Source organism: Patagioenas fasciata, chromosome 8 (assembly GCF_037038585.1).
Source record: "Patagioenas fasciata isolate bPatFas1 chromosome 8, bPatFas1.hap1, whole genome shotgun sequence".
Classification (NCBI taxonomy): Eukaryota; Metazoa; Chordata; class Aves; order Columbiformes; family Columbidae; genus Patagioenas; species Patagioenas fasciata.
This window is the reverse complement of record NC_092527.1, coordinates 38,956,404-39,099,434: the sequence shown is the minus strand read 5'-3', so window position 1 is coordinate 39,099,434 and position 143,031 is coordinate 38,956,404. Positions and strand designations below refer to the sequence as shown.

Below are 143,031 nucleotides of genomic sequence, written 5' to 3'. Positions count from 1 at the left end.
GTTGCCACCTACCACCGTGATCTGATGATATTACATTCATAGCTTTTAGGGCTGTTAAGATATCATCTGTCATTATTATTCAGCATGAGCGTTAATTCCATTAACAAATCACATGCCTAGTTTGTACCACACTGATGTATGGAGCTGAACTCTTAATTTCTGCCAGCAGACCTGTGCAGTCCACTGGTTGGGGAAATTCTCTCTGTCCTTTTCCTGTGTATATAATATAAAATAAATCAAAACATGTTTCATCGTCAAAATTTCTGCTTTAGGTTGAATCCCCCCCACACACACACTGCTAGATCAAGGTCTCTCCTAGTTCTACCTCACAGGAAGTAGAAAGGTTGAAGGTTTCCTCTGTCAAGGTAGACAATGGTGCCCAAGGTGCCCAAGTGTGGATGAGCTCAACAGAAGCAGTTGTTAACTGAATGTTATCATGTGTGTAGCTCAATAACACACGGGAAATGGGCTGTAGCTGCAGATGATCTGTTGGGAGCCTGTGGTCCTTCCAATAGTGAAGTCTCCAATGAGGCTGCTTTCATGTCTTCATCTTTTTCATGAGCTCCATAATATAATCTCTTGATTTAACGCATTGCGACTCAATACTGTTGGGCTCCGGCATGGTTAAATATCAAAAAGCAGCAAATTAACTGTCAAGAGGGCAACTTGGATGTAACGATGTTGCTCTCTAGTCCAGACTGTAAAAACAGTATTGATCTGGTGAGTCAGAATACAATAAAATAGCATTGGTTTTCTTGAGGGATGTGATGGTGCTGGGTGTCAGATCTCTCTTCCCCATCCACAGGGCAGACAGTGAACCACAGCCATTCAGTGGCTTCACTGAAATGTCACAGCAAATCTCTACACAGGATAAGGCTCACCCCAAGTTCTTCCAGTTCCCTTTACCTTTCTCTTGAGAATTCTAGCATGAAAGAATTCAATATTATTATCATTATTCACTGCAGCACTGAGCTGACCTACACCCCCAGAACATTAATTTGCTAAGAAATTGAACTTACTATCAAGACAATATATTTTCAAGTTTGCCAAAACATAACAGTAGCTCTTTGCAAAGACCTCAGAAAATGTGTCTCATACTGCTTTTTTTTACTCTTATCTCTGCTGAACAAAAGTAATCAGGTAAAGATGCAATTTCCCTGAGTGCAAAGACACTGAGGAAATGGTTGTTTCCAAATGTTCTCACTGCTACCGCAGAAGAATGTGAAATGTGTTTTCTGTAAGACCTCGCATGTTTGGGCCAAGCATCCTGGAAGCAGCACAGTAAAAACAAAGGATCTACTGCTAAAAAAACCAGGCACTGGTTTACATGGAAAATTATACGCTGTTATCTGCTGAGCCCAGTGCACAGGCTTGTGTGCCTCAGCTTAATAAACTGAAGATAAACAGAGAAGTTGTCACAGTTCTCAATAGATCTTTCTGCCAAGAAATTAATCCATCTTCCAACTAAGCCAAATGCTCTTTTATTTAAGATAAGGCACAACAGTGTCACAAAAAAAGGTACTCCTGCTAGATACCCATAACACAGGCATGTAAAATGATGCATTTCGGAAGCAGCTGTTTTCTAACAAAAATGTTTGTGTTGCAGTACCATCTTGTGGTCAACACGGGCAATACTGTGTGCTGTGGACAGGGATGCATTTTGGTTTTCTACACTGAAAAAAAGAAGAGGCAGTGCAAAAAGAAAAAATAATTTCCACTTCTTTTCAAATGGCCAGAGAAATAAAATTCCCAGTGGATCCCAGGAGCTGGGGACCCTCTGGAGAAGTGCTGGCTCTGCACAGCCCCAGCATCATAGAATCATACAGGTTGGAAAAGACCTTAAAGACCAACAAGTTCAACTGTAAACATAACACTGCCAGGTCCACCACTAAACCACGTCCCTAAGAACCTCATCTATGCATCTTTTAAACCCCCCCAGGGTTGGTGTCTCCACTGCTGCCCTGAGCAGCCTGTTCCAATGCCTGACAACCCTTTGCAGGAAGAATTTCTTCCTACTATCCAATCCAAACCTCTCCTGGTGCAACTTGAGGCCATTTCCTCCTGTCCTATCACTTGCTACCTGGAAAGAGACACTTGACACCCTCCTTGCTACAACCTCATCCTTGCAGTCCCTCCTGGGAGCTGCTGCGTGGTCCTGCATGTGCCTGTTTTCCCACAGGGATTTGCCAGCATCACTGCAGATCATCATGCAACACGTACCTCTGCGCTGAGGGAATTTTTGGGGTCAGGCTATTGTAGCAGTACTTCTAGTTATTAATAAGCAGCCAGCTCAGAACAGCTGCCAAACTGCTGCCAGCCCTGCCAAGGGCTTTGATCCCACGTCTGTCTGTACTGTCTCTCCGCTCACATCAGGGGAAAGATGTCACAAGTGGTTGAGGCCACTGAGATGCTCACCTCCACCGATTCCACAAGTGTCCTGCTGGGGACCCTGGCTTTTGTCACAGCTTCTGTGAAAACTGTCAGCGCTCTGCACTGCCTCAATCAATAGAAAGGCCCTTAAAATGATTGCCAGCATGGCAGGGGCTTAATGGATTGCCCAGCTGAAAGCTGTCGTTGAAAATTAGAAGCCTGCTGTGTATGTATTAAGCCACAATTAACAGAAAATAAGGTCTGGAAGAGACACAGATAGTAATCAATGTATCAGATTTCAGAGGAAGGACACGCTTTCCATCCCTTGCCCTTGTTATTTCTGACTGTCAGTTTTCTTGGTGAAAAAGTTGCATATTCGAGCAGATGTAGGTGTGTTGGAGTCTCTGGGCTGGCAGGGGCTGCTCACACCCCCAGCTGTGCCAGGGCAGGGGGGCACTGGGGACGCTGGGATCCATCTGCCTTCTCTGGTTATCACCCACCAAATGCACTTCTCTCTGATGATGGTTAAGGAAGAGGGGTAAGATTTGTGTGCGCATCTGCATCACCATTTTGAGTCCTCTGGTCCTCACAGAGGTGAGAATCATAGAATAATTTCAGCTGTAAGAGACCCTCAAGATCATTGAGTCCAAACATTAACTCTGACACAAAACCATGTCCCTGAGAACATAATCACCATGTCTCTTCAACCTCTTCAGGGATGGTGACTCCACCACTGCACTGGGCAGCCTGTTCAATGCCCAACGACACTTTCCATGAAGAAGTTGTTCCCAATATTCACCATAAATCTCCCCTGATTCAGCATGAGGCCATTTCATCTCATCCTACCGCTTGTTACTCAGGAGAAGAGACCAACACCCTCCATGCTCTAAGCTCCTTTCAGACATTTCCAGAGAGCGAGAAGGTCTCCCCTCAGCTCCCGTTCTCCAGGCTAAACAACCCCAGTCCCAAGCTCATGATGTGACTGCTTTATTATCTTCAGTCTCTGGAAAAACAAGCACTAACCTGGCTCCGTAGCTCCAGAAGAGTTGTGCCCTTCATCTGCAGCTCAAATCTCTAACCCAGCAACAGGATCTCACAAGCTGCAATGCTGCTTGTTCCCTGACTCCCCACCCACTCACTCACTCTTCTTTTAGTTACAAGTCACAGGTGTGGAAGATCTAGGGGAAAAGTGCTGCAAATACAACTCTAACAGCTTTAAAAATGCTGTTTAATTACTGAAGTAGCTGCAGTAACAATTTACTGCCTAGCAGTGCAGTGCAAAGCTGCTGCAGGGGATGTCTTCCCCAAGAAAAACACGGGCAATCACTGTCATTCGCTATCAAAGTGGAGGCAGATTAATTAAGATTTATTTCCTCAGTCTGGATATGTCTCACACACTTACAAAATGATCTCTTCCTCTACTAATGAATGGGAATGAGAAAAGTGAAGGGTTGTGCTGGTACTCAGAGCATTGCAGTGGAAGAACAAACCCAGCCTGAGGGCAGCTCCCAAAACTTTATTTATTTCAGGCTACAGAGGCCTAAGCCACAGATTATTTGCAATTAGCATGGGGTATAGCTTTTGATGAAGATAAAACTAATGCATCCTCATTATGGAATATTTTGGGTTTCCCAGAGGCCAAAGATTTAGGACTATTTGCATCACACATGTAGCAAGACATCCTTCATCAGTGGCTGCTCCCAGTTTAGCCAAACAAGCAGAATCTTTTTACCCAGTGGAGTTTTTGAAAAAAGAGATTGTTGAAAAAAGATAATTGCATTTAAAACTTCAATGTTTGATTTTCTTGGTTTATAGACTTGTTGAATGTATTCATAAGTCAGACAAGTGCACGATATAATGTAGATCATTCCCAGCTTTTCTGTTTTCCCATGGCATGTCTATATTTATTTATTTTACTCTGGACCTGAATTGACTTCATTTAAGTGCCTGTTGCTTTCTTGGCTCTTCTATGAGAAGACCTATTACCAGCTACACACTCACAGTTCCATTAAATGGGCATTAATGCAGAAATACACTCAGATAGCCCAGCCCCGCTACCCAAGGCCTGGAAGAAGCCAGACCTGGGTGGCCCCAATTACCTGGGTGGTTAATTGGGTCTACAAGTGTTAATTCCTCCTCTAAGATGTTGAAGTCAGAGATAGAAAGGAATGAAAACTGATGTCCTTGATACAAGCAGGGCCCCCAGGGCTGTGAAGCCTCACAGGAGAGCAAGGAGGCAAAGGCTGCAATACAACAGCTACAGAAGGGGACAGAGGAGGGGAAAAAGAAGAAAGAAATCCTGCAGTTGAGTCAAATGAAATCCTGGGGTGGCGATACAAATCAACTGGGCAAAATTGCATGGAGGAAAGTAAACCCAAGCAAGGTAACTAAAAAATAGAAGAAATCAGACAGAGAGAGATGTACGGCTGTCAGACAAAAATATGGATTTTTCTGACCACTTGAAAAGGTTTAGGAAAGGAAAATAATGATATAACCTGGGGAAGATATGTTGGCTCATCTGGAAAGGTATCAGCCAAGCCCATTGGAGTCTTGGGTTTTGTTGTGTGTTGCACTGGGAAGCTTAACCTGAGAGTCAGGAGGGATGGGGACTGGATCTGCAGAACTGTGGGTTTGTCACCTCCCTCTGCCTGGTTTGTAGAACAGCATCCAGTGCTTCATTTACACTTGGCAAGGAGCAAACTCTGTTATAAGGAATAGAAAAATTATTGAAGGAGAAGGGCTAAAATAAGAACAGGAGTGACTTGCCTGGATTAAGAGTTTAAAAAAGAGGTTAAACGCTGAATTTATAGCTAAGAAGAGGAAAGGGCTGGCATTAGAGTTCTCAGGTGTCCCTGCCTGCGGGCTCTGGATGGGAGGACCCATCCAAGGGCAGGACTTTGGGCCAAGAGCTGTGTGACAGACAGCGAAACTATAATATGGCTTTTATTTTAGGCCCTTTGGTGGAAACGGTGCTGGTGATGTTGCTGACAGAGCCCATGTGGGGCAGGTGCAGAGATGTAGGGTGCAGCACAGCGCTTGCCCAAATCCAGCTGCCTGAAGCGTGTTTGCACTTTGCCGCCCCATCCCCTCCAGCTGCAGCTTTGAGGGATCACCAGGTATTTATTTTCCAGGGGTGTAAGACCAGCAAGAAATGAGGTGTGATTAGGATGCAGGATGCCACAAGAGGGCAGGGCATCTCTGGAAATTCAGCTGCAGCCGGTAGATGTGCAATGGCCAGACCCAGCTCTGCTGCTCTGCAGCATGGCCATGGAGAAGGACACTTGGGAAGTGGCAGAAGAAGGAGGGACATGTCTGATGGTGACTGCAGCCAGGTGGGCAAAGCCTGCTGCCCTGGCTCACAGCCTTACAAGGGGTCTGCTCACAAAGAGCTTTTATTAGAGATTTCCTCAAACTGCATAGTGGTGGAAGGAAAGCGGATCTTATGCTACGTAACACAAACATGTACATAACTCAACATAACTCACATATAACTCACTATAACTCAACGTATATAACTCCCAGAGGAGCCACAGAAATGCTCAGAGGGCTGGAACAGCTCTGCTGTGAGGGCAGGCTGAGAGAGTTGGGGTGTTCAGCCTGGAGAAGGGTCTGGGGAGACCTTATCGTGGTCTGTTGTAATTAAAAGGGGCTGATAAGAAACATGGGGACAGACTTTTTAGCAGGGCCTGTTGCAATAGGACAAAGCGGGGAGGTTCAGGCTGGACGGGAGGAAGAAATTGCCCCTGAAGGTGGTGAGAGCCTGGCTCAGGCTGGCCAGAGAGGTGGTGGATGAACCATCCCTGGAGACATCCCAGGCCAGGCTGGATGGGGCTCTGAGCAACCTGAGCTGGTGAAGATGTCCCTGCTCATGGCAGGGGTGCCACTGGGGGAGCTGGGAAGGTCTTTCCAGCCCAAAGTATTCTATGATTCTGTAACTAAATATAACTCAACATAACACAGAGAGCACTGAGAGAGTTATGCAAAAGGACCAAAAGATGCTCAGCAATACAATTTACAAGCAGCACAACACTGACACTATTCATAGAGTCATGGGCATCATGATCCCCTTTCTCTCTCCTTCATGAACCTACCAGGACTGGGGTAGCCCCACACCTACAATTCATTCTGATTCATGCTGCTGAATACAAGTTCCTTCTCAACCTTAACACAAGTAATAAGGATTTTGAAGATATCACATTAAAATCTCACTTCCTTGTTGTAATGAGCAGATATAAGCCCAACATCATTACATTTATTATTTCAGTACATTATTTAGTTATCCTGTAGCATGATATAGCAGGAAAATGATATATGAACAATTCATCCCCACTGAAAACTCATTCTGGGAGGGCTGTACACTAAGCAGTCAGTTCAGTGTTTACTGAATCTTTAAGCAATACGTGTTAAGGTCTGTGTTGTCTCGCAGCAATATTATCAAACTGATTAACGTTGCAGCATCTTTTGCTTCTGTAGTACTATCAAAGCATGAAAAAAAATTCTTAGACTGCAAAAAACCCCCTTATATTTAAATAACACTTCCCAAAATAGTGCATAGGAGTCACTCCTTGACAGGGCTGTGTTATATGGCCCAGGGTGAATTCTGCAACATTTTTTCCCAATCCAAAGCTAAACGTGCGTGATGTTTGGGCTGATTGAACAGTTAAATGCGTCTTTCGGACACAGGATTACAAAGTGCATTTCATTTCAGCAGGTGGAGCTGCAGAGCAACCCGGTCCTGACTGCGGCTGAGCTTTTGTAACACTGTATTTGAGAAGTACTGAACTGACATTTACATCAAGCTGATTTTCAGTAGTTTTCCTTTCTTCTATATGTGCTACAGAAGTGTATATTACTTAATGAACACCCCGGTAGGTGCATGTTGCAGTGTAATTAAAGGCTGGAGGGCTGAAGGCAGCACAGCGTGAGCTAAGGCAGGTATTTGAAACAGAACAATTCAGCAAGAAATCAAAATCCTGAGCTTCTGAAGCCAGAAGGTTCAAAGCACTTGGGCTACCATAAGTGTACTAGCATGAGAACGATAAAACCTCAGGAGGCAGGAGCTGTAGGTGCTCAGCACCGTGGGAAGCAGGATTTGCTGAAATTAACTACTGGCACAGGCAGGAAATCGGGAATTTTAACACTGTGAGGTTCAGGAACTGAAGCGCTGGAGGACCGGAGAAGTTGGGACAGAGAGAGATGAAAGCAAGGGTGGGGGTAAGTTGATTTATTTAAGAGAAACTGTGGCTTGTGCCAGAGTGATTTGGTCCTCCAACTGTAAAAGGAACAAACCAACTGTTGTCTTGGCAGGTATCTAAGAAATTTTAGACTGTAAATCTTCAAAATTCAACGTGCCCTCAGCTGTGGGTGTTTAAAAATCTGTTGCTGCCCTTAGGACTGCTTTTTTGAAGAGTTGCATATTCTTCCTTGTTGACTTTGTCTTTACCATTAAGAATGCTGCATCAACGATTTCCCCCAGACAATAAAATAGGCAGCTTGTTTTAGTTATCAAACTGAAAGGAAAGGAAGATGATCTGGCAGATGATGCACATCTTTGGGACTCAGAAGATTTTAATGAGTGTGTCTTCCCCAGACCCCCATCTGACCTCAAGGAAGCCTCTAACAGGACAGACCTGGCTCACCTTGCCTGCCCTCCAGGCTGGGAAACATCAGAAGGCAAATCAGCCACTTTGCCTTGGCATTATGCCTAAAATAACATTTTCCCTGAGAGGAAAAGTTCACCAAAAGTTCCTTGTCTCATGAGGTGAACTGGCACTTGAAGAAAAATAGAAGTCTACTTAGGAAATGCCACCTGTGGATGGGCAAGAGACCACATGGAGCTCCAGGTGGGAAGAGTGAAGGACAGTCTAAAGAGCTCTAAAGCCAAGAACCAAGATAATAATGAGGATTCTTCAATAATTTTCTATACTGAAAATGTGCAAATTGTTCAAGAGGTGTAATTTTTCATGCATCTCATCTATAGTCATCCCCTCTCCTCTTTTCCCTAATAAACAATTGAAGCAGATCCTCACTGCATTTAAAAATGAGATGTCTGTCATTTCACTGGGAGTATGGCAAAAAAAAAAGAGGAGGGGATTTTTCTGTATTAGGAGTTCAGAAGACCAGAAATCTATAAATTACAGAAAACTTTGAAACAGTTTCAATTTCCCCAGCAGATAACAATTCCAGGCTTTCAGACAGCACAGTTAGTGCTGTGATTAGCAGCATCAGCTACCAGCACAGCGCTTCAAGTTTTCTCTGTGACATCTTTGCAATATTAACATAGATACTTTGCAACACTAACATAGATACGGGAGCTTTCAGGATTATCACAGAATGTTAGGGATTGGAAGGGACCTCAAAAGATTATGTTATGCAGTCTTTTAAAAGGCCTTCCAATTGACATGATGTTACAATATCTACCATGTATTTTAAAAGCAAAAAACCTCTTCCTTTGCCAGTGGATTTTATAACATATTGCCAGTTCTATAATGAAGAAATACCACATTTTTATTTAGCCCCATTCAGGCCTGGTTTTCCTTACATGTTTGTTCTACTTTTCCCCAGAACGAGTAATTTCTAGACACATGCTGCAGATTTTCTGCTCGCTCGAGCCCCCAGAATAAGCTGAGGTGGTTTCTCGTTATCTTTGAATCACTTTGATACTAGCCCAGTTTTAATGACCAGATGTAACACAAATAACATGGGCGCAGGTTTCAGGTTAGGCTGGCGCAAATACTTGGGCTATGCCCTTTTTTTTGAAAATGCCACTCAAAGAAATCTCCATGATAATTAGTATCCTCTAAATAAAGTGTAATTTGTCTTCAGACACAATATCGGGATTACTGAGCCCAAAAGGTAAATGTGAATGCTCCTGACAGTGCCAGCACAACTGCAAGAGAGCCAGAATGGACGCCTAGACACGGAGTTGCTGCCTCACAGCGTATTTTGATATCAAAGTCTTTTCCTGCACTCTTGTAACACATCAGGAAGAATATTGAAGTATAAATATTATTTTTTCCCTGTATTACAATCTTTCAAAGTTATTCTGTGTTTAGACTGTGGAAAATGTATAGATTGATATGCAAACCCAGAGAATATTAACCAAGAAAAGCATCTTGGAGTGAGTCACAACAGGAAACTTAAATGCCTAAAATGAACATGTAGTTAAATTCACTGCAGTTTAAAAATCATTTCACATGCTTACAGTCAATTTGAATAGGACTAAAAGGTGCAGCAACACTTATTTCCAGCATCTACTACCTTGTTTTTCTGATTTATTGGATATATTTGGGAAAAGAATTGTTTTCAGGTTGTTCCAGCCTGAAAATTAGGTGAAACCCACCCCTGCCCTAAACTCCTCTCCATGTTGCAGTGATTTGGTTTGCATATGGGAATCCTTTGCCTTTATGAAGTGTACAAGGCAGCCCCAGGGATGCACAAAACCCCCTCATATCCTGGGTGCACCGCACTCACCAGTGAGAGATGGAAACAAGAGAAGCAGCATTACATCCAGGCTTCTCCCCTAATTCAAACGGTCCCTTTGCTGTGAGATTATTGTCAGCGAAGCGAAAATCCATTTGGCTGGTGTCATTTCCCCAAAGCACCAGCTATTTCCCATGGTTTTACATTTGCTGGTGTTATGGCACTTGTGTGACGAGTGGTTGGGTTTCACAGCACTTTGATGAGAAGCAGTAGATACAGAACATAAGAGTCATAGGATAGTTTGGGTTGGAAGGGATCCTTTCAAGCTGATCCAGCCATGAGCAGGGACATCTTCACCAGCTCAGGTTGCTCAGAGCCCCGTCCAGCCTGGCCTGGGATGTCTCCAGGGATGGTTCATCCACCGCCTCTCTGGGTACCTGGGCCAGGCTCTCACCACCCTCAGTGTAAAAAATTTCTTCCTCATTTCCAGCCTGAATCTCCCCTCTTTTAGTTTAAAATCATCACCTCTTGTCCTATCAGGGACAGCGAGGGGTTGAGTGGAGCTGAAGGGTTCCACATCAGCCACCCCATTTCTAGCCTACATGTGAGCTGGTTCTTGCTTTGGTGGTCCCAGCCTGGAGCTCTGCTGGAGGGGAGAGAGTAGCAGGAAGGTTTTCCACACTGGTGAGCTGCGGAAATGCTTTGGAGCAGGGTTCAGTGCAGGCAAAACACCAACCTGGCTGGTTGGCAGTCCCTGCAGTGAGGACTTTGTTGCTTGGTCTGAGGCCAGTATTAGTGGGGACTTAATGGAGCAAAGTCCTGACACTGTCACCCCTTTCTTTGACAAAACCTGAGTAGAGGATCCATCTGGAGCTGTCAAGGACCTAACAGCAAATCTAGCAGCAAATCTGAGATTTCTGCTCTTGCACATTCGCCTGCTACCCGTCTCTGATTATTGCCTGTCCAGATCAACTTGCAGAGAAGCCTAGTTCTGTTACTTCAAAGGATTTCTTACTGGCTAAGAATTAAACAAAAATTCAATCAAAATCACAAGACAGTATTTCAAGTGCAACCACTTGAAGTTCCACTCCGAAAATCAAGGCTGCACAAAATAACATTGCAGACTTTACACTGAAAAATGAAAAGATGCAATACAGCCACAGTAAAACAAGGAAAAGGTTTCTTTATATGGTACCCCTGCAGATACAAGCAATAGTGAAGAGCCTGGATCTGCATGGTCTGTTTCTGCCCTCTGATAGGTTTCTAAACACTGGGATGTGCTTTGTTGAGATATATCTTGGTTCTGTAATTATTGCTTAGGAAATAATTCTACTGGTGATCCACTGAAATGATCCCTTCTGAGTGCAGGCGGGTAAAACCAGCAGGGAGAACTGGGGGCAGGTTTCCTGGGACTGGGAGCAGGAGCTACAGTGCTTCTTGGTGACCGCCAGCCTGGCTGTGACATACGCACAAATCCCGTGTTGGGTGAGGATGAGGGGCAATGGGCACAGACTGAAGCACAGGAGGTTCCATCTAAACATGAGGAGAAACTTCTTTCCTGTGAGGTGCCAGAGCCTGGCCCAGGCTGCCCAGAGAGGCTGTGGAGTCTCCTTCTCTGGAGACATTCAAACCCACCTGGACATGATCCTGTGTGATCTGCTTTGGTGACCCTGCTTTAGCAGATGGGTTGGACTGGGTGATCTCCAGAGGTCCCTTCAACGCCAACCATTCTCTGATTCTGTGAAGAGACAGTGCCAGAGCTTTGCTTCCCATCAGCACACATATCCTTCTGGAGATGAACCCTGCATGTACACCATGGGCCATGTGGGGACAGCAGGAGAAAGTGGGGCAGTGCCAAAGCCATCTGTGGAGAGAACAACAGAAGCTGCTGGGAAGCTCTCCAAAGGTCTGACCTGGACCTCCTCAGGGTATTTCTTTTGGTAAAAAGAGGCTTTCTTCTCTACAGATGTGTGAGTGTGGGATGGTACGAAGCCCAGTCCCTTGGTCTGTGAGGACCTGGCGCTTTGCAGAAGAAGGTCCCAGCTTGGGAGGTGTTTCCCTGGTGGTGGTCCCACCATGTGCTGGGGGAAGGTCACAGCTTAGCAAGTCCTGAGCAAACAGATGTGCACCCAACACATCTGTTGGGAGCTGTCTGGTGAGTGGGAAGGCTCTTGGCTGCTGCTGAAGAGACACTTCTTGCAGCCAGAAACTTGTTTTTACCAGCCAGCAAACCCAAACAGAAAGCATGGGTTGCTGTCTTGGCCATGTGAGTCGATAGGCTGAAAGTGGCCTAGTTTTAACAAAGAGGCACTTTCAGGTGAAATGTTGAATCTTCTCAATCCCGGGAGAACATGTCTCATCAAAATTTTATATGGCCTTGGGATCTCAGTATTTCACAAACAAGGCATTTCCAGATGCATAAATAAGACAAGACTGGAATATAACAAATTGCTTGTCCAGGGAAAAAAATAAAAGTAGAAAGAAAAGCTTAGGAACTTACTTAAAATATATGGAAATTTACCTACATGTTTTTGGAGTTTTACCCAACAGCAATACTGTTGCTCTTGCAAGTAACTAGAGTAATCAAGAAATTACTACATTGTTCCTTCTCTCTGGAGAGAGCTGAGGTCCTGACTGTGTTGCTGGGATAGGTGTTGTAGTCTGCAGGGTGTAATTCACCTCATATGGGGTTTTATGGACCCTTCTGAATTAAACATCCATTTATATGGCTACCTTGCATATATGGGATGGGACCTGCTCACCCAGGTGGTGAAAGAAAAGTTTGTTGCTCTAGGGGTCTTTTTGATTTCCATGAGGAAGCTCTCATATAGTAAATAAAAGGTTATTATTAGTCATGAGACTGTAATGCTAAAAGGTTTGATCTCTTTGTACTTACCATCCGCCTCCCCAGTAAAAAATAACACGATTTTCCTTTACCTGAAAAATTAAACAAAGCAAAAATTACTATTTGTGCTGATTTTTTTCCAGTCCATCTGTACAAAAAGTCATTTTCCAAATCCACAAGTTGTGTTTCAGGTCTTTAAGGAAACAATAGGCATCTTTAGGCTGGTATTGCTGAAGTACTCTAGGGTCTTTAAAATGCTGCATTAATTCCTATGCAATCTTTTCCAGGTTGTTGTCTCTATTGTATATTGTTATTATTCAGACACACACAGAGGCACTTCCTAACTTCTGAGACTTTTTAATGCTGTTTCAGTAAGGGTTTGGGTATCTGATAGCCATATGATCCTTGGCATGCAGTTGTATAATGATCCTGATGAAAAGATCATTGCAAGTTTTGGAAGAAAATATCTTAATTTTAGAAGAACAATATCCTTGACTCCTTTGGATAACCCACTCCTGGCACCTACCAGTGAGAGGCTGCTGATCTCTTGTATCATTTAACAGGTACAGTTGCTCTTCTGGCAGCAATATTGCAGTTCCCAGCAATTTTCTGAGCCTCTTATCTACCGTACCCCGCACAGCTACTTACTGACCTTGGAAATTGTGCTGAAAAATCAGGTAAATGTTTGGAAGCATTCTTGCTTGGAAAGCCTGGGTGAGGTTTCCATCTCTTGCTGCCTCCAAATGCCACTTATCTGCAAAAAGTTCTGATCAGGTTGTTAAACCCCTCTGATGCTAATGTACTCCAGGTGGTCCTGTGCTGCTGGGAGCTCATATGTGTTTCATCATGGGAAGACACAGCAGTAGGTGCTCAGGGAATAGAAAGGCTGCCAGTTGTCATTTGTTCGACAAGAATGGTCAGTGCTGATTTGGATGCTCCACCACAGGTCCCATGTAACCCCTGAACATCCAACAGCAGCCCTGTAATCAACACAAATAAAGCTGAGAAATGCTGAGATGTAAATAAGTAAACCCATGTGCTAAAAAATTGACCTTGCTGAAAGTGTTTGATGCCAATATTTGTTTCAGTCACACTGGAGGTTAATTTTCTATCAATTCTTCTCTGCTTATTTCTTGCATATACTAAATTTAAATTACATTTCTCAGACTCTTTGTCAGAAGCTCTTTTTTGGCTTCAAACTGTGGCACTATCTAGCTACTATAACTAACTGCTATACAAACTATCGTACTAAAACTAAAAGTGGACCATTTGTTCATGAAACTGGAGAAACTTTCAAGCCAAGGGACAATTTTATATTGATATCTCACTGTTTAGAGAATTTTCTCACTATTTCTGTTTTTATAAGTATTATAGATATGTTTAAATTTTCCATTTCTAAGGAAGCACCTTTTTTCCAGGTCAGTATTGCCTCATTTAAATTTGGTCTTGTTTCTATTCAACTCTGAATTCTCCTCAGGTTATTTGAGACCCACCATGTTTTTATTACAGCTTAATTGCGATTGAGTATTGTTTGATACCATTTGCAAATATCATTTTCATCATTATAATTATGCCTCTCATCCTCAATGTACTAGTCATTAGTAGGAAGGGTTAGATATAATTATTATGCCAAACAAGTATTTTTCAGATGTCAAGCTGCAAATACCTTCTGTGTGCAACCTGGATGAAACTTCTGGGAGGGAAAAGGGAGAGCATTTCCACCACAACTGTGCACATTTTGCTTCTTGATATTCATCGATTCAGCTTTGTGTTTCAATACTCCTGTTTTTCATCTACTGAATGCTGTGCCTTCTCAGCTGAGAAAGAGTCAAGTTCTGCATCTGTTTGCTTTTTTTTTGGTGAAGAAAATGTGAACTATTTTGCTGTTTATAAGTGAACTGCACACAAGTCCAAATTAAAAAAGTCTTTGAAAGTTAAGTTGGGATTGCTGATACTAGACTGATTCTATTCATCCACCCAAAATATTGGATTTTATTGACATTATCAAGTATAAGGCTATGGTCTTTTAGAAATCCTCAGCTCCTAGCAGTCTTTACTATTTCACACCACCTCTGGGTTTGTGTGTGAAAATCCAGGAAAGCATCTTAACTTTTATAGAGGATGCTTTTCATCCAAGGCATCAGTTGGACATGTCATTCGGTCAGGGTGCTGCTTCAGATCTCTGACAGATGTCAGTTTTACTGAGCACTCCTGGATATGGTTGGAGACCTCCACTCTTGGACCATGACGTAGCTGCAAGAAAACAGAAAATTACCTGAAAGTATTGGATTTCTTACACGGCCAAATGATTTTTAGAGCAAAAATATTATATATTGTATGCGCACTGCTGCTAATCCTGTGTATTAAAAGACGTGAGTCCAGTCCCACAGAATGTGAGATTAATTAAAGTAAAACATTCAGGCTTTTTCTAAAGTTTGCACTTTCCTTTATCCATGGGTTTCTGATTTCTTTTTCATGTTTGCCTTCCCAGCCATGTGGTCTAGAAATGAACTTATTTTTTAAAGAAATTTGAGACTTCTGCACATTAAATAAGTTCAGCTCATGGACCCCTAAAGAAAACATTCATTACCAGGCGACTCGTAATAAAACCTTTCATCAGAGGCATGGTGTGTGCAGTGTTGTTCTTCATGGGTTGGCTTCTTCGAGGGTTTAGTGGGCAATGGTCTCTGGTGGCTGAATGACCTCCAGTCGTCTTCCAAGATCAAGGCAAATGCTGGAGGCCAACACAAGTCCATGGGTTGGCCTCATTATCATTGCAGGTGGGTTGGATACAGGTAATGTTCCTCAAAAGTCATTTATTTGCATTCAATTATTTTCACAAGAGATTCTATTTATATTTTTGACCTTAAAAAAAATCTTTCTATGCTTTTACTGTGACAAATGCCATATAAATAAAAATGCTTTTTTTTTTTTCTTTCCCTAACACCTGAGACTCTTAGGAAACATGAAATCTGTGCAGAGCTAAGGGAGCAGGAACTGCCAACACAAGAAAATAGAGAAGGCCTTGGAGCAATTAGCCCCACGTGTTTTCATTTAATGTATTTATTATGATTTCTATTTAAAAGTCAGCGCTTGCCCAGTTACATAATGCTATCATTTCGTGGATGGCAGGACTGCAACTGTCTTTATAAAATATGATATTATTTTGGCTCATTATTCCAAGAAATTTTCACTTCTGTTAAGTTTAAGGAAGCAGAATGAGGTTGATCTTGACAGTTCAGAAGGAAACAGAAGTTTTGTAAAATAGTAGTTGAGTACTAGTGGTACAAATGAAGTGAAATGTCCAGGAAGACACTTAGTTGTCTATGTTGGCATTGTTGAGCTGATTATCAATGTACATCCATGAACTTCAGTCATCTAGAGATCAAGACTTGGAGACATTATCATGCCTTAAGAAAATAATACAGCTCATCTTGCTCTTCTCTTCTTCTTTCCTCCCACTCCTCTTTATTCATCCCAACATTTTGTTGCATCTTCCTCTCCCATTTTGACACTATTTTCCATACTCAATTACATTATCTTTATTAGTGGTTTTGTACTGGAACATATAAAATCACCACATACGTTTCCATATACAATATAACATAACATATAAATTTCTAAACCTTGACTTAAATGAAGAATAAAGGAAAGAAGTCAGATGCTTGGTTAAAATTTTCAGTTTGATGTAAAAACTAAAGGAAAAGAGGAAGAGTACAAACGCTTTAAAAAGAGCAGAAGAAATATCATTTCAACACATCATTCTGAAATTTCCTGCCTCTTTGCACTGATTCCTGGCTGAACCATTTGTTAAGACTCTTTTCAAAATTATCTTCTGAGGATCTACTGTCTTTGCAGAGTTGGCATTTTACATCTGAAAACAAGCACAGACATGGGAGCTCATGTTCCTGTTGAATATAGAGCCAGTTCCATTGATGTCAGTGGTGTTATTCGAGCAATAAATGACTGTTTGACACATTTTTGTTTTTAAAGGAAGATTCAGATCAAAATCTGAACTGAGATCTCTTTTACTATGAAAAATACTTTCAATACCTGATCTCATTCTGATAAATGCCTGACAGTCCTATAGACTATAGTCCTCTTTTACTGACGAATAACTCATTTAAATCGCCAGAAAATCACAAATGTCAGGAAATGGAGTACTTGGGGTTTTCTACTGTTTGGGACAAGGACTGTATCCAAAATGGCCAGAGTTTTGAATGTATGATTTCTTGGCTGTAGCATTCTAGTTTAGTTTAATAAAACAGTGGATTTTTGAGGATATTGTCTCTGGGAATTCCTGCTATTGTTACCATGGATTAGCACATCACATAATCACAGTCTTATAAATGTTAATTGTTCTAAAAAGCAGGATAAAAATTATATTCCTGACACACAGCCAACTAGAAAATTACCCTCTTATTAATACTTTAACCTGAGAATAAAAAAACCTGTGACTCAGGACTCAGTAGAACATTAAGAAATAGAAAAGGATCTTTTCTTCTTTTTATTCCCTCTTTCCTTCAATGATAACAACCATAACAAAAACACAGGCTCTACCATTTATAAAATTGAATACATTTTCTTGGTTGCAACACAATGAGATTGCTTAGTTTGCCTGGCATTTGTTTATGGAAATTCCTATTAGCATTTAAGTTTAATAATCTCTCTCTCTCTCTTTTTTTTGCCTCCAGAATCAGAAAACTGGAATAATTTTTCTTCTTTTAAATGGAAATCTCTATCCAGATGAAGTCAATGGGATGTGTGTCACTAGCTGCAGCTCTAACACCACCAAATTCAATACGTGTTACCCATGTCATGTACCACACAGCACAGCAGTGGTATGGGGACCTGCTAACTTGAGAGCTGGGCCACCAAACTGTCCCAGGTCTCATGTTCTTGGTGACCCATGTCCCTGTCTCCAGCACAAGGAGGATGCTGAGTAACTTTATGGACCCGTTTGTCCACATATGGCAGCATCTTCTGCTGGGGAGCACGGGGTGATGAGTACAGGGGTGAAGAAGAGGAAGGTTTTGGGGTAGGTCATCATCTTGGCTCCACAAAACCTGAGCTCTGTGGGTGTTGCATTGACCTCTTCCCAAGAAACCTTTGCATGGCACAGAGTGTATTCCCTCCTCAATTTGTACAGCTTTGAATCCTGATCGTTGTTTTCTTTACTTCACTTAAAGAACATACTTAGACGTTCTTTCGTTACTGGAACAACCTCTGGAAAGCATAAGGTGACTGCAAGCAACACAACGTATTTTATTAATGTACTGTGGGTTACTACCAAGACAAATTTGGAAAAATCTGTTCTTATTTAAATATTAAAAAAACCAAGCTATGTTTGAGATTTGCAAAAACTGTTTAATAACATTCCTGTGTGCATTTGTTCACGCTGATTGATATGAATAATAACTTTATGGAAGTTACGCTGGAGAAAAATGAGTGTAGGAGGAGAACTTAGGAAAGGAATCTGAAGCAGAAACCACAGCATCATGGTGTGGGGAAAAAAGGAAGTATCTGTTGTAACTTGTATGGGAAATTTATCTACTGCACTGACATTTTGAGGCTGTAGTTGGAGGTGCTGTGAGAGTAAATGTTATTATACAAAGGAAAAGAGATTGTAGGGCCCTGACAAAACTAGATGTCAGCAGTTTGATTCATTGCCTCAAGTAATTCTGTGTGTAAACAGAAGCCCCCAAACTCACTCCTACATACTACTGGAAATGTTCACTGTTTTGTTTTGTCAGCTGGATGAAAGTCATGTCACAGTTTGTTTAAAGAAAAAGCTTTTTGTTTCAGAAAACATATTCCCCAGTAAGTCACAAGAGACCAGTCTGTACAGCAGAACGTGCAGCAAACTGAGATCTAGGGTCATCCTTACCCTGAGAATACAAGGGTAAACAAAATATATTGTCCAATCTCTGCCTTCCTTGGACATACTATGTGAAGAAGCCACAATGGTTATACCTTCTAAAATACGAAGAGAGTTAAGAAAAGAAAGAAAGGCTTCCATTAATGCTCTTTCTCTGAAGTCTGTCCCGGGGCTGTTATTTATTCTTCGTGTTGCTGCATCCACACCAACAATGTTTGAATCCAGCGATATTTGCACACAAAATGTATCTGCCTTTTCTGAGAACTCTACATATCTTTCACGAATGTATTGGTGACATTTTCCCGGGTGCTCGCGATATTTCTGCCTTTAAATCCTCTGTCCTTCCCAATATTTAAATTCACATGCTCTTTGGGATCTGCCACACACATTTCAGAGACATTCTTTACCACTTAGTGGTGACAGTAAAGAAGAAAACATAAATCAGTCGAAATAGTCCAGCTCCTCCAAGAGAACAGCAAATAGGACAACTCAGCTTCAATTACCCTCTTGTATCTTGGGAACATTTTGAATACTTCTGGCTTGGTATTTTCCCAAAAAGTCAAAATTGTCCAGACACAGTAATAAAAAATAGGGAACAATCCATCTCATTTCTAACTGGAGCAGATCAGAAAACACTCTCGCATTTATTTTTCTTGTCCGAGTCCCAAACAATGTCCCTCAAATCTGTGTTTTGCTTTTGTGAGACTGAAGTCGGACAAAGAATGAAAAGCAGCCAAATATTGAATAAACATTTCTCAGGGAAGGTGACTGTGATAGTGAAGCCACAACAAGTCCCTGGCTTACTCTCTTCTTAAATTAAGGGAGAAACTTTTCAATACATAATAATTTTCTACAGACTTTTTAAAAAGTACTTTATAAAGCCAGCAAAAATCAGCCTTTTACAATGCTATCAAAATACTGCCTTTTTTTAAAGAGGTTTTAGATACTCTCTTATTAGCTGAAGATAGACATGTTTGAATATTTTTTTTTTTCAATTAAGATTTGATATTTTTATTAAATATGGATGTTTCCATTAGAATGTTTTCAGTTTTCTCTCTTTTTTTAAGATTGGCTCAATGACTATAATGTCAAGTTTGTGCCTATGGGCTGCACGGGCTATGGGCAGGTGCAGAGTTCTGCCAGTTTATTACTCCTGTAAAGCACTTCTATTACAATATAAGGTACAGATAGGCAAAAAGAATTCTATTTTGATGTTTCTGAAAAGAAGAAAATTGAGATGACAGGTTGCCCACGCTAAAGAATAATGACCAGACTGAAGATACTAAAATTAGAGGAGGTTTCTCACCTTCTCACCCGGTAAAAATTCTAAGTTGGAAAGGGTTTGCTTTAATCACTTAGTATCCAAAGCACACTCGTTGTTTTTCTTTTTTCAAATGAGCCTAAGTGGTTTGCAGATAGGAGATTGAAGCTGACATCTCTCTAAGTCTTTTTCAATAGTGGTCTTTGCCACCGTGTACCAAGAAGATGTTCTTGCCAGAGAAAGCAGGAGGTTGCTATTCAAACACAGCACTCTCTGACAAGGCAGCTGCAACTCCTCGCCCAACTATTTCTTCTTCTGTTTCTGACCCTGAGATTTGCCTGTTTTCCCTTTAATTTATCAACTGACAAAATCTCCTGACTGTTAAAGCATTTTAACCAGAGAGAGGAAAACAGAGGCAAAGGGGGAAAACTCATAGACTCATAGAATCATTTTGGTTGGAAGAGACCTCAAGATCATTGAGTCCAACCATAACCCAACATGGGCACTAAACCATATCTCTGAGAACCTCATCTCCACGTCTGTTCAACTCCTCCAGGGATGGTGACTCCACCACTGCCCTAGGCAGCCTGTTCCAATGCCTGACAGCCCTTTCTGGGAACAAATTTTTCCTCATTTTCAATATCTAAATCAATCAATATATCGATATATCAATATATCAATATTCAAAATCTCCACTAGCCAACTTGAGGCCATTTCCTCTTGTCCTATCACTTGCTACCTGGGAGAAGAAATACTTTGCCTAATACTTGTTCATTAATTGAGATGGAGGCTGGTAATTGCTTCACATATTTCACACCTTCATGTCACGTGTTTCAGCAACATCACCACCTTTCTCCCAACCCACGTCAAAGCATCAGCCAACACAAACGATGTCAGCGTTCATGGCCTCCTCCTCCATCGTTACCATCTCCACAGAGCTCCCATGACTGGACGGGTGGTGGGACAACCTGCTCAGGGGTCAAAATTCAACAAACTGAGTATCTGAGAAAGCCATTTAGTGTGTGTAGTGAAGGCGGTAGGACTCAGCTCAGCACCCTGGTCCCAACTGCAGCAGCACAAGGTTGGCGGTAGATGTAAAGGAATATTTCCCATACGTTGCAAAACCTGCGCCCTTTTAACAAAAGTTTCTATTTTTGTTTTGCGCTGGATGATGCTACAGAGTCCCTGGGGCCCAGCTGGGTCTCCAAGCTGGTGAGCTCATGATACTTTTAATAATCAGAATTTATTCCCATGTGGCTGGGTTGACAGACATACTGACAGGATCTACCTTCAGGGTAGAAATTGTTCTGAAACTGTAACAGCAGCACCGAGGAATTGATGTGAAGAGGTGCTGGGTTTTCACATCTTCCCAGAGTTTGCAGAGGAAGGATTTCTTTGCATTGGTGCAGGATGAGAGTTGGGCAGAGAAACTGAGCTAGACACAAACCCAGAATTTCTATTTTTCGCACTTTTTTTCAGGAAGCAAGTCCTCCCAGTTGGGGGCTTTTTCTGCCAGGCATTTAACGTAATGAGATTATCTAATTCCTTTCTTTCAGTTTATTTTGGATGCTCTAAGTCAACTGTTACAGCCATGGAAACGCAGCTGACAGCCACCTTGGGGCTCACAGCAGTGTCCTTTGGGGATCTTCAAACTGCCATGGATTTCTAGGGGAACAGGGGAACCTTCAGCCATTGGGCAGCGATTTCAGACACCACAAGAAGGGGCAGCCTGTGATCTGCAGCCAGGGTGGCTCACGAACACAGATTAGAAGGTGGGAGGGACATTGTTCCCCATCCTCTTTTGCTTTTCTGCCCAGCCCTGGCTGCTGGAAGCAGAAACTTCACTTTCTCGTTTGTTCCTTCTCATTTTCACCATTGCCAGCATGTGGATTTTACAGTTAATTTTATTGCTTCTTCAGCTATGCTGTTTCCTTCTTATGCCCTGAATTCCCTAAGCTTTATGTGCTAGCAGGGTGGCTGTACACTTTGTTTATGCCGGTAAATCTGAATTATATTCCTTAACCCCATTTGTATGGAAGATTAGTAGCAAAACAGGGTAAAGAGAGGCAGTAAGTCAATCAGTGAATTAACCTCCTGGTTAAATGCCATTGCATGTGACAGGACAAATGCATCATGATCCCTCTTTGGTTTGGAAATGTAAATTTCAACAAGGGAGATTAGTGCAGTTTATAATGACCTAGAATGTTTGCCTTAAAAAATGATACCCCAGATGTTGGCCAGCAGACAAGGATTCAGCCTCCAGAGTCTCAACAATATGCTTGTAACATGACAAATGGGCTCTTATCAAGGAGTGGAGACTCCAGGCTCAGTATTGATTTCAATTTATGAGCATATTTCAAAGGCAGCAGAAGGTTTATTTAGTGCAAATGACCACCTGAAAACAATACTTAGCTTGTTTCCCAGGGCTGAGCAAAGAGGTGTATGTGCAAAACTGTGCATGCAAAGCTGCTCCCACATTGTATAAGGGGGAAAATCCAAATCCATCCAAATGACAGATAAGAGAGATCATAGAATCATAGGATATTTTGGGTTGGAAGGGTCCTTTCCAGCTCCCCCAGTGCCACCCCTGCCATGAGCAGGGACATCTTCACCAGCTCAGGTTGCTCAGAGCCCCGTCCAGCCTGGCCTGGGATGTCTCCAGGGATGGTTCATCCACCACCTCTCTGCCCAACCTGGGCCAGGCTCTCACCACCCTCAGGGGCACCCTCAGTAAAACATAACTGCCTCCTGGTTCCCTTGGTACAGAGAAAATCAGGTGAGAAAGGTAAAGGAGGAGATGAGAGGCATGGAAGAGAGGCATTGAATGGAAAAATTGCAGTTTGGATGGCAATAGAAGAGGAATAAGATGAAAGACATTAGTGGAAGTGTTTTGAAATGCTTGTGCCTCCTTCACTCTATGGAGCTTTTATATGTAGCTCTGCATTTCTCACAGTCATTAATCGTCTCAGACTCAGGAAAAAGGCCTCGTATGTCTTTTCATAGGCTTGCCAGCTAAAGAGGGCAGAAAGATCACTTACCACCTTTCTAAACATAGAATAGAGAGAACTTGATTATCTCTGTAACTTGCAAAGATGTTTTCAATGGAAACAAGTGACTCTCAATCTTCACTTTGTTAAGCAGAAGAAATGTGAAGTTTCTCATTATATGGCATCTCTTCTAGGCTTTGAATTTTATATTACTTCTAAAAAGTTCTGCTTCTTTTCCTTTTCTTTGTAGAACATACATTTTGCAATGGACCAGCGCACTCCCAATCCTCATTTAAAATTAGGGCATCAAACTACTTTTGAAGATCCTGTTTAAGAGCTTAAAGGTTTCACCAGTGACTGTTACTTTCTTCTTGATTCATCTTTCTCTTCCAACACCTCAAATTTGATAACACCCAGCTACCTCAACCACATGGTCTGAGATTCACTGCATAATGGCTGTTTATCTTATTAAAAGATACAACAGACACTGTTACGGCAATTGCTTAACAATAGGTTATTATGGGATTTCTGTTCCATTCTGTCAATAGTTTTGCTTCTTATTAAAACACTGTAAGTAGTGATGTGTAGAAGGCAAAGAGTCTTTTACACCATCAGAAATGTGAAATAGCAGCATTCTTTTGTTCTGAAGCTGTTCAGTAAATTTCCCTAAAAGTCTAACTTGGCATCCTCATATTTATAAAGATGAATAGATTTTACTGTTCGTTATCAGAGAAACAAATACTGACTCAGTACTGACTCACAGATAACAAAAGGCCACAAAAGGACAATTCAAATCCTTGGCGTTATGGAGAGATTCAGACACAGAAACCCTTGCATTACTATTGCACAAATGATGAATATCAGTTTTAACAAGCACAAGACAGGCAGGACTGTATCTCCAGCCTGAGTAGGCTGCATATCGAAATACTGAAATTGAGCTCAGCTCAGCAACAGCACTTTATCTCACCTGCCAGACATAGCAGGTCCTTAGACCTGGGCTCATCGGATGCCTTTTCTTCCTGGATGAATCCAAGACCTAAGGGAATGTGTTACACTATGCCACTCGGACCACGGGTCACGCATCAAAAGGACAGCTCATCCCTGAGCTTTTAGTAAAAGATCTTTTTCATACATCATATTGCCAAGTTATTTTGCACGAAGCCCTTTGTCATTTTCTTGAGTATTAATTTAGCCTCAAGGAAAAAAAAAAAAAAAGAAACCATTTTGGAGATTTTTATCATCATTATTTCAAGACTTAATTTTGATGTTAGTATCCGGAACTGAACAAAACCATTTCCCTTGATTATAACTCCATGAAAAGATATTTCATCATCCTGTAGACAAGCTGAGACAGAGCCAAAGACTCTCTACCTCTGCATGTCTCTCCTGTTTTCTGCTTTTCTGATGAGAACATCATGAGGCAGGGCTAAGAGATACAAATACTCACAAATGGTCTCTGAAAATCCATGCAGAGGTGATCTAATAGGTTATTTCTTTATCTGCCCATTGTGCCCTTTGCTGTAAGAAGTTTCTACAGCACACTATGAGGCTCTTGCCAGCTCTGCTACAGTGACAATGACCTGTGGAGGCTGTGGATCCAGCATTTCTTGGCTCCTGTGGAGTCTGTGGGGTGGAAATCTCCGGGAATCACCTCGTCCCAGGCACCTGCATAAATATGGAGACACCAGCAGCAAAAAATGGGCGTGAGGATTCCCTAGTGCAGAGCATCAAACCTGTTCAAATCCAAAAAACCGAGCACTTCCCCTTACTGAAATGCTCACTTGGATTTGATCCACTTCTGCATCCAAACTTAAAACCAGAAATCCTTGTTACAGGCTTAGGGATAACTATAGTAGTAATGAAAATAGGAACACATTGCTAATTTGAAATACATTATGATTTCATTTCCAGAGACAGACTCTGTTAGCTGGTGTCGACAGACATGAGTGAAGCCAGTAGGTGGCTAAAAGCAGCATTTGTGGGGTAAGCATTATCCAGGCCTTATGCCCATATTGCTGCTCATGTTGAAAAACATGCTGGTATAGCTGGGGGCCTTATAGAAAGTTGAATCTTATATTCCTATAGTGGAAAAAAAAAAATAAATAATTTTCTGTTTCAACAGCTGTAGGAACTGCTTAGATGTACCCTTTAATTTCCCACATCAATCAGTTCAGATTGTTTTTAAATGGGGATCACAGGGGAGCCATATGCTCAGAGATATTATTAACACATTGTTCAGCCAAACAGAACTGAACTTGCTCCTTAGGAGGCTAATTTTTCACTGTGATGCTGTATTCTGGTTGAATCTCCTAGCGGTTGGTGGTCCATTACATTGTATGACAAGGGCCATTTCAATGAACTCCTAAAAAAAGTGGCAGAACAGCTCTTGTCTTGCTTTCTTCTAATTGCTTAAAACATCCCCATATGCGAATGCCAGCACAGAGATTTTTGCAGCCAGCAGAGATAAAGGTAGCTGATCAGATCAAAGCAGCACATTGTTGTGAAATACTGTATTCGTTATTTGAAGAAAGTCTTTCCTTTGTCACAAAGACTCAGAAACGTGGCTTGATCTGCCTTTTGCTCTTGGAAGGACAATAAATCCTTTTTAGGTAGGTTCTCACCCCTCTGAGCACTCAAAGTCAGTGAGTTCATCCCTCCCTTTAATCTGTAAGGTCCTCTTCTGCGAGGTTCAAGTTCTACATTAATAATGTGAAGGATGTTACTGTACGTTACATGCAGGTCCTGCCCCGGATCCCTTTGTGTGCAAAAAATCATGTGTTTCTAAATCGCACAGTCAGCTCTGAAAAGCTTCTGGTATTGAAATGCCCACAGTTGTTTTGAAATATCCACGATTGTCCATATTTTTTCAGACTTGTATCGTTTATGAATGAGGCCCTCAGAAACAGAAGGGGAAGAATCTTTTGAGTTAATTGCAAAGTCTCCAGCTCTGTTCCCTAAAGCTGCCCCTTCATCCTGGGAAGGTTGAAGAATAAGACAGATCTTCATCTGCCACCTGACTTGGCAGCTCAGGTGGGACACAGACATCAGCTCTGCAACACATTGGGAAGGTGCAAAGCATAGTGTCATGTTGTCTGCAATAAAATGCTCTGGAATGCAAAATTTTTACATTTCCTGATATTATTTCTTTGTGTGAAAGTAGAGAAAGTGAGCCCAAGAAAATATATTAAAAGAAATAGCAACAAAGGCAAAGCTTATATTCCAACTTCAGGCCAATAACGTGCTAATTTTTGGAGATGAGCATTAGCACCCTGTTGCTCGGACAGGGTATCCCAGGAGGGAAGGACAGCCCTTCACTGGCTCTTGCAAGGGAACTGATTTCTGCATAAGATAAAAGGCCAAATTACCTCGAAGGAACAGGAGAACGAGCTGTTTTCAGGGCTAATGGAAATGCTGGCACTGGGCATTGCATAAACATAGCCTGCTCCTTGTTTCAGGAACGTGTAAATCAAGACTGAATCCGTTCTGAGCAAGAGAAAAACCATTATAAACTACTGTACATAAAAGGGAAAAAAAGGCAAGAACACTGCTTCTTTTGCTAACGGCGTGTGTTCTTTGCAGCCTCGAGTAACAGCTCTCAGCATGGGAGAAATTTTATATAACAACATCTGGTTACATAGTGCAAACAGAACAACAATTTACACAAGGGCATGTGAAAAGATTTGACATATGGTATTTATGAATTTCAAAGAGCTGGCTGTATTTAGTTTTCATTCAAATATTCCCTATGTCCCATGAAGAGACTGCATGTATAGGCTGCATAAATGACTGGATTGTTTTGGTGTATTTATGCATGATGCTGAGCTAAGGTAACCTCCAATTGGTAGACTTGGATTAAACAGAGATTAATCACAATTTCCACATACTACAGAGAGATATAGCCACGTTCTTTAAAAATAAATATCAGTAACAAGTTCAGAACTGAGAAAAAAATATCCCAATTCATAGAAAAGGATTATGCACCAAATACATGCTATTTACTTTATTATAAGAAACTTGATGTGACATTAAGCATCAAACATTAATAGTAAGTTTTGATCTAGAAGTGGTGTGGAGTCTCCCATTAAGGAGGGCCATTTCTTGTTGTTCAGATGGAAAATATATCAGAGCACTTTCCTGAGAGAAGATGAAATTTGCCTCATAAAATAGAAATCAGATCTATGTCAGTCATTTGGTTGAGATCATGATCAGCTACTGCAAGAGTATAAACTTCCTGCATCTACATGCACATCTGCTCATTTATCCTCGTGTCTTACAAGGTCCTGAGTGCACAAAGTAGCCTCAGGAATACAAGTTGCATGACTAGGCAACGTTGTTGTTGCTAAATTACAGATCTATAATGTCCACTTCACACTCGTATGGGAAAAAAATATCATTTTCCAGTGACCAAGAACCCTGAGTTGGCTGATTTCAACTACTTTACCCTGATTGCTCTCAGATCTTGAATTCAAGCCTCAGATGGTATTTCCAAACACTCTGTAAATGTATCAGCTTGCGAACTTGTGTAACTAAAACCAAACCAAATGTGAAAATTCTGTGGACAATATTTCCATAAAAAAAAAATTCTAGAATACCAACATATAAAACCTAAAAATCCGAATAATGTTAACCCCCCATCCTTAGCTCATGACATTTTCCATAGAGGAATAAGAAGCTGCAAATTTGGGATGTATTTTATGGTTATCCATTTTGATCTAATACACAATACAGGTTTGAAAGGGAGTTTTATTAGGTTATTTCTACACCAAATTTCATAACTTTTAAAGACATTTTCACTTCCCTATCACATCTGTCACCAGTTAAGTTGTTCCAATGAAGTTTAGCCTTGCCATTAAAAAATTGTCTGTTCTGCTTGTTATTTGTTTTATCAGTCGATTCCAGCTACTAGAGCTGATAATTCTGTCATCTGCTGAGCCAAAAGAGCCCTCTGCTGCCAAAAACCTACTCGTACCCAGGGGGCTTATAGCCCACAGTCAAGTGTTTGGTTGCACAGTGCAGAAAAACAGGGGTTATTTTAGTTTTTGGAGGGTGATATTTCTTATGCTGGCATCCTCCTTATAGCTCTGTTCTGAAACGTTTCTAAAACTGCCAACAGTTGTGTGGGTTGGCATTGCAAACACTGGCATTTCAATTGTGGTAAAATTACAAAAAATACATTTTCTCCCGTCTCTCCCTATCTCAAGTTTTTTAAGTCTCAAGTTTCACCTCGAAATAGTTATTCTTCAAAGCACTGAGAAAAACGGCTCGAATTGAGACGTTGTCTTTAGTGTGAACCAGAAGCCACAAGGCGTGTATTCACTCATAGACAAGGTATCTTTCTGTGGTATGGCTGGTATTGTTTTGGACTATATTTCATAGCATAATCCCTTCATCCAGAGTAGAAGAAAGACATGACATTTTAAAAATGTAAGATGATAGTGCCTGCAAATGCCATCAAGGCTAGGAACAGTCCAAAGGCTCAAGCTTTCCAGTTTATTTTCATGCGTCTCATAAAAACATGGTTCTCAGTAAAAGTGTGGAAACGGACCTTTAACAAAAGCTCTGCTTCTGCAAAGTGGAAACAATATGCTGGTTAAAACTCCAGTTTTATGTTAGTCAAACTTAATCTGTGGGAGTTATTTCTATTTTGGTGGTTGCTCCCCTCACCCTGACTGCTGGGCCTGGTTTCATTTGGGCTTTTCCTCGTGTCACCCAGCTGAACGCTCCCTCCTCTCTGGGGGCTTTCAGGGGATCGGTTGTGCAGAGAAACCCATGATGAAGCTCCAAGGAGGAAACGAGGTCCCTTTCTGACAGGCAGAAGTGTCCCACACTCTTACAACCCCCTGCCCACCACAAGAGTTAAGGAGCACATCAAGGAACAGAAAGGAGGAGCAGACAGGGTAACTTGGCTGCCACATCACTGAGCACAATCTTTCTTCCCTCTGACAGCTCGGGGGGTAAATTCACTCCATGGAAGCCAGGAACGGGTCATCTATCCCAGAAAACCTAGGCAACCAGGATGAAATACTGATTGTCTCTGCCTACACGTGCTTCAGTCTTGTTTGACCAGTTCAAACCAGCATGCCCAGTGTACGCAGCTGGGGCAGCCCTGATGTGTCTCAGCATGAGCCATGCTGGAGATGGGTAAATGGACATGTAAACTCATTGCAGCTGCTGTCATTATTAATTATAATGGGCATTCATGTACAATCTCATTTAAATGGATCCATCACATGTGAGATAATTTCAAGGAAATATTCAAGAAGCTGAAAGTAAATGGGCTCCTTTGAACCACACAAGGTGACCTTGGTTCAGTCGCTGTCACCGACGGTACTGCAGAAATTTCTGTGGATCTTACTTTATAGTGCCTCCTGCATTAACTGATGCCCAACAGTCCATCTGAATAATGGCCCAGTCATGAGATCTTCCTCACCTTTTCCTGATGCTCAAAGGAGACTCCAAAGTTCTAATCTATTAGTCTAAACCTTCGCACCATTTTAATTGTGCACATGTGATTAACTTTGTTAGTACTCCGGGTGTTGTTACCAAATCCCAGTTTGATTCTCTAATTAGCCTGTCTTGTTAATTAAATATGTTTTTATATCAATGTTTTCTCTAATAACTTTTTTTCAAAATGGCCTGGCTCATTGCATTTTGAAAGAGAACTGGAGATATTTGAAGTTACTACCGATTTTCTTTCCTACATTCTTATTTTTATGAAATACAGATTACTGATGCTCTGAGTAAGGAACAGCCCATAGCTTGAACTGACTTATTAACAGACAACAGAGAATTTATGTAGGGAAGACACATCCTAAGTAGCTCAATCACAATAAAACATGATTTACCATAATTTGTATTGCAATGGGTTATTAGGTAAACTGTCAGTTTCTGTTCTGATTTTGAGACAGATATTTGGCCAGATCTTGGAATGCAACTACTTCTTGGTGTCTGCCTACACGCAACGCTGCTCAGTATGGTCCATGGACTCCAGGGAAAAATCAGTAAGGCTAATGCCCCTAGGGACTTCCAAAACCCCAATGTCCATGTGGTGAACCCCAAGAGAGCTGTACAAAATAAGATACTAATAGAAGAAGGAAGAATAAAAAGGACAAAGCATATCCCAACTCACCATTCCGACAACACGAGGCAAATGATGGAAACTAAGTGATTAGCAACACGAAAGCTGCCACATTAATTGCTCTTGGAAACGGTCAGGAGTAGTGAAGTGGTCGGAAATAAGTGACGGTGACTGTCCCCGGCACATCTGCCCCACAGTGAGCGCCCTGGTGACAGCTTGGCATCATGATGGACAGACAGGAGTCTCGGGGAGGCCACCGAAAGCAAAGAGGATTTCACACTCCTGCAGCTGTTCTCACATGAAGATGGTTGTTCACGGGGCTGATTCACTGCCCGCCTGGGGAAAACAGCAGTGTCTTCCAGGCATGTTCTAAAAATTCAATTTACAGTTTAAATTAATCCATCACGCCCCAGGCTCGTCACAGGATACGTGCTGGGAGAATCCAGGGACTCAAACAGGTCTGGACAGGAGGGACTGTTTTTGGAACAAGTATCAATATAATCAAGAAGCAAGAAACACCCTGAAATAGCATCTACCCCTACAGAAAGGGACACACAACCTCTCACTAATGATCTAGGATCGTCATTTGCATCAAGCTCATTTGCATGTTGTACTTAAAGGTTGCCTTGGCCATTGCTGCTGTTTGTTTCATATTACAATCTGCATTTCCTTAGAGATTTAACAGTAGCAATTTGAGCTAATCCGTTCTGACTGCTATCATGTGATAGAAGTGTTAATCATTAACTATCCAGAGCCACACAGAAAGAAGAGTTAATTAATACTTTAGGCACCCACATATTTCACCCTTTTAATAAGAAAAAGCTGCATGATGACATCAGCCTCCGAGAATGTCAACAGACATTTTTAAGAGTTTCTGCTGCTTTTGTCCAAGAGCATTCAGCTTCTCCAGGCTTCTGTAAAGGGAGTTAAATATCCAATTATAACAATTTTTACCAGCCAGATCATGAGCCTATTCTTCAGAATTAGCCTGAATGAGTGATAGGTGTGGGGAAAGGAGAAAGTTACACATCATTATCAGCTGCGTGTTTTTCTGGGCAGAAACAAATCCCTGACCTCATTTTTAAAGCCTCATTAGCAGCACCTGTAAAGGAGGTCGCTCAGCCCCGCATCCAGCCCTGTCCCTGCAGACTCACCATCCATCAGGCTCTGGCTACAACACCTTGTCCTGATGCTGGGCAAAGGCTCAGCAATCTATTTTACATCTAAACCGACAGAAATTCACAGCCCTTACCTCTGAGAAATCAGCACTGACAAAGGCAACTACCTGTGAGAAGTCCAGTTAATACAAATGTGGTCTTGAAATGGGAACCCTAAATTCAGGAACTGTGAAGCTTTCAGAAAACTAACTTTTCCTTTGCCTTTATTTTCTTATATCCCCTCCTGATGTCTGCCACAGAGCCTTTCAACAGCAGCCTTTATAATGTGGTTTGATGGCAAACACAGTCCACCTGTGAAGCTTCATCCATACTATTTAATACAGATGTGTTTATTAATAGTTAGTATTAGTATGTTATTTTATATAGGGCATACAATTTACAATTATAAATTTACATATATACATATAAAACACAGCCATCATCATAAAACTAAACATTTAAGAACATTGCACTTCAGTAACCTTACAGTAACCTTACAAAACCACTAAGTAATCCTATACCTTTCTATAAAAACATACACACATAACACAATTGCTATATGCAGAAAGTTATATTTTGATTATATCTCAAAAATTTTCATGCTAAGTTTCTCCTTTAGGGAAATATCCTAATTTCAGTGAAAAGTATAAATATTTGGTTTTCCTTCATTTCCTTTGAAAAGTAGCACTTATATGAATCGACTGTTAATATAACTGACATCTCACCCATTCTTTTTTTACTTTTGTGGCAAAGGAAAAGCATGATTATGCTTTATCACCATTTTATCCAGCAAATTTGCACTGAGACGAGACCTCAAAAGAGGAGGGAGACGATTCAAATCCCTTTTGTAAAGAGGATGTCTGTAAAACCGGTTCGTAGTTTATAATTTGTAGGTCCTTCAAGAAATATTTTGGAGAAGGGACTGGTAATACTGAACCTGTTCCTCAGCTTTCTGTGCTTGTGGTTGGACCATGTGTTGTTGCTGGTGCAGAGAACCTGGGCAAAAGACAAATATGCAAGGAGCCCTCCTGTGCCTGGGGGAAAGGGAGAAATTCAGAGAAGAAATAAGTTTTCCTCTCTCTCTCATCCTAAACCTAATTTTGAAAGAGTGCAGTATCACTGCTTATCTGTTTAAAGATGGATATGCAATTCTTATTCTCCAGAAGTAATAGCTCTTTATATTTGATTTATAGAAGCACAATTACAGTCCACTCCGAAGAGACACGAATCACAGCTATCCCATTTTAAACCCTTCTATATAGCACAGACATTTATTTTCTGACAAGGAAATGAAAGGCACTGACAGACCAAGCAGGAAGGTCTGTCTGTAAAGGCAGAGCTACCTCAATAGATTGCTGTTGGGAACGTAATAAAAACTTCTGGTTTCATCCTATTTTCTTTGCAAAAACAGCTACTGGAAAAAAATGCGACGCGGAGAACACCAACACTGTATTAAATTAAGGAGCCATGTGAAATCAGAATAACTGACTTACCTGAAGGGGAACTGAGGTAGAAATTTGGGGGATCATTAACTGATGTAGCCTGAAGAAAGTCTTTTTGGCCTGATGGAGCCCGGCATTGGCTGCACCACTGGCCACGGGCTCCCTGGCACTGCGGACACGCACAAGCAGGGCTCTGTAAACACCATCTCATTAGAGATGTTTGAAAGGGAAAGCCGTTGTGAATTAGAGCCGGGAGTGATGTTTGCACAAGGTCTGCAGCCAGAGGACTTGGCATTCCCGGCAGGTCACCGGCGGGATGCGGTTTTGCAGCTGAACCCTCACACATGGTTCACCTGTGGGAGATGAGCAATGGCGATGCTGTTTATGTAGAAGTATTTAAATACTAGAAAATTTGAATCAACAGCAACACCCGCTTCCAATAATCGTAGAAATTGCAAAGATCTTTTTCCAGATTAATGATTATCAGTGGAATTTGGCTGGCTGGCTGGAAGTGACTGTGTCTTGCTTTGCCTTTCTCTACCCTGTTGATTTGTTTTAAGCTTCTGGTGTTTTCCAGAGCATTTTCAACATAGCCTTTTAAGTATTTTTTTCTTTTGGGACTGTCTTAAACAAGTAGGCAGGAGGTATTTACACATAATGAGATGAAATATCTAGAAACAAATATTTTCCATTGCAATTACAAGGTTGGCCTCCTCGTATAAATTATTTATGGAAAAATACACTTAATGCCGTTACCCAGATTTTCCAAGATACAGGAAGATGAAGCTAAAGTTGCTGCACTGTAATCCATTAGTCTGGTATGTATGATGGATCACAGTTAGAAGCAAACCATGTAGAAAGTAGTTGTAAGTGATCCTCCAGCTGACCTGACCTTTTAAAGCTAATTTTCCACTACCAAGGTGAAGATCTGCTACAGCAGAACTTTCTAGGCACACCATTTCCTTCTTCCCTGCTGCGCTGGCCCTCAAGTTGCTTGTCATAGAATCACAGTTTGCATTGAAGGGACCTTCCCAGCTCCCCCAGTGCCGCCCCTGCCATGAGCAGGGACATCTTCACCAGCTCAGGTTGCTCAGAGCCCCGTCCAGCCTGGCCTGGGATGTCTCCAGGGATGGTTCATCCACCACCTCTCTGGGCAACCCGGGCCAGGCTCTCACCACCCTAAGAGTCAACAATTCCTTCCCCATGTCCAGCCTGAATAACCCCTCTTTTAGTTTAAAACCATCACCCCTTGTCCTGCTAAAAAGTGTGTCCCCATCTTTCTTAACAGCCCCTTTTAAGTATGGAAAGGCTGCAGTAAGGTCTCCACGGAGCCTTCTCTTCTCCAGACTGAACACCCCAACTTTCTCAGCCTGTGCTCATAGGAGAGGTGTTCCAGCCCTCTCATCATCCTGGAGATATGGGAAGGCTCACAAAATGGAACATTTAACACAAGAAAATATGCCACTGGAAAACCTTCAGTTTGTCTGAGCAGGTCCTTGAGTGTCTTGAATAACTAACATTGCCCTGCAATGAATTGCTGTGGCATGCAAGAAGGTGTATGGGCATGTAACAGAGATGACCACTCATGAGCCTCATGTCTACCTGAGCATTCTCCTCACGGCTCAGAGCCCTTCACAGGTGTCCACAGACCATGGCTCAGGACAGGGAAGGACTTTCCCAGCCTGCTCAAATGGTACTCACCAAGTTCTTGAAGCAAAGTGCCTACTGAATCAAGAACCAAAATAAATGCAATCCTGGGATTAAACAAAGAAGTGGCTGACGGCTTGTCTCATTGTAAAAATTCAGGGGAGATGATCTGCTGCCAAAGGCTGTGTTTGTATTAGTTTATGAAACCAATCACAATGCATACTCACAGCTGTTAAAAAGCCCAGAAGTTCTTAGCTCCAATGTGAATTCCACATACGGCAACTTCATTGGTAGGACAGGTACTGTGAGTGAAGTTTCTTTTTCCCTCTGCCCTTAGGACAAATATATGTGATTTAAATCAAGTGTGCCTATAAAATTCCCTTCTGTTTGATGATGTGCTGCCTACATGTCTGGAACCTCACTCAGAAGAGCTTTTGGCACTCTGCCCTCTTCCCCTGTCTGTTTGGTTTGCAAAGGGTGTGGAAATCATGTTCCCTTGGTGCAGAAATGGCAGCTTTGGACCATTGTTGGCTCTTGCATGAAAACAGCAGCAGTACCTCCCCTCTACAGATGGTGCATTGTCCCCTAGAGGACACCTGTGACAGGAGTTTGGCCAGGAACAGAGGGACTAAAAGTCCATTGCAGCCTTTGGGAAAAGGAAGTCTGAGGCAGAAATGAGAAAAAATATCCTAAGCTTGCAGTGAGTATACTGGGGGGACTTGAGGCACAGGTAGCATGTACAGGCATAAAGGACACCGAGCATAGTTCCTCCTGCATCTCCATCCTATGTCTCCTATATGGAAATCCTCTTTAATGACTTGATGCCTATGGCTGCTCATCACAGTGAGTTCAGTTTTTCTTCCCATCTCCTGCTCTCCTGTCCTGAGCTGTGGCTTCCTTTCACACTCCCAAACTGCTACCTTGGCAAGAGGATTCGTGTGCTTGGGTTGGCCTGAAGCTGTCTGCATGTTGAGAAATCAGGTAGCTAAACTGAACAGAAAAGCATTAAATTCGCCGTGCAGTTTTCCATCTCTGGGGTTAATAATTCAGCCAATTTTCATGCTATGTGAAGAGAATTTATTTGCCGCCTTGATTTTTCTGTTCATTCCAAATGAAATCCAGCAGGGATTCCAGCACCACTAGCAACAAGCGCACTGCAGATGGACAAACACCTGTGGAGATGAGCAGACAGACAGCTTGGTGACAGAGCACTACAACGGGATGGGCATTTCCAAAGATCCTACTGAAGAAATTATCTTCCATGGGGTTTCAGGGAGTAAGGACGGAAAAATGATGCTTCCGTAACATGCTTGGTAGTTTGAATTGGTTGGGAGATAATGCAGGTGTATGGGAAGGGTATGACATCTTTTATACAATCACAGTTTTCAGATGAATGTTTACAAGCGACTTCTACAATTTATAAAACATCATGACCTCATATGACTGCAATCTCATTTAAAATACATGTAAAGTACCCTTAAAAACTAAAGCTGTCCCTCAGCATTAATTAATCAAAGTATCTGAGTGCATGATGGAGTTCTCTGGAGAGTGAGGAGCTAAGTTTTCATTTTTCCTTATTTTCTTGCAAAGAGGCCTTCGGTAATGTTCCCTGCAAATGATCTGGAGCCTCTTGTGAGTTTCTGTGGGATTTTGTCTGTAGTGAATGAAATAGGGGTGATGAATGCATTGAAAAACGCTTCTTTATATTCATAAAAAAAAGCGCATAATATTTAATTTGGCTTTGAAGCACCTGTGAAACTCAATGGGGAAGATAATCACGGTGTGGTGTTACTCCTCTATAAATATCAGGCCAGCCTCAAGGCTCAGATCTGCAGGTGTCCCATTCCTTGGGTTGCCAGCCTTGCTGCTGGCTCAGACAGATCTGCTGATCTCATTCCAAAACCACTTCAAATCTGCTGAGATTTCCCATGAAATGGAGCCCTGGGACTGTGGCCACGGAGCAGCAGAAAGGAACAACGAAGCAGAACAGAGTCACAAGCATGAAGGCAGGACTCAGTAGCAATATTTGTATTAAAATCTAGGAGAGTGACGCTGAAGAATCGAGGAGTGTGATGACTGTACAACATCTCAACATTTGGAGAAGCAACCTGGCCCTTGATCTGCCAGCCCTTTGGGTTCAGTTTCTCCACCAATGGGCTGTGGTCAGTGTCACACAACATCATGGCCAAAGAAGAGGAGGCCCATCCCAAGGTAAATGTGTAGGGACCATGGGGGCAGGAGAAGATGAGACAATAACAGCACATAACAGCATCCTGAAAAATGCCAGTTTTGTTATCAATCCAGTGACCGTAGTTAAAAAGAAGTAAGAAGACCACTTGTCTGGATGCTGTTGCAAAGGAGACAGCAGTTCTTCTTACTATTAGTCACAAGTGATTTCCTTTAAAGATATTGTTATTACCATTATTTCTGAGATAAGCTGTTTAAGTCCTGATGGATGCTTCTGAAAATTGCTCTGTGCTCAGCTGACAAGGTTATCTGGCCTTAAGCAAAGCCAGATTTTATATTTTACTTTGACTGTGTTTGTCAGAACCAGTATAAAGCAAGCAAAACCAATGTGAACTGCACTATGGGGTGTATTTAGCTAAGTTTCAACATTTCCAAAAGTCAAATTCAGTAAGCCAAATGTTGATGAGTCTCTTAATGTAACAAGCCAGTTGAAATCAATAATATCTCTAACAGTGTTGATCCTATTAATTAGTGGGATATACAACCACATCGTGAGAAATAAACTCGGTCTTGGAGTACTTGTAGTTTAAATATACAAAGGAGATTAAAAAGGGAGATGTCGGCCTCCCAAAGTTCCCTTTCAACCCAAGCTATTCTAAACTAAGTACTTAAAATAGATGTAAAAGTGAAAAGCAATTTTCACCATCCTGTTTTCTTGGCAGAATTAGTGCCAAAGACCTATGCAAATAAATATGTTAGTGCAGTTAGAACAGTTGGGCATCTGTGATATGAGATGGCAAAGAATTATCTGGAACTTTATAATTCATGCTATGCCACGTATCAGTAAACATCTACATAGCCCTAAAGCTTCACCGCGTCTTTAGAGCCTATGAATTCACCTTTCAAACAGCTTTATGCAACGTGCTGGCACAAGCCCTTTTTTAATGACTCTAAGTCAGGTTCAAACAAGCTTATTACACAGCTGTGAAATTATATTGTCATATCCGGTAATGTAAGTCTGACATGAATCTTTGCTGCCTTCTGTATATCAATGGAAAACCCATTTCAGCGCTTTTCTTTCCCATAAATTCTTGCATTTTCACCGTTTTAATAAGTGAGTGCATTATGGAAGGCATTTATGTTGACAAAATATGTAATTATGAAGTTAAACAAAATCAGCTCTTCCCACCTTCTAACAAATACATCAGCTATAAATAATGAAACTTTACTAAATTGTTGTTACATTGAATCTGTTTGTATTTGAACATAAGTAGAGACATAATTATTACATGGAAGTATCACACAATGTATTTTTTACCCCAAATTATTCACAGCCATGAATACTGCTTGTACCTGAAAGGAATAATTCCTTGCTATTCTGTCTTTAAAAAGCAATTCTTAAATACAGAAATGTTAAGGAGTACTCTTGATGATGTTGCATTTCCCAGCTCTACTGCTGATATAATAGAATGACAAAGACTTGTATGTGTCATCTTCAGTTTCAACGAAATTTTGTCCATGACTTCTCAAGCTGTCAATGTTGAAGAAATTCCAGGAAAAATGGCCTTTGAGTAGGTTTCAGGCCAATTCCGCATTGCATTTCCCCGCTCCTGCCTGGGATGTGTTAACCACGCTGCTCATGCTTTGCATGGTACACGTACAGCAACTCTGGTCCAGGAAATACCAGACTGAAATGTGAGAGTCATTACTTTTTGGAAATCCAAATGTTGGCAGGTAGGCAACGTCCATGAGAATTTGCTGGAAGTGGCTGTTTTCCTACAAGTAAAGCGAAAAGGACGTCCCAGCCGCGCATCACCCGCAGCCTGGCTGTGTGCACAGCGGGGGCATTTCGTCCCATTTACCTCCAACCATTCCATAAAACTACTGTCATCCAGTCGTGTCCGTTGTCTTAATGCTGCCTCAGCCTCACAGTTAAAAAGAAATGCACATAAAATTTGCCCATTTTTGAACAATGCAAAAAACTTGAATTCATTGACTAATGCAGACCTACCGTCTCTCAAATGCTAATTAATCAAAATAAATAGTGTTAGAGAAATTATACTATTAGTCCTCCTTTTTGCACTGCTAGCATTACAGATTTTTTAATCACAAGGCAGCGTCTTCAGTCCCTGTTTGAGTGATAATCCTGGTGGCTTTGATCCAACAGTGGCTGCCAAATGCCAGGGCAATGTGTTGTCAACATAAAATCTACAGCATTCTGGGGCATGAAGAAATGTAGTTCCCATCATAAGAAAAAAAAGGCAAAAAAATGAAGGAAAAAAAAAGTACTACTGCATTCCTTAAAAAAATGCCAGAAATTCTTTTTGGCTTTGTTTATGTCACTGGTTAATGTCATCTTTCTTAAAATGCTGTTTCTTCTCATCTGTTCAACATCGAAGGAAAAAGTAAAGAAAGCTCTGGAAAGGAGTACATAGAGATTTTTCATTTCTCCAGCAGAAATGGATTGATGCAGATGTATCCAACATAAATATCCCTAAAATAATGAGGTTGGTGCAGTCTCTGCCCCATATTCAAAGTATTTCTGCCATGAACTGAGCCATCACCTGGGATGATGCTCAAAAACACAAAAATCACACGATTCCATTTCTTGCTAAGAAAAGGATTCATATAGTGAAAATGATATCATAGCACAGGGAAGTATAAGAGAACAAGGAACTTTTGTTTCCATGGCAATCCGAGCTCCTTCTTCAGACAGAAGCACAAAGGCAACACGCTGAATGATCATCCAAAGGTCGTGTTGTTCTTACGAGAAAAGTTCGAGAGAATACACTGGGCTAATTTCGTTGGTCAGGATGCAGGCTGCATTTCCAACTAGTTAAAACAAGCAATTGCTAAACGAAATAATTGCCTTCATTAATGCCATGTGTTTATTTTAAACTCTGTTTTACTGAAGGAAATAGCAGCTCACGAGGGATGGGAGCACAACCGGCCGTTCTTTAGGCTCACTCATATTTTGCATCATTTGATCCACTCAGAGAGAAGAATTAAGATCCCACCTATTTTTGGCATCTCTCATCTAGCAAAATAATCAAATTCTCTTCAATGTCAAATGCCTCTTAAAAATCCGTAAAATGTCTCCATATGAGAGCTTGTTTTTGTCTCCAGTCCTTTTTTTCTTTTTGCCATAAGAGCCGCTCTTTCAAGGATCTGCCTTATCAACAAGTGCAAATAGGCTTTTAAATGCCTGGAAACCCCAGGGACACATCCAGTGTACCCAGGTAAGCAGGACAGCCAGCTGCTATCTGTCTCTGCTACATATGTAAGAAACAGGCAGCTAAGAGATGCATAAATGTTGGAAGCACTTTTCTTTGTATTTCCCAATGTCAGTTTTACATTTCCATTTCCCCGGAGATGGTTTGACCTTGTTGACAAGAGGGGTAAATGCTTTATGTGGGAAAGAAAATGACTGTTCAAAAAGTATAATCCTATTTTCTTGCTCCAGCCTGTGCTCCGTGATTGACTACAGATCTAAAGTACAAAGGAACAGAAACTTTACTGGTGTTTGGGAGGAAAGTTATTTTTAGCGTTGTTTTGTTGCCAAGGCATAAAGAAACCTCATGTGCTACCTCAGAAAGTTACCGTGGAATGGCAGTGAAAGAGGGATGCTTCTCTCTTCATCTTTTCTTTCCAAACACAAAGCTTTTCTCCAATTAAAGAATGATGCCCATACTCCAAATGAGAAGTTGCACAAGTCACCAAGCAGTTTGTGGTTGAATTAAACATGAATGTGCGACCATTGACTCTGGAGTACAAACACAAATTAAGATCTTGAACCAGTGTAGTGCTTACACATACAAATTTGCCTCTCTTTTGTAAAAATCCGTTAGTGAATCTGAACTTCATGAAGTGATGGTTGCTGACAACCAAAGAGGGAAAAACAAGGCTGCAAAGGTGGGGGGCAGAACGCAACACGTAAAGCCCGGTTCTCCCAAACTCAAACCACTAGTTTCAGTAAAGCCACCTATTTTCAAAATGGTATATGTGAAATAAGAGCTGGGAAATAACATTTTGAGGCATAAGGAGGGCAGGAAAGGGTGGTTCCCATGTCCCCGCTCTCTGCTGGCACCTGCGCATCTCCAGCTGGGTTTAGATGGGGACCGGCCAAGCTAAGCCTGCGACTAATGGTGAGGGGGAGCTGGGAGTGTCTCTTTTTTCCAAGGGTGTTGTTGAAATGGGCTCAAAACACACAGTTTGAGAAGCATTAACCATCATCTTTCAAATAAATCCTTCTTGGGAACAGAGGGGGAAAGCCCTGCTAGTTTTCAGATAACAGCACATTGTGTTTCACTTCAGTAGGGCAAAGATTTAAAGCAAAGTGTAGAATGACTCACTGGTGTTGGTCCAGAAGGGGAGGATAATGTTAGTTGCAGTTGTTCTACACAAACATTAGTTTGCTTTATCTTCTTCCACATCGACTGTAACTTTTTAAAAGCTCTTGTGATGCTTCACAGGCAAAAATAAGGAACAGCCCCTAGGCAAAAACATCTGAGCCTTCAGTGAACTTATAGACTCCTGTGCCACTTGCTTGTAAATGGTAAACACATCTTACAGTGAGAAAGAAGACCAAAATTCTGCCTTGAAACAAACTTTTGTGTGATTCCAGCTGGCTGGATGTATGGACACCCCAGAACCAGAGGTGGGTCTGGAAGGAGCAGCAGTGCATCCATACCTGTAGCCAGAGAAAGTTAAAATTCAAGAGAAAGAAATATACAGGAACTGGTTATTGGCACAGGTCAAGACCTAGCGATAGATATTGATGGGTATGTTTGATGAATAAATCTTTCTTAAGGTAAGTACATATAGAGTGAAAGGAGAGAGTTATTTGTGGTGCCTGGAGGAGGTGAAGGAGCGGTACAGCATCGCTTGAATCCGCCAGGAAATTGAGAAATTATTAGAGATGAGATACAAAAAAGAAATGAAACACTGCTGGCATATGATCTGCCCTTTAATTTTACACCAACACCTCACTTAAACAACATGAACATACAGCAATGAGTTGTTGGGATACGTGAATAACAAGGTATTGTGATGGGTGATCTGGGTAACACCTGGATGGATATTTGTGTCACTTAAATGCATTTTTTTTACATGTATTAAATAAGTACAGGTCTTATATTGTCAGGACAAAAATTTTGCTGCTATAACATGTGCAGCTGTAGTCATGCATCTACATATATACAGATATTATGCATACTCACCTAGTAAAAAGGTCCAAATCCAGTATGACAGTTATATCCAATATATAGGATAAACTAAAAAAAAAGTCCACACAGTTGCCTCTCTATAGAAAAGGTATTGTGTGGGAGAGAAAATACGTGATGTCTACACACATGCATTATTGAAATGTAAACATGTAAAGTTGCCAAAAGCAAACAATTTACAATTCCCACAAATCACATTCCTCAGGTCTTTATTAATGTACATTGGACTCTATATTTTATGAAAATACTTCTTGTTATGCTTGGAAATGTAAATCCTCTTCTGTTTCCAGGTGTCCTTCTTCGACCACTGCAATGAGTTAAATAATAATTTGCAGCTAAAGCTCCTTAAAAAATAGATCATTAAGGATGTCATGGTAAAGTCCATTTTTCTGTTACTTCTCCAGGTATGTGAATGTCTGCAATATGCAAAAGAGAGACTGTGCTGCAAACGGTAACAAAATTACACACATTTTCTGTGGCTTGTGCTCCGTCCTCACAAGGTAGAAGGAGAAGACTGGAGACTTTGGAAAGGGCAAACAGAACATCTGTGAAATCGCTAAAATGGGATATCCAGGATATTCTCCTTGCCACTGAATGCAGAGAACAAACAGCTTGTTTCACACCCCATGTCCAGTGGGTCTCAGCTCCCACAGCTCCCCCGTCACTGCACACCCTGTGCCAAAGGGGACAAAGCCACCTACTCCAGATAAACCTACCTGAAAAGTTCGATGGGAAGCAGTTTTTCATTAAATGAATTTTCTTTTTAAAATGCATAATTCAGTAAAGCGGTGAAAAAGAAAATGATTTTTTTAATTCCAGTTTTAGAAAATTAAAATCCTAGCTTTAAAATAGAAAAAATTTTAGTTTTCAAATTTTAAAAGAATGTAAAACTGAAGAATTGAACCTAGAATTTGTAGTGAAAACAATAATTCAATTGCTTTTGGGATAGCGATTTAGAAAGCCAGGATGATCACTAAATAGATGGGACTGGATCACCCGCAGCTGGAACCCAAATATACCAAAATATATAGATACTGAGATACGAAATTATGCTTATTATGATATTAAAGTTATGAGAAATATACATGAAATGCAATTGCAAAGGCAGAATAAAGAATGGAGTAACAAATTGTCACAGAGACACCCTAGAAGTCAACTTGGGTAACAAGCTCCAGACAGACTTTATTCTAACCAGAACGGTTTAGCAGAAAAGCAACTACAAACAGGGTTCATCCAAAATTATTCAGCAATCCAACAACATTATAAAACACAGGTTTAGATACTGAGTGTGAGTTTGGTTACTACTCAGCTGATTCAAACTCAAGGGGATCAGATCCCCAAACTCAAGAGTGATGATTCAAAATGCACATTTTCCCATTCTTACAAGGTGAGGACTCCCAAGAGTACCCAGAAGATCACGTACCAGGTCGGTGAGGTGTCTCAGTCCCTGAGGAATGTCCCTCAGATGGTCAGTCTAAGGAGAAGAACCTTCCACTGTAGACCTATTGCTCTGAGGAGACCAACTCCAAAGAGGTCTCCATTGGTGATCCCATTTTATAGCCTGGTGGAATATGCCTGTGGTCATCACAAGCAGAGAAAAATAGAATTGTTTTGGTTGGAAAAGGCCTTTAAGATCATCAAGTCCAATCTTTAACCCAACATTGTCAAGTCCACCTCTAAATCATGTCCCTAAGAACCTCATCTCCATGTCTTTTAAACCCCACCAGGGATGGTGACTCCACCACTGCCGTGGGCAGCCTGTTCCAATGCCCCACAGCCCTTTCTGGGAAGAAATTTTTCCACATATCCAGTCTAGACCTCCCCTGGCACAACTTGAGTCTGTTTCCTCTTGTCCTATCACTTGTTATTTGGGAGAAGAGACCAACACCCTCTGTGCTCCAACCTCCTTTCAGGTAGTTGTAGGAAGTGAGAAGGTCTCCCCTCAGTCTCCTGTTCTCCAGGCTGAAACCCCCAGGTCCCCCAGTCCACCATCATAAAACTTATCAGCTGGCCTAATCAGCCAAGAAGACCTGAATTTCACTGTTCACATCCTCGCTTGTCTCCCTACATGGTGCATGGTCCAGAAGGTTCTTGGGCCCCCATTAGCTTAGGCCTCTGTTCTGTGAGCGTCCCACCCCTCCTGCTCCCCCATCGGGGTGGAGGAGAGAGACATTGGGCCACAAAAGGTGTTAAAGAGCCATCAACTGCACCATTGAAAGCTCCAACTGCCACACAGATGTGATGTTTTCTCCTAGATGACTGGACAATGGCAAGAAATACAACATACATGACGAAAATATAATCTGGTCTTTTCAACACGGGAGTAAGGATCCACATTTCACGCGAGCCAACTGCTGCACGTTTCCTTCAGCACTGAAGATTATTTTAGAGGTATGGAAAAGATGAAAGATAAGATTTTATTCTCAGACAAATTGATTCTATTAACAACACTGGGTTGCATGTGTGCAGCTGCCAGCACAACACATCCTACGCTGTTTAGATATTCCAGAGAGAACAAAAGTCAGGATCACTCCAAAAAGAGTAGGGAAAAGGGTCACTGATGAAGGGTGTCCTACCTGCTTTTCAGCTGGGCTGAGTCCAGGGAGCTCCCATACACCTTAGGAGAAACCTCTTATAAATTGGTACATGCTATGTGTGGAGTTATATTAGTTATATATCACTAATACATAGTGATTGGCACTAATACGTAACGATATATAACTAATACACATTTTATATATTCTATATATAAAACTATATATAGTTTTATATCTATACATACTACTAATAAATATTTTTATATGTTCTATAAACTAAGTGATATATAAACTACGCTATAGTGCATATATACACTATATATAGCATAGTGTATATATATACAGTACATATATCAACCAATACAAACAAAGGAGGCTGAGATTGGTGCTGGAGAGGGATCCTACATTTTTACAAACTAAAAAGGCAAAAATAAAATATCATTAGAGGGAATATAGCCCAACACATATGGAATGAGGATGATTTATCACAGCCCCACATCCTAGGCAGCTTTGTGTATGCCCAGGGTCAAAGTCCAGGCAGGGCTCTGGGTGCTCCCCCCCATCTGCACAGCATCTCCTGGGGGAGGGAAACCCTTTTGTACACAGGCTGAGTAGCAAGGGCTGGCTGCCCAGTTTATTTATGTTTTTAAACAAATGCTCTCTGGGATAATCTGCGTGTGGGGAGCCTAAAGAAACTGTTGGCGGGTTTAGCGGAAAGTGTCTTGTAACTTTTTTTTGGGGGGGGAAGCAACAACAACAAAAAAGTGAAAGAAGAAAAAAAGCAGCGAGTTGACTGCTGTGCTGATCCCACCTGCCAAACGCCGGCGGAGCGGAGCGCTGGTCCGTCTGTCTGTCTGTCCGTCTGCCTGGCTGCCGAGCCCGCCGATCACATGCAGCCCCGTCCTGCCCCCTCCCTCCGCAGCCTCCGTCCCGCTGCGCAACTTCGGCAAAACTACCCCAAAGCGGCGGCTGTTTGCTGCTCCAGCCCTCTAGAAGGGGGGTTTCCCAGCTGCCAAGGCTCTCTGTTTTCCCCTCTTTCCAAATAAAGTTCTGGGATTTGCAGAGATTTATGCAAAAGCAAAGGATAATGATTGCCCCGAGCAAGAAAAACTCATGTTCTTCTCAGCTCTGCTTCGCTCTCTGCGCCTTTGGGCTGGTGCTGCTGGGGGATGTGTCCCAGGCTGTACCCATGGACGATCAGGATTATTACCTGCAGGAGATAAGCAACAGAGATCATTATTATTCCTTCCCGTATCCTGGTGAAGAGTTTTTTCCTTTCACGGAGCAACCTGGAGAGGAAGGACCCGTCCGTGCTGCAGAGACAGAGGAGCACCCAGGGTTCAAACCCAGCAGGAAAGAGTTAAAACCGAAGAAAAACAACAAAAAAGGAAAAGCCGTTCTTGAAACTCCACCAGGTAACTTTCCACCTCCTCCCCCAGAGCTTGGAGTCTGCTGAATCTCATGCTGACTGTGACTTTTAGCATTAATGAATATCCAGTTAATGGCAGTCTTGGTAACAGTAACAATAAATGTGCTCGTGGTGATGATGATGATGACAACACATTAATTTTTAATATCCCACAGAACTTTTGCTGAACTTTTATAGATTTTTTTAACCCTTTCCTCATCAAGTAAAGAGATTTCAGAATGGTAATGTATTAATTATGCTTCACTCTAGCTAGCATACGGACTTTTCCTTCTTAATTACACTTGACAGCTGGCTTGCTGTTAAAGCTGCTGTTCTATAAGCAAGAAAGACAGATTCCCCAGTAAAAACTGGTTGTATATGGTGATGCTTTACATTATCTCTTGTAATTTTAACCTGAGAGGTTCCTGAATTAATTTTACTTACAAACCTGTGAATTTCTTTGAAATGTCACTTTAAAGCCCTCCAGAGGAAGGTATGTAAAGAAAGATCTTCCTGTAAAAGACTAAGCCATAACAAGCTCAGTGTAATTATTGACCTGTAAAATAATGAAATTAAATAGCCACAAAAAAAAGCCTTATAACAATAGAAAAGCCACCCTTAATTCCATTTTTCTATTTTCTGCATTTGATTGGATGGAAATATGCAATGATCAAAGTTTGCAGAAACTTGATCAATTTTACCATCCAGTTGTTCCCACTACGAGCTAATTGCACCTCCCTTGAAAGAAGAGTAATTTCTGTGTTTCCTATATGGATGGTGGGTACTTTTTGGTTTGGGTCACTTAGAAGTGAGTTTGGCCCCTGTGATGAACTTCAGCATTGTAAAATCTGGGGCAAACCCCAAATCCCTACAGCTGAACTCCAGAAGGAAACTTTTAATGTTAATAGCTGGAGCACATGGCACAAAATTTGCAATTCAAAGCCATTATTACATGCAGAGAGCAAAACAGAGGATATGGGGTTGTAGAGTGACAGTAACTCTTCCCAGTTACATCTAAAAGAGAATAAACAAAGTACTTTCAATTTAATGTTGACACTAACAGAAATTAATTAGCAAAGATACAGGATTTTATAATAATAAGCAGCGATAAGAAAACAGCGTTTCTGAAATCTGGGAAGCCATTTGTGGGGCAGGCAGTTTGGATTGCTGGTGTAACTCAAGGCAGAAGTCAAGGATGACAGTAAATACATTAATACCTCAGCCAGGGGAGCAGAGACACGGGACATCTCTGCCCTTGGCTCCCTCGGGCCAGCAGCAGCTTCCCAAGCAGATGGTACTGCCTGGCTTATTGGGTTTATTATCTAACCATGGGCAACACATGGGTTTTTAAAGCTACTTAATTAGCTACCAGGCTTTTTTTTCTTCAGCATGTTGGAGACAGCACAGATTTCCAGCCTGTAGTGGGATGTTCTGGGGTTCAGCGCTGTTTTCACCTTCCCTGGTGCCTTTTTCCCAATTTCCCGGGCACCGTGGCATCACATATACTTCACCAGACATGGAGCACTGTGACAGCGATGACGACAGCATCCAATATGTGAGGGCAATGTTCATTTATCTCTATAGACAGGTGTCTTTCTTGTTCCCCACCTGCACTGAGCACTTCACAGGGGCAAAGGAGGCAGCAGCCACATGGGTAACAACCTCCTTCAGGGTGCAACGCTTGTCCCTTCCAAACCTGCTTGGGTTTATGCACTGGAGACAGAGCAGTACAGAATTCTAACTATATTACACGGCATGCTGAGGTCTTACAAGCAGTCTGAATTTGGTCATCGCCTAAGAATGTTTGATTTTACACGTGGAATGGCACTCGTTTTTCTGTATAGGAAATAATTAGAAAAGGAAGAAAAAAGACCTCCTCAAACCTTCCTCGGAAAACTTTCCATTGTGTGCCAACTAATTGACTTGTGCAAGTTTTGTCTTCTAATTGGCTGCTTTTTGCTTTCCACTCAGTTCAAGGAGTCATTGCTGCATTCAGCCAGGTGAGGTCCTTCCTCGGCCTCCTCTTCCTCGGCATGGCCGAGCACAAGGTCAAGGGGATCACGGGAGAGGCTTGTGATGCACCACCCAAAGCAGCTCGAATAGCTCAGTCCCTCCTTCCAGAGCAACCTTGTGCTCTTTTGACACAGCTCAGCTACCGAGCTTTCACCAGCCACAAGCAATAGGAGTTTTTAAAGCCTGTGAGCTTTTTAAAAAAATAGCCAGAGGTACAATAAACAACTGATCCCCTCCACCAAACTTTCTCTCCTTGCTCAGTGCACGGAGGCTTGGCACCAACTCAACAAACTAGCTGTTACACTTTAATATGGGAAAATTCAGTGTGTTTCCTTGGGAGCAGCTGAACTGTTTTAACTGAAATAGCCATAATAAGCCCTTAAGGCAAACACCCAGCAAAGAAAATGGTTACCATTTGTTAAAGATTTAAGGAAAACCGGGAGGTTTTTAGCAGGAAGTGTCAGGCAATTTTAACTGCAGACAGCGCTAAAACTTCTGGCTATAATATTTGGAATTTCTCCTTTCTTCTCTCCCAAAGGCAGGCAAGGGCCAGGTCCTGCTGGTGCAGTGACACCGATGCTTGGTACCATGTCACCGGGGGTCGCTTTGACATGAATATCTGGAAATCTGGGCCCTTGCAAAGGTGCCAGAGGTGCCTAAATAATAATACATACCTACAGTTTCTCACGTTTGGCCTGTTAAAGGGACAGCTAGAAATAATAATAGCAGTTGCCAAACCCATATCCATGAATAGGAGCTATAAACCTGGCTGTGTAAATACATGTGTTGTCCATATATATATATATATATATATATTTACATGTTTATACATATATCTGGAACTGGAATTAATTTATTGGGCATGCAGTAAACACAAAAATTTGCTTTTTGTGAGGCTTGCTGGCAGCCGGGGCATGCGGGATTAATTAGTTGTAACAAACAATAGCCTGGCTGGGAGCTGGGATGAAGAAAGCAGAGGAACAGGAACGTGTGATCTGCCCTTTGGCTGAGCAGCTGGTGCTGATCAGCCCCAGCTTTGAATCAAAGTCGAAATCAAACGTAGTAGTTCCGAAGGACACGGCACGTAACAGATGCCACGAACTCAATTTATTTGAACTAATTACTGAAGGTGGTGAAAATATAGATATTTTCAATCTGTAAGATATTGATGTAGAAAGAAATCCTCTTGACGCCAGAGAGGTTGCAATGTGTTTTATTTTTTGTTTTTAAGTATTATTAGCATCAATATTTTCAAATATTCGATTCAGATAACAGTTAAAAATATCACTCTGCCTCCTTGCCCTTCAAATGACTCATAAATGAAGTGGTACCAGGTCATCCTTGGGAGGTAAACAGTTGGATTGACAGGTTTCTGTATATGCATATTTCTATTTTCTGATTCCATCCGTGTTTGCTTAGGCTTATATCCAAAACCCATTCAAATCTCTGGAAAGAGTCTTGTTAACCTCAATGTTTTTCTTTTATGAGGCCCGTAATAGAGTTTAATATACGCCGTCCCAGCTGCCATCTGTGGGGCAGATCCCTGCAGATGCTTTGGGGTCTGTCTGCAAACACTCACCGCAGGGAGGTTTAGGGGGCTGAGGTCCCCATGACACCGCTCAGTGCTGCACGTTGCTCTGGGTCACCACCCAACAGTTCTGCTGTCAACCCGAAGGCGCCCAAATCAACCACAATTACATCTGTAATTACTCTTCTGTACTTCTGTCACTTTTTGGTGTAGCTGCCACATAACTCTAGAAACACAATGCTACAGACATTCTGTTCCGTATCTCCTTTCATGGCTAACGTGATACCACGCTTGCCAGTTACTGCCTACATAACTATCACAGAATGTCAGGGGTTGGAAGGGACCTGGAAAGCTCATCCAGTGCAATCCCCCCATGGAGCAGGAACACCCAGCTGAGGTTCCACAGGAAGGGGTCCAGGCGGGTTTGAATGTCTGCAGAGAAGGAGACTCCACAACCTCCCTGGGCAGCCTGGGCCAGGCTCTGGCACTCTCAATGAGAAGAAGTATCTTCTCAAATTTAAGCGGCACCTCTTGTATTCCAGTTTGAACCCATTACCCCTTGTCCTGTCATTGGTTGTCACCGTGAAGATCCTGGTTCCATCCTCCTGACACTCACCTTTAATATATTTGTAAACATTAATAAGGTCACCCCTCAGTCTCCTCTTCTCCAGCTCCAGAGCCCCAGCTCCCTCAGCCTTTCCTCATAAGGGAGATGCTCCACTCCCTAAATCATCTTTGTTGCCCTGTGTTGAACTATCTCCAGCTCTCTTTAGTTCAAGACTATCTGTCAGTCTCATGGAGAGTGCAGAAGTTGGGACCTACCAAACATTCCTAAGATACAAGTTTGATTTTTTAAACTTACATCGTTACAGTGTTTGTGTTTTGGCCATGCCTCAATTCTGATTGCCTTTAGAAAATAAGAGAGTGATGTTTATTTATATGGCAGTGCTCAGAATGGGTTTACTGCACATTTATTTTGTATTTCATAGGTCTTCCGGTGTTTGATGTCTGCACAATCCAACATATGTGCGTGTGTAGTAATCATGATTTCCTTTGTCTTGTCTAATCTATTGCTTTCCCCAGGCTTGAATGAAACTCTTCAGATGCATCACTGTTTACTTGCTCCAGATTTGTTTATTTTAGTGTAATGTGCCACCTGTTCAACAATGTAATTCTTAAGGGTTTTGGTGTGTTTATTTACTTATTTTTTAAAGTTATGTAGCGCATTAGGAGTCTGTTGGATGGGTGTTGATCTCACTGGACCCCATGTCTGAGGAGGAGTCAATAATGAAAGGCAAAAATAGGATGAAATGGCCAATGCAAGCAACTATGAAAACTATCTTGCAGAAACGTTTTGAATGTATAAAGGTAGACTCATAGTGCATTAATTAAGATGTTTATCAAGATATGAGATAATGAAGGCTTGGAGACAGATCAGTAAGTGAAAGAGGAGGAAAAGCTGAATCAGAGAGATGTTATTCAGGAAAAACTAGAAAGATTTTGGGACAAAATGGTAATGAAGACCTGAAGAGGGTGTGAAGTTAAAAACATGACAAGATCATGGCGTTATTGGCATTTGAATGGTGAATTTGTTGACTAGGAAGAAGACATGAGAGTGATATGTAAGGTATTGAACTAATAGCTGAAAGCACTGAAGAAGTCAGGGATATACCAGATTTCCAGCTAGAACAGATGTAAACATAGAAGGAAAAGGTGGCCTGTGAATCAGCATTGCTTGCCAAAATTGTGGTTTTAGATGGGATTAGCTAAAGCAAAGGTAGAAAGGAGACTGCAAACAAGCAGACTAAAGGCACACCAGAGAGCTAGGAGGAAGTCTAGCAGCAAAGAGAGTCATTAAATTCAAAGTTTTCCAAAGACATTTGAAGTCCAGCATGTTGAACTTTGCTGGCATGATGAAGATGGGGTGACGCCTCAGAGCTCTGGCTGAGAAGAAGAAGTCATTAGAAATCTTGGCAAGGTGCCTCGGAGTGGAAGGCGAGGGCTGAAAACCAGACGGGACGGGTGGCTGGCGTGGGTCTGCGGGGAGCAGAGCCAGCGGTGGCTTTCAGCAGCGTGTCCAGGAGCTTGGAGGAAAGGTGTGGTTGGAAATGGGGCAGGAGCTGGGAATACAAAAGAAATTTAGGGGTAAAAGGAGGCTTTTGGGTGAGGGAACTGAATCAGAGGGTAGAATGAAGGCTGGGGATGACTGTGCATGCATGGGCTGGTTTTTAAGTGAAGGCTATTGGATCGTAGAATGTCCTGAGTTTGAAGGGATCCGCAAGGATCATCGAGTCCAACTCCCGCCCCTGCATTGACAACCCCACAGTTCACACCGTGTGTCTGAGGACATTGTCCAGTCTCTTGTTGAACACTGTCAGGTTGGGGCTGTGACACCTCCCTGGGAGCCTGGTCAGTGTCCAGCACCTCTGGGTGAAGAACTTTTTCCTCATGTCCAGCCTAAACCTCCCCTGGCACATCTTCCTGCCATTCCCTCGGGTTCTGCCATTGGTTACCAGTGATAAACAACTCATATAGGAACTAAGAAGAAATAAGCACAGAATTATCCACATGCTGTTTTCTATCCTGTTTTAAACCTCGTAGCAGGCTTGCACTTCCGAGAAGCCCAGAGAAAGTGGAGCGCTCCTGTGTCCTAAAATGTAAACTGTCATTTCAAAGCTTTTGCCAAAACTTCATATGCTACCAACTTTTATGAATGAACTCATTTGCCCTAGGTGCACATTCCATAGATTTTAATATGGCCTATATCATGTCCTGATTGCCAGATGTGACAAGCGAAGATGAAAACATGTGGCTTTTAATGAGCCTTCTTTCATCTACCAGCTTCTATTTTCTCTTCAGCACTTCTACAAATATGTAGGATTATGAAATGCAACATAGCCATTCCATTTGAGAACCTGTCCTCTAAAGAGTGACACAACAAAAGAGGATGAAGGATGACTAAGAATGAATAATGAACAATGCCCTCAAAATTGGCCAAACCTTTTTGATTAGCATCTTTCATACCCATGGCTTCAATGGCTAATGAAACGAGAAAAAAATCAGAATAAACACGTTTTATTATGCTAGAGGAACCTGCTGTCTATGATAATTCTCCTAGCAGCTTTCTCTGAATTCAGACTAATTTTTAAGGTGAGAAAAATACCTCTCTAAAAAATGGATGGTTTCACTGAATAGATTTTAGTAGTATGAACCTGAGTCTAGACTTGTACCTGAAATGTCAGCGTATTACAAGTCACTCATTATTCAAATTCATTCCTGGTATTTGATGGTATTCTCTGTTCAGTGAGCTGGCTAGACAGGTCGATCTGATGGTTCACAATCGAATTTAACTTATTTCTTTTGGTTTTGGAATGAAGATTTCTGTCAGCTATGTGAACTTAGAACCTGTCAAAAAGATGAAGTAATGGAAGGTATGGTGCAGAAGAAGCAATTTCTTGAATTTTCAGTGTCTCAGCCTTTTCTTCCTGCAATTTTTGAGCCTTGCCCAATACATTTTCTATGTAAAAAGCAGAATACCAAAAGCTTTATTGTCTGGGTACAGAGCTGAGATTTGATTGTCTTATATACTGGTTTCATGTGGTTGTGTTATTATTATGCAAAGGATGCACCAGATTTGGTCTTCTTGTCAGGCCTTTGGTGAGCTTATGTCTTGTGATACTTGTTTTATAAAGCAAGGCTTTCTGAAATGAACATATTTATATGTGCCCTTAACACTAGGGTTTTGGGTACTCAAGGCAAACGGGAACAAGCAAAGCTCTTATGTAGCCAAAATTACTTACCTTTTAAAATCCAGTGATTACAGATGGAAAACACTCTGTAGCCTTTACTCAGCTCAAACAAACATTCACCGAAAGAAAACAGAGGTGAAAGAAATAATCACTCTTGTTGGAAACAATCACCTTTAATCTTTCTGTCCCCAGGAGCTGCCTTAATAGACAGTTTGGTCCTATTTAATTCAATAGGTCATGAATCAAAGGCAGCATTTGAATTTGCTTCATGGTTGCTTTTTTTTTTTCATGGCCATTATAGCTGTGCGGTTATATCTCCAATGTAGAATTTACTTCTCAGTAACCTGCTTGAACATAATATATATAATAACATAATATATAATAAGAATAAAGTACATGGAAAATGGAACAGAGGACATTCTGACCAGCCCCAATATGGGTATCTAACACTGCTACTGTCTGATTTTTTATGCAAGCACATTTCTAATTTCCTTGTAACACAGCAAAAGGAACATTTATGATTCGATTCCCCTGTGGTTTTATCATCCCCGTGTAGGGAAAAACAGGGTACTCTTGATTTTTGCTGTGTGCTGGAAGGGATGAAGCACCATCAGAGAGGAGCAAGGCATTTCATTCTTCGTGCATTCACCAGGCAGTGCTAAATTAACTTGACAGGTGTAAAAGGAAAACTGTTTCTCTCTTCTACTCATAGCTAAAAATGGGAACAAAAAAAAGGTGAGAAAAACAAGAAGGGGAATGAGGAGATGCCAGATGGTGACTCTGAGAGTCGGGGTGCCTATGGAGACATCAGGGGAGGTACATGGGAATCGTTTAAAGCATCTTTGGAGTATTTGGGTTTAGCTGTTAATCCCTCTAGCCCTGTTTGAATTAAATTTAAAAGGATATTCTGGAGAACCTGCTGATAGATATCTAAGTCCTCTTTTGGAAATAAAATAATTTCTTTCTGGTGGGTAACATGCTGCAATTGGCAAGCAAGGATTTGTATCATGTTACTGGGAGTCTGGACTTGATGATCCTCATGGTTCTGTTCCAAATCGAGATATTCTATGATTACAGGTTAAATGGAGATCAGGAAAGATAAAGGTTTCATTCCTTATTTCCACAGCAATCAACACACTTTTTCTAAATAGCAAGAGGCTTTGAAGTAACTGCTGGTTCTGGAGGGGTGTTTAAAGGAGCTGTCTTATAAATAGGAATCAAGCTCAATACATTGTGAAGTATATTTCAAAATACTGTCTTGTAAAAAATTCTGTGATGTACTACTATTAGGTCAGAGCTGGAGAAACACATTTTATTCTTGGATTAGGCAGAGTGAATGATTTCCTATTCTGACACACGAGTGAGCCCCAAACCTGCAGTGCATGGCCTGTGTGGGGCTGCAGAAAATATTGCAGAAAATCATACAAAACCAGGCAAGTTTCAGTGGATCATCCAGTAACTGTTGCTCATGCATCTGATTTAGTAGTGAAAGCACGCAGAAATCTTCTGTTTACTTGTGGTTATTTACAGTATGGGAAACCTCTAAAGGTACAGGTCTGTAAATAATAGCAAATAATACGGTTCTACTGCTTTCACACAAGCATTACCAGGATGCTGTGTTTGCAAATTTGCTGCTGCATCCAACAGTCCAAGCGAGGAATGCAATCAAAGTTGTATACAGTAGTTAAACATAGTTCAGGTATTGGCCGCTTACGCTTCTTTTTACTTCTTTCTGCTACACTGGTTTCCAGTTACTAACAATAAAAATATTACTTTCAGAGTGAATAGTGTACCTGATTAATTTAGCTCTTAAAGATCTATTTGGTATTTATCTTTTTCTTATATTTTTTTTCATTAGCATGAGTTGCCTGACAGACTTCTTGTATGACCATACATCAGCCTTAGGCTCCTTGTGAATTATGTGAGGTATGTACCTGGCAATAGTGTTGTTCTGCTATAATCAACAGAATTCCCAAGGACCAACTTCAACTAACATCACAACTTCAGTCTTTATCAAGTCAATGTTAAAAGGTTACGTGCATTTTTATATTTATAAACACCTAAAAATACAGGAGTTTTGAAAGATGCGTGGTCTTTATTTTCAAGACAACGGATTAAAATCTGAGAAGCTCCTGTCCTTAGAAATATGGCCAAGGGTAGTGATCATTTTGGTAATGGTGATTGAAACTGTAAATGATATTTCTCTACTTCATCCACTCGGAGTTAATACAAATATCAAGATAATCATCACTCATCTAGCCCTTAGTTGGATAATCATGCTTATCTTAGTTTTCCAGCCCTGATTCAACTTCTTCCGAGCTTCACGAAAAGAGGAGTATCTCCTGCAGCATGGGCTGGGAACATATGTGTGTCTCAGCTTCATGTTCAGCATCTTTCCCTTCAAAATATGTGTTCATTTCAGCAATGAGAGTCCTTTAGCCATCTGGGCAATCGTTTGAAGTTTGATAAAGGGAGATATCCTGTTCCAATGCCATGTCTGGTGGCTGTGTTTCTCCCAGAGCCTGGAATGCTGGACATGGTTGCAGTGGACTGATCTGTTCAGGAAATGTGGATGGAAAAATGCTCAGTTTTGAATCCTAGTACATGGCAGACAGGTCTTCACCACCCAGAAGGAGACACTATTCGATATGTCCCAAGGTGGACACTAGATACAGCCTTCAGCTATTCTATGATGGGTCTCAGTTGGGCTTAAGCACCAGAATCCTGTGTCCAGCTTGTTCTTTTGGACCTCAATAGCTCATCTAGACATCTAGCAGGGCTTCCTAAGTCTAATTTTTTTGCTTAGATTATAGGGTTTGAGCAGTTCCTGTAGACAGTTTCTTCCTCACACTCCCACGTACCACAAATTTATTACTTTTCTTGGCATTTCCCTTCTCTTTGACTCCACAGGGTTTATCCTCCTGGCTGGGACCTAAAAGGGAGTCTGAAGGGGAAGCCCAAATGTTGGGCTTGGTTTTCAGAGTTTTCTTTGGTCTGTGGAGTGGCTCAGAAGGTCTGTGGTCTCCAGTGTCCCCAGATTTGACTTTTACCTGTTTCCTCATATGAACTTTGGAAAGCAAAACAGTCTCGCCTTTCAAGGGGAGTTATGTTTGACAAGAGAGTATGGAGCAAGGCCAAGCATCTCCTCCTTCTAACATATCCAAGGTTCACTGTAGACTACCTGAGTGTGTTAATCATTGGAGACAATGTTGTTTGCAATGGGAGCAACTGAAAACTCTCTTTGTCATTCTTTGCCAGAAATTAGAGTATTTTTATGTTCTCCTCTTCAGGGATACAGTGTTTTATGGTGGCAGTTTTATGGCTTCTCTCTACTGTCAGGGTCCTCCTAAAACATCCGTCAAATCAAGGGAAAAATTCAAAGTATCTTAGAAGAACTGATCTCAAATATGGAGGTGAGCACTTCCTGCCACCACTTTTATGACCACCCCTTATGCCAGATTTAGGTTTAACACTCTTTTTTTCTCCCAAGATAATTTTCAAAAATATGAGTTTGCCCCATACGCATGAGACAGGATCTGAACACAGGGCCAGACTTTAACCTTCTGACAGATTTTTCATTGGCTTAGAGCAGAAATTTTTGTTTCAGCAGAAATAAATCACAGAATCATAGAATGGTTTGCGTTGGAAAGGACCTTCAAAGCTCATCCAGTCCAATTCCTGCCGTGAGCAGGGACATCTTCACCAACTCAAGTTGCTCAGAGCCCCATCCAACCTGGCCTGGGATGTCTCCAGGGATGGTTCATCCACCACCTCTCTGGCCAACCGGGGCCAGGCTCTCACCACCCTCAGGGGCAACAATTCCTCATTTCGAGCCCGAATCTCCCCTCCTTCAGTTTAAAACCATCACCCCTTGTCTGTGAATCTTTGGACTTTCAAACTTGAGCAAGCAGATGAGCAAACATGCAATTTTAAGCTCACTAATATCCCATGTTTTGTATCATTCGAAGTTTCTGACACACAGCTTTGAATCAGTGAACCTTTTATGTGCTAAATGTTTAGCTTGTGATTATGAGCCTTTGCTGGATCGGGGCTGAATTGTTAAACAAAGCAGAGAAGATGTTTAGACAGAATGAATTTTGGGAATCTTTTGCAGGCTGCACAAAGCTGCAAGATCATTAGGGAGCTGGAACGAGGAGGAAGGACCTCTGAAGACTCAGTCATTTGAGTTGGAGAGTTGCCCACCCTTGGAAATATTTATCTGAACCTTGCTTGAACTGTTTCAGCTCCCTCGCATGGAGCTGGAGCTTCTCAAGAGCTTCCCTGCTGAACCTCCAGTTCTTCCCTCCGATCTGCTCAGAAGTAGCGAGAGCCATGTCTTTCTCATGGTATTTTTAGCCTTTTGCTTTCTGTGGGCAGGAAGCTCAGAGGCTTGTGAAAGTGCTGAGTGCACAGAATTTAAAAGATATTAACTGAGCTTTTAAAACCACAGAATCCTGGTGCTTGCTTGGGCTTGGGGTATTATTTTTTTGTTTTGGTTGTTGTTCCCTAAATTGCCTTTTCCAAGACTAGCCTGAGGGCAGGTAGAGATAGGGAAGTAAAATGGATGGACTATGGTATGCGCCATTGCCTTTTTGGAAATGAACATCTGAAAGCTAAAAAAGTAATCTGGAAGCTGAAATCCTTTGGGAAGTGGAGCAAAAGCTCCTGGGAAGCCCAGCTAGAGAAATCTGAGAGAGGGAGAGCCTGACTGCAGAGTGTGCGTGTGTTTTAACTCCTTAAAAATAATGCGTTTTTCAATAATTAGGGAATAATAAGTTGTCTGTGCAAGCTGGGCTCTGTGCTTAGATACCTTCATCGATGGTGCGTTTTCCAGTGGGATTCCCATGCTCCCCTGGGGTTTGTGTCTCCAGAGTGAGCCCAAACACCAGCCATAGACCTGGTCGCAGGGGCAGCATCCCTCCTGCACCCCAGCAATTCCTCTCCTCTAACACTGCTCTTTAGGATTTTTTATTTTTATTCTTTTTTAAGGAGGGTACTCACATTTCAACCCAGGCCTGGATTTGATTCTCTCAAATCTTAGAGACTGAATTCTTTCTTGAAGTTTTACTTCCTTTCGCTTTGAACTCTTAAATACTTTGCTTTCAGGGTGCTTCTCAAGGGTGCAACAGTTTGGACATAGGGGGCTTTAAAGGCAAGAAGAAAGCTCTGTTATATGAGTTCCTAAATCTTTTGCTTTTCAGGACTTCTGGGAATATCCAAAGAACCTCTGGTTATTTTCTGTGTGCACTTGGCCATTTCTTCATCCCTTCACTAAGACAGTTTTCCACTGTTTGGGACTTTAAATGTATCAGCCACTTCAGACTTTAGTAATGCCTTAGAACTGAGCTTCAATCACCCATGCAATTAAAAGAAAGTCCATCAGAAAGAGATTAAGTGAAAAGCAAAAAGACAAGTAAACTTATTTTTTTCTTTTACTGAGCTCTAGAAAGTACAAACTGATTTATTTTTCAGGGTTGGGAGGGAGCACAAAGTTTGAGTTCAGGTTCATTGTAACCATAAAACTTTCTTCCGAAATCATTGTCTGAGCAATAGCTCCAGGCACTACAGTGACTTCTTTTCTTTATGAGAAGTGTTTGTTTTTATTCCTTCCTCCTATTATGCCATATGAAATAATAACAACAGCTGTGATTTTAGAAAAATAAAAGTATACATGTCTAAACTCACTGCTAGAGCAGACGCACCAGGTCTCCATTAAACCGAGACTTACACTTTATAAAAGGTTTTAAACCCGAGTTGGATTGGTTTTAGGTATTTCCTGTCACAGGGTTCTCTATATAGGTCAAGTATTTAGCCCAGATGTGCAACCTGGAGGAGGGCTAGGCAGCAACTGAGACCAGCCTGTGCGGGATGACAACTCAAAAATAAAGTCTGAGGCTTGAACCGTCCTTCCCACCCCCTCAGCGATGCTTCCTCACAGTTACTGCTGTGAGAGGAGGAGGAGGGATATTAATTGCAAGAGGTATAAGCACAGTTGGGTGCTGGGGGATGATGGTTGGCTTGGCAATCTCTGCTGAAGTGGTCAGCCCACCTTTGAGGGTCTTCTTGCTTGTGCAAAGAGGTGTGTTTGCAACTATAAGTTTGTGTACATGCAAAGAAGGCGAATGTTAGTGTCACTTCTGATGAGCAGCATAATCTTTGGGAAGGTTTAAAATTGGCAAGGATTAGTTTTTTTCACAGACCAGCAGCGGAGGAGTGACTCTCAGAGAGATGATCCTGTGCTGTTCACCTAGGTCTCACTGCTACATCTATTCTGCATGCTGTTGGTAAATGCCTATTTTTAGTTGTAATCATTAAAAAATGAAAGATGACATTTCCACTCGCAGCTAAGATGACTAATGTCGGTCCGCTGCCTAAAGGCATCGCTTATACTACTTTGTCATGCTGGCTCTGAACTTTGCTGGCTCCCACCAAGAGCTAAGTCAGAGAGCTAAACTGGTAGAAAACAGCTTGTGATGAAACCCAAAAGTGCACAGCAAGGTGATTCTATCTCCATCCCTGATTTACCTGTGTTAGGTTTTGGACTGCTTCATCAGAAGAAACTTGTGGATCTGTTTCAGTACCATATTCAGCATGTTTTACATTTTACAGAAAATAAATACAGTTTAGTCTATGCTAGAGTTTATCTTGATTAAAAGTTGAATAATGTTAAGTATTGCTGACCAGGAAGTGGCTGATTTCAATCTTTCTCAAGTGTAAACTTAGTTCTCAGGAGTGGAGGGAACTATAGTAGTGGCGATAAAATTTAATGGCTCATCAGTGCTAATGAGACCTCCTTTACAACCTCTCAGGTTGTTCCTGCTCTATGTGTGTGGGCTTCATGTGTGTCCTAGAGAGAAGGTGAGAACTGGGTGATGTCAGAGTGGTGCCACCTATTTCTGTACAACTGTACAGTATCTGTGCAATACCTACCTATAAATGTAATTACTTCTGTAAAATGTTGGTACTACAGCTTTCGAGCAGGCAGGGGGAAGGAAAAATGTGACCACAAGCCAATTTTATACAACTGTTTTTGTGCAGTTGTACTATCTTTGGTAAAATATGCTGAACTGGTATCATTAAACTGGTTAAACTTAAGCACGTTTAGGGTGTTTCATTTATTAGGCCAGGGTGGTATCTTAAGACAGTACCTATTTTGTGTGTTTGTTCATGGTATTCCAAGTTTCAATGTTTATTTTTAATGGCTAGACCTAATGTTCTTCTTGTAGAATCTTTGATCTTGCAGGATACCTCAGTGATTTCATATTTCAAAGTATTTCTGGCACGAAGACGTTGGACAGATGCGTTTTTAATGGTAATTTTAGTCCCATACCCAGCCATTGTGTGAGCGGTCTGTCTCAGTTTTTTTCTCCATTGTTTGGCTAAGCTTATTTGTTTGGCTCTGGAAAAAAAAAAAAAAGGAAGAAAAAAGGATGGTTCTCATTTTTGATGGCTGTGCTCAGTTTTTGTGGCTTTAGCTGGAATTACAGAAAATCTTCATCCTGCGCTTCAGAAAAACATCACAGGAGACATTTTAAAATTAATAGCACAGAAGTCAGCCTTAGTCAGAGCTCATAATAAAAAGTTGAGAATTGATAAGGTATTTTTCAGGCTGTATTTTTTTGCCATTAAAGAGAATAATATGTCTTTTTCACAGTGACTAAATACCCATATTCCTTTGTAGAGAAAGTGGAGGACTTGTTGGGTTTGGATAAAAATGAGAGGGTACCTTGTATCACGAGCATCTAGAAAACCTTTTCCTGGGGCTATGCCTAGGCTGATACTTATTGCCTCCATATGCTGGTGGTCCATGCTGAATGCACCCTGTCCTCCCTCTGAGCAACCTGATCTGGGTAAGATGTCCCTGCTCATGGCAGGGGTTGAACTGGATGAGCTTTAAAGGTCCCTTCCAACCTAAATTGTCCTGTTTGTCTGATTGTTTCTTCTGTTAATGGCCTGGAGACCATGACCTCTTTTCTCTGCCTTTCTCTTCTCCTAAAAAGATGTGGGGAGGGAGAGATGAAGACAAGAGCTACGGACCGTGCTTCCACCCACCTGGAGGAGGCCGCTGCCTGCAGGCACCTATGGGTATGGTTGCTTCTTCCCTCAAGAAGAAGGACAACAGGTAGCAAGAACCAGAGCCAGGAGAAACAATGGCAAATGCTCCTTGTGCCCAAGCCTAATGACTTTGTACTTGTGGGATCAGGCCCCTGTATTGCCCACATCACCAATCACGTCATCTCCCAGGTGGGCTGTATGATGGCAGCAGTAGGCAGCTCAGGGAATGTCATACGGTATCTGGAATGTAGATGAGCCTCTTGAGTCTGAAAGCTTGGCCAGAAATCTCCCAGAGAACAAGATTTCTGGAAATTCCTGCTTCCAGCTGTGCCAGGAATAACAGAAGCTCTTCCTGCTAAATGTGCTGTTTTGTTGCATCTAGAACCAGCCACAACCTGGGTTGGTGAGGAAACAAAAATGTGAAAACGAATTAAACTAAAAAACAAGGTGTACTTTCTGAGCCTCAGAAGTATTTGGTTTCATGTCAGACCTGACCTAAAGGATCAAGATAATTCTTACTTTATTCTTTATTTGCCTTTACTCTTTCCTTAACCTTGGAAGGAGGAGAAGAAACGCTTTCACATTCCATAGAGTCTGGACCCTGCAATTTTTCAAGTAGCTGTTGTGCCCAATCCTGCCAGCTGGTGCTCAGTGTTTAGGTGACGTAAAGAAACCATGGAAGTGTTCAGTGCCTTTGTACAATGGGAGGTCCTTGTGTGTGACTGATATCAGGCATGGTGAGGACACAACTTCAGTGGCCTTGAAAGCGTCTTAGGGCTTTTACTCTGGTCTGCTACCCCCAACTCCAGTGGTTATGGCTTTAAATCCACACCTTCCGTGCCCAGGACTGGCTTTGTGCCATCACGCAGGAGATATTTGCCACTTCTCGGTAACTACCTCCCTTCCTAAAAAGCATCTCCCCTCCCCACAAGCTAAGAGACTTTCAAGATGCAGCTCCTTGGTCCTGGAGAAGATGGTTGCAAAGAAGAATCATATCTCATCATCCAGAGCAGCTCTGAGATGCCAGATGCGTGACATTTGTGGGAGCCTCGCTCAGGCTTTGCTCTCACCTAGAGCCCATGCAAGTGTCGCTCCTGATTTATGGAGGCTTTGAGTCAGGCCCATAACAGAACTGGCTCTTGTGGCTTTTAACCAAAAGCATTTGTGGCTTTTTATTTTTTTTTAATCTTCAACAGCAACCATAAAGAGAAGTGAGAGAAGTGTATGTTGCAGTGCTATGATAAATATTGCCATTTCCATCTGAGAGAAGTCCCTGACATCTTAAACCCCCGTGCAGTATCTGTTGCTTGTCCTAGAAAAATACACAGCTTTGATGCAACATTAGAGAACAATTAATGTTGTCTTAGGATAGAAAATTTTGGCATCTATTTAATCCTTTATTTGATCTTTGATCTGGGACTATAATTCAGTATTTTAGCTTCTATATAGGGGATTTGTTATAAGTGCACATTGCTTACTTTGTTCTCTTAGTGCCCTGGGAATGGGTTTATAAGAAAAAGCAAACAAAAGCAAACTGTGTGTGCTTGAAGGACCTTCATCTGCCTCTACTGCTTTAATTAATCTGGGGTGCATAGGGGCTGATGTCCTGAATCCAGGCCAGAAAAGAAACTGGAATGTGTTGCTTGCAACACTTTGGATGTGAACAAAGTCAGAGAACCGCTCAGACTGAAATCCACGGACCTGTTTCCAGGGAAAAGCTGGGCCATACCGAGTATAGAGTGTGACTCATGAACATCTGTGAAAATTTCACACTTCCACAATCACATCATCAAAACAGCAAAATTTAGCTAGACCACGTTCCCCCCTCACTAATGTCCTAAGACTGTAAATATAACAAATTATTTAGAAAACAGAGAACCTTGTTTTGTTTCATTCAGCCCCCACAAAGGCTGTCTACCACAGAAAAACAATCAAAAGATACTTTCAGCAAGTAGCAGGTGAGCAGAAATATGCTTTTACTCTTATTTCACCTTTCAGGTGCATTGCAGTATTAAAATACTTTGCATACTTGTGAACCAAGTGTTACTTGAGATACAGGAATTACACTGCCAGGGTTTCCTTTAAAAGTTTCTGCTGTTGGGAGATGAATTATCAACCACACTTTTCATAGGAAAAGGTCTAAATGTAGCTGTTAGGGTAAAATTTATTATATTGACCTCATTAAGAATTTTTATCCAAGCCCATAAGAATGGTATGAATAGTATAAGAAGTATTAAAGTCTTCTTCCCCCAAAATAGATGCATTATTGTACCTGTATCAGTAGCTTCACAGATTTGCCTGTTCTTTGTTAATTATATGTTTAAGTGTTTTGCTTAAACAAGACCTAAATTCTGCATTTAATCTGGGATGACCCAGAAAAAGGAACAGGGAATCAAAACCTAAAACTAAATCTGTCTTATTTCATGGGATTTCACCGTGAGATACCTGACCTTACTGTGTCAGCTATAGATTACATTGGAAGGGTGATGAGGTCTTCATATTTATCATAGTGATCTTCTTCTGTTGAGTTGGGTGGTGCAAACTCAAGCCCCAAATGCAAAGCTATAGATACCCACAACAACAACAGCAAAATCCTGGTGCTAAAATCATTCTCCGTGTAGAAAAATTTGTGTTAACTCACTGTCAGCTCTACTGTGACCTCCCCTTGTCTTCTCTGAACTGCTGCATCTCTTGCGTAACATCCTTTCTCCCCAAACAAACGTTTTGAAATGCAAGGAGATTATTACGTGTTTAAAAATGGCAAAGCTCCTGGAGCTAAAACACGTTTAGAATCATAAAAAAATAAATAGTCAAGGTACATTCTGCCTCCAAATGTCAAGGAGACTGTCAGACTGCACAAGGCTGATATTTGAGGCATTTCCAGGTCTGAGTATCACTGTGCATGAGGAGTTAGACAAGAGGAGACTTGCAGGAATTGGAGAGGATTAAAGGTAAAGCTTTTAAAAATATAAGTGAAGAGGAAACCTGATGCTTCTTTTCTTTCCATTTGAAAATCTGAACATACTCCTAGATCGATGGAAAATATTCTTTAAATAAAACAATCTGCCATGACTCCAAAAGAACAGCACAGAGTGATCTCCTAAATGCATCCTTATTAGAGACAAAAGCTATAATGACAACATATGCTTATCTGACAATCTTTATTTAGACCAGAAGAAAAGAAAGTAAGTGACTAGTTTAGGCAATGAACAGGGTTGTTTTCCTTGACCTGTTTATACATTTATCTTCTATTTATGGAGCTAATATGTTTCTAAGAATGCCCATCATACAGTTTTATAAAGAACAGCTAAGATTGCAGCAGAGCAGCTACAGTGTAAAGCTCCAGGTGTGAAGACAAGCAAGCTGGCTCTGCAGAAGGTGGGTTGTTTTGACCAGAGTTTCAATGGAAGATACTGCATCAAGTAGGGTGCAGCCATCGTGAGGCTGAAACTGCTTTCAAACCTGGGCCAACATCCTTGCACAGAGTTGCAAGATGAGTTGAGTTGATGTTGGCTTGAGATGGGAGCTCAGCAGCTCCTTTGGGTACAGCGTTCAAGATACACGTTATTAAGTCTGAATCCAAGCCCCGTCTCTGTTTCAGTCTTGGAATTAATTAGTTTGATCCAGATATTTTATTAATGGCTTGTTTCTAAAGTGGGTACCTATTCATGGTTGCAAAATCACACACAAAATTGTGGTTGAATACGGGCCAGGAAGAGAGAAATGTCCAGAACTCAGCTTCTTCCCTCCACCTGCAAGGTTAATGCTTGTTGTTTGGTCACTCTAATACATAAATACTTGAGCTGCAGTTTATTAGTAAGTTGTTATGTACCTAATATGTGGATTTAAATGTCAGTTTCTGTATTTTATAATGGTTACTTTTTCAACCAGTTAAAGAAATTACCAAACAACTGGGTCATTTCCAGGCGAATCTATAAGGCATGAGCTGCTCTGATTACTCATGATACCCAATTTCTGTAGCTTCTGCAGTGTTTTTCAAATTAACATGGAGAATTCAAAATCATTAAGACAGCCTCACTGATTGTGCGGCAATTTTTATTGTTACACTAAAGATTTCTTAAAAGTTAAACAAAATATAATAAAGCAATCGTTTAAAGAGTACGATCTTTATGAATGCCATAAATCAGTTTATTTTCCTGTATGTTTTTGAAAAAATATGTTGTCCTAGTTATCTCTAGTAGCTTTAAGAAGTGTGGGGGGGACACACATCAACAAAATAATTTATCTAAAATTAAATTCACAGTATGAATCAGGATTTTTTTTTCAGTGGTGAAATGGCTTCTTTAGGTGGATTGTGTGGTATTATAGCGAGTAACTTGGAGTCAATCAGGTGAGACCACACTGAAAAATTTGCCTCCACCATCTCTGTACATTACAGATTGATGTTTTGGTCTAATATATTCCACTTTTCATCCTTTCATTGATGGTGGAATTCATAAACATGTGGAAAAAAAGTAATATTCCTAAAGTGTTAATAGTCAAATATTATGGCTATAAATAGGAGACCTAATTTCATTTGAAAGCAAAATTAAAGGTCTTGCCTTGTGGAAAACTTCACAAATCCCATACATCAAAGCTACTGCAAACAATAGACTTGATGGCTCCAAGAACATCATCCTGGTTCAGAGCTGCACAGACGGAAACATCTAAAGGTCAGTGGTCTTTTATGGAGAATCCTGCTGCTCTGTTGCTGGTTTGGGAATTCTTTCCATTAATTTTCAGTCAAGTGCTGGAGCAAAATACCTGATTTTTCTTACCAAGTTATAAGAAAAAAAAAATCTTTACATGGTTTGGTAAGTTCATGAAGTGACAACTTAAGGTTTAATTCACTTCCAGAAAAAGCAAGCTAGGCGCTCTGCTACTAATTTATGTAAATAACAGGAAAAAAAAATCCTGGATACTGTCAAATGGATGGTAAAGATCCTAACGATCTCACTTGAAATATCACAAGTCTTGAGAACATTGAGAAAGGACAATGCATTGTTAACAACGTATTGCACAGTTTTCATCAAAGGCATCTATATTGCATATTGTACTGCTCCTGCCTTCTCTTAGAGCCTAATCTTGCTTTCATTGAAAACTCCTTTGAAATTGAGCATTTCATAATATTGACCTGTTAATCTGATGCGTTCACAGACAACACAAATCATTTGTCTTTGAAAAATAAAGAGCAGTCAGGCATGTTTAACTGAGATCCATATGGACATTTTTGAGTCTATTATTAGGCTTTGGTTTCTCTAGAAACAGAGATAATACACACAAATATATGCAGGTGATTTTTTTTCAGTCTGTAGATGCCCATCTTGCAGTCTAAGGAACCTTCCCTGAAGTCCACAGTTTTATAATAAATTAGTAACATTTCAGTCTGAATAAAACCAAACCCGCTTCTCATGTGTACACTGACAGGTGTATGTCACTCCAGGTAACTTCAGGCAGGTCTGACAGGCAGGTGCTAGGCTTAAAAATAGTGCTTTTCCTGCAGATTTCATGAAAATAGATCTCATACAGAAGAGGAGAATGGTGAGGAAGGGGAGTGTGGATTGTGCAGCCATATGTCCTATGGAGCTGGCTCTTCACTTTGTGGGAAATGTTCTACCCTTTTATTAACCCCTAGCCATACCTGCAGACTAGTTCAGTATAAACATCAAATTAAATGATATTTTCTGAACTGGGTATATAAAAGCAGCTTGTTCTTATTTTCAGCTCAGACCTGGCACAGGTACTTCGAGGTGGCTTTTGAGCGCCTGGGAATGGTGAGACTGTTCACAGAGCAAAATATACCAAAGTGCACAAGAGTTTGCAGGATTACACTGTGAGATTCATTTCCAAACCTGTCCTGAAATTGTTAAAGAAAGGCAGGCAGTGCCCAGCTATATAATTTACAACCAGTAGAGATCTGTCAGAGCCTGGGACTTCTTCCAGTCAGAGTACGATGAAAGATGAAACGCTCTATAAGGAAATGTGATTAAAACAATCAGCCACTGAAACAAAAATCCTCTGAGCTGCTTCTTCCTCTGGCTTTCCTTATACATCCTGTCTCTTCTCTGTTTTGGATAATTAGATTGAAAGGTCTTTGAAATGAGGAACTGTCTACGTTTCGTCCCTTGTGTATGACTAAGATCTCTGTTGGTACTTCAGAAGAAACATTAATATTTAGCATTTGTCTTTACTGCCTCTGATTTGCCCTGGATTTGTGTGAGAACTTTCCTAAGGATGAGCAAATATGTGAACTGAGGGCACGTAAAGTTATACCTGAGGGGTTTCAGGTTGTCATGAGCTAAGGAGGAACATAAAAAGTCTCATATATTTTGCCAGTTTGTGCATAGTAATGCAAAACTACATGTCAAAGTTAGACATGTCAAGGATGAGGTTCTCAGGTACATACCCTCATGACATTTTGGTGAGTGATTAAAAATGTATATGTAAGAGGGCTGCAGGTGTAAAACATGGGAGGGAGGTCTCTGACAATTCTCCAGCAACCGTGGCACAAACGAGATGAGGAGGGATGGTTTGAGGACCAGAGGGATGGTTTGGGGACTGGAAATGTGGCCTGGGGTCCATGACTGGTGCTTGGCCCCTGTCTCTGTCACAACCTGTTGTGCAAGTTACAGCAAACCTCCCACACTCGACTGCAGAAAAAGCTGTGGTCTCTACCCAAAACAAGAAGTGATATGGCCATGGCAGTGCAAAACCTAGCCTAACCTAACAAGTACCTGAGCTAAATGTGAAGCATGACACTGCTTTCCACCTCTGCCCCATGTGGACTTCAACTTCAGGGTCTCTAAACTGTGCTCCGTTGTACCATTTAGATGCTCCCAAAGTGTCTCCCTGTGCTTTTGTCCACCTCCTGTGAAACACTGAGAGTGAGTCTTCCCCACCTCACCGTGATATTTTGAGGATAAATACGGTATGCATTTTGGGGAACTGTGGTGGCTGAGGTCATTTTAGACCAGAATATTTTTCTGATAATCACCAAGTAGACTCTTTCCAACATCTTATCTTCCAAAGCCAAAGCTCCAGGTTGTGGTGTGCTACATTACTGGCTAGTTGCTAAAGCAATGGCATCTGCTTTTATTCTGTAAGGCTTTGGAGCGCAGATAGATGGCCCCTTGTTTCAAAATTGCCCTTTTTGTGCTTAGTCACAACCTTTGCAGAGCTGGGCTGCTCCGGTCCCCCCAGACCTCTGCAACAGATGCTATTGTGCAACGTGAGGGACTGGGATTTGAGTTTCCAGAACAGAGTTTAATTAGAAACATAACTTCATACAGTAGCTTGGAATGAGTACAGCGATGAAAAAAAATCAAAACAAGAGATGAAAAAGAAAGTGCCAAAAGAGAGAAAAATAAGAGGCTGTTTTACTGGCATTCTGTACTGAAAAGCACTTGACAGGAAAAACTGCCTATCTGTGAAAAAAAATAAGCTTATATCAAGCAGTAATAACTATCTGAGATCCTCAAAAAGCCAGATCCTCAGCTGGTGTAAATCAGCATTGCTTCATTGATTTTATGAGAGCTGCCATTTCTCATTGACTTCATTGAGACCAGCTGAGGCCCACAGCCAGTTTGGCACAAGCGAAGTCCAGAAACTTTGAATACTTGTTTGTTTTTGTGTTGCTTTTCCTTTAATTAAGTTTTAATCAATCTTTTGTTTTGTAGATTGTCCTCCACTTGGTCTAGAGACATTAAAAATTACTGACTTCCAGCTCCATGCCTCTACAGCAAAGCGGTACGGCCTTGGGGCCCACAGAGGAAGGCTTAATATTCAGGTAACATCATTTTTAATCCGAAGTGGGAGAATGGCTTAAGGTTGTGCTGTTGTATAAAGAGAACCAATGGATGGTTATTGGTTCTGACTACTTTGTCAGCTCATGTAATTCAAATGAAGGTGAAGCACCGGAATTATAGAAGTGAATAAGGTTGATGGATAACCTTTAGGTTCGTGGGGTTTAGCTAGAAAAAACCCTCCAAACTTAGTGTGCTGAGGGTGCAATTCCAAACAGACTTCTATGAGGCAGCCCAAAAATGTTCCCTTCTCAGCTGTAGGAGATGGTCCCAGCTCCCTTAACAACCAGCCTGGAAAGAAGCTCACACAGCAGGTTGCTTTTTTTGTTGTTTGCCTGTAGTTAATGACAATAGTTAATTGAAAGTGTGATTTTAAGCGAAGCACTTGCCCTAAGGCAGAGGCGATGATTATGCTACCAAAAAATGCTTCAATTCAGAAGTCACTAGCATGGAATCTGGTTTAGATTCTTTTATTTAACATTACAGATGTGCTTAGGTGCTTTGCAGGACCAAATTCTATTTTCCCATTTCTTGTGGTTTTGTTTCGCACTTTATTAGAGCTGTTTTCTGAATTACAGTCTTTTCCAGTGTAAGAGTGTTACTTCGGTGTAACAAAGTACAACATTTAAAACTCAAAAGTCGTAAATGGTATGCTCGCAACAAGCCAACAGTGAAAAATCTCTGAAGTTTATTTAATCTATTACTTATCTTTCATTATTAGACCCTCCATTATGTATTTTTTTTCTTCTTCAGCTGAAAGGGGTTGCTAGTTAATGAACTAAGACTGGGCCTAGGAAAGATGAGCTCTAACCAGCTGTGTGATTCCACATGATGCCCATTGCAGTGTAATGGTGGGCAGCTGCTGGAAGGAGGGACCACTGTTGGTTAAAATCCCACTGTTTACTTAAAATAGTGTATTTTGGTCCAAAAGCTCAATAAGCCAGTTTGCTCTTCAAACCCATGAGCAGCAGAGCCAGCTGGAGGTGGGAACGGGCTCTTCTCTTTCAAGTCGTCGTGCAGGTACAGAGGGGTGAGGTCTCACCTACAGCCTTGATGTTTAATTCCTTTTGAGATGTGAGCGAGGTAGTTTGCTTCTTTACTCTGCATTCCCTGCTGGGGAAAAAATCCCTCATGAACCCAAGAAATGGAATGTGGATGATATTCAGGTGGGTTCTATAGGAATGTTTAATTACTTTACTACAGTTTTGTTTATATAGTGGTATAAGGCCAAAGACTATGATGCGAACCTCTGAATTCCCTATTGGGTGTGGTTTCTCCTTTTTTTATGCTGGTGTTGAAGTCCAATTTAATTAAACACAAGGATATTCATACAGGTTGCAATTAGCAGTTCATCCAGCCCTGTGTTCTATCATTACCAGTAACACTACCTTAAAATAGAGAAGTGTAAGAGTCTTACCTATGGATGATATTTCCTCTAAATATAGTCCAGAGCCTCCAGCGGAAGCCAAGGGCATAGTCTTGCTGGGAAGCAAGCAGAAGCAAGATGCCACTCAGCTCATCCTTCCTCAAATCTCCCAGGGCTCAGTTTAGACCAAGTGTAGGCTTTTGGGTGTCCTGTCTCCAGGACTTCTCCCATCCCACCTTCACCTGCTGAGCAGCAGCCATACCTGGGTCTTGCTGGTTTTAACTGTAATGCTTCTGCCAGTTTGGTGGCAGCGGTTTCTTTTGCATTTTTTGGGAGAATAAGGTCTCCACCTTTGCAGCATGGGGGCTGTTGTCTCCTCCCTGGAGTGCTGGGTAGAGCCTTTGGTGTATGAACCCACTGTCTTGTGCAAATTGCTTTTGTAGTCTTCTTCGTTTAAAAGACGGTGCCTTTTGTTGCTGTGAACAAAGGCTTCACAATTTCACGCTTCTCCCTGATACAGACTTAAGTGTTGTCATTTTCCTGAGCTGTATAAATTCTGCAGGGATTGATTCGCTTATTATCCAAAAGCTGCTTTTGCTCTTTTTTGGTGTAGGGACTTAATTGATCTCAGGACTGTGGAAGGCTTATATGCAAATAACCCACTGTATACTATAAGTACAATAATTCTCTATACACTTTGGCCGCTCAGTTACCACTATGACTGATAGTGTTACAAGTATGAGCTTGCATCTGTTTTTTCTTCAGATATTGCTTAAAATTTAGCTTAGAATTAATAGCGCTTCAACATTTTTAAAGCTATTTTGATTATGCAGTTCTCTTCCCTGTCATGTGGCTTTTGGTGTTTAATTTTACTTTGCATTAAAATTTCTGTATTTCAGTAGTATTTTAAAAATATATGCTTAAAACCAATGATAAAATCCTATTATTATAGGTCCTACAGGGGTCTGATGTGTCAGATGGGTGATGAGGTCCCTGCTGATTTCTGTTCACTGCTCTGCAGGGCAGGCTGCAGCATGCTGGGGAAAGGCAAAGGTATTTAAGCAGTTTTCGTGCTGTTTAACGCTGCACATGAAGAAAAACACTTTTCCCAAGTCAGAGAGACTCTGAGAGGCTGAAGTTTCACCACAGCACTATGCTACGTATGCGGTGATGAACAATTTTATGGGCTGCTGCTGTTGTGGCACGGTCTGGGGCATCACCACATCACAATATCCATGTGACTGTTGTGTTCTTCCTTGAAATAAGACAAAATCCAGTCTCATTTTCATCATCTGATGTGAAGTCAGCTGAGAAGCTTATGGCTCACCCCAGGTAACTGGCACCACTTCGGTTTACTGGGAATCCAGAGAATAATGAAGTTTTTTCAAAGGTTTCTGAGGGTTATTTTTTTCTGTTGAGATTTTTTTGAAGCATATGAAATTAACCAGTTGGTGTGTGCTTTATTCCAAGGAGGAACAGGCTCAGCAGGAGATAAGACGTATCTTATAAGATATAACACCTAGGATCTGCTTCTCCTGTGACCTGTACTATATGGAACCTGGTTTTCCTCCCAGTCCCATTTGAACATGGTGATGAATCTGGGACCTCTGGAGGGTAGGAGTGATGTTTTGGGTTGTAGAGCCCAGTTTATTGGAGATCTAGCCTGCAATTGTGGCGTTACCAGCAGCAATTTAACATCATCAGGAAAAATAACAGCATGAAATAATATTCAGCGAGGAGCTCTGCCTTCAGGGTTAAAAGCCATTAGTATTTGTCACTTGTAAAATAATTAGCAGTGGTTAAAACCTGAAATAATTAGTCAAATTGTGTTTCTTCCCCTTCCTTATTTTCCTGGTTGGAGAAATCCAGACACTGAAGATTAACCAAGTAATACAGGCATGTGTATGCAAATAAGCAGGTTGCATTGCTTTTTGTCACTTCAGTTCTTTGTTTCACTCGTGACTCTTGAAAAGCTGCATTATCAAAACACAAGCAAAAGACAAAATTATTCAAGCTCTTCTTTCAGCCCGTGTGTTTGAATTCTTCTCTTTCCTACTGGCAGTGGCTGCTATAAATACCTATGATGAGTAATTTTTTTTTCTTTTTCTCCCAAATTTCCTAAGGTAAAATAATATTTATGATCACCCTGCTGGGAACTGAGAAGAATTTAAGCAGGAGTGGTTTGATATTAGGTTTATTTTTACTGTGGCTCTGACTTGTAGCAGAAGACTGAAATTCTTTTCTTCAGTTGAATCCATGTAGGCAGTGACATCTTTCTCCTCATTATAAAAGAAGGCTTTTGAAACAGTGATTATGTGAGCGATTATTTATTCTGTTTTGCACATGTCTAACTCAGAAGAGAAACATGAATTAAAATCAGAAACAATCTAATTTGTAAAGGAATTGTAGCCTTTTGATTTCCCTTCATTTTAACTTTTGAGTACATAATAAGCAGTTGATTTGTTTTATCTGAATTACAATTTTGCCTCCTCACATTTATAGATAACTTACTCAAGAGTGACAGAAAAAAGTTACTTTTGCTAGGTCAAGAAGGTGTTTTTTTCCTAAGACTCTGCATATTGAGAAATGTTTTTGCATTTGGCCACAAGTGAAACTTCAGCTGGGTTAGAATTTGAGTTATTCTGGCAAATTCAGAAGGAAGAAGGGTTTGCTTCAGATCTAGTCCATCCTTTCAGTTTCCCTTAGTTCCTTCACCCTCCTACTTATGAAGATATTACAAGTGTTCAAAATGTATAGCTTAAAAGTTATGTATGTCATAACTTGAATCCATTATCTGGTAATTCAATGTATTTTTTACATTCAAGTGAACATTTTACTATGAAAAGGTATCTTGATCTATATCCTTTGATTGAATACTTGATGATGATTGTTCTCATCTTTAAGGAATTAAATTTTTTTCAAAGAAATTTAATAACAATTTTAACTACTAAACTGAGATTTTGTAGAAACAATATTTAAAGTGCCCTTATGGCAAATTCAAAACTTCAGGCACCATAAGGAAAAAAAATACAGATTTGAAAAGAGAATTTCTGACATAAATTTATTAGAATTATTTTCCCTCAGAAATATTAGTAATAAGAACTTGTCATTGATTAAACTCCTCTTTTTCAAGTAGTACTCTGTGCTCATTATATACAGAGATTTACCTCTTTTTACCTAGTAAAATATTCTTTTAGCCTCAAAGAAGCGGATGTTGTGAAGTAAGAGAGCAGGAAGAAGTAGCAGCTGTTTCTATTTTACTTTTTTGGGGGTGGTATCTTTGCCTCTATTTAAGGCTGTAGTACTTTAAGTTGTGCGTAGCTGTAAGCACGTCCTTTAGACTCCACATATTTGATATACAACTTGAGCAATATCTTTATTTAAGGCCAGTTGACACCATGGAGATTTGAGTATGTAATTTAGAGGGGTTTTGCAAATCAGCTCTTCCTTCTCTCCTCTGCTTCCCTCTTCTCACCGTAGTGTTGAGGAGAGGTTTAAACCTTGATGAGCATCACGTCAATGGGAAATATCCTCAATTTGAATGAGGACCAAGGATCCCAGCTGAAGCAATGATATGGATAGTTGGTCCACAGAAATGGGTGGAATTTCCTCAGCGTGAAGGGGATTAGCACAGGGCTGGTTCAAGGTGCTCTGCCTCCTGGCAAGCATTGATTTTTAAACCCTAAGGCTACTTCAAATTCCATCTCGTTTTGAAATGCAATGAAACCTTCTCTCGAAAAAGGTTATAACTCAGGTCAGTGATCATATTTATATTCTTGTGTTTTCCCATTGTTCAGTTCTTCTCGAAGAATTTATCTTCCATTGTTAAGAGGGTTTTTCTCTGTATCTTGTACCTCAACTTTTATACAAACTTCACTTTAAAATATCAGAGTTAACAAATAGAAGTAGGTGGCTTAATGTAGTTTTGGTAGATGGAGGAAAACAAGTAATTTTTAAGCTGCCCTATCTCAGTTTCAATACCTGAGAAAACAAGAAGTTTTAGGGATTGAATCTGTGATTTAAAAGGATGAACAACTGATGCTCTCTTTCTGTATTAGACCCACCCAACACCCGTTTTGGTAGAAACCACCTGTAAAAAGGCAGTTAGACAAAACTGTCAATCTCTGCCGTTGTAACCAGCTATGACTGTAATATCTGCTCATACTGCTCAGTGGGAAGCTGAGGGATAACTCAGGAAATTTAGTTGATAGTTGTGTTCTTGGGAATGTCATTTGTGTTTTACATATAGACACACTCCAGCTGAAAATATACCACTGAACAGAGCTTTAAGATCTGTCTCTAATATAAACCTACGAAGTTCTCCAGACTCTTAATTTATACTTGGGAAATATTTAAGGATATCCATTCTTGGAATTGCATGGATGGCAATGATAAATCCACGTTAAACCCAGATGAAATACCATAAGAATACATGTAGCCTCAGAGGACCATATGGAAAAGCTTCTGTGCTCTCTATGACAGTAGCCAACTTGATGCCAAACATTTCCCGGGCTTTAGTAATAAGATAAATATCTGAAGACCTCGGCTGCTATGTTTCTTTAAGTGCTGTTTTAGATGTATTTGGAATACAGCTTACTCAAAATACCTTGCAGCTATTTCTTTGAAAGTGTTGAGAAGGCTGTTTGTGGGGGTTTTGCCAACATAAATTGGAATATAGATTGGTATACAAGTTGAAGTACACTTGAGCATTCCTGAGTTTTAACCTTTGACAACCTAGTGATGAAAATAATAATTCTGGAACTGAAAATTGGTGGGAAATAGTACTAGTGCTTCCATATGCCTTATACTTTCCTTTGCTCCTTCCAGGGGAAAGCAGATTGCTCCAGCACTGACCATTTTTTGCATGGGCTTTCATAACTCTGAAGATAGTTTGTTCTGGATAAAGGCTCTATCAGACCACAGGCACAGCCAGGTGGACTGAACTGATGCTCAGTTTATGCTTTCTAATTTATATCTAATGGTTCTTAGGTTTTGAAGGGACTTTGCAGAATTTCTCTCCCCACTTTGAGTAAGAAAATACTTTGATCGCTCCGTATAACTGTTGAGAATGACAATCTCAAGGGTCTTAAACTGGAGCCAAAGGAGTAAGTGGAATGAATGATGACTTCATTTGTTCTTTTCTTTTTCCCATGAAAGATCTCCAGTTTCTTGGTTCTGATTTATGAAGATGTTTTTGCCTTCTTTTCAGGCAGGTGTTAATGAAAATGATTTTTATGATGGTGCTTGGTGTGCAGGAAGAAACGACCCCTATCAGTGGATTGAAGTAGATGCTCGAAGGCTAACAAAATTCACTGGAGTCATCACACAAGGAAGAAACTCTCTCTGGTCGTAAGTACACACTTACTTTTCTCCGTGAGATTCTGAGCTTTCAGACTGAAGAATTCATGTCATATTGTTTTGATCCTTCAAGGAAAAAGGAAAGAATGGAAATGCTGTGTGACATCAAATACTTGAGGGAAGGAACAGTAAAAGGCAAAGTGATTATATATGGCATAAAATACAAGTTTAAGGGTAGCAAACCTCGGTAGTCATTATCTACATCTGGCAAAGGAATCAACAAGATTACTGTAGATTATTTACCTTTATGCTCACCTTGTCAAATTTGTGTGTGTTAAACTTTCTCATTCTTTTCTAAATTTAACTTGATTAGTTGGATACTACTTTCTAGATATTAGTTTAGAATAACCACTTTGAGACTTCCTCATATATAATCACCAAGTAATTGGTAAAATTCCAAAACAGCATGATTTTTAAGTCAGCAGTTAAATAAAAAATCTGTACTTTTTTGTTCTAAAGAAGAATTTATTATGAAAACCCACACATTATGCGTCGACCAGGACTGAAGTGTTTGGTAGCAGGCACATTGTGTTGCGTTGATGGAAATAACTGTTTTGCACAGATTTGTGTGCATTTACTCATTCGCGGCCTGCTCCTGAGTGCAGGTGCCCAGATTGCTCTATAATACAGCCAGTGTGGATGAGGTGAGAATTGTAGATGAGGAATAAAGTAATCAGCTGGCATAAAGAGGAGCTGGAGGTGATGGTTTAATTTTTTTTCTCATCTTTACAGCGTTTGTTCAGTCTCTTAATTTCTTGTCACATCTTGATGAGCTATGAAAGCAAATAATCTCACTTGTGCTGCTGGACCTTTTGACTAAGTGTGCAGGATATGTACAGCCTTAGATCCACTCTGGCCATATCTCTTGCTTAATAAAATGAATGTGGCATATAATAAAAAGAAAACCAGAAAAATACCATTATAGCCAAGAAAAGAGTATCTTTTTTTCCTTCTATAGTTTAATTTTCTGGATTTTTGTGTGTGTGTGTGTGTTTCTTTTAACGTCGCTGAGAGTGTAGGAGCCTTTTTGGCATTAAGGTTTCTATATTTATTCCACATTGTTCTGTGTTAGGTAAGATAATTACTGTAGCAAAGTCTTATTCTTTCCTATATTCATACTCTTGACACCGCTGTTCCCATCAACACCAGTGCTGCTCTGCTTTGTCTTGTATTGCTAATTTTAGTTCAGCTCTATTGTGAGTTTACAGCAGGACTTGACGCTCTATTTATAGTTGGTGTTCACAGTCGTCTTTTTCTTTGGTTTGTTTTTTAAATTACTGGATCTTGCTTTTTCCTCCTTCCCCCACAAAGAGTTGGTGGGCAGAGCCCTGAGGGTCTGCAGGAAGAGCGGAGTTGGTGCTGGGAGAGCAGGTCCAGGCTCCTCCTGGGTTGTTACTCGGTTTTGGGGAGAAATGGGTGCGTTTCTACCTCACAGGAGCAAAGATGGTTTCAACTGGACCAGCTGCGCTGTGGAGCAGGCTAATGTTTTCTGGAAAATGTGTCCTGTAAGATCACACTCTGTCCTATGGAGGGATCGAGGCAGTAGGAGGAAGGGGTGACCTAGTTTCCCATGTCCAGCTTGCACACAGGGAGCTGCTGTGGAGGTGGCTTTTCTTGACAGGTTGTGATGGCCACCATCTCACTTGGTGTCTCTTGAAACAACCTTAGCTGTGGGACTGGCTTCCCTGGAGTCTACCTCATTTTTCTCTCTGCTCTCATCAGGTGGAACAGATAAAAACAGCATAGTTAATGTTTGTACACGCTCTGCTTTTGCAACGTGTAAGTCCTTAGATTTTAGAAATAACTTGGTACTCCCTGAAGTACCAAAGTAGATTTTCATGCTATCAAAAGGGTTAGGGCTGACGTTTGCCACCCGCATCTGGGCCAAGAGGGATGTCCTGGATTTCCAGAGTCTCAGCACTTGGGAACATCGTTCTTGGGAAGGTGGCAGATGCTGCTCTCTGAATTGCTCATGTTGTTGCATGACTTCTCAGCATGACTTTCTACCCCAATTCCCCCAGCAGTCAAGACAGAAGAAGGAAAGAAAAATGAAATCCTAGCATGGAGAATAACTGCTCCAAGTAAAATTGAATCGAGACAACAGTAGAGACCCTGAGCTTGGAGCAGAAGTTGCCTTAGGGTGGGATTCAGAGGCACTGGTATAACCTTTGGTGCTAGTGCCAAACTCAGGAGTCAATGACCTGACTGTAGCCATAGAGCTTGCATGTAGTGATTTGCCTTTTGTGAAGCCAGACCAGGAAAAACAGGCTGGTAGGACTTTTACTGTGTGAGCAGGTTCTTTTTGTGGCTGTTTTGCTGTAATGGGCACTGGAAGTGAAGGAGACTCATTCGCTTCTTTCTTTTATACTTCGCTACTGGCTGTGATGACATCAAAAAGGACTGTTTATGATATGAAACTTTGTACAAAAAGATGTCATTCTGTTACCTGAGGCACCTCCTCAACTTCCTGAAGTTATGCAACAAGAATATAGTGCTTTCATAACTAATAGAAATATATGTTGGAGAATAAGCTTATTTCAGGTAGGAAAGCCAAAAAAATACCCCTCTGATCTGTGTTGTATTAGAAGCAAAAGCCTGCCAAGCTTGAAAGCCAATGTAAGCCTTTTATTTAAGCCTTGGAGACTTTCCCAGCATTGTATTTAAAAATATAATAAAAAATCAAGATGCTGAGTTATATGCTAAATTCATCAATGCTTTTATGAGATAGTGATAGAGAATCAGAAAAATAACACTTTTCCCCCCTTTCTATTGAACAAGAAACTTTAAGAAAGTGGAAGAACTTACTTAAAGCCCTCTCTGAGCCCTTAAAGTCCTCCTGTGGTCCCTTTAGCTTCCTGCTGCCGACTTACTGAGGACATGTAGAGTGACACGGGAGGGCAGGCAAGGACACCCTGCTGAATCCCGCAGCAAATAACTTTCCACCTCATTGCAGGGCTGCAACATTTGAGTTATGAGCAGTCTGGCCTTTGTTTCTCTTTGTAATTCTGATGCTGTAGCCAGAGCTGCTGCAGAGGTGGAAGCAAATCTTTGCTCCTTTATAGCAGCCCTGGCAACCTTAGTCCAGTTCTGCTGGTGTCCTACTCCACCCATAGACTCACATCAGCCTGGCTTATTGGATTTTGGGACTTTATGGGCAATGGATGAATTGAAGGTTACACTTGACACAATGCAAACAACACAAAAATGCCCGGGGCCATCAATTTCTGTATGCTGGCAGGGACTGATCCACCTTAGTTATTGCTCTCCCAGTCTCACTTGGGAGGTTGCTGTTTCTTGTCTTGAAACTCTTGTGCTTGAGACATGGGAGCCTTGAGGAGGAATAGGCCAAGGTGCAGCAACAGCTCTTGAAAGCATGAATGACCTAATTAGAGAGAGAAGGAAACCATTTGTGGCTAGTAACGAATAGCTGAGTTGTTTAATAATTTCCTTTTTAAGGAAAAACACTTCTGAGTCAAATTCTGTGCTCAGACTGCCTGGATGTGAATTCTATGATAGTCACATGGAATAAAATCTTCCTGCCTTTTTGTTGTGTTTTACTTGCATGACAAGAGAAAACAGACTTTGAACCAAAACTCTTGGATTTGAGGAGTCCTTCCTTTTATCAGTCAGAGCATGTGGACTCAGTGGCTGTTGTTGGGAAGCCTCAGGCATTCTTGGGATACCTGGAATCATGGCAGAGTGATCTTTTTACCATCATAAATGCTTAGATCATCCAGAAGGTCTGCAGTTATTGAATTTCACAGATGAAGTGGAGCCCAGCTGCAAGAACTAAGACTTCTTTTTGATTTTTGCACTGAAGATATGCAAATCTGAGAAGTGTCACAAGTGTTGATTGATATCAATAATACCTTGAGAGTGGGCAGAATATCAGTTCCTTTGTATGAACAAAGAGCATCTGGAGATGAGTGTCTCTGGGCAGTTACCACACTGATTCACTAGGAATATCCAGTGGTGGGTAGAGGGACATCAGTGACATCTCTTTGCAGAGCTGTTTTATTTGTCTTCTCAGACTGGATAATGTTGTGTGAGCAATGTGACCTTTTAGAAGGGCTTGTGACATCCTCCTCTGAGGTGGATGGTGCCATAGCTGGGCTACAAGAGGGTTTATGGCTGAATATTTGGGGGAGAGATACACCATGTAATTCTTTATATTGTTGTCAATAGACCTTTCAGTTTTATGAACTGAGTATCTTCTAAACAACTGTTCAAGGCTGCTGAGTGGGACACTGGAAGTGCTAGTGTGGAATTGTGCCATATATTTAAAGAGATTATGTGATAGTTTAAAATATGCAGTCTCTTGACAAAGGGGGGGGGAATATTAATCCCTCTTAGCAGTTTGGCAAGAATCCAAAAAGCATAGGAAGCTTGTTTCCCACAACCCAAACAATCTTTTGATAATTCAGCATCATCTTTTGTATCAAGAGAAATCCCACATGTCTAAATAGACTCAGTGTGTAGTGGCTGTAATATATAGCTTTGGACTGTTTCAACACAGAGGATGTTTTGGTTTTTAGAAGAGGATGCAATGTTTCAGTGAGTAGGATTTATTTGTGACTTGATGTATTTTATTAAAGTTAGTCTCTCAACCATGTTAAATTAGGCACTATCACTGCATGTCATGAAATAACAAAATGACAACAATAATAAGAAGCATGGATAAAATAATGTGTGCAGAATGCTCAAATTCCAAAGCAAAATTTGGAATTTTTTTAAGTGGAGAAAAACAAAACCAAAGAAACCCACAAAAACCAAACCAAACAATGTATTTCCAAGTACGTTGTTTTTCAGACCTCTCAGCCTCATCAAAATATTTGATTTTAAACTTTTATGGAAGATATGTATTTAAGAAAAAAGATGGAGAGGTGGTAATTTTCAAAATCTGATTTGGATAGACGTTAGTCCATATGTCTTGCAGAGCATAAAAAGGTTTTAAAAGGCTGGTTGGTTGGAGGAGAGAACAAATCGATGGTGTTGCTGGGGGGAAGAAATAATGACAATGACTTACACACATTACTTGCTTCTAAACTGACCCACTTTTAAACTGGTCATTTTTATCTATCACTGTTGAAGCTATGTTTTAACTAGAAGCTTATGTAGACACTGTTACACACTCCCTTGCTTGACTTCTGCTATTCTATAGGGATGGCAAATAATAACTATCCAGTGGATTTGATCGTGTCTCTGGTCATGCTTTTGCTAAAGAACAAGATATTTGTAGCTGAATAGGAGAATAATTTAGCAGTTTTCTATAGTACACCCTCATCCTCAGCCTGCTCTGTGTGCAGTGTAGCCCTTCATCATCCCCCAGTGCCCGTTTTGATGAACTGTCCTTAGGGAATTGTGGGTCTGTACCAAGCTGGGTACCTTCCAGAGATAAAGTGGAGGATAAAATTAGGTCAGTGCAATTAACTTTCTTCTAATTTTGGCGGTACGGCATTCTGCTCTTTCTTCAGTCACAAAATTAATGTATTGCCCCAAATTTTAGTTTATTGCTACAGCCACTGGCAATTTCTCAGGAGCTGAGATTTGTGTTTGTGGGCAGTGTGTATGTGAGGATTGCAAGGTGGCGAACTTCCTTGCTTAAAGAGGGTAAAAATCCTTGCTTATTCCTCAGTTTATTGGCCATTCATGATATTAAGATCATGGTTTCAGTAGTAAGTTTGGCTTCACGAAGATGTAATCACATCAGCATCTTCAGTGTTCTAGTAATCTGAGTATAAAGAGCAGTGGCATCCCATTCAGTGTAAGTACATTAGCATTTGGGACGTAGAGTGGTTACTTGTAGGTATGAGTTGTTTCTACAGATACTGAAGAAAACAGAATTTTGCACTGTACATAACAAGAAAGGACAAAATAATAGCAAAATGCTGCATTTGAAAGCATAATAGGATAAATTCTAAATCCTGTCCAGCTCACGAGGGCAACAGACATAGGTGACATTGACTTACAAATAGTGGTAACTCCTGTCCCCACACAGAGGCTGTGAAAACACACCCTGATGAAACTTCAGCAAATTCAGTGAAAATGTCTTGATGCTTTATCCATATCATGTAATAAAATAAGCAGCTGCTGTGTGCTGACTTGCGTTGTTCGGTGCATTAAATCAGTGCAAACTGTTATTGACCCTGGCTGGGTGAAAGGACTGCAGAGATTGTTACAGCTTCCCCGAAGTCAAACTCTCACAGAGTGAATTGTTCCAAATCCACCAAAATCATATCAAGTATATGGGTGGGAGTTACAAAACAACCTGAATTTGATGCAGAAAAATCTCCCTTGATATATTAATGTCACTAGTTAGGTATTACACTAGGGTTTATGATTAGTTTTCTAAAAAAATTATGTTTCTCTTTAACTCTGGCTTGGTGGAGCTGTCTCACGGGCTTTGTTGTTACAGCAGAGTCAGCCTTTGGCAGCTTCAGCCGTGAGTGCTCTCTTCTATTTACCCAGCTTCAATTCTTGTCCCATGTTAATCTGCCTCCTCCATTCTTGTGCTTCACACAGGATTGTGGTGCGGCATTTGTCGCTGCTGATGAACACTCACCTGGCTTTGGGCAATCGTAGAATCATTTTGGTTGGAAGAGACCCTCAAGATCATTGAATCCAACCATAGCCTAACTCTGGCACTAAACCATGTCCCTAAGAACCTCATCTGCATGACTTCTAAACCCCTCCAGGGATGGTGACTCCAACGCTGCCCTGGGCAGCCTGTTCCAATGCCCGATAACCCTTTCCATGAACAAGTTTTTCCTGATATCCAATCTGAACCTTCCCTGGTACAATTTGAGGCCATTTCCTCTTGTCCTATCACTTGCAGCTTGGCAGCAGAGCCCGACACCCCCCAGCTCCAAGCTCCTTTCAGGCAGTTCAGAGATCAGAAGGTCTCCCCTCAGCTCCTGTTCTCCAGCTGAACCCCCCAGGTCCTTCAGCTGCTCCCATCACACTTGTGCTCCAGCCCCTTCCCCAGCTCTGTTGCCCTCCTGGGAGCTGAGTTTGCGACCAGCTCAGGTAGTCCCGTGTAGATGGAGTCCTGACAGCGTACCCAGAAGTTTATTTATACTTTCACAAGTTTGACAAAAATGTCAAAACTGATTATGTTCTGTTGCGGGTATCACGAGGCTCTTGCTCCAGTTCTGACTCTTGCCAAAGACTTGGTGACTCACTATGCAGGGCTGGGAGGGAGCAGGTCACTGCTGTCCCCAGGAGAAGGGCTCCTGCCCAGTTAACCATCGCTTTGCACTGGGAGAAGGTGGTGTTACGTGGATAGAACCTGGTTTGTGCCATGAGGCTCACTGGGGATGCTAAAAAGAGGGAGGAAAGGTTTTTAACCTCTACAGTGGGAAGTTTGAATTCAAGTGAGCTGCAGCCTTTAGGAAAAGGATACATCAAATGAATGCAGACATCTGTTGCAACAGATTCACTGATTAATCACAGCCTTGACTTGTATGTTTTGCATGTGCATTATGAGTCGTTGCAATGAGAATGATTGTGTCTGGGGTCACCTCGAGGACATCGGGCAGATGCTCCTGTCCCCTCCACTCGTGCCCTGAGGAGCCTTCCCAAACCAGCATCCCTTCTGTATGCACCAAGCGGCACTTGACTGCATCTTCATGTGCGCTTGGTAGATGTGAGCCCCTTCAAAATTTAAATATGCTCACGACTATGCACACAAATGGCAGTATTTGCTGGTTACAGTCAGGGATTTTCATTTTTCATTCCTTTAATATTCACGGGAAGGAGACAAAAAGACATAGTGAGGCAGTGACTATAGTTCAGATTTTTCTCCTCAAATATGTGACTGATACACAAGCTGTGATAGGCATGGACAGGAATGGAAAATTAGAAATTAAAATGGAATCACAGCTTGGTTGTGCTTGACAGATACAGAAAATAAGAAAGAGGAAAGTCTGGTGTAGGAAGAATTTCAAACACACAGAGATCTCTTTGCAAATAATGGCCCAAAATCACAGGTGTTAAGACCATCAAATCTCTGGGGCAGAGGATGCCTGATCCCACATAGGGGTCCTGGCACCTTCTGAATGTGCAGCAGTGAATGGAAACACCTACATCTGCCACCAGATTTTCTGGAAAGGTCAGAAAATTGGAAATTAAAATCTTGTAAAAACCTGGTTAGGAGTGGAAGCCATTGGGTGGGAAATGCCTTCGCAACCCCAACTCCTCGCTGAGAAGAGAGCTTTGGAAAATCAGGGCTTAATTCATTCTGAGCAAGTGAAATTCTGGCCCTCAGCTTTTCTCTGTAGGGCCTCCAAAGAGCCAGATTTCACAGCAGTATGTTAATTTAAGTTAGCTAGAAGCAAATTTAAAAAATTAAACATTCAAAGATATTCAATTATTAAAAAGAAATACCCCTGCTTGCTAGTCAAGCTCCATCTCTTAAATCGTGTTTATTTGCATTAGTTAGTAAAACTTGCTGGGCTACCTGTGGTTAGCCTGAGCATTTTTTAACTTGGCTTATTTTTGAAACTGTTGGGCAGTGGGTGATTTAAACTTTTATCAACATAAATATTATTACAGAATATTAATATTAATGGGTTTATATTTAATTGCATGAGACTACAAATTCAGTTTTTCAAGCAGAAAGCCATTTAATTGCTAGCATGCTGATTCTTTTGCCTGAATACGTTTAATCTAATGTTTGTTTAGCATTTCTTTGATGTAGAGATTCCACTGTTTCAAGTATTTTGGCTTGTCAATTTATATATAATGGGAGGATACACATCTGTGTGCCTGTCTCTTTCTATTCTCTATCAATTTTTGGGATTTTAATGCAAGTAAATCAGATTAACCTGACAGCAGAAGAATAATATAGTCAGTGGGGGCCAAGTCCATTGCAGATGATGCCAACCTGAACTCTGCCAATGTTTGCTTGTCTTATCTCCAGCATCTCTACCACTGTGGGCTTGGGCTTCTGCTGACCAGCCCCTGCCAACCTTCCTTTTTTATCTCCAATCATGAGGGGTATAGTGATGTGGAGAAGCATCCTTAGAGACTAGGATGAGTGTATCAGGTTTATTTCACTTGTTGCATATTCAGCTTTCCATAGCTGACAAGCTTGGCTTTGAAATATTATGTGCAGCAGATGCTGTTCAAACAAAATAAAACTGTATCCAAATAGTCAGAAGTCTCAGCTGATGCTGAGCTGATGCTGGAGGCTGGGCAGCCAAAACCCTGGCATCCCTCCCGCTTCCCATTTAGCACTCACTGTGTGCTGTGCTGAGTTGGGATTCATCTCCGTGTTCAATACACATAAAGAAAAGTACAAAAATTATTCTGGGGAAGGCAAGGCAGAAAGAGGTTTTGCTGTTCTGGTGCTGTCCTGTTGTCTTTCCCTCTGCTCAGTAGACTGATGATGTAGTTAGATAAGGAAAAGCTGGTTCTTGGGACAGGAACCTGCCAAGGCTGTAGATCTGCTCTTAATTCTCCCTCTTGATTCAGGTTTTCTCTCTATCCTTAGGCATGTCACTTAATCCCTCTGTTTGTCTTTTTTTTGGATGGAAATGATCAAGCTGGACACTTCCATGCGTCACAAGAAATTGAATTTAAAATCTAAGATGTCCAAATAAGCCTTGTCTAAAGCTATTGTGTTACAGACAAAACCCAACTAATAAATAAGAATAAGAAAACCTCACCACGTTGAGTAAATTTGAATTGTATTTGATCTTTGCATTTACTTTCTGTGAAATGATGTGATTAATCTTGGCAATAGATACGGAGCTTTTTCAAGTAGGTTCATCCTGAAGAGATAAGGATTATTAATGGGAAGCACCTGAATCCAAATGATTTCTGTCAAATCTGTACCTTGTGATCCTTTTCTAGCACTGATGAAATTTGTGAGGCAGCCGTGGTAGAAGGAATTTGTACTGGAACATGATAAGCTAGAAGTAACCTCAAATGCTTTTGAAGATACTGCCATGTAATAATTTCTGTATTGTCTAGTTTACTGCAAGAAAGAGCTTAATAATTAACGTATTCTTTTTTTGAATAATGGTGTAGGTCTTTCTCTGAGTTATGTCTCCTTGGCTCTATAAAATCGACAAGTATTTGAGGAATATAACAGTAGGTCCAGACAGATTTTATAGAGCGAGTTCAGAAGAACTTCTCTAAAACAATGGTAGGCACGTCCCAAGTGCTATAAAGCTTTATAGTTTCATAGAATCAGTTTGGTTGGAAGAGACTCTCAAAATCATCAAGTCCAACCATAACCTAACTCTGGCATTAACACACGTCCCTAAGAACCTCATCTAGGCATCTCTTCAACCCCTCCAGTGTTGGCGACTCCACCACTGCCCTGGGCAGCTTGTTCCAATGCCTGACAACCTTTTCCATTAAGAAATTTTTCCTACTATGCAATCTAAACCTCCAGTGGCACGACTTGAGGCCATTTCCTCCTGTCCTATCACTTGCTGCTTGGGAGAAGAGACCAACACCCTCCATGCTACAACCTCCTTTCAGGTAGCTGTAGACAGCGAGGTCTCCCCTCAGCCTCTTTTTCTCCAGGCTTTCAGCTTTCTACAGACAGTTTTATCATTCAGTGCTGGTGGGTCCCCAAAAGATTCCATGTGATGTGCTGCAGAAATTAAAATCTGCAAATCCCAAACCCAATGAGCTGGATATTCCCATCATCAGGTGACAGCACAGAAGACGTTCCCCAATACTTCTAGCTCAAGACTTTGCTTTAGCTGTCATGTTTCTGTGGTGGATTTCCCCAGAAGCTTTAGATTTCTGTGTCTACGTGAATAAACTGAGCACCGCATGTATATGAAACTCTTCAGTTCCAGGAGGCGCCGTGCTGACTGTGAACAGCCTGGCTGCTGGTTCGAGCATGTGCAACACATCCGTCGGCTTCCTGGGAGCACCAGACCTCCTGTGCGGCACATGTGTAGACAATCTGCAGCTTTCAGGAAGATTTAGTGTCTGAGTGCTCCTCTGGTCTGTATCTTTAGAAATGTCTGGTATTTAAAGATAATCTGCTGCCTGATTGGGATCCCTATGCTAGTTTTTGAGGTACCCTGAGTATATGAATACATGCGAAGTTCCCCTTCCCCACCACAGGGAATGTGATTTTAAGGCAGAAGGTGCCATTTTGGAGGGGAATCTGAATTTACAACAGCCTTCTTCATATTGGCAGAAGCTGTTTTTCTTATGATATTGAGGAAAAAAAAGGGGAAGAATTTAAGCCCCTTGAGGCAGTTTTGCATTTAGTGCCAGTGGGAGGAGGATCTGGTCACCTGTGATGGTTTTTTTCTGCATCTCCACAAATGCAAATTGGATGCTTGTTCTGAACAGGCAAGCACAGTTAATGGGATGTGTTGTGTGACCTCATATCTTAGCCTGATTTATCTTGGCCCATGACCCTCTCGTAGTCCTTCTGTACTGCAAATGTACAAGACCAAATGTAGTCCCATTTGTATTTTAATTGGCAGACTGCCTCTGAAAAGCAGATTACTTGTCACTCAAGATGGAATATGCATATGACTGATTATTATACATTTTCTTTGGGAGATATTTGACCCTTTGTAACTGTAGGGAGTGAGAATATTAAGATATGGTAAATAAAAGTCCTAGATTGGAAGTATTAGTGTAACAGTAACATCTTCTTATGCCAATAAAATGAGCTGGTTCTTTTAAGAACTGTCTATATGTGCCATGATTTTCTTACGTATTTCTCCATTATACAGAATGTCCACTGTTATTTTGTTTTCATGCTGTTGTGATATTCTGTTTGAAAATCTTTTTTTTCAGGCCTAGAGTAATGAATATGGATGTATTGTGTTTGTCCTCCTAATCTTATTTGTGCAGTTGAAGTAAAGAAAAAAAATCTGTAATACTTCAGAAGCAATAACGTCTTTTTGGTTTGTAATATTGCCTCTTTTGGTCATTTACTGTGATTTTGAAAAATGGCCAAGAATATAAAAACAAACAAAACCAAAACAGGAAACCAAACCGAACAAAACCACAACCAAAAACCCACCTGACACTGCCGTTTAACGTGCAATGAATATGTACACAACCACCCCCATTCAAATCCAATGTTTTGCTCTCAAACTTAGTTTATTTTTCAATCAGGAAAAGTTATTTTTCTTCTTCCTGGAGTCTTGATATTGGCCATTTCCAAAGAGTCTTATTTCCACCTTTGCTGGATGTAAATCTATCTTCGACTTACAATCACAGTGAAATCTTCTGGTGCAACTGCCAGGATTTTGCAGAAGCTGAGGGAGGAAAGTAAAATTCTTTACAAGAGTTAGTAGAAACTTTACAATGCGCTGAAATCAATGTCTATTTTGTAGTAAATAATTTTACTGTACGGAGATCTGAGATGCCAGCGTGGCACTTCGCGGATCTCTGGCAGATTCTCTACCCCAGGATGTTTTCTGCTGACAGACAGACAATTAGTGTTTGCAGAAAGCTGCTAACTTGTTAAAGCTGTTTAACAAATGTTGAAGTAGTGTGTGCATTACAGGTGGCAGACGTATTAATCTTTTCAATGCAGTAATAAAGAGTTCAGTCTGCTTGGCTATAGTCAAGGTTTTTCCATTTAAAACAGCATGAATTAAAATCTATTCATTGAAGAAGGCTGGTGAAAGATTTGCAAAGGACTGGTTTAGTGTGTAAAACAGAGTTGGATTTGTCCACTGATTTTTTCAGTCTTGTGACATCTTGTCTTTGACTTTTGAGGGTATTAGTAAATCACATACAGAAGTGCTTTTCTATATTCTGCTACTTTGATTTATAGGCGTCATTGTAAGTCTGGACATAAGTTTGCATTTTTTATGTAAGTGGGACCACCGTTACTCAGAAAATTAAATAACAGATGGAAATCTAAAGTTATGCATTGACTTAGGCATTATGGTCTCTGTATTGTGAAGACTGAGTGAACTTGTGCTGGGCTTGTGGGCGATGAATTTATTCTTGTTCCTCCCCTGCCCCTTTTTTGGTCTTTACTAGAATCCTGACTCTCTTTTACTGGACATGTATAAGCTAGTTTGTCTCTTTAAACATAAGCACAGTGAGGTCAACATGTGTGTTCATAGGTAGTTTGATAATATTTGTTGATTTTAAAAGAAAGAAAAGTGAAGAAAGCAGCATTAGTATGGGTGCAGTACAAGGGGAAGCTTTGCTTAGGTGTGTCTGTCCTTCTAGATGATCCCTTATCTCCAGTCCATATGCTCTCCCATAAGTGCCCAAATTGCTCCTATTCTCTCTAGTCCCAAGAAATTCTTCTTTCTAGTCCCAAAAGCTTTCCTTACTGTGGTTTCATTCCCAGCAATCTGAACCTGTGTCCAAAAGCGACTGCTCTGGAGTGCTGCTGGTTACGCACCATCAGTTTATATACGTGAAAACAGAATTTAATCATCCTGGACTGACTTGACGGTACGAAGATACCTCCAAGCCACAACTCTGCACCAAGTCACTGCCTATTGAAACCAGCAAGGTGTTAGGGAAAAAAATTACTGCTGTGGTTTCAGACCAACAAATATGAGAAGAGAGTCAGGGCATCGCCTTCTCTATAGCTGTATACAAGTTACCATGGGGAATGCCCAGACAATACAAAAGCTACAGAGCTTTAACTCCACTCTGAAGTTAGGAAGCAGCATTTTATTTCAACTCATACTCTTCTTTAGTTGAATACAGACAAGACATAAATTCAAGTTTGAAGATTTTAGCTTTTTTAGATTAAAGGGGATTTTGCTATAAATCAGATAACAGGCCACTAGAAAGATCAGCCTACTGAAGACTGATCCAGAGATTGTAGTAGTGTGCTGGTCCTGTGATCAATTGGACTCTGCTGTGCAGAGACAGAATTGTCTCTGTTCTGTCTATTGCTAACAAATGTGAGAATGACTGTGGGCTCCAGTCATTCTTGTGTTGGAAGAAATGGAAATTTTGCTGGTTGAAATCCACAAGCTTTTCATCCTAGAGGACTTATTATTTTTTCCATCTTTTCTGATAATAACAGCAGAAATTATAAATTTTCTGTAGCTGAAAAGGTAAGATTTTTGAACACTGGATGTATCTGTTCTAGGTAAACCATTTATGCCCAAATTTGCTTATAAAAGGAAGAGCCAACAGCAATCCCACACCTCCTGGAATCCCAGAATATTGTCCTGTTGTTATTTTGCTTCAACGTGCCAGGCTTTGTTAATTATCTGTTGAATCTAGATTTGCATGTCACTTTTTCAGCCAAGTGTCGACATGACTTTGCCAAGTGGAATTTCCATTGCTTGCAGTCTTCCAAGCTTTATTATATTAAAAATAACTTGCAGTCATTCTAAGTTATGAAAAAATAACTTAGATACTCTTTTTTTTTTTCAAGGAGTAACTGGGTGACCTCTTACAGAGTATTGGTGAGCAATGACAGTCATGCATGGACTGCTGTCAGAAATGAATCTGGAGATGTGGTGAGTATCACAAAATAGATGTTTTATGAAGATAAGCAGAGGTGGGAAAGCGAGGGGTTGTCCATGTGGAGTTTCCATTTGCCAGATTTGTCAGTATAAGACTACAAAGCAACATCTCTGAGCGATCCCACTGATTTTAAGAGCAGATCATGCAATGCAGACGGGAACCCAGAATATCCTATACAACAAATCTATATGTGTCTGCCTATGGATGTGAATGCCACCCTGGCAGTGTTCTTGCCTGTGATGAGACATGTTTCTTGTTGTGTGGCCCGTACAAGTGTTAGTCTGCTGGTCCCTGGGGACATCTCCTGCCCATGAGGTGACCCGCCTGGACACCTTCCTGTGTAGCCCCATCTAAGTGTTCCTATTCCAGCATGGGGGATTGGACTGGATGATCTTTTGAGGTCCCTTCTAATCCCTGACATTCTGTGATTCTATGAGGAGGGAGGGTTTGAAGCTCTGGCTCCTTTGCCCCTTTATCAGAAGCATGTGGGGGGATTTTGCTCTTTGAAGAGCAGCTCTGGTCTGAGCCACCATCAACCTGGGGCGGCACCAGGTGACTTCATTTGTTTCTATTACCAAAAGTGATAAAAGGCTTTTTGCAGAACTGATCTTGCCATTTCCCTATGTTTGGCCTGCATAGATTTTTGAAGGAAACAGTGAGAAAGAGATCCCAGTTCTCAATATGTTGCCGGTGCCACTGGTTGCACGTTATATCCGTATAAATCCTCGGTCCTGGTTCGAAGAAGGCAGCATCTGTATGAGACTGGAAATCTTAGGGTGTCCTTTGCCAGGTAAGAGTCTTTCTCCATCGATGTTGACATGGCTGCCTGTGCCCAGAATCAGAAATTTTATTTCCTTTCGATATCTTGCTTTTGATATCATACCTGTCTTTAGTGAGTAGAGTTACGCAAAAAGAAACAGAAAATATTTGTCCAGATAGATGGACAATATCAGGATACCTCTTCCAGTGCAGCTGCACAGTATCTGTAAGTGGCTTTATTAATAAAAAAGATTGCACGGATGATCTAACAAGATTTTCTTTATTTTGAGCTGAAGTGCAGTGCAATTAATCTTACTGAATGTACATGTAGTAAGGAGGCAATAGAGATACACATCAGGACAGTCACTTGCAGATATCTTAAGCTTCCAGACCAGGAAAGAACCATTATAATTATGTAGTCTGATTTTATTTTTTTTTCCCCTTTTAATAATTATTTCACTGTGCAGGCCATAGGATTTCCCTGAATTAATTTGAAGGCAAATACTGTGAGTGAACTGGAGCTTATCCTGTGCGGGGGAGGGAGGGGAGTTAGGGATGTAAAGAATTTCTAGCAAATTTCAAACATTATCAAATCCAGCATGATTTTCAGGTGAAGGTAAATGCTCCTACCCTTGGTTAAAGACTCTGGAAAAGACACAAGCTGAGGTTAAGCGTAAACTTTGGGTGTTAGCTGCTTCTTTTAACATATGAGTGCAAAATGCAATTAAGGTTTTGCTAAACAGCGTGTACAAAGTGAAACCTTGTGTGAGGCCACTTTAAAAAAGAAAGCGGGGGGTGGACATTCAGTGCTACAAATTATGGCAAAAATGTTCCTATTGAGCACATTATAAATAGTCTTATGATGGATTTGTGTCTACATATGTATGCATGTATATAAATATTGGAAAGCCTGTTTGTTCAAACCTTTTCTAAGTTGCCCACTGCTCATTCTGCATCTCTCATCTGCCTTTTTTTGTTTTCCCCCTCTTTGATCTTAAAATTCTGGCACTGGGGGTAGCTCTCTCTTTTTGTTACAGGGGACTGTGAATAGTATTTTCAGAAATACTAAAGCCAGGAAGAGAACTGCCTTTCCCGAGCCTGTCATTACCGCTTTAGCTGCTCCTGCTGCTGCTCAGAGCCTTGCTGCCTCCAGTTCCACTGTTGATGTAGGGTCTACATGCCAAGCAGATGTAGCCTGATTTTTGTCCTTTAGGTGTTTAAATACTCATGAAAAGAAACAAGCAAACAAACAACAAACCAGTCTGGGGCAAGGAAAGGGTAATTTTCTGATGAAGAGAAGCATGGGGCAAGTACTGTCATCAAACTTAGTCTGCAGGTGTATTACGATGGCTCAGTGGAAGTTTGGAGTACTTAGAAACTGCATTTCTGAGGGTAACAAATACATCTTGGCCTTGAGTGGCAGTGATCAAGTGTGTCCTGTGTACGTGAATATTCATGTTTTCAGTAGGATTCTGATTTATTTCAACTGTGGGTTTAGGAAACTTCAGCCCTGTGAGTTGCTTGTTTCTCACTGTACTTTTTACCCCACAGGGCTAATTCCTCAGCCTGTATTTCCCCTCAGCTCTTGAAAGGACTGGTGGGCAGTTGGAAAGCAGTCACCTATCCCAAATTCCTGTGTGGGTTTGCAGAGGATCTGTTCTCTATAACGGGGTGAGAGGCTGAAGGAACAGTATAGATTTCTTCAGCACCATGACTTTACTGGCATGGAGGACACACACAAAGGTCTCCAGGGAATAATAGAGATGATGCTCAAACTAGTTCAGAGAGCAATTTGTAGGGAAATTTTCACAATCCTTTTCTATTCCATAAAACTGTACTTAGAGGAAAGAGCAAAAATGTTGATATTTGGACAGGTGATTTTTATTAAGTGCGGCAGTTATTCCTTCTAGATTTGTATTGGTTATACACCCCTACAGGGCTAAACTCTGCTTGGCAGTGTCAGCGTTTGTCACCCTTCAGCTTCACGGGGCTGTATCAGTGGGTGAAGGTGCTACCAAGGTACGAACATACCTGCAGTTCCACCAGCGTCGCAGTGGGTGCTGTTATGTCTTGTTGCAGGTCTTGGATTAGATCGGAAACAGCATCAGTGCCTCTTCTTGGTAGTCATTTATGGAGTTAACTGCCTGCAGTGGCTGATTCAGTTTATTCCTGAAAGAAAATACCAGAATCATTCATTGAGAAACACAATGGGAATGGGATGTGTTTATTCAAAATGTAATTGGACTGAAAGAACTAATAGGTTTTGATAAGCTGCTGACCCATCTTTTTTTTTTTTTTGCTCAGAAAGAACTGACATTTCTTTCTTCCAGCTCATTTTATTCATCGCACGCGAAGCACTCAAAACAAAGCTGTTTCCCAGGTTGCAGAGGCCTTTCCGTGCATGTTTTCTTCCTGTAGGACATGACTTACTTTTTCAGTTCCCTGTAAATGAGCTTCTTCACCCATTACTGGTGTCATCTTGTTCCAGTTTAGGTGACTGACTGGTTTGGCCACGGGTCCAGCCCCTTTGATAGAGCTGCTGTATCACGCTGTATTGACGGTGTGACTAGAAACCAAGGGTGTTTTTTTCCTGAGAAAATTTTCCTCTGTAAAACTGAGCAAGTCTCCTAAATTCATCAAAATCAGGAGGTGGAGCTCTAGCAGTTCACACTTCATCCTTTCCAAAGCCCAAAGACCCATTTAAAAAGTTATGTGATGCTCAGTTTCCTTGGATACTTGGTATGTTTTCTGTTATATTTGTACCTTGAATGTGAACATACAAGAAATCATGTTTTCAGTAGGAGCACTTTGGTCATCTTTTTGAGATCCCATGCACTTGTCCTCCTGAGTTAATGACAATGCAGGGACAGATGTGACGTAGGGAAATACTCAAGAAAAAAAGTCGTGCGAAAGGAAAGTCAGTCATTTTTCATGCCTGTAGATTTATTTTAATGTCTTTTAAACTTGTAATGGTAGGTTTTATGTCTTTATTAATCTTTGAATAAATTAAGTGATTTGCATTCAGTCTATACTGTATGTCAGCTTTCCATCACATAGTCTCAAAAGGGAGGGTAAGAAAGGGAAGGTAATGCAAGATGAGAAGAAACCTGAATAAGATATTAATTTAACACTGACAGAATGTGATGAAAATGGTTAAAGGCAGCTAGGACCCATTTAGATAATTGGAACAGAGAAGTTAATTGATTATCCGATCGGTATTTTATAAGATGATTGTAATTTTTATCAGCGAAATGTTTACAGATTATTCATAGGATATGTTTTTGGTGTATTGTGGGTTAGTTTTGACAAACAGCTTTTTTCTAGACCGCTGTAGTAGCTCTACAAAAGAAGATTGATGGTTGTTGGATAACAACGATGTCAGTACTTTCTTTCAAGCAACAGAAATGATTTGCTGTTTCACCAAGGGAAAAACATTTTGCTGTTGAGGAAAGATGCCAGAAAGTCCTACCTATAGCAGAGAACCGGTGCTGCTACTTCTTGCTGGGGAAAAACAGGACAAAAGCACCAGCATTTAATTCCCTTTCCAGTTTCCAAAGATGTTGGTATTTACATCGATGTAGACTGACATGCGCAATCTTTTGCAGTTGCCTCAGAGGGATGGATGTACTTTCCTTGCCTGTTCTTTCTCAGACCTAAGGAAAATCAAAAACTGCCTATGATCAAAAGTGCTGAGAGACAGGAGAGAGGAAATTAACTGAGCTCTTCATGCATTTATTTATAGTGTAGAGTATTCATGGCAATAGTCAATTATTTTAATGGAATACATTTGTGATTAAATTTAATTTTTAATAATTCTTATATAGAAAACTATCACTGGTATGATGATTATGCCATCACTTTCAACCCAAGATGAAAGACGAGCTGCTCTGTAATGGAGTTTCGCAGTGGATGCATCTTTCAGTCCTATTTTCATTTCTTGTCTCTTCTTGCCAGGCTACCTGGTTAAGTCTACAAATGTGCTCGTTTTGCATAAAACTGTAACCTTGTACAAGTATTTTTCACTACAAGTGAATATGCATATCGCAGGACTAACTTCAGCTGATTACTCCCGAGAGTAAGTTTTTACTTAGTGACAATCTGTCCCTGTGTTCTGCTTTTATCATTGCAAAGTTAAAACTTAATCTTGAGCGATTTAAAACTTTTTTTCTTGAAGTTTGCTTGAGCAAAGACTGAATGAAAATGGCACCAATTTCAATATCTCTCCTGGGAGTTATTTGCAGTGTATTGGAGTTAAGGCGATATATTATGTTTATGTAGTCATCAATACAGATGTGTAACATCCCCCAGCAGTGCAGTGGGTGTCATTAAAAGGTTTTCTTTCGTATTTTATTTGTGCAATGAGATGTATACTATTCTGAAAGACTATTGCCAGTCCTCAGAATTACCATTATTATTAGAATCAAACTGTAGGAAATCATTAGCAACAATTACCGTGGGTTGAGAGTTTGTTTTTTCTCTTAAACATTATTATAACTCATTATCATTAACTGGAATTAGTTGTGCAGTGTTCAAGTACACATCAACATATATAGAAAAAAATCCATAAATAGTTGCAGAATATTATTTCCCTGTTGATTTAATGTGTGATGTGAATGATCATGACTGCCATGAAATAGATCATGTGGAAAAAAAATCACAATCCTCTGATATGTCTGCCAGCAGATGTTTTCAAGATTACGCGTGTGCTGTCTGTGACATGTTCAGTTTTATGAAGACGAGTCAAATTCACTTATATTACACGGAAATGAAAAAAAGTATCAGTCATTTGCAAAAAAGTCACAGTGAGGTTTTTAAGGCAGTCCAAAGGATTTAGACTAGACTATTTTTTTCATTAAAAACTAATCTAAATCACTTGAAATGACTTAATTATCTCATTCATTTGGCATATGTGAGCCCTGTTTGAGCTTGCAAGCTCCATCCCTGTGCTACTACACAACTTGCTGTAAGACTTCTGTGAGGATGAAGCAGATGAACAAATTGTGTCGGAAACGGATGCAAGTTTTACTTAATAAATGAGAGTATTTAGATAATCTTGTTTTATGAGTGTTGATTCCATCTTCAGGTCATGGCAAAGCTCATTTCATACCTTTCCATGCAAGTTAAAAGAACACTTTAAAACTAAAGAAGATCGAAAAGACCAACAGATGCTGTTGTTGTTAGCGTAATAACTGGAAACCCCTGGAAGCATCAAGGCTCCACTTGAGGTGATGTCGAGAGCTGTAATATAACAGAAAATTCCTTCTATATGTCAAACTGCTGAGCTATCCTACTTTTTGTAGGAAGACCCCAGAGCCCTCATGCTGGAAAGTAGTTGGGCATTGTAGAAAGAGATAAAACAGAAGGCAGAAAAGTCGTCTTAGTCATGTGTCCATCTGTATAAAGAGTAGAAGTGCGATGGTTACAAGCTACCTTTACTTGGAAAATTGATTGACTCTACTGGTAACGTAAAGTGGTAGAAAAAACTGATATATTCCCCTGTATAAATGGGAGTGCCACACATTCGCAGGATCTTTTCTCCTTGGAAGAAAGAGAAACTGTTTGAGGTAGTGCCATGAATAAATGAGTATACTTCAAATTGAATTCTTCTGTGGTTTGAGATTTTTGGTCTCTCTTTCTCTGTTTTATGAAAGAACCAGCTGCGCAACAGATCCTTGTGCCTTTCTACATTTTAGCTTTTGATTTTCTAATCCTTATCCCTGCTGCAGTAGAAATCTCAGTGTTCCAAGCGGACTCACAGTGGACCCTGGCAAAATAGGAATGTTAATTCTCCAGGGAGCTGGCAGGTTGTGCTCTGGTTTTGAGGGCAGACCAGTGATACAATTGTTCTCACTGGGCAACTTTTTGAAGTTTCCATCAACTCTACAGCATTCACAGTCATTCCCATGATATTCATGTTTGATGTATTGAAGAAGTGCCAGACTTTGAAAGGAATGGGATTAAAGTATTATGAAAAAAAATCAGTTGCTGTATATTTTGGCTCATGGTGATAGAGAGAGCCTTCAACATCCTGGCAGTTTTATGATGTTTATTTTTATCCTTTTACAACACAGAGATATTTTTACAATGCTGAAGAGATTTTGTGTGGCATTAAACACACTGTGTGTATCTAGAAGCATTGGATGTTTTATAATTTCCATTTCTCAGTCATCAATGTAATAATAATAATTTCTCAAATTAACATGGGTTGACCTTTAAGGGTTTCAATTGGACTGGATGATCTTTTGAGGTCCCTTCCAGTCCCTAACATTCTGTGATTCTGTGATTCCAGAGTCATCTGCAGGGTCACCGCAGCGTCGCTGCCTTCAGTGGATTTGCATCAATTTAGGCTGCAGTTAGGCTGGAAATAACACCTAAAAATACAGGTGCATTATGTGAAACTTAACCCTCTTGATTCTTCAAAACTTTCGTTTTATAAGCAAAGAAATCTTGTTTCCTCACCCGATTAGGTACTAATTCAAATCTATTTCCAGGTGGTCTTACTTAGTACTTACTGGAAAGGACAGACTGTGTCGAACAACTAGATTTTGTTGAGGGAAGATTTTTTTTGGACAGTTTTTAGTAGTATTTGTAGAATAGCATTCAACTGACCTTCCAGTATTTCTTCTGTAGATTAGGGAAGAGAAGTAGAGACGAGCATGTGAATGAAGAATAAGTAAGTGGTAGAGAACATGGGCAATGTTACAGTGAAGCTTAATGGACTTTGCATGTTTCATTTCATAAATAACATAAATGGTTCAAAGTTTGCTTTTCTGCCACACAAGAAAAAAAATTTATAGCAAGAACAAATTTGAGTATTTAGAAGGTTTAACATCACAAATATGAAGCTTAAATGTCTTCAGTATTTTTATGTGTTACAGGTTTTCAATAATTTGTTTGTCATTGGAGGACAGTATCTATGCATTCTTCCTAATAATAATTATGCTTTTCCTACCCGCCCCAAAATTGCAACTTTTGTGTGGTACTGTTTAAAAGAATCATTTTTCTTCTCTAGGGACTCTCTTTTGGTTGTGTTGCAATAAGACAGGATTATATTTAGGCTTTGATTTTTGTCTTTCTTTTTCTAAAAAATTTAAACCAAATGAAGATGATTTTGCGGAAGGGAAGCAACTTATCATAGCAACCTGACAGCCACTGGTTGACAAACAATTACTCAAACTCCCGGACGTTCCAGATGTGGCAAATTAAGGAATGTTTCCAATATTTCCCAAATAGATCTGTTTACATCTAAAAGTAAATCAGATTAGATCATGTTTAGGAGCATATGTATCAGGAAATACAGATCTCAGCCCTAATAGTCTTGGCTGTTTTTTATCCAGGTGAATGGCCTGGGAAGTCAAGGAAATAAAAGTTATTGTTCTATCTATATATTCTCCTTTGATTCTTCAAAATGCAAGCTATAAATTATATCCATATAGAAATAAGTGTGCTAATTTTAAAGTAACAAAGACTTCCACTAAAAATGTTTAGGAATATACTCAGGAATGTTTAATATGCACAGTAGATCCTTTCTGTATTTTGCAAGCACTGCATAGACTCTAAAAATACTCCAGAAAACTGAAAGATAATTCCTTGTATCTGATAACAGTAATTTAATCAAGTAGACACAAAATATTTACTGGGGCTTTTTCCTCCGGTGTGGTGTTTTTTCCCCACCCTTTTATCTTGCATCTGGCTCATTTTCCAGCATCTTTTGCCCTCCTCCGTAGCCGTAGGATGCTCTTCTGCTTTCTGTTGCAGTTCAGTTGGTGCCGAGCAGCTGTTCAGCAGGCTGATTCCTGCTGCCTCCTTGCTTCTCTTTGAATCTATATGAGCTGATTTGAGCAGTAACCAGAAATATTTCAAATTTGTTGTTTTGCTTTTGAAAATCTGTTTTGAATGCATGTAGAACAGTGGAATTCAGATTTCTGCATTTCTTCATGTGTTATGGCTAAGCATCCTTATATTCAAAACTAATAAACAGATGAAAATTCTTTTATTTCTCTTCTCAGACCCAAATAATTATTACCACAGAAGAAATGAAATGACAACCACAGATAATCTTGACTTTAAACATCACAACTACAAGGAAATGAGGCAGGTAGGCAAAGAGGCTGGTGCATCACCTCCTGGATATGATGGATGGGTGCAGGCTTTTGAGCTCTTACAGAATCTGAATTATACCTGTTAAAAATATTATTAAACAGTGTCTACAATCTATTTATTTGTTTTCTGTTTTAACCATTAAAATCCCAAAGGCTTAATTTGTACATCATCCAACCTTAAACAAGTGACACTTCATGACAGAGGGAGTATTGACACACGATGTACCATTGTTCTTCTTCCATGTATATTCGAGTTACGAACGTTCAGCGGTTTCTTCTATCATATTTGACCCTGACTTAGCCATCAGAATTCTCCTATATTTTGGTGGTTTTGGATAATCAGAATAAAAAGAATCCAATTCTGTATTTGCAGTCGTGAAAATCTGCAAAAACTCACCAAAAACACCACTAGTAAAAAAAAATCCTGTTAGTATAATTTTAAACCTACAAGCCAGCCTTGTTAATCTTGTTCCTTTGACATCAAGTGGGTTACCTCGTTGTTGTTTTTAATCTTGCTTCATATCACCACAGGCAAAGGTGTGGGTTGCGCTAAAGAAATATTTCTGCCCGTTGCCCTTCAAATATGAAGATAATATATTTGGACTTGAAGTGTGTGAATCATTTGCCGCATGCTGAATTTTCAGTGTATTTATACTGCATGAATCACCATTCATTTTTATTGAGCAATTGTCTACTGAGTCACATTTTTTTCGGCAGAGATTTTGTGGCCTATATTTCTTAGTACAAAGATTAGACAAGTATAAACTCAATTGGCATAATTACTGTCAAGAACAATAAAATAAAGTGTATTTCAGATCCTCATTGCAGAAAGACAGGCTGGTCAGGTATCTTTGGAAGAAAAACACAGCTTTAAAACAGATTTTTTTGGCTACTTTTCTTGCAAGTAGAACATTTTTGGCTGCGGCTGGTCAGTTGTGAACTGGTTTTGACTGTGCTTTTCCAGTTTCTGGTTTTCTGTGTGTCAAAATAGTTAATTTATTTAGAGCTCATTGGATTCTAATTGGGTTCTGCTGCTGGTAGGCAGAAGACTATGTTTTGACTTGTGATAAGTCTTAGATCCCCCAAACTATTCTTAGAACTTAATAATTTATTTTCTGAGTGTAAAATGGAAGAATAACTGTCAATTTCCAGAGTCAATTAAAAAAATATACTGTGCATTATTGTCAGTTTTGTTAGCTACTTTGCCGCCAACCATCTTAGAAAAATGCTGTTCTTTGGAGTTATTTATCATTAAAATTGAAAAAGAAGGAGAAAAATGTGTTCCCTGGGCCATTTTGGGGATCATTACATTACATTGCAATATGTGAAGTATTTCTGAGAGGGAGGTATCTTCTCTGTGTCACATTTTCTTAATAGAACTCTCTGTTTAGGAAGATGAAATTTATAGTACTAATTTTTTTCTTTTAAAAGAGCATTCAAGATTCTTCTTTTAGTCAGTGGGAACACTCGCTGTATCTCGTATGCAGAAGTGAGGATTGACTTACAGTCAAAAATATTTGCATGGTGTATTCATTCTGTATAGGAAGCTGTTAAAATAATTTATAGATAACCCCAGGAATGGTTTGAGATGGACATTTGAGTACAACTCTGCCTTTGAAATAGCTAACCTGATCATATATTAGGAAATAAGTATGTTAATTTTGAAATGCACTTAACTGGATGTCACTCGTATCTTCGGACAAGCCAAACTCTGAGCAGCCCTGAAGTCTGGTGTTGCTCTTCATGACCAGCTGTGTTTATGAAATCATGTAATGATAATGCAGATAACTCTTCTGAATTAAAGATCACTGTATATGTTACTAGTTGAACAGGTTTATTTGTGGGCGAAACCACCAAATGTAGAAGACTAGAGAGATACCCAGTGAACATCCAGGTTGCACACAAAGCCAGATGGACAGTCTCTGTCTGATAGTCTCCAAGCTCAAGGAGGAGGTAGTTTCTTGTTTTGCCCACAGCAGAACAAGAAATACAGAGATTTCCAGAGACAGTAAAGAATAGTCATAACCTGAAAGGCATTGACTGAGAACCCTTTTGCCTCCTCTAAGTGTAGACGGCACTTAGACCTGGGTTTAATGGGCCTTTTCTGCAAAATGGACCTTCAAGAGACCAGTTTTGTGAGGCTTCTTTGAGGACCGTGTGCAGTCTTTTTCCAGGACACTAATAGGGTAAATAATTGGTAGTGACAAACAAATAGGAACTGTCAACTCAGAACTGTTAGAGAACATAATTGTGGAAGCGTTTTACAGTCCTGCTGCTTGCTAATAAAGCCCTGACTGACTGTTACCATCAATTGTCTTTGACAGTTTGTGCAAAGCACAAAGAAAACACTGTGACATTTCAGGTGACCTGTTGTGCCATTTGTAGGAAACGGATATGAGAAAAGCAAATATGAAATATGTTGATTTTCACTATTGCAGTTATATATAAGCATTTAACTACATTACTATATGCATAGTGCTATGAAAGAGGCACAGTGAGGTCTACTGCAGATGCCCTAATTCAGGAAAGGGTCGTTGACTTGGAAAGTAATCCCATGCTTGCAATTAAAGAGGTGATGGGGAGTTTTCTGAAGCCAATATGAATGTTTTCACTCATTGTAATACACTTTGAACTTGATTCTAGGCATTTTTCTCACTAGTGATGAACTCTTAGCTTACTTTTTTAACTGCTTTCCTGAATCAGTGCTTCAGTGCCAGGGATTTTAGGAAGAGCTTCAGCCCGGTTTCATGGACACCCCTGAAAGGACGGGTTCATCTTCATTATTTCACGTCTCTGGGAGCTGCCTGGATGCAGCGACACATCAGCCAGGAGGGACTTTCCTGCAGTTTGAGGAGAGTGTAAGGAGAGGAATTGGTAAACACAAAGCTGAGACTAACATTATTTATACATTATAGAGAGAGGGCTTCAGCTGGCTAAAATAGAACTCCTTTTAATGCAATATCTGTACTCATTGGCAGAGTGAAATAAGTAGTATTTATCTCTATTGGAGAAAAACACTGTATCTGATCTGATAATAATCCATTTAATCCTCTTGTCAATAGGACATAAACTAATCATCCCCACACAGTAGACCTTGGGTAATTTTTGGTCTGTGAGGCTCTAGCAAGAGTTCTATAGCTCCATATCCATTGATAGTATTTTTGGTTCATTGTGAGCCGGTTGACCATGAGAAGTTTGTCCCACAAAGTTAGTAATTGACACATTTATATCAAACGCTGTAAAATGTAAAATACTGTCCTCTGGTTTCACCTTATGTTTCAGCCGGGACAACAAATGATGACATATACACTTATGTATGCCCAAAACACTAAAAAGACTTCCATGGAAATAGCTGGGTACCCATAATACCAACACACAGATGTGATGACAGTGGAGAAAAAAAAATAGATATGGAATTAGAAAATACACTGGAAGAGCGTACCTGACTGTATTTTGCAGATGAATGCCGAGTTTAGATTTGCAAAATAAATTCTCGTATGTATAAAACCAACGTGTGAGATGAACAAACGTACAAAAATAGCATCTTTTCAGTCTCTTTGCAACAGGATTATAAATAGAAGTGAAGCCTTTTATGAGAGGAATTTTAATGATGTTCTTTCCAATGTGAATCTTGTTTCCACTTAGATTTGGTAAATGGTGGCATGGGAATCAGACACATCTAATTATGGCATTTTTAAAATCATCAGCCTTGTTATCATCCAATATTGTTTCTAAATTAACACTGTGTGAGCAAAAAGTTTTATTATGCTACAATATTTCTTCAATAATGTATGCACCCTTGTTTATGAAAAGATTGTCTAATTAATAGTCCCTAGGATTCCAATTTACAGTAAATTCCTTATTTCTTTCTTTAATGCTTTCCAATGGAGAAGAAAAAAAATACAAATAAATCCTTGTAATTTAAAGCTATTTGCAATAATTGTTATCAACACAATTTTTAGTCTTGTTTGTAAATTTTAATATTCACCTGAGATGTCACAGTGAAGTGTTTGTGGGACAATTTAGACTCCAGATATCCTTATCTGCATGACATCTGTGTAACTCAGTTGAAATAAAATTCTATTGGACTTCTCCCTCAGGTCCTTAGTTTAGTGAAAAATTGACAAATACATCTCATGTAAGGAAGATCTTGAACCTCACCTACGCTGTAGTGTTTCAGCAGAAAGGATTCAGCTTGTTCCAGCTGAACATCATTTTGTTGTGTGACAGCAAAGCTTTAACTCATGAACTAAACATAAAACTTTTATATCTAAGAAGTTACCAGAAAAGAAAATGAAGAGTTTTTGCTGCAACCAGTTTGAAATGAAATACTGGTGGATCTGTTTTGATGCTGTGTTGTCTAACTATATGCCATTTTTGTCGTTTGCAGTTGATGAAAACTGTGAATAAAATGTGCCCGAATATCACCAGAATTTACAATATTGGAAAAAGCAACCAAGGACTAAAGCTGTATGCTGTCGAGATTTCTGACAACCCCGGAGAACACGAAGTTGGTTAGGATTTAGTCTAACTAAATCTGTTTTTTTAATCCTCATTCTCTGTATCTGCAGTAATTATCACTGATGGAATTATATTCACGGCAGCAAAGCTTTCAAATGTATGTGGGAGGAACTTCAGCGCTATATTTCTAAATTGGGAAGAGGAGGCTGAGCACAAATAGAAGGCAGTTTGAATGTGGGATCAAATTCTTTAATGATAAAGAGTTTTATTCTTTGCAATAACAAAATAGAAGTGAATTTTAGTACTGGGGAATGGATTTTAGTTGCGAGGATTTATGTGGCTTTGGATAGAAATTTGCCTTTTTTTTTCATATGGGGTGAACACATTGCAAGCAAGGACAGGTGAAATCTTCCAAATCATCTTTAACTGGTGAGTGTCGGGGTAAAATACCCTACAGTGGTATAATTCTTCAGAAAAGAAACTTACTCAGTCTTTGATATGTCTGTGGAGAAAAAGAAAAACCTCACTATGATTTGGCCTGGGGCAGCTGTTGGAATAAAGGTGTCTTGTGCTTTGCCATGTACATAAATACTCTGATACTTGTTCATCCCACCCAAGGAAGAATTCTGGGACGTGCTGCTAAAACACCAAATACTTTACCATAAGGGATGAAGCATAGTAGATGTAATATCTCAGTAGACTTGGGGCTGATCTTAACCTGCACTCGTTGAATCTCAGATATTAACAGCAGAATAATTAATCTGCTGTGTCCACTTAACTGTCTTTGAGAGGCCTTCAGAAAACAGCGTATCGTGGGCCAGACAACTAAGTTATGGAGCTTTTTTAAAATAGCTGGCACTATTCCTAATCAGCTCTAATGCAGCTGACTGCAAGTATTGTGGCATTCAGTATAACCTAGGAAAATATATGTGAACCTGTTATGTGATGAGTGAAGGTAAAGGAGTGCGTGAAGTCAGAGATCAGTTACTTACAGTAGCTGACTTAACTTTTAAGAGCTTTAACATCTGTCCCAATGAACTACCAGCAATGTATTTTTAATGTTATTTTTAGACAATCAGAACTTTAAAAATCTCCCTGTGACGTGCTGAAATTGTGAGTATAATTAAAAATCTGTTTAATGGAAAGTGAGTTATGGAGGTTTTACACAGTGGCTTTAGATACCGTTGATACATAAGCTTGTTCCTCTAAAATTGCAGCAGAAAGTAATTATTTGTTTCTGTAAAGTTACATTTTCACCTATCATTTGTTCAGTTAAGGCATTTCTTCAGTGAAATGTTGCTGTTGCCATGGATCAAATTTAGTTGAATATTGATTTACTGCTCTGACTGTACTTCTGCCCCGTGTGTCTTCAACAGGGGAACCAGAATTTCGGTACATTGCAGGAGCTCACGGGAACGAAGTGCTTGGCCGTGAGCTCATCCTGTTGTTAATGCAGTTCATGTGTCAGGAATACCTGGCTGGGAACCCGCGCATTGTCCATCTCATTGAAGACACCAGAATCCACCTCCTGCCCTCAGTCAACCCGGACGGATATGACAAAGCTTATAAAGCGGTAATATCATTACGAGCATATCAAGGAGTTATTTTAGTTGTATTAGATTAATGAAACATGCTCCTGTTGTCCTTATTTTTTTTTTTTTCAAAGGTCATATTTTGCAAGCAATGAAAACAAACAAATTAAAAAATAAGCACATCAAAGCAAACATAAACTACTGAAACATTCAGAAAAAAAGCTGAAAGAAACAGTATTCGATATGACATTGCCTATGGGGAAGATGTGTATGGAAAGGAGGGTCTCTAAAACTGCCAGAACAAACCATACTGAGGTGTACAGATCGATGGGAACACTGTTATGGAAAATGGAAAATTCATGCAGTATGTTTCTTACGAGAAACCAAGCTAAGCACATGAAAATTTGCATTCTTCCGCAGCTGAAATTTAATAGTGTGTCTTTAAGGAGAGCACGATGTGTTGGGCATTGTAATAATTCAGTCTGGAAGAAGACAGACACCAGGAGGAAAATTACAGGGTCTGGTCACATGCGCTGGAAAATCTTCCAGGTCAGTCTGTAGAAGACTGGAATACGAAAGTTGGACTTACAGCCATGGAAGAGAATATATGGCATCCCTATTGCAACCCAGGGGAAACCCAGTCTTAAATAGAAATCTTGAAAACAAACCAGAACATTTTGGCTAAGCCCAAGTAATTTTTCATGGTTTTTGCTTCATCTTATTCAAGGTTTCATACAAAATGAAAAAAAAGCACCAGTTATTCATTTCAGTTAATGAAATAATTCAACCTTTCACTTTTCTGTGTAGAGTTATCTCTGACACAATCCCACTTTGCTGGGGGCTCACAGGTTGTCATGTTCTGCATCAAGTTTTTTCACTTTTTATCCTTTTTTTTTTAATCTAAGGGTTCAGAATTAGGGGGCTGGTCTTTAGGACGATGGACTCAGGACGGCATCGACATCAATAATAATTTCCCTGATTTAAACTCTTTGCTCTGGGAGTCTGAAGATCAGAAGAAAAGAAAAGTTCCGAACCATCACATCCCGATCCCTGACTGGTACCTGTCCGAAAACGCCACCGTGAGTAAGACCCCTAAGAAATGAGTAACTTGTAGGTGAAGTTACATACCTGGTCTAACCTTGTTAGTCAATGGAAACAGAAATTACTGTTCACCTCCATATTTTAGAGGCAGCCTTTGGGAAAGGAACTGCTTCCCGGAGGATCCTCTTTTCCCTGAGCTATTGCTATAACCTGGGAGAACCTGATTTCCAACTTTTAGGTAACAACAGACAAAGTTAAACCCGCCACAGAGCTCAGTCTGTGAATCAAGCTTCTCCCTAGTTTTGAGGCATAGATAGGCTCTCTGCAAACTCATTCAACATACAGATTTCTCCTGGGGTTTTCTAATTGCTCTTATTTGAAAGACATTATTGCAATAGGGCAAGATGTAATGGTTTTAAACTAAAGGAGGAGACATTCAGACTAGACATGAGGAAGAAATTTTTGAGACTGAGTGTGGTGAGAGCCTGGCCCAGGTTGGCCAGAGCGGTGGTGGATGAACCATCCCTGGAGACATCCCAGGCCAGGCTGGACGGGGCTCTGAGCAACCTGAGCTGGTGAAGATGTCCCTGCTCATGGCAGGGGTGGCACCGGATGAGCTTTGAAGGTCCCTTCAACCCAAACCATTCTGATTCTGTTATATATTTATTTGAAATAACAAATGCTGAGACATATGCAAAACCAATGCAGTGGCTTATGCTAAAGTCATTTATTGGATCGTAGTGCCAAAAATTTAGCTTATTTTTACATGGTCTTTTAAACAGAACGGCAGCTATTTATAGTGGCTGAGATTCCCTCCGTTTGAGGGGAAAGCGGTTAATTGGGGCAGTTCTGTGGGCTTTACAAATTCCTGTGTTAGGAATCCCGATTTCGGAAACCCATTTCAGCAGGAGCAGCGGTGTCAGGCTCTGACATCTTTATTGGTTGCTGCTCTCGGCCTTGCTGTTCAAAGATGTTCCTGTTGCATAAATTACAAACATTAAGGTTCTGTTAGTTTTTATGGGTTGACGGTGACCTCCGAAGAACGGCAGGCAGGCACTCTAATTTAAAGAAGCCCTTCTCCTTGGCCACATCTTTTGTGCTGGCTACTCCATGCTAAGAAACTCAGAAGGACTCAGTAAACAGCAGGACTTTTGCGTCTGGTCTACGTTTGAAACATAATTATCAGGTTTCGCAGGTCACAACAAAGCTGCTGTTTCTTTTTCTCCCAGGTGGCAGTCGAGACACGGGCAATAATAGCCTGGATGGAAAAAATCCCTTTTGTGCTGGGCGGCAATTTGCAGGGAGGAGAGCTGGTGGTGGCGTACCCCTACGATATGGTGCGGTCGATGTGGAAAACCCAGGATTACACACCTACCCCAGATGACCACGTCTTTCGCTGGCTTGCATATTCCTACGCATCCACGCATCGCCTGATGACAGACGCGAGGAGGAGAGCGTGTCACACAGAGGATTTCCAAAAGGAGGATGGCACCGTTAATGGAGCCTCCTGGCATACCGTGGCTGGAAGTAGGTGCCTGTAGAAACTGTAATTAGCGTTACTTTGATAATTGGCCAAGGGGACCAACTGTGTTTTGGGGTGCATCAAGCACAGCGTTGCCAGCTGGGCAGGAGGGGGATTGTCCTGCTCTGCTCTGGTGCAGCCTCACCTGGAGCACTGTGTGCAGATCTGGGGACACAGGATAAAAAGGATAAAAAGCTACTGGAGAGTATCCAGAGGAGGATACAAAGTTGGTGAAGGGTTTGGAGGGGAAGCCATATGAGAAGCAGCTGAAGTCACTGGGTTTGTTCAACCTGGAGGAGACTGAGGGGAGACCTCATGGTGACTCCTCCTTCCTCAGAAGGGGAGCAGAGAGGCAGGGCTGAGCTCTTCTCTTCAGTGACCAACGACAGAACCTGGGGGAATGGCAGAAGATGTGCCAGGGGAGGTTTAAGTTGGGCATGAGGAAAAGGTTCTTCACCCAGAGGGTGCTGGACACTGGGACGGGCTCCCCAGGGAGGTGTCATGGCCCCAAGTCTGACAATATTCACAAAACAACCTGACAACACCCTTAGACACATGGTGTGAATTTTGGGGTTGTCCTGTGCAGGGCCAGGAGTTGAACTTGATGATCCTGGTGGTTCCCTCTACACTTAGGACATTCCATGATTCTATGAAATACGCTGATGCCATCACTGCCTGGTGTCCATTGCAGTGGGCAATGGTGGTAGAATGTGGACTGAGAGGAATATTTCCACTTCTGAAGATCTTCTTGTTGCATTTCATCAGAGGATTGAAGGAGACTGTGTCACTGGCCGTTTCCTTTACCACTGGGGTTTCCAAAAGTGCCCGTACAATACATTAGTTTTATAGATTCTGTACATTCAAGATGATTTCTCAGGAGAAAACCAACCCAGTCCAAACCCACTATCGGGGGAGCTTGTCATCCTTTGCCCATTCAGTGGGTGCCAACAGAAAATTGTTGCCAAATATCAAAGGTAACCAGTGTCAGAAGCAGCGACTCCCACACTGGTCAGGAAGCCCAGGAGACACTCTGGTGGCCCTTGGGTAAGAAAATGATGATTTCAGCCTCCTACTCTCTGAACTCCATCACAGATCGGCCCCTACTCACACTCGCTTTGGGTTGTAAAAACATGCCATGAAAAGCTGCTATTTGCCTACTACCGTCCTATTAAAAAACCTCAACACGCTTGCACTTAAACTTTGCATGGGCTCCACAGGCATTTCCACTGCCAGAATAAATTACAGGTTGCATCGTTCACCACATGCCCAAACCTCTTGCCCAGTCAAGGAGCACAAAAGGGAGACCAGGTCCTGTAGTGTAGAGAAAACATCAGTTTCCAGGAAAGTCCAATTAAAGGCACATTTTTAACTGCAGTAGGCGCAGTTATCTCCATGGGTGTACATTTCGAGCAGACTTGGAACAGGAACTCTGCTGATTCATCACAATTCTGCTCAAAATCTTTGGTTAGACAGTGTACTCTCTGAAATTTAGAAATGAGCTGTGCATCTGCCTTCAGTTGAATGGCCATAGGAACAACTGGAGCAGTAATGGCAAACAGATGCAGACCACGTTTTTATTGGAATTGGCTCTTGTTTGTAACTTGCAGGTAGCTTCACTGCATAAACATTTCTAAGTTTTGGACACAGCTTTTATCCTTTTACATTGGCATGTGTGAAGTTAATGCTGGCCAGTCTTTGAAGGCTGGAGCCAAGAATTAACTTTTCAAATATTTCTTCAGGAGGTTCAAAAGTGCTGGGTGAATTCAGAGGGAAGGATTGAACTGCTTAGATCACAAGGCCAATGCCTGACAATACATTTCTAAGCGTTTCTGCGAATTCTAAAAAAAACACCCAAACTACTGAATGTTAATTTGATTGCTTAATTATCTAATTTATTAGTTTAGTTTTCCTAAGTGCTGTGAGAAACATGATTATGAATTGATCCAGGAAAGATGACATTGGCCATGTCACTAACAGCTGTCACACCAATTTACATTAAGTAACGATGTACAATATAGATGCTGAATAGTATCTTGATCTCTTAGTAACAATTGCATGTTGGAATTGGTTCACCAGACTTGTTTTATTGCTTTATGATGTTTCTCATTATACTTTACATCCTGTTCTCCTCCATTATAATCAGACTTCCAAAATTGTCTTTGAGAAAATGCTAGAATATTGAGTTTACTTTCAATTCTTTATACCTTGGACTCCAGAATAAACTTCAAAAGGTGTGTTTCCATTTGGAAACCTTGTGGCTGTCCAAATATGATTCTAGATTTGGAGACAGATTTCCCCTGTGTTTTTTCACTCTGTAACTGTACAGATGCAACTGACTCCACTTTTTCTCTTTATTTACCTTTTAGATAATTGTGTAACACTAATATCTCCTAACCGCCCTGCTTGCCTAATGACTGACCTGAAGGTGACACACCAATATTTTGCTTGCAGAAAGCTGTCCCCCCGTCCTTTGGTGTGGGTGACATCTCCTTGCTGTACCACAACTTGAAGCTGCCCATCCTCTCCCTTCTCAGCCACCTGCTTGTGATTATGCACATAAACTTTTCACTGCTTATGCTATGGGAAAATTTATAAGGGATTTTTCTGATTCCTTTTCAACACCACAGAGTCCTCAGAGGAGTTTGTGCACCACAGATATCTTGCACAAATATCAAACATGTCTGCATGCCTTTGAAACCCAGCCAAACTATTCCCTGCATATATTCGGTACTGCAACGCATGCGAGTTTTTCAGCAATGTCACGTAAAATATTTCTATACCGGGTGAACTGCACAAAGGCAAAGAACAAATTAATTTCATTTTATTTCTGTTTTTTTCAAGGCTGGATTTGCATGTTTCAGATGCTACACGGAGAGTTGCTTTTGGCAATGTTAAACCATTTTCTTAAATATATGTATTACATCTGAGCAATTACTGTGTATTGCAAAATATTTCAGAACAGATTAATCAGGATGCAATACAGTATATGAGGGGAAAATAATTGTGACTGTTTCTTAAATGAAGGGGAAGCACGTTCATGCAGCGTAGCATATGCCACTGTCTGATATTTGGGCTTTCCCCATCAGGAAAGTGGAAAGCTTAACATCTGTATTATATAATCCTCCTGTTCTGCATCCAGAAGGCACTGAGGTCTCGTTAAATACTTGACTACTGCTCTGTGGTAATTGGATGGGACTAGAGGGGTTTTTTAACTCTTTTCAGTCAGAAGTGCTCGGTGAATGCATTTCCTGCTGATCTGTGCCATTTAAAATATAACAATAAACAATCATTAATAAATGCTCTCTGTAATGTGGACTTATACTGCAGCTCCTCAGTGGTCAGAGGCACTGAGGTTCCTGGGTTTGGATCAGGACACATTTCTAATGGAAATCTCTATTTCAGAGCAGCAGTGCAGATTCCAGTGCTCTGCAAAGCCATAATAGGGAAAAACCAGAATAGATCCTTTCATTCCTTACAAGCTAACAGACACCATATATAACTTTAAGGAATTTTTACTACCTTGATTTTTCTGGCTTTTCAATCATTTAGATTACTTACATGGGAAAACATTTAGACTGAGAAACTATTGCAGCAGCTATGCTGAGAAATCCTATATAACAGTCACCGTGTGCGCATTACTCTACATCCAGACATTTAGGGTTCAGTTCAGTTAATGGTCCCACATCCATGGGAGGCAACTTAGACCGTGCCATTTCTACCCAGGGCAAACAGAAGTGAGAACTGCTCCATGGGATTGTACCCAGGATTACTGAAGCTCAGTACTTTCTTAAAATCCTTTCATAACATCTTCTTGGTATGCCCCTATCTTCTCTATCAATATCGTAGAACCTTTATCTGGAATGAGCTGAAATTTGTGTTTGTTTGTTTAGTTGGTTGGTTAGGTTGTGTTTTGTTGTGTGTGTTTGGCCTTTCTTTTTCTGCTAAATCTCTGTTTCCTTTAAGTTTTGTGGTGGCAGAAGGATGCTGCTCTTTGCAGCAAAGAATTGGGGATGTGCTGGGTCCGTCTGTTGTGTTTTCTGTTTTGAATGTGTTGATGGGATGCTGTCTTTAGGAAGTTGGGTTTTTTGTTAAATGTACAGCTCTGATGTTACTCTGCTTTGTTACAGGATACATGACATTTGTAAAAAAACTTTTGCCCTGCCAGATCTGCACACTAAGCCAGCTGGAAAAATACCCAGTTTGTGTTTAAATAAGTTATATTGCTTTGCATAATATAAACAGATCTGATCAATACATTAAAAGAGAATATAAAAGTGTTTCTTTTTTACCTCCTATTGACAGGTATAAATGACTTCAGTTATCTGCACACAAACTGCTTTGAGCTATCCATCTACGTTGGCTGTGACAAGTATCCCCACGAGAGCGAGCTGCCCGAGGAATGGGAGAACAACCGCGAGTCCCTGATCGTTTTTATGGAACAGGTATTCGACAGAAGAACAACTGCTGAATTAATTGATGGCTCCTTTCAGACTGAAAGGGAGCTTCGTGTTTCTGATGTTTTTCTTGCATGGCTAATTAAGTGATTATTGGTATTTGTGATAGAAACCTTACTGTAAGCAGTACTGGCGTATCGCTGCAGCCAGACTGTTTTAACGTAGGTGGAAGACAAAATAAAGAAGCTTGCTGAAATTTGCCGTGAGTGCAGAGCTTGTTAGAAATGGCTGATTGCCAGAAAACAAAACCAAACCAGACCCAAACACACACAAAACCAAGCAAACAAACCAAAACAAAACCAACAAAAAGCAAAGCAAAGCAAACCAAACAACCCCACAAAAAAACAAACAAAGAACCCCAAACAAACTAACAAAACCTGTTATGTCTACTGCTTTATTTGCTTTTTGGCTGCCTTTTGAATTTGATGCCTCAGGAATCGTAACAGGAAGGTGGTTCAGAAGTAGCATATACCTGGAAGGCTGATACTGTGCTAATAATGATATTTCTAAATCGTGTGAACCATAAAGTAGAAATAGAATGCATTTAATTCACATATGGGATTAATGATTTGTTGTATTTTCCTAATGATACTACTGTTCGTTGCTGTGCAATATTTATTTTTTTGTTTATTCTCTCAACAGGTACATCGAGGCATCAAAGGCATAGTAAGAGATGTGCATGGAAAAGGAATCCCAAATGCTGTTATTTCAGTAGAAGGTGTTAACCATGACATTCGCACAGGTAAATAAAATAAAATATTGGTGCAAATGTACAGATTAATGGTTTAATAACAAAATACAGAACCTCAGCAGTCCAAGGAGCACATTGCAGGAGGAGGGGGTCACTTCTTTCCATGGTGCAGCTGCGTAGACAAGAACACAACTATGACTTTCTTCTCTGCTCCCCTTCCTCTTCTTCCCACCTCTTTTAAAGCAGTTAGCAAATAGCCTTTTGTCTGCCCAAAATCAATAGCCTGAGCATTATTGCTCCTTTTCTCATGTAAGGGTAATGCAAATCTAACCCAGAAGAATTATAGCTCTGAAAGACAAGGGTGTAGGTGATACCTGGTGGGTGCAAAGAGAGTTTCTCTGGCTGATGACAGTTGTAGGGCTGTGAATGTGTTGGAGATGTGATTTGGAACTGTGTCCAGAGGAGGAACAGCTGTTGTGGGGAAAGGGAGAGTTTCACAACCTGAAGAGTTTCCTGCAAAACATCACGGCTTTATAAAAGATTATTTCATAGGGCTCAGTAGCGACACTGCTTTTATGGGTGAATTTCAGCCCAGAGAATTACTTTTCAATATGTATAGTTTAAAAAAAAAATGCACAAATGGCTATTTGCCTTGTTAGCACAGTCTTGGTCTATACTCAGACACATATTTATACTTGGAGCAAACTCCAGGCCTGTTTAATAGCCTAGAAAGCAGTTATGACACTAAATAAAGAACTACTTTAAATAGACACTAGCAACTACAAGATTAATAGTAATACCTGGAAATTGTTGTTGGCAGTTAGCAGGCAGGATAGTGTCCAGTGGCCATTGTGTTCGTGTATGTATGTACTGTGATTTAAGACACACGGTTGTCTTAAATGGAGAAACAAGAGGCTGCAGCAAGGAGAGGAGAATGTGGAAAGAAATAGTAAAACGAGATGTCAGCAGGAGTCTTCAGTGATTGCACTCAGTGCTGTTTGCAATACGTTAACAAGGTGTCTGTTGGATGTTTACAGAAAAATAGCATCGTGATGAATAACCAGACAAACCATAGTGTTGTGTACTCTAGGTTTGATCTAATATTAGTAACAGAAAATCTATGTATATTTTACATCCTGGCTGACATTCTGGGTCATTCATTAGCTGCCGCTTTCACTTGCTTTGCCACTAAGGTATGATATGTCACACTTAGACATGTAACTGATTTCAGGCTATGGAATGTCATAGAGCTTTATATAATAGACTTAGGAATCTTTAATATTTGCTGAAGTAGATTATCTGAGCCAAATACGAATCTTGGAATATCAAACTTAGTTTTTATTTTATTTCAGTGCTACTGTGTGTCTGTTGTAAAATAAACTATCGAATGACAGATATTTAATTAGGCAATAAAGATTCTGCCTTAAATATTTTAAAATAGTACCACTGGGAAATGATAGGAGGAATTAAAGTAATCAGTTGGTTTCCTTGTCTTGGAAGCCTTGGCAGTCTTGAAAGACTGCCATAAACTGTAAGTTGTATTACTCTGTCAGCAGAATTAATATATTGCTTTGGTTGAGGTCGAGGAAATGCAATAAGTGATTGATCTCTAGCTCTCAATATGCTGGATTGCCACCTGAAAGAAAACCTAACAGTTTAAAGGCAGCAAACACGCACACGGGAGCCCTGGTGACATGGTAATAATGGTGTAGGAACCCAGAATCCACCCTGCAATGCTCAGGAAGACTTCAGCTATTTCCGTGCAGGCTCAGAGCTGAGATTCTTTGGCTCAAGGCCTCCTGCAATTGTCAGTAAAAATAAAAGTTCTTATTTCATTCTTTTAAATTATTTTCATAATGAGACATTTAAGCTGACACTCTGTTTGGGAATCACTTTGTAGGTGGGAACATTAAAGTTCTATCTCGTTTTATATTATACAGGTAACAATGTATGTCTCATTAGTCTTTTGAAACTGGAGAATTGATTTTGGAGCCCAAAAGCTAAAATGACATGTATAACTCCAGAGAAAGAAGGCAAATTGTCAGCAGTCTTCTTTCATTTATACCTTTTAAAATGAAAAATGTATCCCTTTAAATCTCTGAGTTGCCGTCATATAAAAATAGAGCAAGAGAAGAATTACGGCCTCTATCTCTATTCCTATAAGTTTTGTTTAAAGTGAGCTAAGCTGTAAGCTATCTACTGTTTCTTTGATACATTAATGTGGTCAACTACCCTGTATAGCCAGACAAATGTTGTCTCTAAAGTTCCTCTAATAAAATTTACTTGTTTGAGAAAATTTCTTTGCTTCTTCCCATGGACAAAAATGTGCATGGAAAACAATTTGGTTTTTTACTTTCTCTTGAATGTACAAAATACCTTATGGGAAGAGAGGGTGGCTGACATAATATTAATGAGCTAATTGAACTCATTGATTCTGAGAGAGCTTTATGGAAAATTATTCCATTTTCTCTTGATGCAGATGTAACTATTGATTGGGTCTGAGTGATTACATGTTGTTCTGGTTATGTGGCCTGTGCTCTATGAGATAACCTTTGGAAAAGAGTTCATCATTTCAATGTACAAATGCACCTGGACACCTTTTCTCTTCATGGTGCAAAGGCAATTTTGTGAGTCACTTCCTCTAATTGAACATTTTGGAAATCTCAAAGCAAATCTTGATAAAGAAATATAAAGTATCACAGCCAGCGTTCAAAGACAGATGTACTTTACTTTGTGATTTTTGCAATAAAGCATAAATAATTTAATTTCACACAATGTTCAGAGAAGGTTTTATGAATATTTGGTAAGTTTCATATGATTTCGGTATACGTTATGTAACCAAGCCAAAATATTTTGAAGTAGCGTTTAGTAATATTTAATAACAGTCTAAGCTAAGCATAATTCTGGTATTATAACTCTCCAGACTAATTTCTGACGGCGTGTTCAGTAGAGAAAAGTTAAGTTTTAGCTGCACTATCACTAGCTTTTCTGGAGAGTTTTTTCTAGGTAACAGTGTATTGGGGTAGTTTTTTATAATGTATTTCAGTTAGCAAAATCTGGTCTGTTTAAGTGTAAATGTGTAAAAAAGGTCTGTCCTATCAAGCTAAAAAGTGTGTCTCTCTTAACTGAAGTGTTTATGGTGTCATCTGACACATTTAATTTATAATAATGCTGTCTTCGTATTTTTATGCATGGTTATTTCATGTAAACTGACATGACAATGCTCTTCCAGACCCAACAGGAGGAGATAGACGTAGCCCATCTCCAGCCTTCTCTCACTGGAGCCTATTCTTTTAGCAAACATATTATTTATTAAATTTATTTGTATTTTTAATTGTGTTTCTCTTGCCATCTGCTCTGAAATTTTTTACCTACTGCGTTTAATCTGATTTTTAAAAAACAAAACAAACAACCCACAACCTTTTAGTCTGGTATTAAATTCTGGGCAATGACAGCTGGCAGAAATACTACTGTCTACTTGTAAATGGAAAGGAGGTAAAGTGCGTCCTGCTAACAGCTTGATATCCAGCTTTGCAATAATTTCCCTGTGGTGTGTGAATGTGTAGGGTTTTTTCTAGTCTTGTGCAGGGTTGTATGAACCGTCTGTTAAATGTGTCAGAAAAATGTGGGTCAGTTTTGAACTCCAGGGGCTAAATAAAGCCGGGCTCTGAGCAGGGATGAGTTCACAGCCACCCATGGGGTGATCTGTAGCCTTTTGCCAGCCCTGTAGTATCGCCAGAGCATTTACAGCTAAAAACGAGCCCTTAGGGATAAATTCAAGAAACTTGGACAGCTTTTTGTTTCAGCTTTTGGTTAAGGTGCCAAGGGATAAAATAGTAAGGCAGAACTGAATAAAGAGCTTCTCAGAGACCCCTTCCTAAATATGTCTGAGTCCTGAGAAACAGAAGATTTGGACCTTGATCATCACCCCAGGTGGGGTTAAAGTGGCTGAAAGAAAAACCTGAGCAAGCTGGTAATACAAAAATTAATCTGGTTGAGCGTGCTTCTTGTACACAAGTTCACACTCACGTTCAGAGATTGCAATATGAGGTTATAGTTGGGTATCGCTATTTTTCTAATGCCTACTGTTCGCAAATGTATTCACTATTTCACCAAGCCCCAAGTTAAAATAATATTTCTCTAGTTGGTCTGATCTTTCCCCAAATGTACTATTTTAATCCAAATCATCTTTAGTTTTTGCAACACGCTGCACTTCAAGCAACTTAAGGCTAGTGATAGTAAGGCTGTCAGTTCTTATCAATGTTAAAAAAACAACCCCTCTTCATACAAGAGATGCTGCACTTCTATTTATATACAGAATTGCATATTTGAACATGCACTTTCATCCCACTGGGTTTTCCCGGGATATAGTGCAAAACTGATATTAGTGTTTCACCTTTTCAGTTCACAGCTAAGCATACTCGCTAGTTACAATAATATTTAGAAAGAAGTCTAAAACTATCCTTACGTTTGTATGGGTAACATGAGGTCATATATGGGGGAAAAAAAGAAGGAAACAGTCCTGCTTCAGTGAGGTGTTCAAATACAACTTACTTTACACATGAGTAGTTTAGGTGAATATGGGAGAGGAGCTCTGTTCATGCATTTCAAGGTAAGCAAGTGGTTAAATACCTGGATGAATTACAGTTTGGAGGAAAATTAGTATAATAAAACTCAAAGTAAGATTTTATGGAAGGGGATATTTACTTACATCTCTAAGTGAACTGACGTTATGCATTCACATGCTTGTATACTAAATAGCACCAAGACACACATGTCCAGGTGGTCTGGCCAGGATCATGAGTGTGATGTGGGTACCTCCCTGGGGCTTCTCTTTATTTGCAATGACAAATTAGTTTGGGGAAGGTCTTTTATACCCTTCAGGAATCACCAGCTATTACACGGTGGCCCTTTGCCTCTGGATCTTTGTGACTAAAACTGACAGAAATCTTAGGGCAAATTGAAGCCTGTTGTCATTTCCTTCACCATTTGGGTAATATATTTTAGGTCTGTTTTCCTGTAGGGTTGGCAGGAAGAGGGGTATGTGTAACCTGGTGCTCGGTGCTGGTAAGACCCCACCTCAAATGCTGTGTTCAGTTTTGGTCCCCTCACTATAGGAAAGCCCTTGAGGTGCTGAAGCAAGTTCAGAGAAGGGAATGGAGCTGGTGAAGGGGCTGGAGCACAAGTGCAATGGGAGCAGCTGAGGGACCTGGGGGGTTCAGCTGGAGAACAGGAGCTGAGGGGAGACCTTCTGATCTCTGAACTGCCTGAAAGGAGCTTGGAGCTGGGGGGGTGTTGGTGTCTTCTCCCATTTAGAAAATGACAGGATGAGAGGAAGTGGCCTCAAGTTGCACCAGGGGAGGTTTAGATTGGATAGTAGGAAACATTTCTTTGTGGAGAGGGTTGTGAAACACTGGAACAGGTCAGTGGTGGAGTCAGCATCCCTGGAGGGGTTTAAAAAACGTGTAGATGAGGCTCATAGGGAGATGGTTTAGTGCTGGATTTAGGTTATGGTTGAACTTGATGATCTTAAGGGGCTCTTCCAGCCAAAATGGTTCTATGATTCTATGTGTGATAGGGGACACCTCATTGACACACTCCTGGTGTGAGGATGCAGGGTTGCTGTCTGTGTTGCCATCTAATCCACATACAGGCATTTCTGTATCCTTATGAACACCTTCTCAAGGGGAAAGGGCCACTGTCCTGAAAACCATCTCTTTTCCTACCAGGAGCCGATGGGGATTACTGGCGCCTTCTCAACCCGGGGGAATACGTGGTGGGCGTGAAGGCGGAGGGCTACACCACCGCCACCAAGACCTGCGAAGTTGGCTACGACATGGGAGCGACCCAGTGTGACTTCACCATCTCCAAAACTAACCTGGCGAGGATCAAGGAGATCATGAGGAAGTTTGGAAAGCAACCGATGAGCCTGTCCATGCGGCGGCTCAGGCAGAGGGCCCGGCAGTGGCGGCAGCGGCGATAGGTCCCAGCATCCATGAGCTTCTGTCAGCCTGGCCGTAGTTGTAGTGAGAGTTACATAGCCTGTCTCTTCATACGTATTTCTCTGCACAAGGCCTTTCTGTTAGCGGAGCTGGACGAATAGTGGGGTTTTTCAGTTTGGCAAAAAGTTGGAAACAAAATTAAAGTGTAACCAAAATCAGCCCTGGGTTGGGGGGAGAGGCAGGAAGAATGCAGAAGGATGTCTTGAGTGAACCTGGAAAGAAGTTTTTTGCTTGTTGAGTTATTTAATCCTTTGTAAAACTGTTTTCTTTAAAAATAGAAGGAGAAAAAAAAGATACTTATAAAGGAAAAGTGTCATTTCGCATGAAAAAACGAAAAGTGCTGTTTCTAAATTATAAAATTGGTATATTTTTACAATTCAAAACCAGTTATGACGCTCTACATTTTATTCTCATATGGGAGGAAAGCTGAGAGGGGACAACTTCTGCTGAATATCATTAAAATTTGTGTCAGAATTTTCAGTCCCCCTTTCCATGAAAATCCACCTTTTGCCAATCACCATAATATTTGGGGAAAAAACCTGAAGCGAATAACCCACCTGTGCTTTCCTGCTTGGGTTGTTCATACTTAAGGGTATCTTGTGATTCTTGAGTTTAACGCCAGGAGTGTTTTCTCCTCTGGCTTTTTAAGGCTGTGTTTTTACTCCATGAACTAAACCTAACAAAAAGTGCATGGGACGAAGACCACTGTGGTGTGGCAGCCCCTCTCTAACCGGGGAGAAAGACTTGAAGCAAAGCTTTTCTGGTGGATACAGCTGGTTGTATCACGTTTATATTAATAAGAGGAGAGGTTTTGTCACTGGTATGTGCATAGTTCAAAAATCCACCTATAGATATATGTATTTTTTTTATTTTTGACCTGCCTAAAAGTGCCTTTTGTGCTCATGCACACCTTGTGCCACTGTCTTCCATGACGTGCAATGGATTTTGTATTCTCTGCATGGTCTGCTCATCTTGCCACTGCAGCTGCTACTGCTTTTCTGGCCTTACGACTCTATGGGAGAAGGATTTGTGCTTTATTATTGGCTTTTCAGCAATAAAAATGTACAGCAGGATAGGACTGAGGTTCAGGAAAGATGCAGATCAGGTCTGGGAAAGAATGAACTAAATAAACACTGGACAAAGTATCAGCTGGTGAAAAACAACTTTGCTCCTTTATCTTCAATGTTATGGCCGTAGTTACACCAAACGAAGGGCCAGCTGTATGATTTTAGACAGTCAAAGGTCTGTGGCTAAATAAACATCTCTTAATATGCTTGGTAGAAAGACTGCAGCATACACTTCCAAATACAGTTCTGTTTAAAACATTTTAATTGCTATTGCAGTTTTTGTCTATTTGATATGATTCTTGGAAACGACATTCACCAAAGTATCATTCAAGACTGAGAAAAAATAAAGTGCAAGCAGAAAACTTGCTGTTAGAATAGCATGTGCCATCTGTGTTAAAAGTTTTTTGTTGTCAACAAATCTTGTAAACACGTAAAGACAAAAGATTGCAGAGTGAAGAATCATGAACCTTGCTTAATAAGTAGTCGTATTCTTTTATTTTTTAGACAATTCCAGCCCATGCTTGTTCTGCAGATATCATTAAATAATAGCAATGTATTTGGCAGCAAGGGCTCAAAGAAAATAGGAGAATGTGTACATAATTTTCTATAACTGAGATTATGGAACTCAAGCTCCCAGACAGCATTTGTTAAATTAAGTAATAGAGGTAAACAAATAATACAGTCATTACATTAGCATTTGGAATTATATTTTACTTCACTCTGTTTACCACCCTTACAACATTCTATACGCTACATATTTTTGTATAGCAAATATAACAGCAACTTGTCAAGAAGTGTTTTTTTGGCAGCTGAGAAGGGATTAACGGTGTCTTTGTGCAAGTAGCGATGGGAAATAATTTTGAAATATGAAATAATGACAGCAGACAACTTGTTAGCAGTTTAATTTGGCTTGTTCATTGGCATATGTAGATTTTGTTACCACCACAACAGATCAGGGCCATACATTATTTTTTGTGTTATGAACTCATGGAGTTTCTTAGGTGGCTTCTTGATGGAATCCCACAAAAGCTCCCCAGTCCTCTTGCTGGGGTGGTTGCTGTACACAGGCAGATGAGGAACTAACCAGGGTAAAAGGACATAAAATTGTATAAATAGTGGTGGCATCACCTCCTGCTTCTGTTGATGGCTACTCCAGCATGGACATATCGCAGGATGAACAGCCCAAAGAAGATCTATTTCACACTCACTAGGAGGATACAGCTTTCCAAACATCTTATTCCATTCTTACTGGAGCAGCTGGGTAGTTGGAGAGAGGGTCAGTGATTTTTACAGTGATTTTTACATGGAAATTTCAATCACTCTGATAACCAGGCTGAAGGTGGAAACCACTGTCTCAGTCCTGGCAGGTCAGTTCTTTCCACCTTGAAATAACATTTCAGGCTGGTTTGAGATGAGATGTACTTTACAAACCCAGAGGTCCCTGTGCTTTGTTCGCAGGTATGAGGTTATCTCAACGCAAAGTTATTTTTTATTTGATAGCAGGCAGTGGATTTGATGGGAAATTCCTTGATATCTATTAGATAAAATTAGATGGATTGTGACTGCTGAAGACGTCAGTAACATCACCTGCTGAAGACAGTGGTCTTGGTGCTTTTACTGGCCAAGACTAGTGCTTACACATCCTTGGGCACAGCAGGACCAGGACTAATGCAGGTGACCTTACTCCATTTTAGTCCAGGCGTTACTAAATAAACGGCCTAATAGCTGTCAAGTGTACTTGTCTGTGCAATTATTTTGTGACTGTCCAGCACCTTTACACTGGAGAACACTCGAGTTCAGAGGAATTTTACTAGGAACTTCAGATGTGTGAACATATGCTGAGAAAAGATGCTTATGCCTGACCTGAGTATAATAATATTGAACTGATGTGTGCCCTATTTACTACTATAGTTATGCACTTGGGAGTTAAAATGCTCATTTTCTTTGAAATGCATAGCACTAATATTTAACCTTTAGATAGATCCAAACCACAAACCAATATATCTGGATACTGATGTTTTCTATTTATCTGCTTTTTCCAGGTCGTTAGAACAGGTAATTTTTTGGTAAAGTCTGTGCTTTTAATCTCATCTTTTTGGTGTTGTAGAAAATTAGGCAACCCTGCAGAAACAATGGACATAAAACTTGAGGATGGATAGCGATCCTTTTATAATTACATATGCATTTTAACAGCTACTTCTATGAGAACTCTGCTAAATTTTGATCATCCCTGCTATAAAAGAAAAAAAATACAATCCCTTCCCAAGTAATAAGAAATTCAGCTACACAATCTCACCCATACTGTAAAGGTTAAACCAGGACGTATTCCACTCTCCAACCATCAGTTATCTGTCAGGGCTCTGCATGGGAGCAATCATAAAATACAGTGGGAGCTGGCTGGCTTCTCCTTGTCCATCTACATCACGCTCTCCAGCTATTCAGTTTTTATCTGTTTAATTATCATAATTTTTGTCACCCTGTATGTCAGTTTTTCTCATCCATCTTCCTAACTACTGGTATGGTAATCTCGCGAAGACCAGTCTTGGTATCTGCAAATCAGCCTGGGAATGCTGAAACCAATGAAACTATATCTACTAAAATTATATCTACTTGTTGGTATAACTGTAGTGAATTTTGATAATCTCTAACCCAAATTTAATCTGCTGACTGTTAGGAGATTATCTGAAGGTCACTTTTACCAGCAGGGTGAGCTCTGTGTGGGTAAAATACACTGATAGAAATGAATGTGAATGAAGTTGTTGACTATGCTGGTGAAGAAATGCAATTTGTCATTGGATATTTTAAGCCTGCCACATATCTTCAGCTTCTGTCACCAACTACTTTACATTATTTTATTCATGTGTGGTTGTGTTTTTTTTTCCTCTAACTTCAGCTCATTAGTTTCAGTGAATTTGGGACATCTTCCCAAAGTGTGGATTTTGGCAGTCAGTGATGGAGTTATACGGCCAGATTTACTTGCCCCTTTTATCGCGGTGTGGTAGGTGATCGACGTTTTACAGAAACACAAGGACAGATATGAGTTCATTTGAAATAGCGCACAAGTGGTTTCACACCAAAAACGTGGAGTAGTTAACATTTAAAATTTACCTTAAATAGATCTGCCGTGGGTCTGGAAATGCCTGACTTTGGAGGCAAAAGGGCCTCTTTACCATTTATCTTTGCAACCAGTGTGAATTTAGGTTGTAGCCATAAGCCTGAGGGAGAAAGGGTAAAAGGACATAAAATTGTATAAATAGTGGTGGCATCACCTCCTGCTTCTGTTGATGGCTACTCCAGCATGGACACATTGCAGGATGAACAGCCCAAAGAAGATCTATTTCACACTCACTAGGAGGATACAGCTTTCCAAACATCTTATTCCGTTCTTACTGGAGCAGTTGGGTAGTTGGAGAGAGGGTCAGTGATTTTTACAGTTGATTTCATGGATAACTTAATACCACTTTTGCCTGTGCTGCTTTGTCCTATCAGAGTGGCAAGCAGTTTTCTCAGGCCTTTCCAGTCCTTGAAAAACAGCTATGAATGCTTTTTGGCTTCAGGTGATTAACTTACAGAAGTTTTAGGTCTTTATTTTGTATTTCCTTAATTTTGCAAGTTTAAAGCACATCTGTACGCTTAGTCTAATGCGCTTACTTGTCTTTAATTTCTTTTTGAAGGTCATTTAGCTTGAGATCACATTTTTGTATTTCACTGTAATACTATAATATTATTTTTTTAACAGCAATGTTTATGTGCAATGAAGCCATCATGATGAATGCAATCTTGTACCTGGAACCATTCTCTGCTATTTTCCACTGATATCATCACTGTTTTACAGCACGCATAGACAGTTTATACATGAGACGTACAACCCCACCAAGTTCACATTCAGATTTGCAGGACAATTTGGTGATCAGTTGTGGTGGCTTCTCTGTCCTCTTAACCGGACAAGTTATTAAATTTTATTTTGATGGAGATTTGGATTACTGCTTCAGATGAAAATTTTGAACAGTGTTCTTATACTCATTATCTGTTCTTTGCTCATTAAGCAGAAAAAATGACATTTTTATGCCTTTCATAAATTTTAGATGGGTGGTATTGACTGGACGATTTTTGGTATAACACTTCAGCTCATAACTACCTGGAATGAATACATTTATCAGTAAAAAATGCCAAGAATGGGAAGAAGCCTGTAAAAAAAGTTAAGGCAGTGAACATAAAGGTACTTTATAGCTGCATGTTTATGTATTTAATCTGCCTTTTCAGTTATATGAGTGCCTTCAATGATCCGCTATAGTGTCAGGTTAAATCCATCTTCCCCTCCCCTGTCTCTGGTGGTTTCTGCAGGCTGGATTAAACAATATCCCACAGTTTTCTGCTCAGGCTGCTTTGCTTGGCTCTACTAAACTGACCTTCAGAGACCTTTCCAGAATTTACCTCTCCCCATTAGCGAGGCTCCCAGATGAAGGTCCAACCTTCATCCGCAATGGTCATCTGGAGGTGACACTTGGGCTCTCAAGGTGGACTTCTGAATGTAGGTTTTTTCCAGCAAAATACTACAAAGGAGCATGGCACTGCTCTGCAAATGCCTACCGTTGTAGTTTAATACTATTCTAAGGGAAGGTGTGGGCAATTTAGAAAGTTTTGTTTTCCCGATCAGGACATAGGTAAAGAAAATGCTGAAGGACTGATGAACAGCAAACGTTGAAAAAATAAGGTTCAATGATAGCTCCATAACAAATTTCTTCAAGATTTTATGAAGAAGTTATAGATATATTTAGAGCTGTTTTGCAACACCTGTGAAATCCATATGAAAATAAGTACTTTTCTCCAGTGACTTAAATCATCCTTCACTCCATCCTGAGGAATCGCAATGTCCAGAGGCTGAAAGCAGCTGAAAGACGCTTTCTCAGAGAGTAACGCATCAGTGTGCACAGTGGGTTTCAAGGCCAGAAAAAGCTATATGGAATGGGACATACAGATCTGAAGAAATATATAATTGTAGAGACCCAGGATGTACCTTCAAGCATTGCAACTTGGTAAGCATCCATGTAGAAACCATCTAAGCCTGTGACAAAAAAATATACAGGATGGGTTGTTCCATGAGAATGAGATGCAAAAAAACCCAAAACAAGCAAAATCCACCACAACAAAAAACCCACTTTGTTACTTTGCTTATTGCAAGCAAAATAAGCAAAAAAAACCCCCTCCTCTACTTGTTTGAAATAATATTTATGAAGAGTAATACCAAATCCCAATTTTGGACAGAAAGCTTTCTCTTTTCTGTTGAATTCTTCTGCATTCCAAATCTGTACTGTATATTCTGAAATACTGATATTGTTTAGAGAAAGGAGTTAGTAACAATTCCCACCTATTGTTACATGAAGTGATACCAAACACCTGATATTTTAATTATTCTAATCATTAACTCTCACTTAATTTGCAGCAGCTGCTTTCTAGAATTCAATACACCACTTATGTCAACAGCACAGTCATTCTTATTGACTCTGTATTAACCAAAGAGCAACAAAAAAGAACATTCAGAGTAAGCCATCATTTAAAGATCTAACAAAATCCAGGCAGCCTTATTGTCAGCAAGTAAAAATATGAAAAATGGAATTACTTTTTGTGGTTTAGATGTGACAGAAATTCAATACCTGGGTTAATAAGGATCAATGGCAACATAATCTCACTTGAATAGACCAGGGGGATTTAAATTTGAGGTCTATTTCTTACCACAAGGATCTGGATCTGATTACATGGCTTCAATGTAAAAGGCATTAAAATCAAATTCCACTTTATTACAGTTTTGTGGGCCCTCTAACTCACAGGTGAATGGAATCATCAATCTGGTTGTCTCCTATGGCCATAGCTCTAACCCAGCTCACTAGCAGAACTGGTAGTTTTATAGTACAATCTGGAAAGGAGTGAAATTTGAACAGAAAAATGGATTCTGCTTCTATGATCTACCTTGTATTTGCCTAAATGCACAAGATCGTTTTTCTATAGTTGGCTCTGTAATGAACGTAACAGTTTCTGGTAACATTTCACCACCCTATGGTTGCAGTGGAGGACCAAGAGCATCAACTCAACAGCTCCACCAGCAACAATGGGTAAGCTGTTAAATCTACCTGTTCTGTTTAATTCAAAAGGTTTTGCTCTTGTTTGTTGCTATATTTTCATTTTTAAACACCAAGTTCCTTGTATGTTAGAACTTTGAGAGTTATTCTTCAGAGACACATGATATCTGGTTTTACTGAAGTTTCACAGTGGTGGTTCCTTGCAAACTTTATACCACTTTTGCTCTCAGGTCGTCAAGGCTCAATTTAATGACTCTGAGTCACTTTAAATTTGAGTACTGATGGTACTATATTGGCAACAACCATGGCACCTTCAGCATTAAGTGGTGCGCAGACCATAAATTATTTGGACAAAATCCAGCATTATAAAATCGGTTTCTTGCTAATGAAAGTGTTCATACAAATTAATTGCTGAATTTCCATCTTGGCTTCAGGAGCAATCTGTCATTCTTAAAGCAGTATGAGTCTCCAGAGAGTACTTTTCAGATTATCACATCCTTTAGATGTATTATTAATTCCTTGATTTGCTGTTAGCAGACTGAAAATCAAATGTAATAGGTGCTTGAGAATGACAGGGTTTCACCTGGCTGCTTGGTTGGCAAATTTTCCCCATGTTTGAAAATGCACCATTAATGCTGATTGAGAAGAAGTACCATAGGCCAGGTCTGCACAAAATATAAATCAGTAAAGCTTCCCTGGAACTCATCGTTGTATTCTGCAGGGAACATGGAAGAGAGGATTCAAGTTTGGATCTTCTCTTCTCCTACTTGTCCTGCATAATCCTCTCTGAACTTGCCTTTTCCTGAATTTTCAAGCAGTCCTTGCTTTTGAAGAATTCAGTGAGATGATAAACGAAAAACAGCCTAAGTGATGGCATTTCAACATTTCCAGTCCAAACCAGAGAGTTCAGAAGCAGATGTTGGCATATTATTTTTTCCCAAATACTGATAACTTCAGTTATTCAAATAACAGAGAATTACTCTGAATTTTCGGATCTGGCAAGGAGTAGACAGTATTTTTCATAGCGAGGGAACTGGAAGAACGCTGGTAAAAGCTCAGGGCATAGTCAAAGAAGCATTCCTTTGATGAGTTAATGATTTGATACAAATTCCATGTTTGGTGTGAATGAGGAAGTGGTGTTACGTCCTTTTCATGGCAGGAGGATGGATCACAGAATCACACAGAATCACAGAATGTTACGAATTGGAAGGGACCTGGAAAGCTCATCCAGTGCAAGCCCCCCATGGAGCAGGAACACCCAGCTGAGGTTCCACAGGAAGGGGTCCAGGCGGGTTTGAATGTCTGCAGAGAAGGAGACTCCACAACCTCCCTGGGCAGCCTGGGCCAGGCTCTGCCACCCTCACTGAGAAGAAGTTTCTTCTCATATTTAAGTGGAACCTTTTGTCTTCCAGTTTGTACCCATTGCCCCATGTCCTTGGATGTGAGAAATAAGCCAAACCAGGGCTCTATTCACCTCCTCTTGTCCAGGATATTTGTCCCATGCCAGGCACAGCTTCAAATCATCACTGTCCCATAATAAACAAGCTGGAGAGAGGTGTTGAGGTTCTAAAAAGATACCATAGAAGTATCACAAACTCCTCAGGATGTTGAAATTATCCATTCCCAATTGAAAATGAAATAGATGTCTGTTGTTAGAAGGAAAAATAAAAGTAATGAACTCTGGGAGGAAGCAGCAAATAAGGATGTGAAAGATGGTAGAGATGAAATGAGTCTCTGTGACCCACACCAATACTGGTGCGTGTGTTTATGTGCCTTGTGTGGGCATGTTGTATAGCTTCATATGTTTACTTTCAGCAGATAGAAGCAATTAGGAGGAGAGGCAGCCCTCGGGGGGCATCAGCACTGCCGAGCTGCCAATTGTTTGACATTAGGAAAACCAAACTGTACGAATGTGGCCTTATTATAGTAACAATCAGAGCAGAGTGTAGGAGGCTGGAGTATTTATCAGCTTTCCTGATTATATCTTGTTGGGTTTGTTTCTGTGATAAAGCTGCAGCCTGAGAATTCAAGATGTAAAGTAGTGGTTTTAACATTCCTCCCACCCTCCAAAAAAAGGAAAAGAGGAGAAGAAAAAGAAAAGAAAGAAAACATAAATAAATCCCCACACACACCCTACTGTGACTTCTGTATATGAAAATGCTGCCTTGAAATCTTTGGGAACTTGCCCATGGTTTTATATGTCAGGTTGTAGAGACTTCAGACAGGAAACAAGAACAAATTCTCATCTGTTGTAGCTACACAAAGCCTACTGACATCAAGATGAAATTGCCCAGCTGCTTTGTCCCTACATTTGATAGACTCTCTCAACAGTAATTCAAAGACTGGGATCAGGGTTTGCCAAGAATTAATTTTTTTCTGATTCCTACTCCAAAAGTATGGTGATTTCTTTAATTTTTCATCAAAAATTTGTGACCCATCCACACTTGAATGTTTTTAAAAGGTCCAGCACATTGTGTGTGCTGCCGTAAACAAAATACTAATAAAAATATGTCATTCTAGCTTTGCCAATGCTGTATTTATACAGATCTCCCTGGAAGAAATTCAGCTTTTGTTTTTATAAAAACCTTCAGAATTGCAGAAGGAAGCTTGCAAGCATCTGAAGAAACCATGGCCAAGTACCAATTGCATTTTTCTGGTAATTTAATTATTTTTAAGCTGAACTAATGACTTTGCATGAGCCAGGCTACAAATTTTTAAGATATTGAACTGGTACTATGATGAAGATATTTTTGTTTTCACTTGTTGCTTGCTAAGGTGGCTTTTCTTATAAGAACTTTGTGTTTAACATTAATATTGAGCTTATAAGAACAATTCATCTGCTTAGGAGATCACTTTAATCATGGTACACATGGTACCTTGTTGCCTTTACCTCTTCTTCCCTTTCAAGTTTTTTGCAAAATATCTTAATCAATAAGCATTAGCCTCCTGGAGACAGACCCATAGTCTGCTGAAAATCACCCCGTTTTGGTAAAAAACAGTTTTGTAATATTTGTTCAGCTGGCAAAAGGGAGAAATGGAGAACAGCCCCAGTCCCAATAGAGACAAACGTCACAATGAGGAGACGTGGGGATGGATGTGGGTAAGTGGCACATCCAACTTCGTACATTTGTTATGGATTGTACAGAAAACTCCCTGACATTCAGCTGTAATTACCTCCCTTCATCAATTAGCCATCTCTCAGTAGCTGATCACTAATTTGCGGTGGTGTAAAAGACTGAGGGAAACTGTGTAAAGGGCAAGAAGATAACAAGAGAAAGCCTGAAAGAAACACCCTGCAAAACATCCCAGAGGGAGAAGAGGTGAGAGAAAAGAGACTCAAGAGCAAGGAAACGATGTCCTTGTTTTTCATTCCTCCTGTGTTCAGGCAAAGGGTACTCCATGTACACATAAACTCAGTAGCATCACTAGTGCTTGTTTCTATATTTTTTTCTTATGAATGCAAAGTAAGCATGGAGGGCACGGTGGCAGCAATGTTCACAACAGCGTGTGGTAGTTTTCATTTCACTGATTCATTGTTCCAAAAGCCAAGGTACAATTTTCAAACTTGTGCAAGCTAAATTAGCTTTAACACTGCACATATCTGCATGTTATAAACACATGCATGTTGGAAAAGCTAAGAGACCAATTCCAAAACAGTACTGTATTTCTTGAGTAGAGGTTCATGGGAAGCATTCCTGAACAGGAGATGCCTTCTTAAATGTATAGAGCCTTTCAAATCACCACGTACACACATTTCTTTCTGCAAGGTAAACAAACAAAAAGATTTCTTGAAACCTCAATATTGAAACATGTTCAACAGTTTGAAGAAGAAACAACAGAGCAGGAGAGGTCTTTGTGGTCAGTGTGGTAGTTAATACCTTTTTCTTACCACTGATTCTTAAGGAGCACCAGAATATATCTGAGGTTTTTGTCTTCATCGCTTTGCTCTAAGGCAGGAGCAATGCACATGTATACCCTCTCGGTCCAGCAAAGAAACATAAAGCAAACTATTCTACTACATTAAGAGGCTAAACAGCTGCCTGGCTGCTCCCTTGCTTCATGCACAGGCAGTTGGACCAGAAGACTGAAGGATGTAGTATGATGAGACAAAAATGTACAGTCTCTACATAAACAGAAGTCAGGACGCATATCTGTTTTGATGGCTTAATGCTTCAGTGCTCTGTCCACCAAGGCTGCTGCTGCCGACTTAGCACTGAGGCTATTTCTGTGATGCTGCTGCTGTAGGAACGCTATGCAAACGTATTTTAATGATGAGAAAAAAACTCTGATAGCCTATTGCAAAGCAGGGATGCCAGCAGCTTAGGTGCTATTCTGCAAGGTGCTCCGTGACATTTCAGAAACTCTATGCTCAGGTCAGCTCACTGTAAGCAATAGTGCTCATGCTCCCCCTCAACCCAAAATATCTCAAATACCTTGAACATCAGTGGCTCAGCAGCTCCTTAAAACCATGGACAGACAGGGGACGATTTGGGAACAACAAACAGGGCTAAATTCAATCAGCTGTTCGCAACAAATAATTTGAATAGCTCTGTGTATGCAGTTAAAGCAGATAATGTGAAAATTATGGCGAGTACACAATCACTTTAATAGGATGATTAGGAACTGCAGGCTCCTGGGGAAAACATCTCAGCAGCGTGTGCACCTGCATCTATTAAAAGAAGCAAAATATATGGATTAACAAGCAGTAATTCATCAGCCTGTATGAAGGTCATGGCACAGGCCGGTAGGAACTAAGAGGTAAAGAGAAAATAGGTTGCAAGGTAGCCTGGGACAACGTAATGAAGATCTTGAGCATAAAGCAAATCATAAAAGGATGTTGCTGGTGCAGGCCATGGTATGGAAACTGTTTAAGATTGATGGAGATTTTGGAATGCACATCAAATTTTGGGTTATGGAGTACAAAAAAGTAAAATTAGAAAGTCATGGGTATTATCTTCACCACCTAATCAACTCATTACCTAAGTTGCTTATTTTTACTATGTAGAAAAATATGCCTCAGTCCCTGGAAGAAGCCTGTGCAAGTTGGCCAAAAAATAGAGGAGAAAACAATCTGAAGTAATCAGAAGTTCTTCTGAGATGATGATCTCACTGCCTATGTATATTCATTGTTTTCTGGTAGGCAGCAATGTTCTTTGGGTCCTCTTGACACAGGAGAAGTGAAAATAATTATAATTTCGAAATACTATTTTTTGGGTAAAGTTATTTGGCTAATTATTAACAGATAATAGATTTTATTGCCTCCTGTGGAGGAATATATTTGTATTTGTGAAACACATACATATTTATATGCTATATAAATAAGAAAAATGCATAGATATATATTCCCATCCTCTTCTTTCTTTTACATTGCAAAGTAGGAACATAGTTTGAGTAAAAATATCTTTAGACAAATACTGCCTGGCTCTACAGAATCATCGTACATTAGCGGTTCCAGAATTCTAACAACATGAGCAAAACAAGGCCCAAGAATCTTATTAACTGTGTTTATACACACCCAATAATTCATAGCTGGAAAGAGGCTTTTAGGCAACTGGCTGGTGCTTCAGCCAGCAGTTTATCAGACCTGACACACAAGCTTTTGCTGATGAAACACTTGGACTGCACACATGCCCTGCTTTCTACCCTTCTTCAGAAATAAACCTGTTTTGTAAGTCAGCACTTTGCTGGCCAGACCTCCTGCCCGGCTCCTCTTCACGTTCTATTGCAGGCACAGAGACGGGAAACTGGGGAGACCCGATTTTTCCATTGCACTTATTCACATGACACTTTTATTGTGATGCTGAGCAGCCTCCTTGGGAACATGTCCTAAAATGTCAATGATAATTTTTGTTGGCTTTTAGTCCTATGTTTATTTTCCCCACTGAACTAGAGGCAGCTACTGCTGACTCAAGCTAAGTTGCAAATAGCCATGTTAAGGCTACCAAGGTCGCAGAAGGAGGTGGTGTTTTGTGTGACTACCAATGAGAAACGTCAAATCTGATGTAAGTTTCTTGATAAGCAAAATTGTGAAGATGGCCAGGAAAGTGAAACAAAGCCTTGCAGTACGTGGAAATTGATAAAGTGATTTCTCATTCAAATAAAGAAGGCAGGTACATCCTTTCTATATAGATGTACATCCTTGAATTGTCAGGCAAGGCTTCTTTTGATGGAACATCTACCTGCTGCTAAATATACCATTATTTAGAGAACTGTCTGAGTTCAGCATCATTTACATTTTCCTTTAGATTTAGGTACCATCTGCTGCTCTGTTTTCTTTTGCCTACCGTCACAGTCGTAAGCATGTAATTACCATACTCCTACTCATTTTTTTCTTGTTCTTTTTCATTACAAGCTTAATTTCAGTCAGTTTTTGTCTTTAGCTTGCTTAAAACCTGCAATTATTAGAAGACACTTAATGAGATCAACGACAATGTTTCGTGCTGCACAGATATTTTTGAAAGGGATTAAATGAGGACAGACAACAAAGTGCTGAAAGCAATCTTTCTATCAGAAAAATTGAAGAAAAAAGCCTTGGAAAATTAGCATATCATGACTTTGGATGGATTAAAATCTTTAAATGAACTATTTTTTTTTTTTTCTCATAGTGGTAAAACAACAATTTGTAACCCTGAGAAAGTATTCAGCTTAGTAAATAATCAATGCAGCAAAGTGCTGCCCTGGCTCTTGCTCTTCTCTCCAAGTTCAGAAAAGACTCGACTCAGATCAATCTCTAGAGCTCTACCAGGTTTGCTGTCAGGTCCTGGTTTGTTCTGCTGTTGGCGTTTTTATTAGGTTGTATGTTGACTTTTGCAGCATCCTCTTTCTCTGAATCCACAGTGTGCAGGTGGATCTTTTTCTAGCAAAACACCTTGTGAGAATGATTGCGGTAATTGTCGGCATTTTACAATTTTTTAAAAAAGGCACCTGCTTTTCGTAATTACTGTTTTCATCTCCAGAATATCCTGGAATTTTTAGCACCTGAACTGCTGGGAGGTTGATCTGACAAGCAAAGGCACATGAGAGCAGGAATTGACTGAATTTGGATTGAACGTAGAGAAACGACGGCTTATAGGGTGATTCTGCAGCATCTTTGCCCTGGGGACTGTGGCACACAGGGCTGGTCTTGAGGAGCAGGATCCTCATCCCCATTCCCATTGAAGGGATGTGGTGACCCTGGCAGGCACGTGGCTCCTGGAGGACTTTGGGTTGGAAGTCTTGGAGATGATTTCTGCTTCAAGGCTTGGAGATGCTACTACTCATACTTATAAAACAGAGGGGTATGTAGATGTTATAAAAATAAATGGAGCTGGGGGAAAAAAATATCCTTTTAGAATATGTTCATTCCATTCAGACAAGAATATCCACCTGGGAACAACAAGGGAGCTCTTGAATGACATTTGGAGAAATGAAAAGGACATTTGTTAAAAAAGCACCAACCTGCCAGCCCTGGTAAACAAATCTTGTGGGTTATGTATAGTTTATATAGAAAATATCATTGACAATTTTCATCTGTAGGACACTGAGTGGGCAAAAGCTAAGATTTTTATAACCAAAGTTTTGAAAATGTGGGGATTTGGGTTTGTTTCTTTTCATATTTATTAATGTCCTGAAGTCTTCTCAAAAATATCATCTGACACTGTTACTGTTGACTCATTACCAGCTTGGAAATAATGCAGCTGAACTATGCCAGCAGCCCATCCATCTGCATGGAGACTCTTATTGTGCAACTGTTTATCTATTTCAAAGGGGTTTTGCAGGAGAAAAAGGCTGGAAACTTTATGCATTTTTTTTTCTGAAAGTTTCCTTTATATTTGTGGATTTTGTTTTGTAAATGAAGCTTTAGCTCTTCAAATTCTCACTTATGAAAGTGTTTTCTCCTGTAACTGCACCTGCATAAGGAAGATTAAGAGCTTTACAGTTTACATCAAGGTTTACAGCAATGTTAGATATTAGAGAGGATAAACAAATTGTAGGAACAGTAAAACTTTGAAATAATCTGGAGAGGAATTGTGGAACAACCATCACTGGAAGTTTTAAAAACCAGATGAGACTAACCTGTGCTGAAGCTGGATTAGTTATACCTGAGCCTACCTGAAGACAGGGAGCCCCAAACAGCTGATTCACTGTAATCTTTTCCTTAACAATGATTTTCTCATTTTCCAGTCCAAAGCATTGCAGTTGGAAGTGATTCTGTTGGTGTACATATGACAGATTAGCTGTGATTGTAAATCTATTGTTTACACTTTCTTGATTGCAAATGGGGAATTTCATAGTCAAACTCTTTCAGATCTGGGACTTCATTCCACGGTCCCCTGGACTCGGTGGAAAGTCTCTACAATATCCTGTGAGTCAGGTCGCTTCAGGCTATCTCAAGAATGTTCTGCTATCAGTTGCTCTAACATTTTATTTTGAGTACTTTCCTATGGACCTAGAAGAATTTTAGCTGTTTGGTGTTAGTAACAGTTTTAATAGAACTAAAAAAATCCCCAAAACAAACAAACAAAAACCCCAACATGCAGGGCTCATATAGTGGGATTGCAGTGATTATAAACAAATTTCAGACAAAAAAAGTTTCAGCAAAATTATGGAAAGAAAGAGTATACATTTTAACATCAGGCCATGTCACCTTACTTCAGAATCTTACTGTGTCCAGTATGGGATTTTTGATTAATCCTCTGGAAATGCCCATTTGCATTGATTGCAAACCTGTCCTAGGCACAAGCCAAGACTTATCACCATATCAGCTGGCGTGAAAATCTCCCTGGCAGAGAGGCAAAGCCAGAGAAGTGAAACTCACTGCTGAAAACGAGCCTACAATGTACTAATAGACTCTTCTAAATAGCAGTGAAGGCTCTCATGCAAGTGCATGCTTAGTAGACCAGATTACATTAATCTATTGAGAAGTATTAAATTCCCTAAAGGTAGAAGGAAAATTGACTTCCTAAATTATCAAGGCACTGGTCTTCCTGAAGGTATCCGAAATGTTTATGGTTGTTGGCAACTCTTACACCAAATAAGAAAATGAAAATTCATTTGACATATTTTGTCCTTTTTCACATCCATCTGAACAATGACACTTCCAGAGTGGTGGCTTGAGGACTCAGTGATGCAGATGATGACTGAATCAGAATCACAGAACAGTTTGGGTTGAAGGGACCTTCCCAGCTCTCCCAGTGCCACCCCTGCCACGAGCAGGGACATCTTCACCAGCTCAGGTTGCTCAGAGCCCCGTCCAGCCTGGCCTGGGATGTCTCCAGGGATGGTTCATCCACCACCTCTCTGGCCAACCTGGGCCAGGCTCTCACCACCCTCAGTGTAAAAAAATTCCTCATGTCCAGCCTGAATCTCCCCTCCTTTAGTTTAAAACCATCACCCCTTGTCCTACCACAACAGGCCCTACTAAAAAGTCTGCCCCCACCTTTCTTATCACCCCTTTTAAGTACAGAAAGGCCACAATAAGGTCTCCCTGGAGCCTTCTGCAGGCTGAACACTCCAGCTCCCTCAACTTGTCCTAATGATGATGTGGAGTAACGTTCCCTCCAAACCAGAGGTGCCGAGGGCAGCCTGACCTGGAGCCCAGGTGTACATGGGCATCCCCATTGCCTGGTCCTTGCTTGGGTGCTGCACCCTGTGTGAGTGGTCCTGGGGCAAGTGTGGGAACACTGAGGGTGACTGATGTCCCTGGAGGGAGAAAATGCAAGTTCCCTTTCTGCAATCCAATATTTGAAGTATACTTTGTCTAAAAGATGATAACTAATTGGACTAGAGCAAGTTCAGATGCTATCGTTTTGTTGGGCTGGCTGTTCATATCATTAATTTTTTTAATGGATGGTGTGAAGTGGTGTGGATTCCAGAGAAACTTGCTTTTAAATGAAACAGTTTGATTTTGACAGTTTGCCTGTGAGGAGTGGAGGATTTACAATAGAAAGAAGAAGGAATGATGAGATAATAGTACAAACATTTTTTTAGCTGGATCCTGCTCCTGTGGGTCTTCTCCTCAAACACGAGCAGAATGAGGGGTTCATCCCAAGATGTTAGTGAAATCCTGTGATGGTCAGTTTGATCAAAAGGTAAATTTAAGATTTTTGAGAGTATTAAGTTCAAGCACACAACCTCAGAAACGGGTAGAACAGAATAAAACAAGGCAACATTATTTCTTCCCATATGCCTTGAAAGTTTGGCTATTTATACATAGCAGTGCTGTGTAGAAATAGTGCATAATTATTTATTTTACAGTTTAAAAATCTTACAGAACAAATGACAGCAAAGGTGACATATATGCAGATATAGGAAAATGTAGCTGCTGTTAGTATAATGGTAATTAAATGTGATACCTGGACAGCAAAGGTGCAGAATTAGTTTTTAAATATTAAGTCGGATGTAATGACAAAACTATTAGGAAAGATGTCAGAACATAACTTGTCATCTTGGAAATAGGTTCTCTAAAGCACTTTCAGGAGGTGATGAAAAGAAAGAGAAATCTGAAAAGAAATATTTGCAATTTAAAGTGATGAAACTCCTCACAAAAACCCAAAAGCAAATAGCATCAATTATGTCCAACCTCAGCTGGAAAGCTGTATTATTTAGGTTGCTTGTTGCTGGAATGATATGCAGTGTTTTCTCCTCATTTTTCCTTCAGCTGCAGCCTCTGTGCATATTCAGAATGACCAAAGTTAATTGATCCTAATTATCAAATATAATGGTTTGATATACACACATTCAATTATGAGGCTTAAAGATTAATAAAGTAATTACCTGGAAAATGCTGTGCTGAAATATCTGAATTTGTAGAGTTTAATTTGAAAAACAAACAAACAAACCAAAACAAACAACCAAACAAAACCCCGAACATTCCTCTTGAATGCCTTTTCTTTCTGTTGACACAACACTAAATGTGAATAGCTGTTTGTTTATTGCCAGATAGCTGGCTTGCTTTCTTTAATTTTATCTTTCATTAGAGTCTTTCTGTCCAATACATTGGGAATACTCTGGGAGAGACACTAACACAAATAATTCGAGTTAATGGCACCGATATGGGTATTTCTGCATTGTTTGAATGGCACATCTGCACATGCCCATTGGAAAACAGACTGTACAGTCACACACAGGGATATAACATCAGTTTAGGCTCCTTTTCTACATTGTACACATCACTAAATACAAAAGAATAAATAAGTAGTGTTATTTTTTGATGTGTATTGCCATGCTGGACTCATACCCACTACGTTGCTGCCATTACAGCTTGTTTCCTTTAAAAGACTGGGTAGCAGAAGTTGGCATGAAGCTTTTAGCTGGGTCCTAGCATGATACTGGCAAAAGAACAAAGTCTTAAAACCACGTGGATGGTGAGTCCTTTGAAATGAGATTCATTTTCCAGGATAATTATTCTGTCTCTGCTAAATCTCCAGGCAAAACTTTCCAGGAATTAATATTCCTTTGCGTCAGCCTTTGTCATGTGAAAGGCAATGTTTAGGTCCTTCCTAAGGGATAAAAAGAAGCGGTTGTAGTGGAGACCAGAGCAAAATAAAACCTCCCACAGATTCAGAGGGAACAGCCTCCCAGAATTTCTCCCATTGTGTCAGCAGGTTTCTTTGGGGTGTTTGTTTGAGTCTGGAGCCCAGGAGGGATCCATGATGCTGGGAAATGTCTTCCCTGTGTGAGAGGATGTTTTGACATTGAGAGTTTGCAGAGCCAACGTGTCTCCAGCTTCTTCTCCCGAAGAAAACAGTGGAAGCTTTGCATTTGGAGCCTGATTTATGCATTTCTCAGTAAAAATTTAAAGTGGTTGTGAGCTGAACATGAATAAATTATTTACCTTGTCCAGCTCTGCCAGCCTTTCTGAGAGCGTGGTGTTAATCTGTGTGTGTGTTCCAAGAAGGGATGGCACACACACAGAAAGATGCAAAACAGAAGCTTATTTGCTGAGCTGTTTAAAACAAAGGGGAACCAAAGACATAGCACTAGGTAATTGTGTTGGTTTCATCAGAATTTATTCCATGTCTGAGAAATCTGAGCTCTTCTGGGGTCTCCTCTGCTTTTCTACAGCAGAGATTTAACACCTGTAAGGGAAGCAAAAGAGCCCTTAAGAGGCCTAATCTGTGCACTGGAGTGGAATTTAATCTTCAACTCAAATCTGTGTCTAGAGATCACAGGGAGGAGATGGGTGATATCACTGCTGATTTCCATGAGTGTCAACCCACATCTGAGAATTGAAGTTATGATGTTGTTATTAAAGCATGGCTAATGACAAAACCCTATGAACCAGCAGAAGAACGCAAGAATTTGGACCTTACATAGACAATAAAAGACTTCTGCTCTGTGAGGACTACCAGCTATTCCCTCTGCAGGGTATGCCTTGTGAGTGGTGGTTGGGATGAGTCTGGAACCTCCAGAGACCTTTCTGTGGGTGACTTTTTGGGCGGGCAAGGATGCTCAAGGAACAGGAAGAAGGACCCCTGCACTACCAACTCCCCTGCCCAAACTTGGTTTTGCACCAAGTGTGAAACCTGCTCAGAGTGTCAAGGAACAGCTAAATTTAAGTAGGACTGTGTGTATTAAGACCAGACACACATGTTAACACTAGACATATGCTCCTCTTGTGAGGAGCGGCTAAGACCCCTGAGGGATTCAACCTGGAGAAGAAAAGACTGAGATGAGACCTCCTCACTTTCTGCACCTGCCTGAAAGGAGCTTGGAGCATGGAGGGGTTGGTCTCTTCTCCCAAGCAGCAAGTGATAGGATGAGAAGAAATGGCCTCAAGTTGTGCCAGGAGAGCCTTAGATTGGATATTGGGAAAAATTTATTCCCAGAAAGAGCTGTTGGGCATTGGAACAGGCTGCCCAAGGCAGTGGTGGAGTCACCATCCCTGGAGGGGTTTAAAAGACATATAGATGAGGTTCCTAGGGACATGGTTCATTGCCAGATTTAGGTTAATGGTTGGACTCAATGATCTTTAGGGTCTTTTCCAGCCAAGATGATTCTATGATTCTAAGGTTCTGCAATAGTGTCCAGAAGAGGCCATGAAGTTGATGAAGGGTTTGGAGAGGAAGCCGTATGAGGAACATCTGACGTCTCTTGGTTTGTACAGCCTGGAGAAGAGGAGACTGAGGGGAGTGGTCTACAGCTTCCTCACAAGGGGAGCAGGAGGGGCAGGCACCAAACTCTTCTTTTCAGTCACCAACGACAGAACCTGAGGGAATGGCAGAAGATGGGCCAGGGGAGGTTTAGGTTGAACGTGAGGACAAGGTTCTTCACCCACAGGTGCTGGACACTGACCAGGCTCCCAGGGAGGTGTCACGGCCCCAACCTGACAGTGTTCAAGAAGAGACTGGACAATGTCCTCAGATACACGGGGTGACCTGTGGGGTGTCCTGTGCAGGGACAGGAGCTGGACTCCATGATCCTTGTGGGTCCCTTCCAACTCAGGATATTCTAGATTTTATGATACTAATTATTTCATTTCTGTTGCTTGTATCGCAGTGTAGTAATATTCTATTGCAATTGACTCTGTAGTTGTTTTCCACAAGTGAGCAGGACTGATCAGGTCACGTCATTGCAATGACATTACAGGCTTGACTTTCACAACAATGAAGTGAAACAGACTTTTTAAAACATTAACTTTTATATGAAAAAATATCTCACACCAAGTCATTTATCATAATCACATTTCATTAACAGTAAATTTAACAAAATCACAATATACATATATAGTATATATTTATTTGTATATGTCACTGTATTAACCATTAACTCTATGTAATAAAAATATATTACAATGTTTGATATGTATTCACAAAGCGCAAGCCATTGTAAACAGAATAGACAGCACAGGCCTTGTTATTCAAAAATTTGAAGTCAGGATTAAAATTTATTCTTTTGTATTCCTTTAAACTGTAGGTACTAATTGATGTGTCTGCTTTTATGTGAATGAATCTGTATCTCTGAAATACCTATTGGGAGACTATTGCAGTTTAGCTGACCAGGGACCCTGAAGTCCATGTTAACCCACGGGCACTCTAGAGCAAGTTGTAATTCCAAATTGGTCTGTGCATCTCTCTATCCATGCAGTTTAGAGAGGTTCTATTTATATTGCCATTTTTTCCTAAATAAATAGCCCCTGCAGTTATAATATATCCCACCGTTATACAAAAAAATAAAATGCAATAAATTATAATGGTATATTTATAACAATATAATTAAAACATGCCATATCTGTAGCAGCGATTATTGTTGCAATATTTTGAAACTATCTTTCTTCAGATTTGCTGAGTGCTCTTTGAAATAAGAAACAATCTCTTTTCTTTGTTTGCAAGATAAAACAAGAAGGTTTAAATACACAGGCTGGACCTTTTATACCTCTCATTATATGAATGGTCCCTACTCATCCAAGCAAGGATTTGTAAAACCAGCCCCTAACTTTTTTGTTTTTTCAAATGAAATAATCATCTGATAATCTAATCTAGGGGAAGATGTTTATATCTAACGACATCTGTAAAGACTGGTAATACATTACATTCCTGAAAGAATTCAGAAGGGCATGAGTAGTGATTGCCAAATATGTGGGATTTTTCACCCTGAAATGATCTTAAGAAAATAAAAACACTGTGAAAAAAATCTAAGGTTTAGAAAAATGCCCTGTGTATAAATAAAGGTAAATCAAGGCACCTTTTAGTTATCTATTTCTATTTTCCAAGGCAATCTGTGATGATTTTTCAAATGTCTTATCTGGGAAGCCCTATGGTTTCTGTTATAAAAAGATCCATTCTTTACTCTGGCTGATGCAGGTAACTTCATTTTACTTGAAAGAGGCTGAGCTGGATGCCAGAGCATGGAGAACTTGTCGCCAGCCTTATCACATGTTTGTTGTGTGACCATAAGGACACAGAGTATTTTACCGACTTTTTTTTTCCTAACAAAAGTAATTTGATTTATTTATTTATTTGTTTGTTTGTTTACTCCCTCTGTTGCTAATTGATTGCATTAGCAAAGCAGGAGGAGTAGAAATTACCTGTCTTTGCATAAGGATTTTGTGGTCAGAAGGTAATGTAAAAACACTTTGATATCCAACAGGGTGCTTTTTTTAGTTCCTTAGGACCTCTCGCTGGATCCAAGTCCCAGGAGGATGGAGACTTTAATTTTTTTGCTATTTGTATGATTTTTAATAAAGGTTAACTTTGAAGTACTAATGTATAACTACAGTGATTAGAAACCGGTTTCCTAGTATTTAGTATTAACTGCAAATGGAGATCCTTTTCCTCATATCTCTTTGTAGATTATTAATCAACCATGTGGACTCATGCCTTTGGGAACATTGAAACCATGTGCAATAGTATTTCTTCAACAAAAAAATACAATATTTTACTACAGAATTACCACACGCATGCTGTCATACACCTGATGCATTTGCTTCTCGATACACATATTTCCGAAGTGCACTTACAGTCTATAGGGCTAACCATCTTTCTTATAAATATAGACATGTATGATAAACTATAGCAACCTCTCTTGTTCATTAGATCAGCAGTATTTGCTTAAAAACTGAAAATCCTAAATACATATTTACATGGTACACGCCAGGACTATAGACATTTTACAGAGATTGCAGCAGCTCTTTTCTCCATGTAAACTTTTATACCCCAACAGGGACAGCTGCCTTTTTGAGCAGGATGGTTTTCATAAAGAAACTTCACCAGTCAAAGACTTTTGACACATTAAATGCTGAAAGCACACACAAAAAAAATCAAATTTAAAACGTAAAAGGATTTAAGGCTAAAATGTTGTCTTCATTTATCCAGGCTTCAATAGGTTACGAAGGTATAATCTCTGATTCTGCGAACACATAAACCTGTGTTTATGTCCTAATCATTCAGGGCTACCTGCTGAAGCAAACACACAGTGACCATAGGATCAGGATCTAACTGAGCTTTCTGTGCTGAACGTGACGTGCTGAAATATTTAGTGACTTTTAGATTCAAGTAAAAATGAGCTGACATAGGTGTGTAATCTCTGGCTCTGCTTTTAGACTTCAGTTAATTACAAGGACATTTAATGTGGGGAGAAGACAGCTCTAACAGTAATGAAAAGCAAGCTATTTGCAAAGGGTTGTTTCAAAGGTATTCACTGCACAGACAAAAATACATAGGACAAGATATTCAGAGCGTTCTTCATTTAGCATTAAGAGGGGTAAGGGTCTATGAAACCTTAACCATGTAAGTCCAGAAAAAAATGACTTTCCACAAGCTGTTTAAACCTCCTGGGCTTTAAGAGTTAAACCGTTTCCTAAAGTAAGGCTCAACCAGGTGTAGGTGATTTCTGATCATTCAAATCACGTGAGTAGTTTCCATATAGCCCAGCTGAAAACCATTAGTGTCTTCCCAACCCAACAAGGATTCTCCTGTGGAGTCTCTGCTGCTCTTGCAGCCTCAGCTCTATGGCAGCTGCTGGGCTTTGATGGAAATGTTACCTTTCTTTTTGGGGTAAGTGGAAATCTGAGAGGTCTCCATGTGGAAATAGATCACTAGGGAAGAGCCAGTTCAGCCAGGGTAACACACATTGCAATGGCAGCAGAGCCAGTTTATAGTTCCACAACCTTTCTGACCCCCAGCTTCCCATTCACAATAATTTCTGCCCTAGTTTTTTAACCTCTAAAATTGTTCTGATGCAGCTGCTTTTGAAGTGAAGTCTAAGATATCTTCCCGAAAGTGTTTTGTTTTGGTTTTTTTTACAATCATTGCCAGGAAGAATTTATTGATGATCTAGGATCACTTCCCAGCACTATCGCAGAACAAATGATGTACTGGCAAAACTGAGATGTTAAATAACAACAATAGGCTGTGATGTGCCTCTTGGGAACTGGATAAGTTGATCTCCAGAGGTTCCTTCCAACCTCAGCTGGTCTGTCATGCTGTGATACACATGGCTACTGCTGTAGCAGTCATCAGGCTGGATAAGGATTTGTCAGGAATATTCTAAACATCTAGATTTGGTGGGGTTTTTTTCAGAAATAATAGCTAGAAAAAGTCTGATTAAGACTTAAAACAGGTCGGTGGGGTCTTTACCTCAAAGAGTGAGAACAGGGATAGGACTTATTTAGAGAAGAGTCATGTGGTTGCCTGACATTGCAAGTGGGCACATAGGAACTCACTACATCTTGTTTGCACCTTTCCATTTTTAAATACCATGAAAACAGGGCCCTGCACATTTAGAAGACAGATCAATAAAACCTGGATGTAGCCATCTAATGGGACCTGATCATCAGGTGAGACAAACACCTGTTATATTGATTTCTGTCAGGAGAGGACCTGGTACTTGTTATTTACTCAATAAACTCTTATCAGTCTTTCATAGTTTTGGCCAAGCACAATTATTCAAATCTTCACGTTCAGACTGGGTCAAAAACATAACATAAAATAGGATCCTAGTTCATAGTTAGGGCTCTTAGATTATTTATATAACTGTAAAATGAGCAGAGGAAAAAGCTCGGAATCGGCAAAATGACAGTGGACTAAATCCTCTTAATTGTCTGCCAACATTCTGCTTGCCAAATTTACAAGATATGAAGAAAATG

General features: G+C 40.4%; 2 protein-coding genes across 3 annotated transcripts in view; one reads left to right on the top strand and one right to left on the bottom strand.

The window, feature by feature from the left end:
- The first annotated feature begins 44,744 nt into the window (after nucleotides 1–44,744).
- Nucleotides 44,745–121,125, top strand: CPXM2 (carboxypeptidase X, M14 family member 2). Its single transcript, XM_065843891.2, has 13 exons — nucleotides 44,745–45,448; nucleotides 68,463–68,572; nucleotides 75,164–75,303; nucleotides 89,666–89,750; nucleotides 90,397–90,547; nucleotides 98,526–98,614; nucleotides 103,009–103,132; nucleotides 104,456–104,652; nucleotides 105,517–105,690; nucleotides 106,882–107,179; nucleotides 111,477–111,616; nucleotides 112,271–112,370; nucleotides 118,049–121,125. Exons 1-13 carry the CDS (start codon nucleotides 45,103–45,105, stop codon nucleotides 118,300–118,302), a joined length of 2,208 nt encoding a protein of 735 aa, XP_065699963.1. The 5' UTR covers nucleotides 44,745–45,102; the 3' UTR covers nucleotides 118,303–121,125.
- An 18,074-nt stretch (nucleotides 121,126–139,199) lies between these two features.
- The window catches only part of GPR26 (G protein-coupled receptor 26), a 19,515-nt gene continuing 15,683 nt past the window's right edge, over nucleotides 139,200–143,031 (bottom strand). For both annotated transcript variants that reach the window (XM_065843830.2, XM_071812224.1), the window contains one exon: nucleotides 139,200–143,031. This exon is cut by the window's right edge and continues 3,253 nt beyond it. The gene's annotated coding sequence lies outside the window, so the exon portion shown is untranslated.

Excerpts from the sequence above, each read along its gene's own strand:
- CPXM2 (XM_065843891.2), top strand. The coding sequence starts at position 45,103 with ATGCAAAAGCAAAGGATAATGATTGCCCCGAGCAAGAAAAACTCATGT. Across the intron at positions 68,573-75,163 it reads GAGGAAGGCTTAATATTCAG|GCAGGTGTTAATGAAAATGA; the intron begins GTAACATCATTT and ends CCTTCTTTTCAG. Across the intron at positions 90,548-98,525 it reads CTTAGGGTGTCCTTTGCCAG|ACCCAAATAATTATTACCAC; the intron begins GTAAGAGTCTTT and ends TTCTCTTCTCAG.